This window comes from Pelobates fuscus, chromosome 12 (assembly GCF_036172605.1).
Source record: "Pelobates fuscus isolate aPelFus1 chromosome 12, aPelFus1.pri, whole genome shotgun sequence".
NCBI lineage: Eukaryota > Metazoa > Chordata > Amphibia > Anura > Pelobatidae > Pelobates > Pelobates fuscus.
The window spans coordinates 37,058,884-37,173,968 of NC_086328.1; the positions used below are offsets into that span (position 1 = coordinate 37,058,884).

General features: G+C 45.2%; 1 protein-coding gene across 2 annotated transcripts; it reads right to left on the reverse strand.

The window, feature by feature from the left end:
• Positions 1-6,559: 6,559 nt before the first annotated feature.
• LOC134578987 (cytochrome P450 2J6-like) lies at positions 6,560-76,087 on the reverse strand. Of its 2 annotated transcripts, XM_063438112.1 has the most exons (10): positions 75,904-76,087; positions 42,525-42,687; positions 42,134-42,223; positions 39,338-39,490; positions 35,718-35,878; positions 33,908-34,081; positions 12,463-12,610; positions 12,186-12,373; positions 10,650-10,791; positions 6,560-7,041 (listed from the first exon to the last, which is right to left on the reverse strand). In XM_063438112.1, exons 1-10 carry the CDS (start codon positions 76,063-76,065, stop codon positions 6,860-6,862), a joined length of 1,563 nt encoding a protein of 520 aa, XP_063294182.1. In that variant the 5' UTR covers positions 76,066-76,087; the 3' UTR covers positions 6,560-6,859. The 2 variants fall into 2 exon arrangements, with proteins under 2 accessions (XP_063294182.1, XP_063294183.1); XM_063438113.1 differs by lacking the exon at positions 42,134-42,223.
• Between the last annotated feature and the right edge of the window lie 38,998 nt (positions 76,088-115,085).

Here is a 115,085-nt window from a genome sequence, read left to right on the forward strand (position 1 = left end):
ACAGAGTAAATTCAGAGAAAATTGAGTGTTTACATTACAGACTAGTGATAACTCCACTGGCCACTCCTCAGATGGCTACTAGAGGTGCTTCCTGGGGCAATGCTGCAGACCATTCAGTGTCTCCACCCTCTGCATGCAGACACTGAACTTTCCTCATAGAGATGCATTGATTCAATTTATCTCTATGAGGAGATGCTGATTAGCCAGGGCTGTGTGTGACTTGTGCTGGCTCTGGCTCTGCCCCTGATATGCCTACTTGATAGTCCCAGCCAATCCTATGGGGAAGCCATGTGATTGGCTCAGACCACCACTTCTGATGATGTCAGCAGGCAGACAGGGCAGAGGCAGCACCTGCCGACTTGAATACAAGTAAGATTTTACTATATTTAGGGAGGCAAGGGTGGCGGTGAGCAGGGGGGCTAGATGGTGGTTTTAACACTATAGGGTCAGGAATGCATGTATGTGTTCCTGACCCTACAGTGTTCCTTTAATAACTCCCACAGCATATACTCATAATCTCCTTTAAAATGTTTAATCACTCTACAACTGAGACCTGTGGCCAAGGGTGTATTTCCCCCTAGGCAAACAAGGCAGTTGCCTTGTGCGGCACTTTCTGGGTGGCGGCAAAACAGCCGTCCCCCAATCGCCCTGGCAAATGCCTTGCTAGCCTCTTGTCCTGCGGGGCCCAGGAGCTGGCCGGGTAGCCACCTCTGGGCTCCCAAGGCTGGCAGCGGCGGAGCTTTCCAGACGGGCGGCGAAGGAAGAACTGATCCTTCTGTTCAGCTCCCTCGCGTGCACCGCAGTGATGCCGGAGCCGGAATATGACATCATTCCGGCTCTGGCATCACTACGCGGCGCACGAGGGAGCTGAACAGGAGGATCAGTGCTTCCGCGCAGACTGCAGTGACCGCCCGACCGCCCAGCAGCCCAAATGGACACCATCGGAAAGTGATAATTCACCCCAGCATTCCCAAAGGTAAGGAGGCTGGGGGGATTGAATTTAAAAAAAAAATGTGTTAATGTGTCTGTTAGTGTGTGAGTGTGTCTGTTAGTTAGTGTATGTGTGTCTGTCAGTGAATGTTTGTGTCTGACACTGAGTGTATGTGTGTCTGTCAGTGAGTGTGTATTTAGAACGCGGGGGGAGGAGAGTTGCCTGAGTTTTGTCATGCCTAGGGCAGCACAAAACCAGGATACACCACTGCCTTTGGCCAGGGCCGGACTGGCCCACCGGGATACCGGGAAATTTCTGTGTATGTGCCACCGGGTGGCCGGTCTGGTGGCACACACTCTGAGGGGGCCGGCGGCCGCATTCCACGCTGGAGCCGCCGGACCGGGTGGCAGCCTCGCCAGTCCGGCGGCACTCCTGTCAGGCTGTCACTAGCGCTGGGGGCTGAAGGAGGAGGGAGGAGCATGTCTCTGTACCATGCTCCCTCGCGGTTCCCACAATTCCCAGCACAGAAACCGCGAGGGAGCATGGTACAGAGACATGCTCCTCCTTCAGCCCCCAGCGCTAGTGACAGCCTGACAGGAGTGCCGCCGGACCGGCGAGGCTGCCACCCGGTCCGGTCGGCTCCAGCAAAAAACCCTACTCACTACTCGCAGGTAAGGGGAAAAAAAAGAGAGAGAAGGGGGAAAAAGGAGAGAGAAGGGGAAAAAAAGAGAGAGAGAAGGGGGAAAAAAGAGAGAGAGAGAAGGGGGGGAAATAGAGAGAGAAGGGGAAAAAAGAGAGAGAAGGGGGAAAAAGAGAGAGAGAGAAGGGGGGGAAATAGAGAGAGAAGGGGAAAAAAGAGAGAGAAGGGGGGAAAAAGAGAGAGAGAAGGGGGAAAAAAGAGAGAGAGAAGGGGAGAGAGAGAGAGAGAAGGGGGAGAGAGAGCGAGAAGGGGGGAGAGAGAGAGAGAAGGGGGGAGAGAGAGAGAGAAGGGGGAGAGAGAGAGAGAGAAGGGGGAGAGAGAGAGAAGGGGGGAGAGAGAGAAGGGGGGAGAGAGAGAGAAGGGGGAGAGAGAGAGAGAAGGGGGAGAGAGAGAGAGAGAAGGGGGAGAGAGAGAGACGGGAGAGAGAGAAGGGGGAGAGAGAGAAGGGGGGAAAAAGAGAGAGAAGGGGGGAAAAAGAGAGAGAAGGGGGAAAAAGAGAGAGAAGGGGGAAAAAAGAGAGAGAGAAGGGGAAAAAGAGAGAGAGAAGGGGGGAAAAAGAGAGAGAGAAGGGGAAAAAAGAGAGAGAGAATGGGAAAAAAGAGAGAGAGAATGGGAAAAAAGAGAGAGAGAAGGGGGGAAAAAGAGAGAGAGAGAAGGGGGGAAAAAGAGAGAGAGAAGGGGGAAAAAAGAGAGAGAGAAGGGGAAAAAAGAGAGAGAGAAGGGGGAAAAAAGAGAGAGAGAAGGGGGAAAAAAGAGAGAGAGAAGGAGAGAGAGAGAAGGGGGGGAGAGAGAGCGAGAAGGGGGAGAGAGAGAGAAGGGGGAGAGAGAGAGAAGGGGAGAGAGAGAGGGGGAGAGAGAGCGAGAAGGGGGAGAGAGAGAGAAGGGGGGAGAGAGAGAGAAGGGGGAGAGAGAGAGAGAAGGGGGGAGAGAGAGAGAGGGGGGAGAGAGAGAGAAGGGGAGAGAGAGAGAGAGAGAAGGGGGAGAGAGAGAAGGGGGAGAGAGAGAGAGAGAAGGGGGAGAGAGAGAGAAGGGGGAGAGAGAGAAGGGGGAGAGAGAGAAGGGGGGAGAGAGAGAGAGAGAAGGGGGAGAGAGAGAGAGAAGGGGGAGAGAGAGAGAGGGGGGAGAGAGAGAGAAGGGGGAGAGAGAGAAGGGGGGAGAGAGAGAATGGGGGGAGAGAGAGAGAAGGGGGGAGAGAGAGAGAGAAGGGGGAGACAGAGACAGAGAGGAAGAGAGATGTGGGGGAGAGAGAGACAGAGAGGAAGAGAGATGTGGGGGAGAGAGAGACAGAGAGGAAGAGAGATGTGGGGGAGAGAGAGACAGAGAGGAAGAGAGATGTGGGGGAGAGAGAGAGACACAGGGAAAGGGGGGAGAAAGATGTGGGGGAGAGAGAGACAGAGGGGAAGAGAGATGTGGGGGAGAGAGACACAGGGAAAGGGGGGGAGATGTGGGGGAGAGAGACAGAGGGGACGAGAGATGTGGGGGAGAGAGAGAGAGACACAGGGAAAGGGGGAAGATGTGGGGGAGAGAGAGACAGAGGGGAAGAGAGATGTGGGGGAGAGAGAGACACACACAGGGAAAGGGGGGAGAGATGTGGGGGAGAGAGAGACAGAGGGGAAGAGAGATGTGGGGAGAGAGAGACAGGGAAAGGGTGGAGAAAGAGACAGAGGGGAAGAGAGAAACAGAGGGAGAAAGGAGAGAGACACACAAGGGGAGGAAGAGCCCCACGAGGCTCTTCCCTGCCAGCCAATCTCCCTCCCCGTTCCACAGGCACCGTGCGGGCATCCGGCAGGGGAGGGAGGAAGAGAGGGCCGGGAGCTCAACCTGCAGCTCCTCTGCGTCCTTCTCGCACGAGCACAGAGCGTTGCCGCGGTTACCACGGCAATGCTCCGGCTCTCACGAGAGTGAACTCTAGCCCTGGAGCTATGGGCTAGAGTTCACTCTCACCACTGTGACCACCATGAATTCCTGGTGGTCGCAGTGTTGAGAGTGAACTCCAGCCCATACACACACTACCCCCCCATACACACACTACCCCCCCATACACACACTAACCCCCCATACACACACTACCCCCCCATACACACACTACCCCCCATACACACACTACCCCCCATACACACACTACCCCCCCATACACACACTACCCCCCATACACACACTACCCCCCCCCATACACACACTACCCCCCCATACACACACTGCCCCCCCATACACACACTACCCCCATACACACACTATCCCCCCCATACACACACTACCCCCCCATACACACACTACCCCCCATACACACACTACCCCCATACACACACTACCCCCCAGACACACTACCCCCCATACACACACTACCCCCCATACACACACTACCCCCCCATACACACACTACCCCCAGACACATTTACACACTGCCCCATGCACACATTGCCCCCCACACACATACACAGCCCCCATACACACACATTCACAGCCCCCCCCCCATACACACACACACTGCACCCCTCACACATTGCACCACTGCTCCAATACCCTACTACAGCCCCATATCCCAGCAGACCCCAGGTCGCGACGCATTATGGGGCTGGTAAATATTTTTTTCCAGGGCTGCTTTTAATTCCCAGTCCGGCCCTGCCTGTGGCTAGTTGAAGAGTTCTGCAACTGCACTCTGACTTCAATCTGTTGTAATCTGTATTGATTGTTGATTATGTTAATCATGTTTTGGCTCCAAATTACCACTGCACCTTAATTATATTGACAGCTGCAACGGTAATAAGTAATCTATCAGTTTTCTGCTGCTTTAACCCTGTGTACATTGTGTGCTGAGAGCGAATAGTGAGTCAGAAATGGCTGACATATTTGGAGTCTATCAGAATCTTGATGCTTTAACCATGTGCACACTGTGTGCTGAGAGCTACTGGAGTAGCTAACATGTTTCATAACAGCAGCAATATCTAATAGAAAGCTAAAGTTATCATAGCAGGATCCCTACTGAAGAAGTGATCATAAGTGGGAGAGCTACGAGAGGGTTAGAAAGATAGAGAGAGAAAGAGCTAAAGCATTTTACATAGACATGTACTATGTGAGATTTTCTGTATTGCGGTTCTGTGTAATCCATCACAGTGATCCTGGCTTTATGTGATAACTCAGAGTACCTCCTTATTGTGGCCAGCTCTGTGTGTTATTTGCCTGTATTTTACTCAGCTCTACTTTTGTAAGAGTATCTCTGTAGTCCACCCAGCTCTGTGTATTATATCTCTATTTTTTATCAGCTTTGTTTGTGGTAAGGTTATCTCTGTATTGTACTCAGCCATTTGCATTTTTTAAGATATATTTATGTTGTGCCCAGCTTGTTTAATTCTATCAGTATCTCTGTATTATGCTCAGCTATCTGTACTCTATGAGTATCTCTGTACTATATAGGGAGGAGTAGAATTCTGGGGGAGGAGTCTGGAGTCACCAGACACCACTGGTCTAGTGTCCGCCGGATCTCGGAAATATTGTTAACGGGTACATGACATACCCAACGTAGATCCACTCTTAATACAGCTATACCTCAATGTATAAGATTCATAGGAGACACATATACATCTCACAAATTAAAAAAGAAAAAGAGAGAATAAAATATAAAATGTAGTTGAAGCACTTAAATCTTCTTCACCACAAATGGCAGTGATGGGAAAAGCATAATTCTAAACATCACACAATCTCAGCTGGGGGCGGGGGAACTTCTCCCTATCCTCCAGAAAGAACGAACCAAGTTCTGTTTGCAGCTTTCCATCTTTGGTTAAAAAGAGTTCTGATTGGTCTAAGAATGGCTAGAGAAACTTAAAATTTGCCCCATCTTGGGTAATCTATTTTGGGGTACACCAGAGGCATTTAACATTTTTATACTGTAGTATATGGCTCAATGAGGGGAGAGATTGACAACACAGAAGCATAGAAGAGTACAAATACATTTAAAAAGGTTAGACAACCTCAAACAGGTAAATGAATTATCATAATCCTTGTACTGTCATCACAGTCAATTTGTCAATCAGACTTATATATTTCATGATGACGTCTTGATGAGGAGAAGATGTTGCATTGTCCAATTTATTTATATGACAATTGACACAAGCATTGTGTGCTTAGCTTGCTTATGTTGGTTTGAATAGTCTGAGAAGAAATTAGACATCTACCAATGGATTCCATAATATGGTAGGTATTTTACATTTCTGCTAGTTTTTTTTAGAGAGATGTTCATATAAGTGGTGAAGAGGTTCTCCTCTAATCTTCCAATGGAGAGAAGATTGTTGAGTATGGATATTTTTTGGATATTTGTCTAGACAAATAGACTCAAAAAAGGCCTAAGAGTCCAAAGAATGGAGATCTCTCCAATAGATAAAATAATAGTAGAACACTTTATTGAAATATTAGAAAAATTAGAATGGGAGACAATATAGTACACATTAAAAAGTCATGTGGCTGTGGTGCATGATGGGATCAGATCAAAGTAGAAAATACAAACACATTTGATGAGCTAAAAATAGCTTAAATTACCAACCATTTCTCAGAAGGAGTAATTCACCAGGGTCTTATACAAGGATGTCCCATGATCCCAACAATAGACAATAAAAGGTTAATTGGCTTAAACATTTAGAAAAAGCTACTTGAGACCGCTCTTCTGGTGATATATCAGATGTAAACGGTAAAGTGGAAAAAAGCTCCTATGGATCTAATAACCAACTTTTATTCAGTTAGACATATAATAACAATAATATTAGAGGGATAGGGACAGGGTCAACGATAAACGTGTTTATTGTATACTATATTGACTCCTATTCTAATTTTTCTAATATTTCAATAAATCTATTGGAGAGATCTCTATTCTTTAGACTCTTTGGCTCGTTTTAGGTCTGTCTATTTTGTTATATAATAAAATCAGCTTAAAAAAGTTTCTTAGATTCATTTTAATAAAAGCAATGAATTTCCGTTAACTTGATATTTAGTTTAGTGCTCATTGTTACTGTTTCCCTTTTGGACCTGAGAAGACCTGCTGTCCTGGTTTTGGACATAAGATTGATACATCAAACATTGTACTAATACTTCCAGAGTGACAAATGTAAACTTTTTAAAATCTTTTTTCACATTTTATATTGATTGGCGTCATATATTCCATTTGCCCTCTGATGTGTTGGGAGAATTACATGATTCGGTTGTGCATACACATTCATTTCCTTTTTTTATGATCAGATTTAGCAACGTGATACAAGGCGCATCTTAAAGCGTTTTGGGACATGGGTGATCCCAAACACTGGTGTGAGGTCTGGAGGGGATGTTGGGTCTGAGCAGTGGAATTCAAAGTGTGTCAGGAAAGCGGTAAAAAATAGGAATATTTCCATACGAGCAAGATTTTCCCCAAGACAACTTCGCGGGCCTAAGAAGAGATATTACATAGTGATCAGAATGGAACAATGGGCTAACAACATATACAATGTGTTACATATTAAAAAAAAATAAAAAGGAAAGGATATTCTTCATATTTTAACACTTTAAAGTCGTAACTATTTTCCTACACGGTCTAAAATGTGTCCCTATGTAAGAGCTAGTCATAGTATTTACAGGGATCTACATTTCCACTTGTCCACTAGCCATTCTAGAGTTAAGATTCAGGCAAGTAAAAATGAATCTCTAATGAGTGTGCCATGTGCCTAATGAGTAACTTCAAGTGCAAGTAACTTCTAAGTCTTCAAACAGGAGTGAAACCATAAGAAATTATAAATACTGAAAAGCCATTAGCTATTTAGATGGCATTACAGTTTTCCAGGTAGTGGAGGATGGAGAAAGGGCCTTTAGCCAGTCCCCTAACCAGTATATAAATTCGCTCTACACCATTTCACATGGGGTGGTTGAAGGGGTAGAGGCTTTTTGTGGCAGACCCATTCCCAGTAAATAAGTTCCCTTTGCACTATTACATGTAGGGTGGAGAAGAGGCTAGGGGCCAATTGCGTGGTCCCTACCTGAAAAGTATACACTAACCCCCACACGCAGAGTGGGGGAATAGAGGAGAGGGACACATTTCCCCATTTATTCAGTTCTTTCATGCGGGCAATTTTTTATATGCATAATTTAAATAGAGATCTAATGGCAGCAAGCTGTGGCTATAATTAAAATGACATTATAGTCACCAAAACAACCTTAGTTTAACAAAGCAGTTTTGGTGTATAGATCATGCCTCTGCAGTCCCACTTCTCATTGCTCTGACGTTTTGGAGTTACTTTTTTTTATACAGCCCTAATCACCCTTCCCTCCGTGTAATGTTCACAGCCTTCCTAAACACTTCATGTAAAGTGAGATATAATGTTTACACTTCCTTTATTACACAGTCTGTTTTAGAATTCCTTATTTCCTACTCTGTTAATAGCTTACCAGACTTTGCAGGAACCTACTGTGTGTGTGTTTAAAGTTCAATTTACAGAGAAGGACATATAATCTTAATATAAAGAAAGTTAGGTCTGATTAAAAATGAAAAAAAATAAATCATGCAGACCATGTAAATCACAGGCAGGGGAGCTGTGGCTAGCAGGGCCAGACTAGGGATACAAAGCAGCCCTGGAAAAAAAATCTGTGCCAGACCCATAAGTCATTGCGCCATATATTGTTGCATGTAATATGTAAGGCTATGTCTTGCCACCCCAGATGATTGAGTAATATATATATATATATATATATATATATATATATATATATATATATATATATATAGTATATATTGCTTTTTCTAATATAAAATATAGGTCCTTTCAGAGTAAAACATTTAATTATACAGTAAGCATACTCACATGCAGACACAGACAATCTCACTGACACACACAAGCTCATTGATACACAGCCTCATAGACAATTTCACTAATATACATAAGCTCATTGACATAAAAACACAAGCTCACTCACTAGCAGGCACACACACACATTGTTTTCTCCAAAGATTACCATATTGTGATCACTATTTCCCAAATGCTCCTCTACTTGAATGTTGATCAAAAAATCAACATTGTTTGTTATAAAGAGTTTAAAATATCCTCCAAACTTCTAGCCATCTTATCCCCAGCACAGCAGACCCTCTTCCGTTTACGTGCAATCCATCACGACTATACATGTTGTACCCAAGCACAAAATTGGCCCAGTGCTTTAAAAACCCCAAACCCTCTTTCCTGCACCAAGTCTTCAGCCATGCATTGACCTTTCTAATCTACCGCTGCCTTTCTGCTGTAGTGCGCGGCACAGGTAATATTTCTGAAAATATAACCTTGGAGGTCCTTCTCTTTAGCTTACTTCCTAGTTCCCTGAACTCATTCTTTAGGACCTTCCATTTTCCTCTGACTTCGTCATTGGTACCAATATGGACAATGACAGCTGGGTCATCCCCAGACCCTCCTAATAATCCCTCCACTCGGCAACATTCTGGACCCGAGCACCCGGGAGACAGCAAACTGTCCAATTGAGACGATCAGAGTGGCAGATTACCCTATCTACTCTCTTAATAATAGAGTCATCTACCACCACAACCTGTCTAGCCTTCCTTACACTCTGAACCCCAACCGTACTAGAGAGGCTGTTCCCACAGCTGTTGGAAGGAACAGCTTCCTGCAGTACAGCTACTCCTGAGCTGATGCTCCCAACATCTTCACTCAAACGGGCAAATCTGTTAGGCAGCACTAGATCAGGACTAGCTAAACCTTTTCTCTTCCCTCCCTCCCTGCTTCCTCGCCCCACTGTTACCCAGCTATGTGCCTGCTCACCAACTGTCTCATCTCCTCCCACTCCACTACCTGCACCCACTAAGCAGACTCCTCTCAGTGTTTGCCTCTCCAGAACTCCAATCTGAGCTTCCAGAAAAGCCACTCGCTCACACCCACCACAGAGGTATGGACCATGGACAGATTCATCCAGGCATGCATACATGCAGCAGGAAGTACACTGAGTAAAACTCGCAATCTTGCTAGCACTCATCCCCAGTTACCAAGAGCCCATTGAGCAAAACAATATTTACCATCTTGGTTTAAACTCGCTTATAGTTTAAACTCCTGTTGTTTCAACTCCTACTTGAAATAAACGACTTAAAATAGCCTACTTTCAAGCAAACTCCAGTGAATAAGCTATGTGAGTCAGTAGTGGGTTTATATTGGCAATACAAATCCCACACAGGTAGAAATTAAAGGGACACTCCAGGCACCCAGACCACTTCTGACTGGTCTGGGTGCCAACTCCCACTACCCTTAACCCTGCAAGTGTAATTATTGCAGTTTTCATAAACTGCAACATTTACCTTGCAGGGTTAACTCCTCCTCTAGTGGCTGTCTTGTAGACAGCCACTAGAGGGCACTTCCGTGTTTATAGCACATGAAAAGTGTAGTATAACGTTGCTGGACGTCGTCACGCTATGAGAGGACCCCCAGCGTCGCTGAAATCACAATAGGAAAGCAGTGAAAGCATTTTTCAATGCTTTCCTATGGGGAGGTCTAATGCGCATGCGCATACGCGGCATTGGCGCACATGCGCATTAGGTCTTCCCCGCCGGCGGCCTCGCATGCTCAATAGGTCTCCCCCGCCAGATGATGTCGGCGGGGGAGGAGCGTGGGCGGACCCTGACCCAGCGCCGAGTGACATCGGCACTGGATACAAGTAAGTCACTGAAGGGGTTTTAACCCCTTCAGCAACATGGGATGGGGGGTGGAAGGGAGTGGGGACCTGCAGTGCCAGGAAAACGGTTTGTTTTCCTGGCACTGGAGAGTCCCTTAAAGGGGCACTCCCCCTTATTAGCTCAGCAACAGCAGCGCCCACAAGGAGGGGAATATAAAAAGCAAAAGAAAAAAAAAAGAGGGAAAAAGTTTTAAATAAAAATAGCAAGGAGAAAAATATAAATAAATAAAAAAGAGACAAAGTTAGAAATACAATCAGCAAAGATTAAAAATATCTATAAAACAGACAGACATATTTTTTAAAGGCTGATGTACATAATTCACCTGTGGCTCAGCAATTTACCTGCAGAGAAAGGTAAGAATGATTCTGCTTTCAGTAGTTCCCCATCGTCATTTAGGAAATTCTCTGGATTAAACTCATGTGGATATTTCCAGCAAGTCTCATCACTGTGCAGTGAAGATAGATCTGTCATAATAAAGGTTCCCTAATATAAAAAGAAGAAAAAAGGAGGCATGTATACAAGTCATAAGGAACACTGAATAAATAACATCTCTTCCTTTAGCCGAACATGTGCCGATTTCCCACACAGATGCTGTTCAGGAGCCTTGCTCACTTTGAACTTTGAACTCCTGTAATGAACAAGGGCTAAGGCAGTAATGTAATGTAAATAAATGGATTGAAAAAATGTGATTCTCAATTGGAGCAGACAAAACGGAGGTTGCCACAGCAGGTCACGATATACGGCTTACTGCCCTAGAACAGGAACTCTCCACGCTATGGCGCGAACAGGCGCAGACACAATACTGCATTGCGGCAATGGAGTACCGGAGGCGGTGGAAGAATGTAAAGGTGACACTGATCCGGAGGCTTCTAACCCAACTATTCACTGCACCAAAATAATTGCATTGGACGGATGCTACAGGCTCCCAGCTCCTCCGGGAAGTGCTACAGGAGTGCACAGGGACGTCATAATCCGCTTCCCAAATTTCCCTGACAAGCAGACGATCATGACATCATGACAATAAGTCACGCTAAAACTAAATCAGCTGGCATTCTTCCCAGATCTATCCAGAGCAACCCTGGACTGGAGAAGGTCCCTGAGACCGTTAACTCTGTAACTTACAAAGCACAAGGTGCCTTATAGATGGGATGCACCAAGGAGTCTTCTGATCCCCCTCGAATCCAGGACATTGAAAGTACTGGAGGCTACAGAAATACCCAACATTCTACAGAAAATCGGGTTGCCTGCTGCTTATGTTGTGTAGTGTACAATGTTATTTTAACCATGCTCATGCCTGAACAAGGCCTGTACTTTTTATGGATTAATTTTATGGATTAAGCAAGCAGTTAGAATAAAAAAATAAAAAAATAAACAGTTGTGCAAATGTAATATACAGTATGGAATGCCAATGTCATAACATGTCAATAGTTGCTTTGCCCTCAACGGGTTACTCCAAACAAATAACAAAAAATATCTGAGCATCAAGGCCATGTTCTCTCCTCAGCCTGAACATTCTCTGTTGACACCACTCACTCTAGCTGCGGGGGGAGAGATGTAGAGTAGGATGGGCTAAGTGGAGGTCATGGGCGGCATGGAAGTGGGACAACATACAACCATTGGCTGTCTTTTGCCAGATTGCTGTGTGTCCTAATGACAGACACCAAATTTGCACAGAATTCACATTAGCCATCCTGGAATCTCCTTCCTATTGAAGCCCCAAGACACTGCTGGAGTTGGAGTCAAACCTTTGGCAGCAGAGGGCTTAAACCTCCTCTGATGTTATGTCTTATGTTGCAGCAAAGCGGTTAAACCTCTTAAACCTCTGCATGTTGCTTGGAATAACCCTTTAATATCATCTCATTGAATATTTTTCTTACCTTCGGTATGGTAAAACCATTCAATTCCACACTCTTTTGTGTACTGTGAGCCACTCCTAGTGGTACAATGGTGGTAAAACGCTGTACTTCTTGTAGGACAGCCTGTGTGTACGGCATGCTCACTCGATCTCCATAATCAAGCCGCTCTCTATCTCCCCGAACTTTATCTATTTCATTGCGACATTTTTCTGAAACATTCATTTGAAAATGCAATCACTTCATTAGTAACGTTCTAAAGAGCTCAACTCTGATCAGTTGTAAAAGAAATTGGGTGTACCTTGAATATCTGGAAATGCCATCATGTAGAGCAGAGCCCACTTCAAGCTAGCAGATGTGGTCTCCGTCCCAGCCACAAACAGATCCACCAAGCAAGAAAAGAGATTCTGATTGCCAAAGGTCTGTTTATTGTTACTTTCTTTTTTCTCCTAAAAAGAAATTAAGATAAGATCCTATCAGTCTAATGCATACCTCCCAACATTTCAAATGTACAAAGAGGACACTTTTATTTTAGCAGTGTGGCCAGGGGCTTGGCTGTTATGAAAATGTTTCAGTGACTACTAATAACAATTTATGAAACTAAAATGTAATTTAGAACAAGAACAATGTATCTTATTTACACAGACTTGTTTCTAAACACATGTATTGTAGAGTCAAAAAAAACACATTACTGTTAGTATTATTGCTGTGCAGCTCTGTTATACACTCAGACAAACCAACTGTATGGAGCTCCTAGAAGAGAGGGATATTTAACATAAAAAAAAGTGACTGAGAGATTTGGGCCCAACATAGGGATTGTCCACCCTAAATCGGGACACTTGAAGCTATGCTAATGCATTCGAAAACATACCAAATGTAATATTTATGACTAAATCTTAAACTAACATTTTATAGTCTAGTACAGCGGCTCCCAACCTGTGGCACGCGTACCCCAAGGGGTACAATACAGTGCCCCTGGGGGTACGCAAAACAATTTGGGTAATGGCGGCGGTGCTGCCCGCCACACAGGCAGGGAACTGTTGGCTGAGTCTATTGGGTAGCCCATGCACTTTGAGCCACCCGATACACATGTGCTTTCAGGGACCCCTGTGATACCTGCAGCCAGAGCTGGGAGGAAGTAAAAGATTGCAACTACTTCAACTAAAACGGAGTGTTTGTCTCTTAGTGAGTGTCTGTTTAGGTGACCGGTCCCCCTCTGATTACAAAGGAGATTTTACTTACCTGCTTTTCTCATGCCGTGATGCACTCGCTCTGGCTGATCCTTCTCCATGGCTGAGATATTCAATCTTGATGATCTCAGCCAAGCAATGCTTTCCCATAGGAAAGCATTGGGAGGCTATTGTGCATGCACTCATCTGAATCTCCTCAAAGAGATGCATTGAATCAATGCATCACTATGAGGAACATTGAACGCCTCTATGCCGAGCGTGGTTTGAGTGACGGCCACTACAGGTGTTACTAAGCAGCAATGTAAACACTGTCTTCTCTCTGAAAAGGCAGTGTTTACATTGAAAAGCCTGAAGGGACAAGCTATAGACACCAGAACCACTATATTAAACTGCAGTGGTTCTGGGGACTAGTGTCACTTTAAGAATTCTATATTTGTATTAAAAAAAAAAAGACTTGCTCCTAACTTTTTTAGCTGGCTCCTAGATTCCAAGCAAATTTGTCAAGCCCTGGTGTATTTGCATGTGTGTCAGTGTAGCTACGTATCAGTGTATGTATCTGTGTGTCAGTATGTGTGTCAGGGTATGTATCTGTGTGTCAGTGTGTGCATCTGTATTTGTGTCCGGGTATATACCTATGTGTCTGTGTATCTGTATGTATGCCTAAAAACGGCCTTTGGCCCCGCCTTCATGTCTTTTTTAGCCAATCCAAGGCTTTGCCTACAGGAAAGCCTTGGATTGGCTAAAAATAAGGCATTTTGATGATGTCACAAAGGGTTTTATTATAAATTATCCCCCATAGCCAGTAACCTGTGTTTATTATACATTATTATACATAGCCAGTAACCTGTGTTTATTATACATTATCCCCCCATAGCCAGTAACCTGTGTTTATTATACATTATCCTCCCATAGCCAGTAACCTGTGTTTATTATACATTATCCCCCCATAGCCAGTAACCTGTGTTTATTATACATTATCCTCCCATAGCCAGTAACCTGTGTTTATTATACATTATCCTCCCCATAGCCAGTAACCTGTGTTTATTATACATTATCCTCCCATAGCCAGTAACCTGTGTTTATTATACATTATCCTCCCATAGCCAGTAACCTGTGTTTATTATACATTACCCCCCCCATAGCCAGTAACCTGTGTTTATTATACATTATCCCCCCATAGCCAGTAACCTGTGTTTATTATACATTATCCCTCCCATAGCCAGTAACCTGTGTTTATTATACATTATCCTCCCATAGCAAGTAACCTGTGTTTATTATACATTATCCCTCCCATAGCCAGTAACCTGTGCTTATTATACATTATCCCCCCATAGCCAGTAACCTGTGTTTATTATACATTATCCCCCCATAGCCAGTAACCTGTGTTTATTATACATTATCCTCCCATAGCAAGTAACCTGTGTTTATTATACATTATCCTCCCATAGCCAGTAACCTGTGTTTATTATACATTATCCTCCCATAGCCAGTAACCTGTGTTTATTATACATTATCCTCCCATAGCCAGTAACCTGTGTTTATTATACATTATCCCCCCATAGCCAGTAACCTGTGTTTATTATACATTATCCTCCCATAGCCAGTAACCTGTGTTTATTATACATTATTCTCCCATAGCCAGTAACCTGTGTTTATTATACATTATCCTCCCATATCCAGTAACCTGTGCTTATTATACATTATCCCCCCCATAGCCAGTAACCTGTGTTTATTATACATTATCAACCCATAGCCAGTAACCTGTGTTTATTATACATTATCCTCCCATAGCCAGTAACCTGTGTTTATTATACATTATCCTCCCATAGCCAGTAACCTGTGTTTATTATACATTATCCCCCCATAGCCAGTAACCTGTGTTTATTATACATTATCCTCCCCATAGCCAGTAATCTGTGTTTATTATACATTATCCCCCCATAGCCAGTAACCTGTGTTTATTATACATTATCCTCCCATAGCCAGTAACCTGTGTTTATTATACATTATCCCTCCATAGCCAGTAACCTGTGTTTATTATACATTATCCCTCCATAGCCAGTAACCTGTGTTTATTATACATTATCCCCCAATAGCCAGTAACCTGTGTTTATTATACATTATCCCTCCCATAGCCAGTAACCTGTGTTTATTATACATTATCCCTCGCATAGCCAGTAACCTGTGTTTATTATACATTATCCCCCCCATAGCCAGTAACCTGTGTTTATTATACATTATCCTCCCATAGCCAGTAACCTGTGTTTTTTATACATTATCCCCCCATAGCCAGTGTCAGGGCTCCGCGGGCAGCGGTGAGGGGAGGCTGCAATCCTCTCGCAGCACTCACCCTCGGTCCGTCGCTGCCCGCGGTCCCCTCTCCCCTTACCGTTAAGCGAGCGGCGTCCTCTCCTCCTGACACGCCGCTCGCGTCGTCCTCTCCTCCTCCCAGCGGCAGCATGTCTAACGCTGCACGCTGGGAGCCGGCACTATTATCTAAGCGCCGGGGTCACGCACGTGACCCGGCGTTAAAGCTACAGTGCAACAAACACAGTGGGGGGTATAGATATCCTCCACATGTGTTTGTTAATACTGATTGGTGGTTAGCCAATCAGGATTCAGGCTAGGATTTAAATACTTACCTTTCCTGTCTATCTGTGCCCTGTTGTGGTCTTTGCTTTATAGTATTGATTCTGAACGTGTGATTTCTGGTTACGTACTCTCTGGCTTGTTATACTGACTTTGTGACTTTCTCCTACCCTTTGACCTCGGCTTGTTTCTCGTTATTCTGTTTTCTGGTTCCCCTTACTCGGCTTGTCTCCTGACTATTCTTTGTGTGCTTAGCCCGGCCACTCTAAGGACCGGTACAGCACACTTTCTGTGTGTGTGTCTGTGTGTGTGTTAGCGTGTTGGGTTCCCCGGGATCGTGACATTACAACAGGGCCATAATGGAACCTGCTGACATACCACAGCTCCTAGTTAATCAGGAGGCTAGAATGGATGGCTTAGACCACCGTATGGATCAGTTTGCTCCAGCTTTGCAGACCATACTGGCTCGTACTGCACACCTGCAGCCTGCCGTCCAGGAGGCGGTTGCTGCTGTGTCCGAACCCATTGCCACTCCAGTACCCGTTCCTGCTCATATAGTCCATATGACACCGCCACAGCGCTATAGTGGTGACCCAGCTTTGTGTCGTGGTTTCCTCAATCAAATTGACATCCATTTGGCAATGAATCCACGTTCCTATCCCACTGACAGAACTAAAATTGCCTTTTTGATAAACCACTTGTCAGGGAGAGCTTTAGCATGGGCTAATCCCATGTGGGAGAATGCTTCCCCAATGTCCTTTGCAGACTTTTTGACCGCATTCAAACGCACATTTGATCAACCCGGTAGGGTTGCTTCTGCTGGCAAAGCTCTGCTTAGGGTCCGACAGGTTAACAGATCTGTAGCGGATTACACTATCGAATTCCGCACTCTAGCAGCTGAGGTGGTTTGGAATAATGATGCCCTTGTTACAGCCTTTCAGGAGGGTTTGGCTGCTTACATCCTGGACGAAATAGCGTCCAGGGAATTGCCTGTCCTTCTGGATGATCTTATAGATTATATCATCCGTATTGATAATCGTATTAGAGAGAGACGTAGTCAGAGGCGTATGTATACACAGATGTTACCTGCTTTACCCAGTACTGCGTTACTGGCATTACCCCCTTCTAGCCAACCTCCCCCTGAAACCTTGCAATTGGGTGTTACTGGGTTAACTGAGGTAGAAAAATCATACCGAAGAAGGGAAGGGTTATGCCTTTACTGTGGGAAAAGGGGACATCTTCTAAGAACCTGCCCTGAATTGCGGGGAAAACTGCAGCACCCAAGGCCTAAAGAGGGGTCGACCTCGGGTGTTATGTCGTTTACCCCTCACGTCCCCATTACTAGACCGTTTATTACGGTTACCCTTTTTGTTGGTAATACTACCGTGATTACCAGAGCCTTGATAGATTCAGGGGCTGCTGACAATCTTATGGATGAGAGTTTTGCTAAAACCGCATCTTTGACTCTGATCCAAAAGGTTACTCCCTTGGCTGTGGAGGCCATAGACGGTAGACCACTGGAGAAACCTCTGGTGACCCATGAGACCAAAGAACTGGTTATGTCTGTGGGTGCCTTGCACAAGGAAAGATTGTCCTTTCAAATAATCAACTCCCCTACAGCCTCTGTCGTTTTGGGCTTTCCCTGGTTGGTTAAACACAATCCGATGATTGATTGGGGTTGTTTGGAGATTCTCTCCTGGGGGAAATCTTGTCAAAAGGAATGTATGACTCGTGTTTGTCCTGTTGGCTTGCTTAATGTACCCACAGCCAAGCCACTTTCTGTTTATGTTCCTCCTGTGTATGCAGACCTAGCTAAGGTGTTTGAAAAAAGGGAGGCAGATAAACTACCCCCTCACCGTGAATATGATTGTGCCATAAACCTCTTACCTGGTACTATGCCGCCTAGGGGTAAGGTATACCCTCTTTCTGAAAAAGAGAACCAGGTAATGGAGGAGTACATACGAGAGGCCTTAAGTAAAGGTTTTATTAGAAGGTCCTCCTCTCCTGCTGGTGCTGGTTTCTTTTTTGTGGCAAAAAAGGAGGGCGATTTGAGACCGTGTATAGACTACAGAGCCCTAAACAATATAACGATTAAAAATGCCTATCCGATTCCCCTCATTACCGAATTGTTTGATCGTGTCAAAGGTTCTAGATATTTTACTAAACTAGACCTCAGGGGGGCTTATAACCTTGTTCGTATTAAGGAGAATGATGAATGGAAAACGGCGTTCAATACGCGTAGTGGGCATTACGAGTATCTGGTCATGCCTTTTGGATTGTGTAATGCTCCTGCCGTTTTTCAGGACCTCATAAACGATGTCCTTAGAGATCTACTGCATGTCTGTGCTGTAGTCTACCTAGATGACATACTTGTATATTCTCCAGATTTGAAGACACATCATACTCATGTTAGGATGGTGCTTAAAAGGTTGTTGCAGAATGGTCTTTATTGTAAATTAGAGAAATGCGTATTCGACCAAACCTCTGTACAATTCCTGGGTTATGTTATTTCTGAACAAGGATTCAGCATGGATCCTTCAAAATTGGAAGCTATACTGTCCTGGCCCCTTCCCCAAGGACTTAAGGCAATACAGCGATTTATAGGGTTTGCCAATTATTATAGAAAGTTTGTTAAAAACTTCTCATCCATTATTTCCCCTATCACTAAACTGACAAAAAAGGGTTTACACCCCAGGGTTTGGAATCCTAATGCTATTGTGGCCTTCGAGACTCTAAAAAAGGCATTTGCCACTGCCCCTGTGTTACACCATCCTGATCCTTCCCTTCCCTTTGTACTGGAAGTAGACGCCTCTGAATCAGGTATAGGAGCAGTGTTGTCACAAAGACAATCGTATGACGAACCCCTCCTTCCCTGTGGTTACTTTTCAAAACGCTTGTCAGAGTCTGAAAAGAATTACGACGTTGGGAACAGGGAATTATTAGCTATAGTGATGGCATTTAAAGAATGGAGGTACTTGTTAGAGGGAGCTAGACACAAGATTTTGGTTATAACCGATCATAAAAATCTATCCTATATCGCAGATGCTAAGAGGTTATCCTCTCGTCAGGCTAGATGGTCTTTATTTCTCTCACGTTTTCAGTACATAATCACATACAGGCCTGGTTATCGAAATGTCAAGGCTGATGCCATCTCCCGCCAGTACGAACCTGTAGATTCTATTACCTCCACTCCTGAGCCCATTGTACCCACAACTAATATAATAGCTACTACCCGTTTGGTTATCTCGTCTCTTTTTCTTGATGGTATCAAGTCATACCAACCCCAAGCACCCTCTGAGACCCCTACTGGTAAGCTGTACGTGAAAGTAAAAGACAGAAAGAAGTTGTTGACTTTATTTCACACAGCCAAAACGGCTGGTCATCCAGGGGTTACCAAGACTTACAAGGGTCTTTTCCAACAGTTTTGGTGGCCCTCACTCAAAAAAGACGTGGTAGATTACGTGCAGGCTTGCCGTGTCTGTACACAGTGTAAGTCCCCTAATGTTAAACCCCTGGGACTCCTTATGCCCCTATCTGTACCCAAGAAACCGTGGACACACTTATCCATGGACTTTATTGTGGATCTTCCTTCATCTGATGGGCAGACAGTAATTTTGACTGTAACGGATAGGTTCTCCAAAATGGCGCACTTCATTCCGCTTAAGAAGCTACCTTCTGCGGTTCAGTTGGCTCAGGTGTTTGCCAAAGAAGTGTTCCGCTTGCATGGTATACCACAAGATATCGTATCTGACAGGGGCCCTCAGTTTGTCTCTCGGTTTTGGAGAGGCTTTTGTGCCGAGATGGGGGTCTCCTTATCGTTTACTTCCTCCTATCATCCGCAATCTAATGGAGCTGCCGAACGAGCAAATCAGTCTGTGGAGTTGTATTTACGCTGTTTCACGAATGCACACCAGGACAACTGGTCCCGTCTCCTTCCCTGGGCTGAGTTTGCCAGGAACACTGTGTCTCATTCTTCTACTGGCGTAAGTCCTTTTATGGTGGCTTATGGGTTCCAACCCGCTGTCCTTCCCGGTGTATTCTCCGACAAGGGAATGCCCGCTTTGGACGAGCACCTCGCCTCCTTACGGAAGATGTGGAATCAGGTCCATGCTGCTCTTTGTCGTGCTGCTGCTACTCAAAAGAGGTTTGCTGATCGTCGTAGGTGTGCGGCTCCTTCTTATGCTCCGGGTGATAGGGTTTGGTTGTCCTCTAGGAATCTCCGCCTTAGGGTTCCCTCGATGAAGTTCGCGCCCAAGTTCCTTGGTCCCTATAAGGTGTTGCGTAGGGTGAATCCTGTATCCTACTCCCTGGCCTTGCCCCCTTCCATGCGCATACCTAACACCTTTCACACCTCCCTTTTGAAGCCCTTGCTCTGTAATCGGTTCTCTGGCTCTCTCAGGCGTTCCGATGCCCTCCGCGCGGTCTCTAGTGACGTATATGAGGTGGCTGCTCTCCTTGATTCTCGTTTCTCTCGAGGTCGGTTGCAGTATCTGGTTGATTGGAAGGGTTATGGCCCGGAGGAGCGGTCGTGGGTTTCTGTCTCTGACTTGGACGCCCCCTCCTTGATCCGCTCCTTTCATGCGCGGTTTCCTTTGAAGCCTTCGGCTTCCCGCCCCCTGGGCGGTCTTCGAGGGGGGGGTTATGTCAGGGCTCCGCGGGCAGCGGTGAGGGGAGGCTGCAATCCTCTCGCAGCACTCACCCTCGGTCCGTCGCCGCCCGCGGTCCCCTCTCCCCTTACCGTTAAGCGAGCGGCGTCCTCTCCTCCTGACACGCCGCTCGCGTCGTCCTCTCCTTCTCCCAGCGGTAGCATGTCTAACGCTGCACGCTGGGAGCCGGCACTATTATCTAAGCGCCGGGGTCACGCACGTGACCCGGCGTTAAAGCTACAGTGCAACAAACACAGTGGGGGGTATAGATATCCTCCACGTGTGTTTGTTAATACTGATTGGTGGTTAGCCAATCAGGATTCAGGCTAGGATTTAAATACTTACCTTTCCTGTCTATCTGTGCCCTGTTGTGGTCTTTGCTTTATAGTATTGATTCTGAATGTGTGATTTCTGGTTACGTACTCTCTGGCTTGTTATACTGACTTTGTGACTTTCTCCTACCCTTTGACCTCGGCTTGTTTCTCGTTATTCTGTTTTCTGGTTCCCCTTACTCGGCTTGTCTCCTGACTATTCTTTGTGTGCTTAGCCCGGCCACTCTAAGGACCGGTACAGCACACTTTCTGTGTGTGTGTCTGTGTGTGTGTTAGCGTGTTGGGTTCCCCGGGATCGTGACAGCCAGTAAACTATGCTTATTATACATTATCCCTCCCATAGCCAGTAACCTGTGTTTATTATACATTATCCCTCCCATAGCCAGTAACCTGTGTTTATTATACATTATCCCCCCCATAGCCAGTAACCTGTGTTTAGTATACATTATCCCCCATAGTCATTTATCGTTGGACCTAGGCAGCATGAGAGTGAGTGAGTGAATAATATAATATATATGTTTAGGATCATATTAGTAATATATGTAAATCGGGTTCATGCAAAGAGGGTGAAAAGGTATTAAAGAAAAACACACTTATTGCATCAAATTGACAAAGCCAAACTTTTAAAAGCTTTCCTCATTTCTTTCTCGGGATGAGGAATATATTGGTTGTAGACTGAGGATTTCCATCTGCCCAATCTTTTAATCATATGCACTGTAGTCCTCTTATCTTAGGAGTAGTGTTCTGATGTAGAAGATGAATTTAGCCGTAGTCAGAGGGATTCAGTGAGAGTAGTGGTGAAATGTGTGTGTGTCATGACTGAGTGTGGGTAAGTAAGAGTCAAGTATTTTAACTGGGCACTTGTTCTAGGTGGGATAAAGTGGTATAGCGGATGGATGAGTAGTTTGGTTCGTTTTAGAGGTTTGTCGAGAAAGTATATAGTGATCATGATTTTTAGCAATATCCAATATTTTTAAGGTGGTCTCAAACAAACATAAAATGCTATATAAAATTTGTGGGAATATCGAATAGTCATGTACAGTAAATCAGAGAGGGCTCAGAATATCGAACCATCGATCGGTATCCAACCTTGTGCAAATGGGGAGTTTGCGGTTGTGCAAATGGACTGTTTGCGGTGCGTTAAACAGGGAGTTTGGTCTGTCACTGTGAAGCGGGCGTAACACTTACACTACCTGATCGATACAACATCATATGGGCATTCGCCTGCCCATTGAAGTCTATGGCGTTTCACCCGGTTCGCCCGTTCGCGAACATTTGCGGAAGTTTGCGTTCGATGTTCACGAACGGAAAATTTTATGTTCGCGACACCACTAGTCAGGAATACATGTTTGTGTTCCTGACCCTATAGTGATCCTTTTATTAATTTCCAGATAGGAATCCCAATATTAATATTGACACTCATTTAAATACAAACAAGTGCAAATAAAATATCCAAGTCAGCAATTTTGGCCTATATTTTGCAAATCTTTAACAAATAAAGGGACACTGTACGCACTGTAACTGCTGTAATTGAAGAGGTTTTAGTATTTATAGTCTCCAGGTGCTTCTGTTTTGAATGGAATAATGTTAACAAAAAGTTCCCAGCAGCCTATTTCCTCTGCATTGCTCAAGCAAATGAGGAAGTTATATCCTGAGCGGCAATAGGCACTAGTGTAGCTGTGTCAGCTGACCACTTTCAGCCTTTCATGGCCACTCATTGCAAGTGTACATTGGCATGAACAACAAAGTGTGTAATCTATGCCTTAGCCATACCTTCAGTGGGGCAAGGTTTCGGGTGGCCAATTAATTTTTTTTAAATTGAATGGAGGAATGGCATCATGGTGCGCCCAAGCACTAAAACTGTGGTGGACTCTGTCCTGATACCTAGACTTTTTGCCAAAATAACTATTCACTGTCCCCCTGGGGTTTGATGCCTTCTCTTCTCCCGAACGGTTACTGCCAAAAGGACCCTCCCTAGCAGATGTTCGGCAATACAAACTCCCGAATAGTCCCCAGCGGTACTTAGCCGCAAACCTCCTGGAACTCGATTACGGCTACTGGGCCTCGCAGTCCCGGTCACCCGGTCACAGCCTCTGTTTTACCCCATTTGCCGACATACTAGGAGAGCGCTTTTTGGAGGGAAGGTGCAACAGACTAATTGGAACAAGCAATGAGAACCAGGGGGAGCCCTTCTTCATTTGACCGGAGGAGCTCCCGCTATTTGACCAGCCCTAGCCACAATTAAGTGTGAACTATTTTGGGCTTAGTCGTCGTGTCCGGCCGGTTAAAAATTTACCCCGGTGGTGATCGGACAATTCTTTATGGATCATGGCACTATTTTCCTGAATTGGGCGTTTGGACGAGAGCTATCCGGGATGTATGGTATGTGGGGTTTCTGTGTGTTTTAACTGTGTTTTGGGGCGTTTTTCATGTTTGGCACTCTGTATGAGGAAGATAATTAGTTTAACAGTCAGCAACTCTATTATTTCCCAGAGGTGTCTGGACGGGTACTGTATGTATTGAATGGAGGCCCCATGCTGGGGGTCATTCGGTCCAATAAAACCAGTTATACTCCCAAAACTATGTGTTGTCTAGTTACTGGAGGGAAGAACTATATACTAACAGCGCTTGTTTCAGCTTTGAGAGGATTCAGCGGAGACACCTATGTCAGGTACCAATTTCATGAGAAGAAATGGTTGTAGTGCTTCTAGAAATCGGCTATGTTACCAAGAATAAACTTTATTTAATCTCTTTCAGTATCGTTCCCTATGGTTTTTTTTCCTGAGTGCAAGTACCACAAATTTTAATGTAATTGGGAGGAAAAAATGGTGACACGTTAAGCCACAACAGGGCCAGTGCTTACTATAGGCCAATTTGGCGGCCGCCTAGGGCACTGCTTGAAGGAGGTGCCGCTGGCCATGTTCCCTGGCACTAGGGAGCACTTACATTGCTGCTCACTAGCACCCAGTAAAACACCGGTCCGGCGGCATATGCATCCCACTCAGCCAGAACCCCTCCCAGACATCCATTGCGGCAAGCAGCAGCAGCGTGAGGGTGCTTCAGTTGCTCACTCCTGCCTCTTTCCCCTCTATGCGGTGACAAGTGGGCAGGAGCATGTCAGGAAATGTGCAGAGAAAGGTAATTGAAGGTAAGATGTGTGTCAGAGAATGTGTTAGTCTGCTTCAGTCAATATGTTTGTGTATGTCAATCTGTATGGGTCAGTGTGTGTCAGTGTGGGCTAGTGTGTGTCTGTATGGGCCAGTGTGTGTCTGTATGGGCCAGTGTGTGTCTATATGTGTCTCTGCATGGATCAGTGTGTGTATATGGGTCAGTGTGCGTCAATCTACATGGGTCAGTGCATGTGTGTTAGTCTGCATAAGTGGGTGGGCGGCAAAAATGCTTGTACCGGCCCTGAGCCACAATAAACACCATATGAAATATGCTGAAGTTGGTACTTTAACAAACGGTAGGCCTTTGTGGAGTGATTTGGACAGGCAAACTGCTGCATTGAAACGAGACATAGGTCCATCAAAGCCATCAACGTTCTAAGTGTAAAAACTGAAATTGTCAAGTCTCTTAAGTGGCGCTGTAGCTTCACAGGAAGTGGCAAAAGCATACATTGAGGGATATTGTTGTACTCAGAAGAGAGCTGAACAAGATTTGGGATTTTGTACAGAAGTAGAACACATCAGGTTTATAAAAACCTATAAAAAATCTTGAAATAAAGAGCAAAACCAGAATATGGATACTCTGAATATAAGACCAGGAGCTGATCTTAGAAATGGCAATATGTATATATGATAATAAAAGAATGAATAAAAAAGCAGCAGGGTGTCCAGTTCATTTGATCATAACAAAATATATGTATTTCAACATGTCCAGAACAAAACAATGTTCAATCTGTGTTATGTAGTGATGTCGCAAACATAAAATTTTCGGTTTGCGAACGACGAACGCGAACTTCCGCAAATGTTCGCGAAGGGGCGAACTGGGCGGACTGCCATAGACTTCAATGGGCAGGCGAATTTTAAAACCCACAGGGACTCTTTCTGGCCACAATAGTGATGGAAAAGTTGTTTCAAGGGGACTAACACCTGGACTGTGGCATGCCGGAGGGGGATCCATGGCAAAACTCCCATGGAAAATTACATAGTTGATGCAGAGTCTGGTTTTAATCCATAAAGGGCATAAATCACCTAAGATTCCTAAATTGTTTGGAATAACGTGCTTTAAAACATCAGGTATGATGTTGTATCGATCAGGTAGTGTAAGGGTTACGCCCGCTTCACAGTGACAGACCAAACTCCCCGTTTAACGCATCGCAAACAACCGCAAACAGTCCATTTGCACAACCGCAAACTCCCCATTTGCACAAGGTTGGATACCAAGCTAGCCATGTCCCGTTCCTTGTCCTCACTGATGTCATTGAAGGTATCTCTTTCTCCACCCAGGAAGCGGGAAATGGAAAAAGATGCTTGGTCGGTCCTCCTACTTCAAATTTGGGGCACTGCGCGTGCAATCTAATGTGCCACCAGATAGGAGTAGTGTGTTAAGTAGTACTATTCTTATCAGTTTAATCCCTGTTATGTCCCCTGTCAGTGGACGTGTATATAAGGCATCGATTTTTAGGAAGCGGGAGATGGAAAAAGATGCTTGGTCGGTCCTCCTACTTCAAATTTGGGCCACTGCGCGTGCAATCTAATGTGCCACCAGATAGGAGTAGTGTGTTAAGTAGTACTATTCCTATCAGTTTAATCCATGTTACGTCCCCTATCATGGGACGTGTATATAAGGCATCGATTTTAGGAAGCGGGAGATGGAAAAAGATGCTTGGTCGGTCCTCCTACTTCAAATTTGGGGCACTGCGCATGCAATCTAAAGTGCCACCAGATAGGAGTGGTGTGTTAAGTAGTACTATTCCTATCAGTTTAATCCCTGTTACGTCCCCTATCAGGGGACATGTATATAAGGCATCAATTTTAGGAAGCGGGAGATGGAAAAAGATGCTTGGTCGGTCCTCCTACTTCAAATTTGGGGCACTGCGCGTGCAATCTAATGTGCCACCAGATAGGAGTGGTGTGTTAAGTAGTACTATTCTTATCAGTTTAATCCCTGTTACGTCCCCTATCATGGGACGTGTATATAAGGCATCGATTTTAGGAAGCGGGAGATGGAAAAAGATGCTTGGTCGGTCCTCCTACTTCAAATTTGGGGCACTGCTCATGCAATCTAATGTGCCACCAGATAGGAGTGGTGTGTTAAGTAGTCCCCCTCATCAGGCCTTTTTTAGTCGAATGTATCGCCCAGTGTCAGTCCCTTCGGGATCCATCCCTCATTCATCTTAATAAAGGTGAGGTAATCTAGACTTTTTTGACCTAGGCGACTTCTCTTCTCAGTGACAATACCTCCTGCTGCACTGAAGGTCCTTTCTGACAGGACACTTGAAGCGGGGCAGGCCAGAAGTTCTATCGCAAATTGGGATAGCTCAGGCCACAGGTCAAGCCTGCACACCCAGTAGTCAAGGGGTTCATCGCTCCTCAGAATGTCGATATCTGAAGTTAAGGCGAGGTAGTCTGCTACCTGTCGGTTGAGTCGTTCTCTGAGGGTGGACCCCGAAGGGCTGTGGCGATGCGTAGGACTTAAAAAGCTCTGCATGTCCTCCATCAACAACACGTCTGTAAAGCGTCCTGTCCTTGCCGGCGTGGTCGTGGGAGGAGGAGGATTACTTTCACCTCTTCCCCTGTTAGATTCCCGTTGTGCTGTGACATCACCCTTATACGCTGTGTAAAGCATACTTTTTAATAGATTTTTGAACTGCTGCATCCTTTCCGACTTGCCGTAATTTGTTAACATTTCATGCACTTTCTGCTTATACCGGGGGTCTAGTAGCGTGGACACCCAGTACAGGTCGTTCTCCTTCAGCCTTTTTATACGAGGGTCCCTCAACAGGCACGACAGCATGAAAGACCCCATTTGCACAAGGTTGGATGCCGAGCTACTCATGTAACTGCAATTACATTACACAGAAAAAAAAAAGACCGATGTTCTAGCCCTAAAAAGGGCTTTTTGGGGTGCTGTCCTTACAGCAGAGATCAGATGAGTCCTTCAGGACTGTAGTGGACACTGAATACACTAGCCTAGCTATCAGTTTTCCCTATCAAATCAGCAGCAGCTACACTGTCCCTACTCTCACTAAGAATGCAGCTTCACAATAAATGTAAAATGGATGCTGTCCAGGAGGTGGGAGGTCTGGGAGGGAGGGTCTGCTGCTGATTGGCTGGAATGTGTCTGCTGACTGTGAGGTACAGGCAGGGTCAAAGTCGTCAACTCAATGATGACGAATAGGGGGCGGACCGAACAGCGCATGTGTTCGCCATCCGTGGCGAACGCGAACAAGCGATGTTCGCCAGGAACTATTCGCCAGCGTACAGTTCGGGACATCACTAGTGTTATGTGCTACAGTAAAAGATAATGCAGCACACTTAAAACACAATACATATTATATTACCCCTAAAGAATATGTACACATATGGGACAATCTTTCAAATCAAAGAATACATCTTTCACCTTAAACCATAAGGAACCATAACCCATAAATATCTAAGACCTTAATTTTTTTAGCGTTGGGTTTTTTATTTTTCATCAGATTTTTTATTTTATTTCTGGGGCTGAAAAATTAAGATTTTAGAAAAAAGAAGACATCAAATGGTAAGTTTTATTTTTCTTTACAAGTTAGTTAGGGTGAGGGGGGTAGGTGGGGTATAATTTATTATTTGGGTGTAGAGAGTGACTAGGGGCTTGGAAGGGGGGGGGAATTTTCATTTAGGGCCCCCTTATTGTTATTTAGGGCCCCCACCCACTGCTCAGGGGCGGGGGCGAGGACAATAGGTCCCCCTTTAATTGTTATTTAGGGCCCCCACCCACTGCTTAGGGGTGGGGGCTGGGGAGGAGGACAATAGGTCATCCCTTATTGTTATTTAGGGCCCCAACCTGCCGCTCAGGGGTAGGGGCCCTGTGGGGGCCCTGCCATAGGCTGCTCACTGCTTAGTATACATGCCCCTACTCGCTATACCGCGAGTAGGGGCATTCGGGAGATTTTAATCTCCCTTATGCTATTATGGGGGTCATATTGACCCCCATAGAGTGAGGGAGGATATGGGGGGCTTAGGAAGTGGCGAGAGCACTGCTCCCTGCAGCTTCTATCTTTACATATCACAAGGAGGGAGCTGCGCGCCGGTAGCTCCCTCTTTGTAATAAACTTAACAAACAAACGAACACTGATATTCAGTGTTTGTTTGTTCGTCTGAAATTTCTAGTCATTCATTCATCTTTCTGACAAATTAATGAATAGATGAAATTCCCTTTCGCATGCCCAAGTGTTTAACTGGTCATGTGCGGGAATCTCACAGCACTATCTAGTGTGGGCAGATGACGTGTCCCTTAGGGACTTCATCTACCTACACAAAGATGGCCGCGCCCTGAATATAGGTCAGGGCAGAAAATAAAGATAAAAAAATAGGTAATATGGGGGGCTTAGAGGGATTTGGGGGTGACTAAGGGGTCAGTTAGATGTAATGCGCTTTCGTCAATGTTTATATAGTACAGGACGTGAAATAAAGAAAAGAAAATTGCTGCATTAACTGGACCAAAGTGTATTGCCCTTCACTCCCCGTTGTGGTAGTATTCCGCACTTGGGCAGTTAATTGTCCGTGAGGTAATTGCCCTGTAGTGTGTTTTACAACCACCTTGTGTATCTCTTACTTCCCCCAGTCACTTAGTATGTCTCTATTTCCCCCAGCTCTTTTGTGTGTCTCTTTTTTTCTCTCAGCCCCTTTATGTGTCTTGTGACAAAATGGCCTTTTGTCACTGGGTCTGCATGTGACAAACTGCCCTACCCCCCTATCGCTTGGAGGAGCCGGATTGCTAGCTTCTTACCCTGGGATGCTGGCCCGTTAAGTCATGGGGTCTTAAGGCACTTGGGACAGAGCCCTCTGTCTCTGGATCACATCATTCGCCTTACTTGCTTGGATTGTACATTTCCCCTGTTACACTCGTATGTGGGTTCGTGCAGTTTAACTTCCATTACAGCTGGTGAACTTAAACTTTACTTGACGTTATTGAGAACTGTGTTCGTGGGATCTGAGCGCTATTCGCCTATAATATGCGCTCAGATCCAAGCTATCTGGGGGTGTGTGGAACATGGGGACTTCGTTCAGCGAAACATGAGTTATTGATTTTAATACAGTTTTGTTAAAAGGTAAAAAGCACATGTTTCTCTCTGCCCGGAGATAATTAGGTTCTCTGCAACCACTTAAGTTAATTATCTCCAGGATAGAGAGGAGGGGTAAGTTAATTATCTCCAGGATACAGAGGAGGGGTTACACTCTTCCTGTGGGTGTGTATAAGAATTGTACTGTATACTGATTGGTTCTGCATATTTTGTTACAGTCTTCCACAAGGTCCCATGTGGGAGTTCCCTTGCTGGGAGACCATCATAAAAAGGGCTGAGTTTGGCCATCAATAAACACATTCGTTTTACCCCTTCATGAAGTCTCGACTCATGTTTGGGGAATTGGGAGCTATAATCACTACTTCACTCTTTTCAGCTTGGATTTCGGGAGACGCTACAAGGATCAGCGCTGCACGGATAGCAGGATCCTTTACACTGGTGGCAAGCGGCGGGATTTTCTCCCGAATGGATATACAGAACCGAATCAAGTAGTGAATAACATCCCAGCGACACATGGATTTATAATTAGGGCAACACTAGTATTCGTACAGTGCCCCTGGCTACAGCAGCATGGAATCAGCGTTCCATGAGGAGGAGCACCCGGATTACAGGGATGCAGCCCGGAAAGGCGTATGGCACGAGGCCATGGAGGACGTGCAGTGACAACGGAGCGAGAGTCTCCCTAGCGAGGAGCAGAGGTTGCGAATGTGATTGGCGCTGCAAAAGCCTCTGCTGGGGGAGCAGCCCCTGAAGGAGTGGGTGTCGGAGCTCGAGACCCTAGTATGGCAGGAGACCTGGTTAGAGGACGCATACCAGGCACTATGGTGGGACACAGTGCGTCAGGCTCCCTGGATGGAGGAATACCACAGACCCAAGGGTGAGGATTACAATGGCCCTGGTCTATTATGGGAGTCTTTTGATGAAATGGATTTTGGGAGCACGGGAGAGTCCAGATTCTGGGACCTTATGGACTACAGGAGAGACCTACACGATTGGCCTCCCGAAAGGGGGGTGAGAGCAGATCTAACATTCCTGGTCAGAAGGGAGTGGGAGCTGGAGCAGGACTACCAACAGCTGTCCAGCTTGATCCACTCACAGCCTAACCTGCAGCACTACCACTGGCAAGACCCGGCTGAGGTACACCCTGCTCCACTACCAGCTGCAGAGGTAGGGGACCTCATAGACTGGTCCGGGGAGGATCCACAGTCGGCAGGTGGAGATGGGACCGAGGTCTCTTCACCGGTCCAGCAGGGAATAGAGAGCCCAGTCTCCTTTCCCCAGCAGCAGGACACTGTATTAGGAGTAGAGACCAGCAGCAGAGCTGTACAGCTAAAGGGGAGACAGTCGGTCTCCAGCAGCAGAGCTGTGCAGCTAAAGGGGAGACAGTCGGTCTCCAGCAGCAGAGCTGTACAGCCAAAGGGGAGACAGTCGGTCTCCAGCAGCAGAGCTGTACAGCTAAAGGGGAGACAGTCGGTCTCCAGCAGCAGAGCTGTGCAGCTAAAGGGGAGACAGTCGGTCTCCAGCAGCAGAGCTGTGCAGCTAAAGGGGAGACAGTCGGTCTCCAGCAGCAGAGCTGTACAGCTAAAGGGGAGACAGTCGGTCTCCAGCAGCAGAGCTGTGCAGCTAAAGGGGACACAGTCGGTCTCCAGCAGCAGAGCTGTACAGCTAAAGGGGAGACAGTCGGTCTCCAGCAGCAGAGCTGTGCAGCTAAAGAAGAGACAGTCGGTCTCCAGCAACCAGGTTTCAACCAGACTACTCCCGTAGTAGTGCTGGTACCAGTACCGCTGGTCTCTGCCCACTCAGCCACCCACCAAGGCAGCCTACCAGTCCCCCACACAGCCGTGGTGAGGCACCTGGACATGGACAAGTTTTTCCCTCACTCAGGTGTAGTAACCAGTTTTTGTGGGAGGGCTGTACTGCTGTTTATGTTTTGTGGGTGGGCTGCTGGACTAACAAGGGCACTGACCGGCAGGAGGTCAGATACCCTGTTAGTCCGTTTGGAAAAGGGGAGATGTGTGACAAAATGGCTTTTGTCACTGGGTCTGCATGTGACAAACTGCCCTAGCCCCCTATCGCTTGGAGGAGCCGGATTGCTAGCCTCTTACCCTGGGATGCTGGCCCGTTAAGTCATGGGGTCTTAAGGCACTTGGGACAGAGCCCTCTGTCTCTGGATCACATCATTCGCCTTACTTGCTTGGATTGTACATTTCCCCTGTTACACTCGTATGTGGGTTCGTGCAGTTTAACTTCCATTACAGCTGGTGAACTTAAACTTTACTCGACGTTATTGAGAACTGTGTTCGTGGGATCTGAGCGCTATTCGCCTATAATATGCGCTCAGATCCAAGCTATCTGGGGGTGTGTGGAACATGGGGACTTCGTTCAGCGAAACAAGAGTTATTGATTTTAATACAGTTTTGTTAAAAGGTAAAAAGCACATGTTTCTCTCTGCCCGGAGATAATTAGGTTCTCTGCAACCACTTAAGTTAATTATCTCCAGGATAGAGAGGAGGGGTAAGTTAATTATCTCCAGAATACAGAGGAGGGGTTACACTCTTCCTGTGGGTGTGTATAAGAATTGTACTGTATACTGATTGGTTCTGCATATTTTGTTACAGTCTTCCACAAGGTCCCATGTGGGAGTTCCCTTGCTGGGAGACCATCATAAAAAGGGCTGAGTTTGGCCATCAATAAACACATTCGTTTTACCCCTTCATGAAGTCTCGACTCATGTTTGGGGAATTGGGAGCTATAATCACTACTTCACTCTTTTCAGCTTGGATTTCGGGAGACGCTACAAGGATCAGCGCTGCACGGATAGCAGGATCCTTTGCATGTCTCTTTCTTTCCCAGACCCTTTCTGTGACTCTCTCCCCTCAGCCCATTTTGTGTGCCCTACTAGGGCCCTTTGTGTTTCTATTTCCTCCCATGCCATATAGACATAGGTATATAGCAACACACAATCGTTCAGGCACACATACATAACTATTTAAAAACACAGTTAAATAGATATTCAGGCATACAATCAAACATTCACAGTCATACAGGAACACAGTCGTACAATCTACACATACAGGAACAATGTCATACAAACACAGACATACAGTCATACAAACACACACAGAGACATGCAGACACAGTTAGGGTATGTAGTAGGGGTAAGGGCTGCACATGGGGGGATAGAGGCTGCAGTTGTAGGGATCTGTAGTAGGCGATTTAAGGACTGTAGAGGGAGGCACAGGGGCTTTTGGAGGGTGGACAGGGGGCTGTAGAGGGGGGCAGAGGCTATAGAGGGGGGGTCAGGGGCTGTAGAGAGTGGGACAGGGGCTATAAAAAAAAGGGCACCGGTGATATAGAGAGGGGGCAGGGACTTTAAAGGGGGTGTCAGGGGCTGTAGAGGGTGGGTGGGGGGGCTTGAGAAGATGGCGCAGGGGCTGCTTATAAAAACAAAATGATAAAAAAATAAAAAGTAAAGTGTATTCCCCTCTTCCTGAAGCTTATGTTGGGCCAGGGAGGTGAAAACCTTATCCCTGTTCGTCAGGTGGGACAGGAGCTGCAGTCAGCACACAGCAGCCAGTGAAGTGAAGTCGGCCAGCCGCCTCTGATGATGCCAGCCTTTTCTGATGACTATTCTTCTCCCAGACTCCCCAGCCGACTTAACTAGATGCTGTGTACTGGCTGCACTGAAAATTAGAGAATTTGAAACATTTGAGTCCTTAGCCAGAGGCAGGGGATTCAGATTTTTGCGCCCCCCTGCTCTGTGGCCCTAAGGTGGCCTCCTTATGAGTGTGCCGACCCTGCAGTAATTGAATACCACAGCTCGACTATATGCAGTCCATAGCCCATACTGATTCCCTCAGTGCTGGCTTACTGATATCAGGGTAAGTAGAAACTGAACAATATGGGCTCCAATATTGTGCATTCCACTGCTCTGCCTTCCTGTTTTCCAACTTAGCAACCTCTGATTTGGTCCTGCAGGCAACTCTGTCTTATGCGTTTTGTGACTCTCGTTCACTGCTTCAAAGGCTGGAATCCCATTATCATACAGCAGGGGTGCCCAAAAGATAGATCCATAGAAATTATAGAACTACAGCAAGCATGTCAAACTCACGGCCCACAGGCCGCATGTGGCTCTCAATGAATATCTTTGCAGCCCAGCGGGCTGCGAGTACATGCTTACTGTAAAGGCAGAATAGGCACCTGCTCTCCCCACATTGCAGGTGTCTACTCTGCATAAAATTTATCAGGCTGGGTGGAGAGGAAACAGGAAGCTAGCGGCACTAAGGGAGCACAGTCTGTTCTTCCTGCTCCTCGCTGCTCAGTGCGCCCTCGGTGGTGATGTCGGGTGCCGGAATATGACGCCATTCCGGCCTGGGAAAAAAACTGAACTGCGTGCGTAAGGAAGCAGTGAGGAGCAGGAAGGGAAACTTTCAGACTAAAGATCCCCACTGGACACCCAGCTAGTGTGTGTGTGTGTGTGTGTGTATGTGTGTGTCTGTCAGTGAGTGTGTGTATGTGTGTGTCAGTGAGTGTGTCTGTCTGTCAGTGAGTATGTGTGTATGTCAGTGAGTGAGTGAGTGTGTGTGTGTGTCTGTCAGTGAGTGTGTGTGTCTGTCAGCGAGTATGTGTGTGTGTGTGTATGTGTCTGTCTGTCAGATTTAGATTAAATTATTCTATTTATTCTAAAAAGTATGCAGATTTGTTCTTGGCAGGATAGAGCTTTAGTTTGCAAAGCTTTATAATATATTATATACCTTACCTGTTCAAGCTCTTCCAGATAACAGTCTATGTAGTCTCTGGGCTCTCCGACTATCCTGCTTCTCTTGTGCTCCTCCAAGACATTTCCAAGAAATGCATAAATAGTCTTTATATTTGAAAACAACTTCCGGTGTGGCAGAGGGAGATATTTAATGAATTCCAGAGCAGTATACAGCTGGAGGCAGATAAAACACATAATGTTAAATAAGAACTCATAATTTCTCTTATGTGAAGGTGCAGGTGTGTGCAGCACAAGTTTATTTAGAACAGTAAGTGATAGCAAAGCAACATTTTTTTTCTTTGTAGAATAAAGTACTGGCACCACAGTATTTAGGTCAAAATAGAGATGGAAAACATTTTTAAAGCTAAGGCTAGCCTATTTTAGGTATTTAAATGGACACTCTCCTACAGCTCTAATTTCCTAATCTCATTTCACATTGCCCTAGACACAAGGCTTCAACATGTAATCTATAAATATGACAAAGGATTCTTTTAAGCAAACAAATATGTTTGAATGACTATCTGTTCCTGTCCAAATCTGAGATGATTAAATTGCGTATACGCAGAAGTAAATTCACACTGACACATGCAGTTCAGGTTAAAATAACTTCAGAAAATTTAATGGCATCTGGTCCAAAAGTGGGTATGCAGACCCTTTTAAAGGCAATATTACATCATCATAGAATATCAAGATAACAACAAATAAACATAATTAATTGGTCTATTTATTAAGTGGTAAGTTAAATGCCCTCCCATCTATATTAGTAATTGGCTTAGGGGTTTGAGTGGCTAGTGGGGCATCCTCCCATCATGGGATGTCTGACAAGGATGAGACTGAGATTCAGTCGCCATTGCTCTTTAGCACGAGGCTCACTCGATGGGAGGGGGAATCTGGCAGCCAGCCATTTTGAGTACTTGGCACCGTTTTAGCTTCAAGGTTAGTTTCTCAGGCTTTTTAGAGAATGGACATTTCATTAGCATGGGCTAGCTATGGTATACATTGTTACATATTACAGGAACTTGATAATTACGGTGTTAGTCATATTTTTCTAGAAAATACATTCTCTGTCTAATATTCTAAAATCTGTCATATAATGAAGTTAGATGGAGTTAATGGAGACATTTAATACAGGTTTAATAAAGGTTTTTTAATAATTCTACATCAAATACATAGCTAATTTTAATTTCAATATACTCATCGCCAAACTTCCAGTCTTTGGGGCCATACCATAAAGCTCTGTATGCATGACCCACCACCAAAACAGCATTTACATGCACATTCTTGTCAACTTTGTTATGTTTAAAGCCAAAATAGGAAGAGGCAGCCAGAAACTGGGCTAACAGTGCTGATAACGAAAGCAAGCAGGCTTGGTTTAATAACTGTGTCAAAATGCTAAATCCTGTATACAAAGCGAGAAGTTGGGAATAACAAAACAGAATAGGAGTCCACAAATAATTGAAGAGAAATGTAAGAGAAGAAAAAAAGGGGAGCTGATGTGAAATATACAACGTACAGTAATAAGTTGAAGACTTCATATCAGTGTTAACAATCTATTCAAGCCATCCAAACCTTATTGAAGGAAGTATCATTTTGGTTAAAAAGTGCAGTAAATGTATCCGTATGCATATCATCTTTTATTTGAAGGTCAACTTTAGCTAATGAGGGAGGAGCAATGTGGAGCCAACATTCAATGAAGACCGAGCTTTATGTACTACAACAATTACTTTCAGAATCAGGATGGAAATCTGAGCTCACTGTTCTGATGACCACTTTATTGTCCATAGCCCAGACAATCCAGAGAAACTCATACCTGACCCCAAAAACTTGTCATCAGCGTCATTTGTTCATGGACAATATTAAGAATTGTCCTGAAGGTGTTGTCATCATATTTGTAACGTCTTCCGAACACAAGGTAACAAATGATGTTCGACACAGCGTTGTCAACTATATAATGTGGGTCATACAGGATATCTGGAAAAACATAATTGTTTACTGTAATTTACATAATCAATAGAGATAATATAATATGACCAATCTAAATAATAGATACATATAAAAAGATACAAAACTCTAGCAAATATTTAGCTACTTAGAAAACAATATTGAGGACAGCAAACCTGTTAGAACCTGGTAGAATATATATTTTTGGGTTCGAGAGCGATACCAAATATCAAACTCTCCCACAAAAAATGTTGGTATATTAAAGAGTGATTTCAGTTTTGTACTGAGTTGTCAAATGCAAAGTACGGGAGAAGGAAGCTTAAATTAAGCACTGATAATTTCAAGTTTTAGAAGGGAACCATATCAGACGTAAACATTACTCCAAACGCTATGTCCACTTCTGCTTTTAAAAGTGATAAAATGTGCAGCATTTTTGCTTGAAATTATGTACATACAGAAATATCTGCACTTTTGTGCTAGGGGCTACTTGCACCCCTGGCACACGTGATTACCGAATGTGTTTCTTTAAATATTTCCCTTCATACACCTCCCACTCCCTCCATGCTCTCTGCAATGGTGAAAGAGTCCAGTGAAATGCTTCTCTATGAGGGAAGAAGTGACGTCAGACAGAGAGTACCAAGCAGCATGGAGAGCTTTGCCCAAAGCTGGATTACAGATACATTTCTTGTCATTTTGCAACATGGCTTCCATAGCTGTTAAAGTGTTACTCCAACCCAAAGCAGTGGTTCCCTAACCAGTACTCATGGCCCACCAACAGTCCAGGATTTATACATTTCTCTTTTTTATTCCAATGGAGATACTGGCAAAACCTGGACTGTTGCTGGGCCATGAGGACTGGTTTGGGAACCACTGCAATACGACATTATAAATGGAAAAAACAAGTTTGTTAAAAAAGGATTGAAGCAAATTTTTAAAGGGGAACTGTCCCACTCTTCCCTCTCTTTCCCACTACCTCTTTTATTCAACTATATCATTTTCCCACCTCCCACTTTTTAATCATTGACTCTAGTTGAAAGCCAAGCAAGTTGCTGTAACCACAAACAGGTATACCTCACATCAGTGGTGGAACTAGAGAGGGCCCTGGTGCAAGAAAGTTTTTTAGGCCCCCCTCTAGTGCAAGGGTGGGAAAAAAGTAGATTGTCATCTGTTGTACAACTCCAACGATGCTATGCCAGCTGGGAATTTATAATTTGATCATCCATGCAGGGTTGCATGTGTAAGCAATGTTTGTGAGTTTAAATATAAGCATGTTTTTGCATTGAGTATGAGTGTGCATATAGGAGTGTATCTGTATGTACTACTGCCATTGGAATGCAGTGATGGATTTGTGTGTAGTGTTTGCATTTGAATGCAGGGGTGTGTTTTTATGTAGTGTTGGCTTTTAAATGTAGGCATGCTTGTGTGTAGTAAAAAACAAAGGAAAAAAGTTACCTGCGCTCTTTCCACATCCCTATGTATTTTCAAACAAATGGAGGTTTTTGTTACCTCCAATGGCCATGACCTCTTATGTGATATTTTTGCCAGAAGCTCAAGCAAGCAAGGCGAATGGTTAGAGTTAGGACCCACCTAAGAGGTCTGCCTTGACGTGGCAGGTGGGCATACCCTCTCATGGTCATTGGAGGTAACTAAAAACCTCCATTTGTTTGAAAATACATAGGGATGTGGATTAGAGCGCAGGTAACTTTTTTTTCTTTGGTTTTTACTATGTATTTTGGCTGATGTGTACTATAGACTATATTGCTGAGCACAGGACTAGTTTCTTTGTGCTTGTGTGTAGTGTTGGTGTTTTCTTGAAGGGGTGTTTTCATATAATTTTAGTGCATTAATACAGGGAAGTGTGTGTAAGTAAAGTTTGATTACTGGGGTGTGTTTGTAAGTAATGTTTGCATTTGATTGCAGGGGGTGTGTTTGGATGTAATGTTGGCTTTTAAATGCAAATGTACATTTGTGTGTAGCATTGGGGTTTGAGAGAAGGGATGTGTTTGTATTCAATATTGGAGTTTGAATGCTGGGGTGTGTTTGCATGTAATATTTGTGTTAGATTGCAGAGTGTGTTTGCATGTTGTGTTGGTGTTTGATTATACACACATACACTGCTACATACATACACAGATATAATAAACATTAGCCAAATAAACACACTGACATAGTCACACTGACATGTACACACACAGGCACATTTCCTGACACACAAATACACACACTGACCTATAGACACACACACACACACACATACAAACACACAGATGTACACCCTGACACAGAGATACACACCCTGACACACACATATACCCTGACACACAGATGCACGCGCACACACACACACACACACACACACACACACACACACTCACTGACATACACACACACCTTGTTATACGTTTTATATTTGCAGCCACCCTCCTGTTAACATACATTTAGTGTGCAGGATGGCTTGCTTGGGGCCATGCTGCTGGCTGGGTATCATGGGATGTGGGATCTGGAGCAGCTTTCTTGTTGTTCCTCTCCCCACTGTTGTCTGTGCTGCTGTCACATCCTCCCTCTCTCCCTCCCGCGCGGTGCACTCAGTAAGAAGCTGGGAGGAAGTGACAAGCTGACACTTCCTCCTAGCCGGCCAATATCACAGGGGTCTGGCCCCAGAACCTGATTGGGCCCGTGTTCAGCAAAAAAAAAAAATAATGCCCGTCTGGTGGCCCTGAATCCACGGGCCACCCAAAGCATGTGGGCCTCGGTGCAGGTTCCGCCATTCCCTAACCTATGTTTAAAAAAACTTTTGTAAATGTTTATCTAGCTTCATGCACAGTTGTGGTGTGTATTTATCAATTTTACGAAGATTGCTTTTTATGATCTATTGAGAAATTCTCAAGCGTGTTCCACTTTTCTGTTGTGAAATTATTTAACAATCAGGGTTGTGTAAAAAGGAGTGAAACCATCACTTCCAAGGATTTTTATTGTATATTTAACTTTTATATGTAACATTATAGACAAAAATGAAATGCAGAAATCTTCACCGCTGTAATTACCTCTATTCTTAAACTACAGGTGTGTCCTACTTGGCTCCATGTCAATCAGTTATAAACTTTGCCTTCTGCCAGCCAGCGTAGAGATATCAAAAAGAAAGAAGGATAAACCAAAACAATCTTTCTCTTGTGTCTCAACGAGTTGGTAAGATAATGCAAAAATATGAACTTCTAACTCTTGACATTTTAAAAATTAGTAGTGGTTATGGTGCTTAGAGTTTCCCTTAAATGAGAAAAGAGTGCATGATTTATGGCTCCCTTAAAAGAGGGCATAAGATATGGTTCCATTTAAAGGCTGACAAATCATCACGCAAGTTGCAGAGCTGAGAGTTAAGTTTTTAATCAACCTGTGCTAGCATACGGTAAAGCCAAAGTATTGGAAATTGATTGGAAAATTAAGGACTCTGGAGAAAATATATTTTACCAAGCATTAATAATAGCTTTTTACCTTGGTTCTTTTTGAATTCCTGGATTAAATATACACTCTCGTTGGCAATCTTTTCCTCCATCGAATTTTTACCAACACCAAAATCTCGTAGTGTGGACAGGGTGAAGCGCCTGTGTTCTTTCCATGCCCGGCCATAAGGTGCCATCACCAAACCTGGAGAAATAACAAATGAAACCAAGAGAAATGGGCAGTACACAAATCGGAACTAACAGCTCTAGTGATATTCCCACTACCAATCAGCTATATTTCAGTTATATCAATGCTAAGAGCAAAAATCAAAGAGCAAACTATAGTCTATTTTATATTAATAAGGTTTTAAAGTTCTGTGCACCAAAAGTCTTAGATAGCTTGAATATTAGTTCTCACTGTGAGTCAGTGCCTGTATTACATATTGCTACATGTTTTTTATTTAAAACGATATTCCAAAAAAAAAAAAAAAAAACGTAAAACAATGCTTCTTGTAAGCTTGTATAGGTTATATAATTTGCAATTTGTATCTGTTCTATTTACAGTGATGCTAACCTCAAGCATTTCATCTTGGACAATGTATCTACTAGGTCAAATTAATACTTAAAGGGACACTATAGGCACCCAGACAACTTTAGCTCATTGAAGTGCTCTGTGTGCAGTGTCCCAGGTTCCTTAACCCTGAGCACATAATTATTGCAGTTTGAAAAAAATAAAAAAGCAATAATTACCTGCTAGAGTTAACCAATAGATGGACTTCTGGGCTGCTAGGCAACTTTTGGTCACCTAACTGATGCTGGACATCCTCACACTATGCATAGGGACATCCAGCATCACCCAAAACCCCATAGGAAAGCTTTGAATATTGCTTTCCTATGGGGGAAATTCTAATGCGAACGTGGCCATTACCACGCATGGGTATCCCCCTCCGGCTGACGTTGGCGGGGGAAGAGAGAAGGTGGACTCGAGCCAGTGCCAAGGCACTGGACCCAGGTAAGTGAAAGAAGGTTTTTTTTAGCCCCTTCTGCACCACAGGGAGAGGCCGTTACTTTGTATTCTTGGCACTATAGTTTCCTTTTAAGTATCCACCAGAGGAGGTTTGTGCTCAATGAAAAAAAAAAAGATAACCTTAAATCTTTATTAGTCATTTACATATGAGGGCACTGACTCCAATAAGTATTGTAAGTTAGTAAGTGCTAAATGTAAACAGTGTGGAATAGTGGCTGTTACCTCTGTTTGCCAACTTAGTGGATGCTAACATTATATTTGATAATATATCCAGTTCACCTGAAAAAAGGTAGCCACTCAGAGGTATAAGTAGAAACCAACAGGCCCCAGTGCAAAAATTGGCATGGGGACTTCCCATGTGTCTCATCCCCACCCCATCCATGTGTCTCCTTTCCTCCTCCAGACCCTTCATGTGGCTCTTTCCCACAGCCCATTCATGTGTCTCCTTTTCTCCCCAAGTCCTTCCATGTGTCTTCTCCCCGCTCCATATGCTTCTCCCCATCTACCTCATCTCCATCTAGCATAGCAGAGCGGACTGCGGTACCCGGTCTGATTGCAAATGCTTGTTGCGCCTCATCCCCCCAGCCACTCCATGTGTCTTTCCCTCCCAGTGTTTCTCTTTTTCTCCCTTCAGCCCCTCCATGTGTCTTTCCCTCCCAGTGTGTCTCCTTGTCTCCCCTCAGCCCCTCCATGTGTCTTTCCCTCCCAGTGTTTCTCTTTTTCTCCCTTCAGCCCCTCCATGTGTCTTTCCCTCCCAGTGTGTCTCCTTTTCTCCCCTCAGCCCCTCCATGTGTCTCCTCCACTCCCCAGCCTGGAACACCATTAAAAGAGGTATAGGTGCAAAGTAGTTTAGAGGTGCTAAAAATTTAATTGTTTACTGTTTTCAGTACTGAGATTTACATAACCAATAGTGATAAAATAATATGACCAGTCTAAACAATAGATACATATAAAAAGATACAAAGCTCTAACAAATATTTAGCTACTTAGAAAACAATATTGAGGAGGACAGCAAACAGACCGGGTAGAATATATATTTTTGGGATGGAGAGTGATACTAAATAACAAACTGTCCCACAAAAAATGGTGGCATATTAAGGGGTGATTTTAGTTTTGTACTGAGTTGTCAAATGGCACTGGTAATTTCAAGTTTTAGAAGGGAACCATATGAGACGTAAAGGTTACTCCAAACGCTATGACCACTTCTGCTTTTAGAAGTGATCATATATGAAGCATTTTTTTACATACTTAGTAATTTGTGTATATCACAAGGCTTCTTCCCATTTTGAAAAGTTGTTGAATTTCTTGTGTAACGTTATTAATTTCTTATCCATAATTAGTTAAAATAAATTGTTATTATTTTTACCTACATAAAATCTCACATCAATGATTTTCAGTTTGGGTGAACTCATAACATTAACAGTCTTGTACATTGCATACATAGAATTGGCACATGACCATTTTTGCTCCTACCTCTTCTAAGAAGACCCTACCACTACAACCTCCTATTCTGAGATTATATATACTTATTACATCCCCCTAGATAAATGGTAGAGCTATAATTCATCATGTGCTTATTCCATGCTGTTTGCATGAGCTATCCATGATATTCGTTTAATAATTGTCAATATTTAATTGGTAATTAATATTACTGCCCCTAGACTCCCCTTTATTGCATGCTGTAGCGGGCCCTTGGTAACCCGGCTGGTTACCTCTGCTATTAATGAATGAAGAGATCCATTTCCCCCCAGTAGCTGGACGACACACAGTTCCAGGGGAACGTTCTGTATCAACATTCTAAATGAGGTTTCGTGGTGGTACCCGTTCGGGAGGTGAATCGAGTCCCTTGGTGGCGGCACTCCCAAACTGGAAGCAGACAGCTGAGACGAACACATAGAGTGGAATACATGACTAAAATAGGGAAAATACATGAAAGGGATGCTAAGAGAAGAACACACATCACAGAACAATCTGGTCAGTTCACTGTTTAGCGGTGGTCCCGCTACACATGCTACTATAAAACCTTTGTTTTCTGAACTGACTCCCTTGTAAGTCTCAAGACTGTCCCCAAATACTTGGGGTGTGGCACGGTCTGGATAGAGCTATACTTTGAAGTCCATGGCAGTGAGGTCTGGTAATCACCTAGGAGTATCTTCCAGCAATCAACAAGTACAGTGAGACAAAAGTATGTTATTTCATCCAAATATCTTACCTTTATCATGAAAAAATTCACGTGATGTTTTGTTCTGAGGTCTATCTGCAAACTCGAGACCTCTCACAACTAGAACATCTTTCATGGCTGTAAGACCTCTGACAAACACAACTGGTGTCGAACCCATAAAAATGCTGTACACAGGACCGTACACCTTAGAAAACTAGTTGGAAGACAGAAATCTGGATTAGAGAGATAATATAGCAATTTCATGAACTACAAGAAATATGTAAATACAGATTTAAAGGGACACTATAGTCATCAAAACAACTTTTGCTTAATGAAGCAGTTTTGGTGTACAGATCATGCCCCTGCAGTCTCACTGTTCAATTCTCTGCCATTTAGGAGTTAAATCACTTTGTTTATACTGCCCTAGTCACACCTTCCTGCATGTGCCATTACACATCCTTCCTAAACACTTCCTGTAAAGGGTCATCTAATGTTTACACTTCCTTTATTGCAAATTGTGTTTAATTTAGAATCTCTTATCTCCTACTCTGTTAATAGTTTGCTATTCCTTGCAGGAGCCTCCTCTGTATAATTAAAGTTCAATTTACAGAGTAGGAGATAAAAACTTATAAAGTAAGTTACATCTGATTGAAAATGAAACCATTTTGTTTTCATGCAGGCAGTCAGACAGTCAGACAGTCAGACAAAAATGCTTTTTCAAAAAAACTGAAGGAAACAGCTTCATTCATAGGAAACGTTGCCATCATAATAATTGGCTAGATTCAATATCTAAAAGTCTACTAACTAGAATCAAACGTAATTGTTCTAATAATTCAGATTTCAAAAATCAAGCACAATATTTGAAAAATAAATTGGTTTCTAAGAAATATAATAAAAGGCTTTTAGATGAAGAAATAAAAAGGATTGGCACTTTAGACAGAAAGGACTTATTAATAAAAAAGAAAAAAAGACAAGAATGGGAAGAGTTTAAGTTTTCTTTTATCACACAATTTAGCATGCAACACCAACAAGTCAAAAGGATTTTAACCCCTTAAGGACCACACTTCTGGAATAAAAGAGAATCATGACATGTCACACATTTAATGTGTCCTTAAGGGGTTAAACAAACTTTGGAATATTTTTTTAAGAGATCCCATTTTAGTGTCCCTTCTTCCAAAAAAAGGTACCCATTATTTTTAGGAAGGCAAAACATTTTAAAAATATTTTAGCACCAAGTTATGCCATAAAGGAATCTTTGAACCCCTTTAATAGGGACAAAAAAGGTTTTAAATCATGTAACACGTGTAAGGCATGTAAAGCCCAAAGGCTACTGAAAATTGAAAAGATACAAGGTACAGTTATGAGTAAATATTTCAACATCCAATCTAATATAAATTGCAACACTAGAAATGTTGTTTATATGTTACAGTGCCCTTGTGGCAAGCAATATGTGGGGCGCACCTGTAGAAAACTGAAAGAAAGGAATTCTGGAACATATGAACAACATTAATAAGAATTCAAATAAACATATTGTCCCTATACATTGCAATAGTTGCCCAAAATTTAATTGGAAAGAGTTTTTTTTTTTTACAGGAGTGGAACATATAGAAAGGAATTGGAGAGGAGGAAACATAACCAAAAAGTTATCCCAAAGAGAAACATATTGGATTAATACCCTTAAAATGCTACAGCACAGGGGGTAAATATAGACATAGATCTAACAAATTTAAACCTATTTAGTTTAGAAAAACGTCGCCTGAGAGGGGATATGATAACATTATACAAATATATTCGGGGCCAATACAAACCATTGTGTGGAAATCTATTCACAAACCGGACTTTACATAGGACACGAGGCCATGCGTTTAGACTGGAAGAAAGAAGATTTCGTCTAAGGCAAAGGAAAAGTTTTTTTACTGTAAGAACAATCAGGATGTGGAATTCTCTGCCTGAAGAAGTGGTTTTATCAGAGTCCATACAGATGTTCAAACAGCTACTAGATGCATACTTGCAAAGACAGAATATTCAAGGATATAATCTTTCAATGTAGGGTAATAACTGCTTGATTCTTTTTTTTTTTTTATAGTCTTTTTATTGGGTTTATCACCATAAATCTTTTACAAAAAAGTACATAAAAACATTCATACACAATATCTATAAATAATATTCATACACATAGACACAAAGACTTCCCCCCCTCCCTCACGAGAGCTCATCATACTTCCAATTTCTAGTTACTTTTTGCAGATGGTAATCTCATTACCTTTACATTTGTATTAGTTTTTCTTCCCAAGTTGACCATAGGCTCAAATTATCATCCAGGATCCTGCAGTGATCCTTTTCCATCTTAATTTGATAGATCATCTGTATTATTATCAACTTTATATTGAAGACGGTGTTTCCCTTCCAATTTCTAGCTATTATTATTTTACATGCTATTAAGCAATGAATAGTTAAAAATTGATTTATTTTGTTTAATTTTGGCCATTGATAATGTAATAGCATTGTTTCTGGTTTTAGAGGTATTTCGACACCACAAAGTGTGTGGATGATAAGTTGAGCCCACTGCCAAACAGCAGTCACTTGTCTACAGGACCACCACATATGAATGTAGTCTCCTTTTTCCTCTCTGCACCTCCAGCATTTCACATCCTTGAATGAATCAAATTTAGCTATTTTAGTTGGAGTCATATACCATTTATTAACTAACTTAAAGTGTGTTTCTATTAATATAAAGGAGTGGACAAATTTACTGATTTTTTGTATATTATGTAACCATTCATTTACTTCTATATTTATTTTTAGTTCCATGTTCCATTTTTTTATAGCATTGGGGAGGGCTAAGTCCTCCTTTTGTTCCAACATTCTAACACACCTAGAGAACATTTGCTTTTTTTTATTCTGATGTAACATTGGTTTTAAAATTTCATACATCTTACCATCTTTTACTATCTCAGCTTTCTCCAGAAAGTGTTTTACTCTAAGATAGGTATATACTTCATTTACAGGAACCTTAAACTCTTCTATCAATATTTTATATGGTTTAATTTTGCCCTCCTTAATCAGTTCTTTTATTGTATTTATTCCCTTTTCCTTCCATGTTTTTAAGGAGATGTTCTCTATACTTGCTTCTATTATGTCTATTGTTTGGAAATCAAATATTTTATTGGTTAAATCAATTTTCTTCCTTATCTTTTGCCAGACTGGAATAATCTGGTCTAGAATATATGATCTAAAGAAGTTGTCTTTTTTATTCTTCCAGACTAGGCTTAGGGAGTCGCTTAATTGACTTGATTCTATTTCTGACCACCACCATATTTCCTCTTTATTTTGATTAATCTGGGTAGTCATGGCATGCATTATGATCCCTGCTTCATAATATTTTCTTATGTTTGGATATCCCAAACCTCCCTTCTTTAGTCCTTTTGATAATATTCCATTTTTAATTCTGGGTTTCTTTCCTTGCCATACGAAACTAGAAAAGGAAGTATTGACCATTGTCAGCCATTCATTCGGGATGCTTAAAGGAATCATTCTAAAAATGTAAATCCATTTTGGTAGAACGTATGATTTCAAGATGTTAATTCTTCCTCCCCAAGATACTTCTATTTTTCTCCATTCTTTCAAATTCTTATTAGTTTCTTTTAAGAGGTCCATAAAGTTTGTTCGCATAATATTTTTTGGATTTTTACATATTTTTATTCCTAAATATGAAAACGTTTTAGCTTTTATAAAGTTATAGGTTTTTTGGTAAAGATCTATTTCTTGACTTGATATATTATTGTATATAGCTATTGATTTTGTTTTATTCAATTTGTAATTTGATACTGAACTATACATTTCAATTTCCGCCATTGCGTTTGCTATTGATGTTGACGGGTTATTTAGAAAAAGAATGGTGTCATCAGCATAAAGGGAAATTTTCAATTCTCTCTGTCCTACTGTATATCCCTTGATGTTTTCGTTGTTTCTAATTCTATTAGCTAATACTTCTATTGTCAATATAAACAATAGGGGAGACAGTGGACAGCCTTGTCTGGTTCCGTTGTTCAGTTTGAACCAGTCTGCGCATATGCCCGGGCCAATTGTTCTCGCCATTGGATCTTTATATAGCGCCAAAATTGCGTCAAACAGCCATCCCTGTATGCCCATTTCTTCTAAGGTAAGCTTCATAAAGTCCCAGCTGACCCTGTCAAAGGCTTTCTCGGCATCTAAAGACAGGATCAGCATGGGACTTTTTTTACGCTTTGATGTATCTAATGCATCTATCAGACGTCTGATGTTATTGCTTGACATTCTGTCTGGGACAAAACCTGTTTGGTCAGGATGAATGATTTGATTTATTATTTCTTTTAATCTACTGGCCAAAATAGAAGAGAATATCTTTACATCTACATTTATTAATGATATTGGCCGATAGCTCTGTACTTTTGTTGGGTCTTTCCCTGGTTTCAATATAGGTAGAATGTTTGCTTTGAGCATTTCTTCTGGGAATCTGCCCTTTTTAACTGCAGTATTAAAGGTGTTTTTTAAATGACCTATCAGTTGTGATTTCATTACTTTATAAAATTTGTTTCCAAATCCATCTGGGCCTGGGGTTTTGTAGGTTTCTAATCTATCTATTATTATATTGATCTCTTCTTCTGTAATTTCTTTATTTAACTTTTTTACTTGTATTTCTGTTATTTTATTCAATTTTGCTGTTTTAATATATCTTTTTATTTTTTCTGAAGAAGTGATTGTTGATTGACTATATAAGTTGGCATAATACTCATTGAATGCTTTCCCTATGTGTTCTGGAAGAAGGGAGATGATATCATTAGTTATTATTTTGTCAACCTTATTTGATGTATTTTTTTTTTCAACATATTCGACATGATTTTGTCTGCTCTATTGGATTTATGATAATATTTAATTTTAAGTTTATGCATATTTATTTTAATTTTTTCATAAATTTTTTCCTGTATCTCGGATTTAATCTTCTCTATTTTTAGTTGATTCTCCTTTCTTGGTTTTACATTGTTTATTTTATTTAAATTATATAATTCAATGTAGAGATCTTGTACATTTACACCTTTTTTTTTCCTCTTTAATTTATTGAGCATTATGCAATGTCCCCTTATTACTGCCTTAAATGAGCACCATAAAGTATCGTTCTCCACTTGTCCGTTATTATTTTCTTCAAAATAGCAAGTAGTCATTTTATCTATATAGTCTTTATATTCTTTTTCTGCCAGTATTGATTCATCTAACCTCCAGGTTGTATACTTACAGCACTTAGATCTATTGCTTTTTAATTCCAGGCACACGCTATTGTGGTCTGACCATATTACTGTTTTATTTTCTATTTTATGTATTCTTTCTATCAGTTTTAAATTCCCAAAAATAAGATCTATTCTAGAATACGAATCGTGGGGCCAGGAATAAAATGTAAACTCTTTTACTGTGGGATTGTTAAGTCTCCATATATCAAATAGACCTTCTCTTTTTATCACATTACTAAAGTTCCTTGCGTTTTTTAATACTTGTTTATCCCAATTATTATTTTTTTTTTCCAGAGAACTTGTCTAATGATGGATCTTGTATACTATTAAAGTCTCCTGCATATATCTTTATTCCCACTGCTACTTTTTCAACCTTATTTAATATTTTTCTCAATAGGCATACGGGATTTTTATTAGGCAAGTATACATTGATTAGGGTGAAAAGTTCATCTTCTATTGTGACTACTAAAATAATATATCTCCCCTCCAAGTCTGTTTCCATGTATTTTATGTTTATTTTTAGATCTTTTGCAAAAAATATTGCTACTCCTCCTTTTTTTCCCTCCTCTCTAGAGGAACAAATTTTTAAGGGGAAGGACCTGCTATTCCATCGTTTTTCATCCTGTTTACGCCAGTGTGTCTCTTGGATCATGGCAATTTGAACCTGTTCTTTTTTTAAGTAATCTTGGAAAGCTTGTCTTTTTTGGGGGATATTTAAACCTTGAATATTTAACGTAATTATTTTAACCATTTTCCGAAGATTTTTTTGTTTTAATTAACCTACTGAGCTCTCGTGAACAATACAATACAATACAAACACTTGACAAACACTTGACATTACGATACATAACTAAAATATCTACAAGTATCTTCAGCACTTGGAGTATATTTCCACTCATTCCAAGACTCTAAAAAGAGTCAAAAAACACTTTTCTAAGTGGATCTTACTATCCACTAATAACCTTTTCCAGGTTACAGCAGGGGAGGCTGTTTCTCGGGTTTGGAGGAACCCACCTGAGACTTTTCATTTTCCCTTTTCCTCTCTCTTCTCAACACTCATCACTCCCTCTCTTCCTACTACTCTCTAAAGTATTTACTTTTACTCTGCTTTTTTCCTTGATGAGAGGGATAAGGGGTCGAAAGAGGGTGAGGGAGAGAAAAAAAAAAAAAAAAAAAAAAAAAGAAAAAATACTCTGGAGATTATCTTACTTTTTCTTATTAGGTTATTTTCTATTTCCCCCTTTTACCTTATTTTCCTACTAATCTGGAAAAACTCATCTCTTTGTTTCTTTTAGTCGTTTAGACCCTTTTAATTTTTCGCTGTTGTTCTTATAGCTTTTAAACAAAACGACACTTCTATATTGCTATACTTCCCTTCTATTCCCAATCCCCTCTCCTTCCCTCTCCTATATACATTTAATTTTCACACCTCTCATTCTCTTTTTTTTTCCCTTTTTTTTTCCCTCTCCTCTCCACCTTATATTGTGTTTCAGTACTCTTTTAATTGGTACACCTCTTTTGTGATTTGAAGTGCCTTGAGTATTTTAATTCTTTCTAATTGTTATTATGCAGATTATATATCTAAGTGTTCCATTTCCTCTTCATTGACTTTAATGTTTCCCATTTAATATCGTGTGAGTTACTTTGCCTAAATCTTAATTTAGAGAAAAAAAAAAAAAAAAAAAGTGGCCATTTATAATTTCTCTTCCCTTTACTTTTCCCTCCCTTCGCTTTTCCCTTTTAACTGTGGATTCCATCTTATGCTATCTCTGTGTATATCACAATATTTCTATCATTCATTTTATTTCTTTCTGTCAGTGTGCAAGTTGTGTTTCTGAGTGCGCCATTCTTCTTAAATTTTAATATATCCTACTTAATATCAAGTGCTTTTCCCCACTTAAAAAAAAAAAAAAAAAAAAAAGGAGAGGTTTAAGTCCAGAAGTTTTTTTTTTTCTTTTTTTCCCCTTTTTCTTCTAGTTGCTTTCTTCCTTTTGAGTACAGTCTATTTTGTGCTTTTAAATATTTTGTTTTTATATATTTCAGCGTCCTTTAGAAGTTTCTAAATGTCTTTGGGTCAACTGATTTTTTTCTTCTTCTGATGATCTCCAGCAGCTTCCTTCTTCCCTCTTCTTTCCCTCTCGCTCCCCCTCATCTCTCTTCCCTTTTTTTTCTTCTTCTTGCCTTCTTTATTGAGTTATTTCTCTTTCTTCTTTATCCATTCTTCAGTCTGGGATGGAGTCGTGAATATCTCAGTTATTCCTTCTGTGATAATTTTTATTTTACAGGGGTAGATCCAGGAGTATTTGATATTTGAATTTCTTAGTGTATTTGTAACTGACATGAATTTCTTTCTTTGTTGTCTAGTGTAGAAAGATAAGTCCTGAAATATCTTGATATCACCAAACTTTTCTGTATTAATCTGTTTTTTTCTAAATGCATATAATATTGCTTCTTTAAACTGGAAGGACTGAAAATGGATTATTATATCTCGCGGTGATTGTTGCGGAGCTGTTCTAGGTTTGTTTAAACGATGATATCTCTCCATTTTGGTATTTAGGGTCAGCAAATCTAAGTTGAGTGTTGCCCATAGAGTATCCAAATACTCAGGTATTTTATCTTGTGTTACTGCTTCTGAGACATTTCTTAATCTCAAATTATGTCTTCTTGACCGGTCTTCTAAGTCTCCTAGTTTTTCTTCTATTTGTCTCACTTGCTTATTCAGCTCATCATTTTGTTCTTTATATGTTCTGCTTTCAAATTCTAAAGCAGTGATTTTATCTTCGCTTTGCTTTAGTTGTTCCAATATTTCTAAAAATTGTTTTTTTGTCTCGGCTGTATTTTTATTAAATTCAACTGTTATTGCTACCAGTTGCTCCTCTAAGCACTGTTTTAGAAAATCTGCAGTAATATAGTTTTCTATTTGACTGGACAGGCTTTGAATTGATTCTTCACCCTTTGATGAGTATATATTTGAGATATCAAGATTTTTTTCTTCGTTAGGTTTCTGTCCTGGTGAGAAAAAGTTTATGGAGGCTTTTTTTTTTTCTTGTTGTAGATCTTGTTTGGTTGCTTTTTTAATGGCAGCTTTTCCTGACGACTTTGTAGCCATACTCTCTCTGCCTTTGTTTCACTCTTCACTTATTGTTTTTTTTTAAAGTTTTCCCTTCCTTTACCCCCTTTTTCTCTCCCCTATTCCGTCCTAAATAATAATAAACAATATTTTCAATGCCAGTTTTTCTCCTCTTTTGATCTCTTCTCTTGGTTCTACTCCCGTTCTACCCCCGTTCTATAGTTATGTAAAGAAAGAGGAAGTACTTAGCTTGTCTTCTTTTTCCTTCTCTTTGAAGCCAGTTGTATGCTGTTAATTTTTCTAGGCGTCCTTTAACTTTAAGGCATCCGGGGATTTTGCTCCTGTTCGCGCTCACGTTGGTCGGACCGGTAACTCTGTACACTCTCCCACAAACTCACGGACTCACAATCACAATCGGTCTGTTTGCTCTCTGTCAGCACTTTATTCGCTCTCCTGCACCGGGCTCAACTTATCTTCTTGCGACTCCCACGACCCTTGCAAACGGAGCACCTTACTTCTGTCGCTGCCACAGAACGCCGCGTTGATCCTCCATTACGAGTTCAGCCTCCCCGCCTCAGAATGCGTGCGTACCACCGCCCACTTCTACGTCATCACGCAATCCCGACACACTTGTCACTGCGCGTGATGGCTGTGCAGTGTCCCACAGCTCCTTGTGAAACAAATGATCACTTTCTTGGCTCAGGAGCTGACAATTCACAGCTCTGGGAGAAACTGCTTGATTCAAGGATAAATCTGACTGCCATTCTGGGGTCAAGAAGGAATTTTTTTGTCCTAGCTTGTTGCAAAATTGTGCTTCAAACTGGGGTTTTTTTTTTTTTTTTTTGCCTTTTGGATCAACAGCAAAAAACAAATATGAGGAAGGCTGAACTTGATGGACGCAAGTCTCTTTTCAGCTATCTAACTATGTAACTATGTAACTATGTAATCTTTGGTCCTTTTTAGATGAGAATATCATCTTTTATTCCTATTCTCCACCCTCTCTTTTTCACTTTTAATGTTAGCATAGATTTACATTTTTAGATGTATTTGTATGTTTTTATATGTGTCTTTATACATGTCTTCTAGATCTTGCTATTATATCCTACAAATTCATTAGGGATCTTATGTATATCCTATTTTAGATCAAATTTTATCATATTTGAACTCCTATATATTATATTACATACTTTTATTTTATTAGATTTATAATTGCATGTTTTCCCCACCCAACCCTCTTCTTTTGTCCCAATTTTTATATACATTATGTATGAGAACTTTCAGATTGCTACCTCCATCCATATCATTGGTGGCACAGACTCTGAGAGGTTAAAAATCTGATAGACACCAGTAATGCTGCCCCACCCTGCACACCATGACATCCTTCAGAATAATAACCTGGAAACCAGGAGGAGTGAAATCAGCTGGAAGATATTTTAGCCAAGCAAAGAACTAATTGGACAATTTTGGGATTTTGAAAGGGAGGAGGGTTTGTTTATAATTGTTTTCATTCTGTTGCGTAGGACTACAATACTTACAAGAAATCCATGATTTTGACTTCTACACCTGCTGTTTTAAAATGTAAGCAAATAGACAGGGGCGGAGCTAACTGCCGAAACGACTGGTCGCATTTTCTGAGAGCTCCGAGAATTAACGGAGAAAAAGGCACAAAAAACAACGATTTTACCGCCCAAAAGGCAAACAACACTGCCCCACTATAGCAGGCTCAACATCAATGGGCAGGAAAAACAAAAAAACAAAACAAGAACTGCCCCGGCAGGGCACCAGTATAGGGGACCTATGGCGGCGAGCACATGGCGCCTTGGAACCCACTATGGACGCCTACCTCGACGACCTTGACGACTCCAATGAGCGACTCTCGGAGCAAGAAGTCACACACTTACCCGCAATGCAAGAGGCAGTGCAACCAAGAGCGCAGCTGGACACGGCCCCGGTTACAAAGGCCGAAATGAGAGAGCTGCTGGCGGAGCTCCGCCAGAATATCCAAGCGGATGTAGTCGACATGAGGAAAGACATACAAGGTCTCACAAACCGCATGGGAATCGTAGAACACGACTCCCTCAACCACTCGAGGATCGTAGCCACGCTCCAGCAGGAGGTGAAAACGCTGCAACAGGAGCACCTGAGAGTGGAACAGAAAATGGCGGTACTGGAAGACTCACGCAGAGCCCAAAATATAAAAATCCGTGGCATAGTGGAGTCGGTCTCAGACTCGGAACTCCCTCACCTCATGAGGCGCCTCGTAGGCAAAATACTCCAGCCGAAACAAGCTAAAGCGGTAGGCCTGGATGGCATATTCAGAATCCCCAAACCGCCAACGGCTCCTTCAGCGGCACCCAGGGACGTAATTGTTAAATTCCAAAAGCGGCAGGACAAAGACGCGGTTATGATCACCACCAGGGGAAACACACCATACCCCTTCGAGGACATGGCCCTCTCATTATACGCAGATTTATCCAGAGGAACTACGGCCTGGCGCTCAACCATGAGACCCTTCACCACCCTACTCCGCGCCCATAACATTAAATATCACTGGCGCTCACCACACAGGCTACAGGTGTTCCAGGGAGACAACACATGCATCATAGCGGACCTGCAGGAGGCGAAGACACAACTGGTTACCTTGGGCCTTCCACCTGACGCTCTGCAGCAACCAAAGATCCCCTCCAGACCACATATCTGGAACCCAGCCGACTCTGAGACTTTCGTCCCAAGGGGATCACGGACAGTGGCCCCGACCTGAGTGCCCTTAGTGGGCCAACTGAGCCGCACCATCCACTCACAAATCTGCCCCACTGTTGTAGGAACTGTGTAAATAAGGTTTGAATATAAGGTTATGTTTTAGCATACACTATTAGTCTATAACCCAGCCGCGGACACCCAGCAATATTTTGTACCTCCTCACCCTGCTCAGTTGTTCACCTTACGTTTAATTTACAACCAGATTAAGCACAAGCCCTAGTGGGCGAGCCAGGCAGTAACCAGAAGGCACCTGATGTGACCCAGCACCTGTATGGTCTCCCTGGTAAAATTCAACCTTACTTGACCCAACAAAATTCATAGTACAAATGCCGATATGCCCATTGTTAACCAACGACTATCTCATCTTATGTTATATTAATCAATTTTACTCTGGCTTGTATCTTACATGAAAAAAGAGGGCATGAATGTTTATAGTAGAGTATTGCTTTCACATATTCTGTGTAACCCTGTCTACCAAAGCTGTCAGGATGCTACAGGTATATTTAATCTTAACTAAGTGGTCATCGTTCAGACATACCTATGTAACTACTATTACCTTTAAAAATGTGCAAGTTCTCAGAGCCACTGCTCCACCTGTCTATGTTTCCATATTATTCTACGCCGTTGTGGCGCATGACTATGTTTTGTCCTCACCTGCACAACAAAAATAAAAAATTTTAAAAAAAAATGTAAGCAAATACATTTGTTACGCACTTTATTTTCAAATTTGTACTACAATTTTTGCACTTTCTCTTCCAATAAATGATCATGAGACTGTCAAGGCTCTGAAGCAAGATATTGATCTCTTTAAAGATTATATGAAAGCTTAAAGTTGGCATTAAAAAATTGAGTGGCCAATTGAACTTTTTTAACAAAGATTTATACACAGTGAAACACCATGTTGTGCCTTTCTTATTTCCCCTAGCAAAATCACCCCTACTTTCTTGTTTTATGTCTGTGGTTGAAGATTTTCAACTGAAATCTTCAGGGTGGATTCATTGCTGAAGGGAAGTTTTATTGATTTTTATATTCATAATTTTTTGCACATAGTATTTGCAATTTTTGCACATGTCTGTGCACTTGCATAATGTAACGGAACCGCTTGGCACCCCGACCTTCCGTTGACGGATGCTCCTAGTGCTTTCCGAGGGCTCCAAGCACTCCACCTGACACAATAGCCACTGCAGACCCCACGAACCGCCGCAGCTTGGTTGGGGTCTCGCCGTCTCCACCCACTCTGGACCCAAGACCAGGGTCAAGCTTCCAGTAGGTCAACCTCTCCAGAATTCCAGAGAGCAGGAACAGGAACAAGAACAAGCTCTTACAAGAGCTTACTCTGGGGAGTATAGTGATTATACCAATCCCCAGAGTGTAGGCAGTTCTCCAATCCCCCAAACATGAGCAGAAACTTCATGAAGGTACAAGATGATCTGTTTAATGTGCACACAGGACTTCTTATATACACATTTTCCCACAAGGTTACCACCCATGTGGACCTTGTGGTACACAGGACACAAAGTTACAACAGCCAATCAACACAGTACAGTACATTCAGACACTCCCAGCTAAGGCACACAAACCCTCCCCTCTGCCTGTGATACAATTACTGAACACAATGGGCTAACTTAATAATCACAGGCAGAAAATATACAGTTTTTACCCAAAACACAGAAACACCCCCAAAACAGCAACATATCCCCATAAATACATCACGGGATAGCCCTGATCTGGGTGAACAACATATCCAAAAATCACCCTGATAAGAGCAGGGGTTCAGAAGTTTTATGGAAATCATATTAACCAACAGCAAGCATGGTTTTCATGCCCAAAACAGTTCCACAGATTTAGGCTGTGCGGCCAGTCTGTCTTCTCCTCTATCCTGGAGATAATTGGCTTAAGTGGCTGTGGTAAGCCAACTATCTCTAAGTCCAAAAACTGTTACAAAAACTACATAAAATACACATTTCATATAATACAATGTGTAACCTATATGACCAACATATCCCCAGATAGCTTGGATCTGAGCGCTCAATATGTCCGAAAAGCACTCAGATCCCACGAATACAGTTGGACAACGCCCTGCTGGAGAACAATAGGACAGGAAAAAGGGGGAGGGGAAGAGGCACATTTTCCCATGGAATTAAAGGGGCAGAAAAAGTGTCTTAAAATCCAATAAGCCCAAAAGGGCTTTTAAAGGGCCATACATCCCAGGGGCCATAGTCACATGGTAAAAGGCTAGCCATTAGTCCTCTCCAAGAACAAGTTGTCAGGGTATTTATATCGGCAGACATTTTGTGCTATGATAGAAATTAAAAGTGTATATTCTGAGTCACTCTGAACAGACCAGACTCCATTTTGTTATTTTCAAGTTAACAATGAGACACAAAATTTCTATCCTTTCTGTAAAACTAACCCCTTTGCCTGAGCTAAAGCAATGTATAGTATAAACAAACCAAGTGATAAGAGACTGTCTAAAATGCTGATGGAATGGAATAAATTCTAAACCCAGACATTTGTGACAGAGAAGAGTAAATAATTTAATTTTATTTTCTATATGTACAAGATCCCATTGTATTGAAAGGTGATATCAAGTTTAAGAACTGTCATATTAGAAATTATAGCAGAATTTGCCAGACACATAGTCTGGACAAAACTTAAAGAAACTGTTTGATCTGACAGAAAACGTGAAATATAGCAATCATATAGATAAGCCAAAATGACGTCAAAATAGCCACCAGGAAAAGTTAACTCTTTCCTGGATAGGTATGTTTAGTGGGACGAGACTGCCCTCTATAGACCAAATACTAAATTTTTATTTGGAAGGTAAGCACACCTCTAGTGTTTCTATTGGTCTACTACCTAGTGACGAACAGAGAATCTTTCCCTTTAAAAAGTTAAGACAAAGGGAAGAGAGAGGTAGGAAGATGTATGCAGGGGATGCAGAGGATGCAGAGAAGGATGCAAAGCAAGCAGAGTCAGAGCGAGAAAGAAACATTCCTTGACACTTAGCTACCTGAGAACATCTGGTGAGAACATCTCTTTAACTGGTAAATATACTGGTTGCATTTAATTAATCTAATTTAATAAAAATTTTCTAATAGCATGGTATATGACTGGATAAATCACGATCAGATTTCGATATTTAGAAATCTTAGTTAAATAAGAAGTACATTTATAAACTTTCTATTCTGCAGATAGAAATGAATAAGATGTATTTATGTGACATATCACATGTTAGCATATCGTGATATTATCCAGGTGTATTGATTTGCTCTAAAATAAGATAAAATATCTGTTTAGGCAAATTAAAAATTCAGCTTATAGAACATAGTAGATTTCTCTTATTGGATGGTTCCAGGAAATGACTAATGAACTGGTTTAAATGTTATTTTATTTAAAATTACATAAGAATAGATCTTAATTACCTAGGAGGTCTAGCCAGCATTGAAAGGGTTATTCTAACTGTCAGCTAAACTTTTACAACTTTACGCTGCAGCTCTGTCTCTATGTGAAACTTTCTTTGTCTCTGTGAAAGACATAAAGTCATAAATCTTCTTGACAGCTAATGTTGTAGATTATAAGCTGTGTTAACCGTTGGAAAATACATTGCCATATTGTATTGCATATTCATGTTATACTAAAATGTAATTGATTATTATCACGCATATTACTTATTATTATTATTTTAAAAATGTCACAATAAATTAATTCTATTTTTATAACAAATTGTGATTTTATTTATATGAAATACATTTCACTTACACAATAACGATCTTTGGGATCTGAGAATTGAAATAGTGGGCAATTCTCAACTGTTTACTATTATTATCCTATAAATATCCCCACAAAGTGCTGAAGGGCAGTTCGTCACACATTCTATACCAATATGTCAATAGTTTATAGCTCAATTCCTGGAACATTGAGCTAACTGAACACTTGAGTCAGCATCAAGATTTTGTCCCATTCAGTGTCACCTCCACTTCTCTCTCCGATATAGAAATAAATCCCAGTGGTATTTTATCACTTCCTGTCAGCAGCATGGTATAGAGGACATAGATTCCCTTGTAGATGTGTTCTCTAGCAGTACAGAATCTCTCAAATTGTGTGAGAGCGTTATATGAAACTGTAATCATCCTTTAGCAGATGTGTAGTAAGATTGTATTTGTTGGTAGCGGAACGTTCCGAGCCAGACAACTGCCTGTCTGGGGTCAGGTCAGATAAGGTCTCAAATTGAATTGCAGAGCAACATTTGTAAAAAAAAAAAAATATGCCCAGTCAGAGACCTGAAATCCTACCAAGTTGGAAGGTCGTAGGCCATCCGCTTGGCCTGGGTTTTGCAATTTGGGAGTCAATGGGTTAGGTGACCTAGTCTGCTGCTGCGAATACGAATAGAACACCAGATTTTAAGCATATTCTGTCCTCTGATGGTTGGTTTTCCATAGTCACCCAAAGTTTAATCGGTGTGCAAACATACCAGTCAACTAGTCTTTGTAAATGTGTACCTTGGTAATAATTAATGATGGATGGGAGTGCCACTCCCCCGAGTGTTTGGGAAGAATCAGGTGATATCTGCGTATCCACTTACATGTTGGTTCCATACAAATTGTCTAATTGCCACAGAAATGGATTGGAAAAAGGCTCCCGGAATCATTACTGGTAAGGCCTGAAATAAGTACAAAATTCGTAGCAAGATATCTTAACTGCGTTTATACGGCTCAACCAGGAAATTTACTGATCTGACCAACGGGGCATGTTGGATTGTAGCGTGGATAGGATAGGGAGAAAATGCAGTTGATATAGTTGTGTGAGCTCCCTGGTTAACAATGTGACAAGTTTAAAATCACACCAGGCAAAAAGGAGCTGTGTGCATAGGTGAACCATTGTCTCTTTTGGGAGCGTAATGGCCAATGCCTTGGACATCTTCATATTTAATTTGATGTTTGAGAACTGGCCAAATGTTTTAAAAAGACCTATGAGGTTGGGTAGGGATACCACTGTATTCTCCAGAAAGAAGAGCATATTGTTGACATACGCCCTGATGCAGTGTTTTCCTCGACCTATGGTGAACTCCATTTTATGGCTGTCCCATCTGTCTGCCTCCAGAAATGGCTCTAGAGAGAGGGAAAACAGGGGGAGCCAGGGGACAACCCTGTCAGGTTCCGTTCCTAATAGAGAATGGGAAAGAGAGGGCACCATTGACACAGATGCGTGCCAAAAGGGCTGTGTAAAGTGAGAACACCCAGGACCCCATATGTTACAGGGTAGCTATGAGGTGGCCACCTGGTTGAATGCCTTTTTCAGCATCAGTGGAGAGGATAAGAATCTCCCTCCCCAGCACCGGGCAGTCTTGATGACATTGAGTGCTCTGATGATACTGTCTCTCACCTCCCTTCCTACTCAGGATAAATCCAACCTGGTCAGAGAAAACAAGATATGACAAGACCCGGGATGTATGTCTCCTCCCAGCTAACACTGAGAGTCGCACAGGAGGAAGCAGAGGGAGTCAGAGTAGGAACTCTGACTCCCATCCACCTGAGCCACCACTGGACCCCAGGGAAAGTCACCCTCCAGCATCTAAAAGGTAGGAAACAGGAGGGTGACTTAAACATTTTGTGTGTGTGTGTTTGTATGTATGTGTGTATGTGTGCCTGTCTGTCTGTATGTATGAGTGTGTCTGTATGTATGTGTGCCTGTTTGTATGTATGTCTTTGTATGTATGTGTGTCTGTATGTGTGCCTGTCTCTGTGTATGTATGTATGTATGTATGTGTGTCTGTTTGTATATGTGTCTGTCTGTATGTGTGTGTCTGTATGTGTGTGTCTGTCTGTATGTCTGTGTGTGTCTGTCTGTATGCCTCTGTGTGTCTGCCTGTATGTCTCTGTGTGTGAATGTGTGTGTTTGTGTGCTTGTCTGTTTGTTTATATGTATGTGCATCGTGTGTGTGTGTGTGTGTGTGTGTCTGTATGTATGTGTAATGCCATGGCTTTGGCGAATAGTTTTAAGTCTGCATTCAGGAGAAAGATTGAGAGGAATTACAGTCACTGTCGCAGCTAAGGAGTCATTGGAAATTAGGCTTTCGGATCGTATAGAATTTAGTCTGTTTTACGAATCTCGTTAGAAGTATGTCCCTAAAAGTGTGTATGTAAAATATTTTGTGTGGTCTAGGAGTATGATGAGACTTGAATAGTTTTAGGGCTTCATTAAGCTCTTCAAATGTCCAAGGCTGTCCCAGTTCTTCAGCCATGTCTGGCGATAGCTTACGAGCTACATTCTGCTCTAGGAACTCAGAGATTCTACGCCAATGCAGCTGCATGATTACTTTGCATGATTGTGCGAAGTTGTACAAGTCAGAAAAGAAGGTTTGGAACAATGATGATAAAATATTTTAAAGTGCAGCAGCTCTAAACACTTTGTGGGCACTGGCGTACATACTGCGGTCGCAGGGGTTGCAGCTGCGAACGGGCCGTCACTCCAGGGGGCCTGGCTGCCTTGCGGACCTCTGTGACTGGGTACCTGCCATCATCTTTTGCGGCCCCGGCCTGCGCCGCAAACCGCCGGGGCTGCAAGGGGTCCATCGGGTGGCCCATGCTGTCAGGGCCACCCGATGGATATGGATATGGGGCCCGGTCAGCGTTGGGCGCTTTAACAGCGCGACCGGGCCCCCTGCCATTACATCACACGCTGGAAGGAAGTGACTGCACGTCACTCCTCCCAGCTAACACTGAGAGCCGCGCGGGAGGAAGCAGAGGGAGTCAGAGTGGGAACTCTGACTCCCATCCACCTGAGCCACCACTGGACCCCAGGGAAAGTCACCCTCCTGCACCTAAAAGGTAGGAAACAGGAGGGTGACTTAAACATTTTGTGTTTGTATGTATGTGTGCCTGTCTGTATGTATGAGTGTGTCTGTATGTATGTGTGCCTGTTTGTATGTATGTGTGTCTGTATGTGTGTCTGTCTCTGTGTGTGTGTACGTATGTGTGTGTGTCTGTGTGTGTGTGTGTGTGCCTGTATGTATGTGTGCCTGTTTGTATGTATGTCTTTGTATGTATGTGTGTCTGTGTCTGTATGTATGTGTGTGTGTGTGTGTCTGTATATCTCTGTGTGTGTAAGTGTGCGTGTCTGTTTTTGTATGTATGTGCGTCTTGTGTGTGTGTGTGTCTGTCTGTATGCATGTGTATGTATGTATCTGTATGTGTATGTCTGTATGTATGTGTCTGTATGTGTGCCTGTCTGTATGTATCTATGTATGTCTGTCTGTATGTGTCTGCCTGTCTGTATGCGCCAGTCTGTTTGTATGTATGTGTCTTTGTATGTATGTGTGTCTTGTGTGTGTGTGTGTGTGTGTCTGTCTGTATGTGTCTGCCTGTCTGTATGTAAGGGTCTGTGTGTGTCGGTCTGTATGTGTGTGTCTGTCTGTATGTATATATGTGTGCCTGTTTGTTTGTATGTATGTGTGTGTGTCTGTATCTGTCTGTATGTGTCTCTGTGTGTGTGTCTCTATGTATGTGTGTGTGTGTGTGTCTGTTGGGGGGGTAGTGGGAGGAATAGGGGGGGGAGCCCACAGATCAGTTTTGTACCATGGTCCCATGGATTGTGTGTACACCACTGTTTGTGGGCACTGCAAACAACCCACCAGAAACCAAAATATGTACTAATATGCACTCAATATTTAGATAATAGATAAACTAAACTTAATTATCTCCAGGCACAGAAAACACACATTTGACAACCTCCCAAAAGCACCCCCAAAACACATAGAAACCCCACAAAAGTCACATCCCCTGATAGCCCCGATCTGGGGGACCAACATATCCAAAAATCACCCAGATCGGTTCAGGGGTTAGGGATTTCCATGGAGGTCATAAGTTAAGTTGAGTTCCATGAAATCAGGCTGTGCGGTCGGTCTGTTTCGGGAGTTCACAATACAACAGAAATATGAATGCAACCAGTTTGTATGTACACTTAGTCTGTGTCTCTTGTTCGGGAGTGTGTTTCCATTGAACGCCACTCTTCTCAATGCATCCAAATGTACGAAGAGATGGAAGTCCCAGCGGTGTTCACGTCATCGAGTGTCTGATTATAGTTCCATGCACTCGATGACCAAACACTGCTGTATGTGTTTGTTGGAACAAGATAGCCACCACCTCATGTTTGTCCATATGAACAGCGACCACCCAGCCGACCATTTAGAATGTTCAATAAGCCCCATATACCAAATCACATAAAGGAACAGGCATGAACAAAGCCTTTCCACAGTCCTGAACCAAGGTCTAATACATGGGCCATGGTCCTGGGACAAGAGGTGATTCCTAAATACTACACCTAAAAATGTTTATCTAATGTTTTAACTTACATGTATTCCACTTGGAGTTGCTGACACAATACCCATTGAAGAAAGGTTGTGTATGCCACCTTAAAGGCACAGAGGTAGCAGAGTTTAGCCTATACCTAAAATGTCACAGTGTGTTTATATGTTGTTTTTTTATCATTCTTAATTTTTGATGTGCAGGATTACTTACAAAGATTAACAATGACATTAGATGTTTAACATAATGAGGACGAACAGGCTTGAGATCGGAGCCCAATATGTCATGAAATGAGCACATTTTTTATAGTGAAAACAAGATAATTTCTAGTAGTTTAACTACAGAGTGAACCCTGGAAGGCTCCCAAGTGAGTAGTATGAGAAGAGAGAAGAATGTAAGGCAAGTCACAGTAGGGAAAAAGAGGAGTATAACATGCTTATACCAACTTGCACCACGTTAGTGATCAGGGGTTGATCAGGAAATCATCAGAGAGACTGTTTCACCCGACACCCTCTATGGGTCGAACACAGTCCTGCAACATAGGAGCATTCTTCGGGCCCCCAAGCCCATATGGAAACAAGTGGGTCTAGTAGATTGAGAGGATCTGGGTTCCCAGCCGCACCTCAGACACTCTGTGTGATCTTGGTAAGGTCTGCAATGGCTCCATCTCCCATGTCGACCAACGCTGAGGCACTGGATTGAGGAAAAGAACAAAAGGGTGTATACCGCGCCTAGAGGTTAATATATACAAAAATATACGTACACATCATTTGCAAATATATCCAGAGTGGAGAATAACCTAAAAAAAAAAGACAAAGAAATAATAGTGCAATACAGTAAATTAATCCAATAGAAAGTGAATATAACTTTGCACAGTCCACTCACATTTGGATGAGCTATAACAGAGCTCGGCTGTGATACGCTTGGACGGTACAATCCCCGTCTTAGGATATGTGGTTGTGGTGGATCCAGATATTTCCAAAATGCAATATGCGCAGTTAATATGGAAAAAAAAGAATATTGCAGCAAATGGTGAAGTAAGTACTGATAGTTGAAAAGGAATAAATAGTAATGTACTTACAATTACTAGAGCATAAAGCCTGCTCTAGTGTAAACAGCTTGGGTGGTATAATCCCCACCAAGGATATGCAGGATCCAGGAGGTAAATAAAATGGTAAGTAGTGTTGTCGCGAACCCGGAATTTTCGGTTCGCGAACGGCGAAAGCGAACTTCCGCAAATGTTCGCGAACCGGCGAACCGCGCGAACCGCCATTGACTTCAATGGGCAGGCGAATTTTAAAAACAACAGGGACTCTTTCTGGCCACAATAGTGATGGAAAAGTTGTTTCAAGGGGACTAACACCTGGACTGTGGCATGCCAGAGGGGGATCCATGGCAAAACTCCCATGGAAAATTGCACAGTTGATGCAGAGTCTGCTTTTAATCCATAAAGGGCAGAAATCACCTAACATTGACACCTGTCCTCAAAGCCCAGCGCTGATACACATTGACACAGAGCAGAATAGAGACTGTTCCCCCTACATAGGGTCACTTGGCAGATATGGATTGACACCTGTCCTCAAAACCCCTGATACACACTGACACAGAGCAGAATAGGGACTGTTCCCCCTACATAGGGTCACTTGGCAGATATGGATTGACACCTGTCCTCAAAACCCCTGATACACACTGACACAGAGCAGAATAGAGACTGTTCCCTGTCCACAGAGACCATGATACACACTGACACAGAGCAGAATAGGGACTGTTACCCCTACATAGGGTCACTTGGCAGATATGGATTGACACCTGTCCTCAAAACCCCTGATACACACTGACACAGAGCAGAATAGGGACTGTTCCCCCTACATAGGGTCACTTGGCAGATATGGATTGACACCTGTCCTCAAAACCCCTGATACACACTGACACAGAGCAGAATAGAGACTGTTCACCGTCCACAGAGACCATGATACACACTGACACAGAGCAGAATACAGACTGTTCCCCCTACATAGGGTCACTTGGCAGATATGGATTGACACCTGTCCTCAAAACCCCTGATACACACTGACACAGAGCAGAATAGGGACTGTTCCCCCTACATAGGGTCACTTGGCAGGCAGATATGGATTGACACCTGTCCTCAAAACCCCTGATACACACTGACACAGAGCAGAATAGAGACTGTTCCCTGTCCACAGAGACCATGATACACACTGACACAGAGCAGAATAGGGACTGTTACCCCTACATAGGGTCACTTGGCAGATATGGATTGACACCTGTCCTCAAAACCCCTCATACACACTGACACAGAGCAGAATAGGGGCTGTTCCCCCTACATAGGGTCACTTGGCAGATATGGATTGACACCTGTCCTCAAAACCCCTGATACACACTGACACAGAGCAGAATAGAGACTGTTCCCTGTCCACAGAGACCATGATACACACTGACACAGAGCAGAATAGGGACTGTTACCCTTACATAGGGTCACTTGGCAGATATGGATTGACACCTGTCCTCAAAACCCCTGATACACACTGACACAGAGCAGAATAGGGACTGTTCCCTGTCCACAGAGTCCATGATACACACTGACACAGAGCAGAATAGAGACTGTTCCCCGTCCACAGAGACCATGATACACACTGACACAGAGCAGAATAGGGACTGTTCCCTGTCCACAGAGACCATGATACACACTGACACAGAGCAGAATAGAGACTGTTCCCCGTCCACAGAGACCATGATACACACTGACACAGAGCAGAATAGAGACTGTTCCCCCTACATAGGGTCACTTGGCAGGTATGGATTGACACCTGTCCTCAAAGCCCATGATACACACTGGGGGGAGCTACTGTCCTCCCCAACCCCTGCGCGGTGGGTGGGGGCCATAAATCACAATGGGGTGACCTACTGTCCTCCCCCCCTCGGCCCCCACCCCTGCGCGGTGGGTGGGGGCATAAATCACAATGGGGGGGCCTACTTTCCTCCCCCCCGGCCCCCATCCCTGCGCGGTGGGTGGGGGGCATAAATCACAATGGGACGGACCTACTGATAGGAGTGGAGTATTGTTCATATCAGTTTAATACCTTCCGCGTCTCCTATCAGTGGACGTGTAAATGGCAGAGATTTTTAATTGTTGAATCACCTCCCCTTTTTAGGCCAAGGTGGGAAGATGCTTAGACCACTGGTATATTGGTGCCATCTTGGAGGATTTTAATTTTTGGTTTGGTTTTTGAAGCCACAGTGCTGCACCAGTGGGCCTAAAAATTAGGCATGTACACATGCCTGAAAAATTTGTTATTGTTGCAGCCGCTGCTGTAGCAGCGGCCAGAAAAATTGATGTTTGTTTCACAGGCAGAAAGTGCCCTAAAACATGGCGGCTTGAACCCTAGTTGGTGGCGGATAAGTCACGCAAGTCAAACGTCATTCAGAGCTAAAATACAGCAGCGTGTGGACCATTTTTAGCCCAAGGCAGCTCATCTCATCAGGCCTTTTTTAAGCGAATGTATCGCCCAGTGTCAGTCCCTTCAGGATCCATCCCTCATTCATCTTAATAAAGGTGAGGTAATCTAGACTTTTTTGACCTAGGTGACTTCTCTTCTCAGTGACAATACCTCCTGCTGCACTGAAGGTCCTTTCTGACAGGACACTTGAAGCGGGGCAGGCCAGAAGTTCTATCGAAAATTGGGATAGCTCAGGCCACAGGTCAAGCCTGCACACCCAGTAGTCAAGGGGTTCATCGCTCCTCAGAGTGTCGATATCTGCAGTTAAGGCGAGGTAGTCTGCTACCTGTCGGTCGAGTCGCTCTCTGAGGGTGGATCCCGAAGGGCTGTGGCGATGCATAGGACTTAAAAAGGTCCGCATGTCCTCCATCAACAACACGTCTTTAAAGCGTCCTGTCCTTGCCGGCGTGGTCGTGGGAGGAGGAGGAGGAGGATGACTTCCACCTCTCCCCTTGTTAGATTCCCGTTGTGCTGTGACATCACCCTTATACGCTGTGTAAAGCATACTTTTTAATTTATTTTGCAAATGCTGCATCCTTTCCGACTTGTTGTAATTCGGTAACATTTCCGCCACTTTCTGCTTATACCGGGGGTCTAGTAGCGTGGACACCCAGTACAGGTCGTTCTCCTTCAGCCTTTTTATACGAGGGTCCCTCAACAGGCAGGACAGCATGAAAGACCCCATTTGCACAAGGTTGGATGCCAAGCTACTCATTTCCCGTTCCTCCTCCTCACTGATGTCATTGAAGGTATGTTCTTCCCCCCAGCCACGTACAACACCACGGTTACCAGATAGGTGACAACGAGCACCCTGGGATGCCTGTTGTGTTTGGTCTTGCTCCTCCTCCTCCTCCTCAAAGCTACAATCCTCCTCTGACTCCTCTTCCTCACAATCCTCTTCCAGCGTTGCCGCAGGTCCAGCAAGCGATGCTGATAAGGCTGTTTCTGGTGGTGATGGTGACCACAACTCTTCCTCTTCACGCTCATCTACAGCCTGATCCAGCACTCTTCGCAGGGCACGCTCCATGAAGAAAACAAATGGTATGATGTCGCTGATGGTGCCTTCGTTGCGACTGACTAGGTTTGTCACCTCCTCAAAAGGACGCATGAGCCTACAGGCATTGCGCATGAGCGTCCAGTAACGTGGCAAAAAAATTCCCAGCTCCCCAGAGGCTGTCCTAGCACCCCGGTCATACAAATATTCATTAACAGCTTTTTCTTGTTGGAGCAGGCGGTCGAACATTAGGAGTGTTGAATTCCAACGTGTAGGGCTGTCGCAAATCAAGCGCCTCACTGGCATGTTGTTTCGCCGCTGGATATCGGCAAAGTGAGCCATGGCCGTGTAGGAACGCCTGAAATGGCCACACACCTTCCTGGCCTGCTTCAGGACATCCTGTAAGCCTGTGTACTTATGCACAAAGCGTTGTACGATCAGATTACACACATGTGCCATGCACGGCACATGTGTCAACTTGCCCAACTTCAATGCCGCTATCAAATTTTTTCCGTTGTCACACACCACTTTGCCGATATCCAGTTGCTGCGGAGTCAGCCACTTTTCCACCTGTGCGTTCAGGGCGGACAGGAGTGCTTGTCCGGTGTGACTCTCTGCTTTCAAGCAAGTCAAACCCAAGACGGCGTGACACTGCCGTATCCGGGATGTGGAATAGTACCTGGGGAGCTGGGGGGGTGCCGTTGATGTGGAGCAAGAAGCAGCGGCACAAGAGGACTCAGCCGAGGAGGTTATGGAAGAGGATGGAGTAGGAGGAGTAGAGGAGGTGGCAGCAGGACTGCCTGCAATTCGTGGCGGTGTCACCAACTCCTCTGCAATGCCATGCATTCCTTGCTTGTCAGCCGTCAGCAGGTTTACCCAATGCGCAGTGTAGGTGATATACCTGCCCTGACCATGCTTTGCAGACCAGGTATCAGTGGTCAGATGGACCCTTGCCCCAACACTGTGTGCCAGACATGCCATGACTTCCTTTTGCACAATCGAGTACAAGTTGGGGATTGCCTTTTGTGAAAAGAAATTCCGGCCGGGTACCTTCCACTGCGGTGTCCCAATAGCTACACATTTTTTGAACGCCTCAGACTCAACCATTGTATGGTAAAAGCTGGCGGGCTAATAGTTCGGACAAGCCAGCTGTCAGACGCTGGGCAAGGGGGTGACTTGGTGACATTGGCTTCTTACGCTCAAACATGTCTTTGACAGACACATGACTGTGGGCAGATGAGCGGGAACTGCTCAAGGCGGGAGACGGAGTGGCGTATGGTTGAGAGGGGGCAAGAAGGACAGCAGTGGTTGATGTGGCTGAAGATGCTGGACCAGGAGGAGGATGGCGGCTTAGAGTAGGCGTGCTGCTTGTACTCATGTGTTGATCCCATAGGCGTTTGTGATATGAGATCATGTGCCTACGCAAAGCAGTTGTACCTAGGTGGGTGTTGGACCTCCCACGACTCAGTTTCCTTTGGCACAGGTTGCAAATGGCATCGCTGTTGTCAGAGGCAGACACACAAAAAAAATGCCACACTGCTGAGCTCTGCAATGACGGCATTCTGGTGGTGGACACAGCATGCGTTGATTGGCGTGCTGTCGGGCTGACCCCGGGTGCCGATGCATGCTGTCTGACTGTGCCACTAGCTCCTTGCGACGACCCCCCCTGCTTCCAACTCGTCTCCTCCTCTCTGTCTCCCCATCTGAACTTTCGCCCTGTTCTTCTTCTTGCCGAGCGGGCACCCACGTGACATCCATGGATGCATCGTCATCATCAACCGCTTCGCTTGTATCTGACAACTCAGAAAAGGAAGCAGCAGCGGGTACAACATCATCATCATCACACCGTACCTCCATGTGTTTAATGCTGCCTGCCTGAGACATATCCCTGTTATCTACATCCTCTAGCAATAATGGTTGCGCATCACTCATTTCTTCAAACGGGTGTGTGAATAACTCCTCTGACATACCAAGTAAAGCGGACGTGGTGCTAGTTTTGGTGGTGGCGGCAGGCGGGTGAGTGCTATCTTGAGAGGTGCCTGAAGCTAAGCTGGAGGAGGATGGTGCGTCAAGGTTCCGAGCGGAGGCTGTACAAGATTGGGTGTCCTGTGTTAGCCAGTCAACTAAGTCCTCAGAACTTTTCAAGTTCAGGGTACGTGGCTTCTGAAAACTGGGCATTATTCTAGGGCAAAAGGGAATCACAGCACCACGACCACGACGGCCCCTGCGGGGTGGCCTGCCTCTGCCTGTCATTTTTTTGGGGATTAGTGGTACTATGCGTGCAAGCTACTGTGAGACCAGATATGATTGGCAATGTGAACTGTAACAGTTCTGCAGAGCACACACTGTAGGCCTGAGACACCCGCTTGAAGACAAGTAACTGCTATTCAATCTATAACAGTGAAAAACAAATTTTGGTTTTAAAAGCACGCTATAGAGACACCAGATATGATTGGCAATGTGCACTGGAACAGTTCTGCAGAGCACACACTGTAGGCCTGAGACACCCGCTTGAAGACAAGTAACTGCTATTCAATCTATAACAGTGAAAAACAAATTTTGGTTTTAAAAGCACGCTATAGAGACACCAGATATGATTGGCAATGTGCACTGGAACAGTTCTGCAGAGCACACACTGTAGGCCTGAGACACCCGCTTGAAGACAAGTAACTGCTATTCAATCTATAACAGTGAAAAACAAATTTTGGTTTTAAAAGCACGCTATAGAGACACCAAATATGATTGGCAACTGTCAAAGCACGCTGGAACAGGTCTACAGAGCACACGCTGAAGTAGGCCTGACACCCAGACGCTTGCAGACAACTAACTGATCTTCTATTACAGTGAAAAAAAATTATTTCTTTAAAATCTAAAGCTTAAGCTATTGTTAAAACAGATATGAGTGGTGGCACTGACTGTGCAAATGGGCAAGGCATCCAACCTGACACAGAAGCTGGCAGGCAGGCAACTGCTCTTCTATTACAGTGAAAACAAATTATTTATTTTAAATGTAAAGCTTAACCAATTGTTAAAACAGATATGAGTGGTGGCACTGGGCAAGTAGGCACAGTATCCAATGTGAACCTCACACAGAAGCTGGCAGGCAGGCAACTGCTCTTCTATTACAGTGGAAACAAAATTTTGGTTGTAAAAGCACGCTATAGAGACACCAGATATGAGTGGCAACTGTCAAAGTACGCTGGCAGGGTTGTGCAGGGCACACGCTGAAGGAAGGCCTGACAGAGCCGCTTGAAGGACACTGACTGTCTGCTATTAGCTTACACTGGAAACCTTTTTTCTTTGTAAAAGCACGCTAAAGAGACACCAGATATGATTGGCAACTGTCAAAGCACGCTGGCACAGGTCTGCAGAGCACACGCTGAAGTAGGCCTGACACCCAGACGCTTGCAGACAACTAACTGCTCTTCTATTACAGTGAAAAAAAAATATTTATTTTAAATGTAAAGCTTAACCAATTGTTAAAACAGATATGAGTGGTGGCACTGGGCAAGTAGGCACAGTATCCAATGTGAACCTCACACAGAAGATGGCAGGCAGGCAACTGCTCTTCTATTACAGTGAAAAAAAAAATATTTTAAATGTAAAGCTTAACCAATTGTTAAAACAGATATGAGTGGTGGCACTGGGCTAGTAGGCACAGTATCCAATGTGAACCTCACACAGAAGCTGGCAGGCAGGCAACTGCTCTTCTATTACAGTGAAAAAAAATATTTATTTTAAATGTAAAGCTTAACCAATTGTTAAAACAGATATGAGTGGTGGCACTGGGCAAGTAGGCACAGTATCCAATGTGAACCTCACACAGAAGCTGGCAGGCAGGCAACTGCTCTTCTATTACAGTGAAAAAAAAATATTTATTTTAAATGTAAAGCTTAACCAATTGTTAAAACAGATATGAGTGGTGGCACTGGGCAAGTAGGCACAGTATCCAATGTGAACCTCACACAGAAGCTGGCAGGCAGGCAACTGCTCTTCTATTACAGTGAAAAAAAAATATTTATTTTAAATGTAAAGCTTAACCAATTGTTAAAACAGATATGAGTGGTGGCACTGGGCAAGTAGGCACAGTATCCAATGTGAACCTCACACAGAAGCTGACAGGCAGGCAACTGCTCTTCTATTACAGTGGAAACTAAATTTTGGTTGTAAAAGCACGCTATAGAGACACCAGATATGAGTGGCAACTGTCAAAGCATGCTGGCACAGGTCTGCAGAGCACACGCTGAAGTAGGCCTGACACCCAGACGCTTGCAGACAACTAACTGCTCTTCTATTACAGTGAAAAAAAAATATTTATTTTAAATGTAAAGCTTAACCAATTGTTAAAACAGATATGAGTGGTGGCACTGGGCAAGTAGGCACAGTATCCAATGTGAACCTCACACAGAAGCTGGCAGGAAGGCAACTGCTCTTCTATTACAGTGAAAAAAAAATATTTATTTTAAATGTAAAGCTTAACCAATTGTTAAAACAGATATGAGTGGTGGCACTGGGCAAGTAGGCACAGTATCCAATGTGAACCTCACACAGAAGCTGGCAGGCAGGCAACTGCTCTTCTATTACAGTGAAAAAAATTATTTATTTAAAATCTAAAGCTTAACCAATTGTTAAAACAGATATGAGTGGTGGCACTGACTGTGCAAATGGGCAAGGCATCCAACCTGACACAGAAGCTGGCAGGCAGGCAGGCAACTGCTCTTCTATTACAGTGAAAAAAAATATTTATTTTAAATCTAAAGCTTAACCAATTGTTAAAACAGATATGAGTGGTGGCACTGGGCAAGTGGGCACAGTATCCAATGTGAACCTCACACAGAAGCTGGCAGGCAGGCAACTGCTCTTCTATTACAGTGAAAAAAAAATATTTATTTTAAATGTAAAGCTTAACCTATTGTTAAAACAGATATGAGTGGTGGCACTGGGCAAGTAGGCACAGTATCCAATGTGAACCTCACACAGAAGCTGGCAGGCAGGCACCTGCAATTACATTACACAGGAAAAAAAAAAAAAAAAAAAGCAGCCTGATGTTATAGCCCTAAAAAGCGCTTTTTGGGGTGCTGTCCTTACAGCAGAGATCAGATGAGTCCTTCAGGATTGTAGTTGACACTGAATACCCTAGCCTAGCTATCAATTTCCCTATCTAATCAGCAGCAGCTAAACTTTCCCTCCTCTCACTAAGCATGCATCTTCCGAATTAATCGAAAATGGATGCTGGGAGGGAGGTTGGAGGGTGTGGAAGGGAGGGAGTGCTGCTGATTGGCTGGAATGTGTCTGCTGACCGAGAGGCACAGGGTCAAAGTTTGCCCAATGATGACGAATAGGGGGCGGATCGAACTGCGCATGTGTCCGCCCGCCGTGGCGAACGCGAACACGCTAATTTCGCCGGGAACTGTTCGCCGGCGGACAGTTCGGTACATCACTAATGGTAAGTATAAAAGTAAGCTATAAAAAGTAGTACTTTAATATTAGACCAACATATAAAAAAATCATACAAATATGAAATAAAAGTCCACTTAACGCATTTCGCCTGGTAGGCTTCTTCAGGATTGAGCCTGCATCGCCGCCATTTTGGGGTCATGTCCACCACTTGAACTGTGGGCTCCCGATGTGGACAAAGGGATGGCACGCTGGGTTAGTTGGGACTTCCTTGTGGCGGGTCGTACTGGTGCATCCTTCATTCCAGCTTTCATCAGAAATCTTCAAAAATGCTGTCTAGCCTTGCTGAAATATCAAAGTGTTCTGAGCTGAAGCTGTGGGAACTGGCAGCGTGTATCTTGATGATGGAGTCTCTGCTTGCTTCATCCGCTCCTCCAGCTCTCCCCTGTGTTGCTTCCTGGACCGGATTGCCTCCCAGAAGTGGACCACGATAACCCCATCGGTCAATGGGGGGGAGGTAATGGGGCATTTGCTTGCTCTTGAGGGCTCTTGGGCACTTCCTGACATGGAGATCAGCCACCTTTCCCACCCGGTGCGCACTAGGTGCATGATCAATCAAGGCTCTGGTTGCATGGCAGACTATCGCAAGGTGAGGGTCTGATAATGCAGGGTTTTTTTTCTAAACACGGCCATAATAGCCTAGAAAATGCTCATTTCTCAGAATAGTGGAGAAGCTTGCTTAGGACTTGTCTTTCCACCATGATGGTCAGGCCCCGCCCCATTTACATGTTTTTTACAGTATCACATTATATTTTTTTTCTTGTCTTTTTTTTATTTTTATATATATCCCAACATTATTGCTTATTTGAGGGGTAAGTCACTGTTTTCAATTACGCGTTGCACTTGCACTATGGTTTAAGAAAGGGTGTACCACCTAAACATAGAGTGCATATTTGTGCATAGAAGGTTTGGAAAGCCTGAAGTATTTCATCTGGGTATTGTAACGAGTATATACCCCTACACGCAGGATCCAGCCAAACAGAAGACAGCACAGAGGAGAGATACGTCTACCGGACCTTAGAGTGGCCGGACTCGACGTAATAGGAGAAGTACAGAGTCAGGAACGATCCGAGGTCAAGGGCACAAAGAGACAGCGTAAACGAGAACTAGCCGGGGTCTGGTACACAGGAATCAGCAAGCCGGCAAACAGTACAGATAAGGATAAAGCGAAAACGAAGTCAGAATACAAAGCCAAGGTCAAATACGGAGAAACACAACTGAACACAACAAGCACTAAAGGGAACTGTAGCAGAAACCACGATAGGGCAAGGAACTAAGGGAAAAGGGTAAGTATAAATAGGTTCAAAACTAATGTGATTGGCTCCTGTCACTTCCACACCCCCAAAAGGTAAGTGTATGGGGTGTGTGGGATGACAGGGGCCAATGGGAGCCTTTTGGCAATTTAGGCTCCCACTGTCTCTTTAAGAGCGCGCCCGAGACTCGCGGCGCGCTCTTAGATTCAGGCGGGACATGTGACCGCATCTCGCGGTCACTGCCCGCCTTCCTGCCTGAAGCGTCGGATGAGCCGCGCGCGGCTCGTGCAGCCGCAGGACCGCGCGCGGCTTGAAGAGAGGACCGCGGCCGGCCCCTGGGAAAGGTGAGTAACGCTACAGGTATCTAGTTTTCCTCTGGCCTCTGGGCTTAATCGTATGTATGTGGTGGTGTTTCCTTTACTGCTGTAGCCTCCTAGCCAAAGGTCTCCCACATTTATTAGTGTTCATAGAAGAACCTAGAGGACTTTCAGAGGGTTTAGAGGGAAAGGAGAATCCTGAATTTCCTTTGTGCCTCCGTCAGAGTAAATTTTTTTTTCTGCTAGTGTTTGTTTGTGTGCCAGTTTCAGGTCTGCAATTTGGTTGACTAAGTCTGCTGTTTCTTGCCTGGTCTTTCTTGCATTGTGTGCAAACTGAGCTATAGTGGCCTCTGATCATGCATTTATGCGCTTCCCAGATAAGGGGTGTGTCATTTGAGGTATTTGTTTCAAAGTATTGGGTAACTTCTTGTTTCACCAGCTCTACATATGTTACCTTCAGCAGCATATTTTCATTTAGTTTCCACTGGCATTTCTTGAGTTTAATTAATGAAAACTTCATTTGGACAGAGACTGAGGAGGGATCAGAGCCACAAAGGAGCCTAGGAGCAGCAGATACTCCTGGTTGACTAGTATATAATACATGCGGCTATAGTTCCTATGAACCACAGAGAAAAAGGTGTAATCTCTATCATCGGGGTGTGCCACCTACAAGCAATCCACCAAACCCAGTCTCCGTAAGGCCACAAGGTTAAAATCCCCAGCCAACATCAAAATGCCTTCCCTAAATTTTCCCAGCTTGGTAATTGTCTTGGCCAGGAAAACATGTCCATGTACCATAGAGTCTGTATTAAGACCCCCGATGTTATTATTTCAGAATTTCATCAAGGCTGTTTAGAAGCCAGACATCATGATGTATAGTGAAAAAAAAATGGGACGGAGGGAGGGAGGGTAGAAGAGAAAATAAAAGGAAGGGAAAGACCAGGGAGGTAAGGTGTACTAGAAAGTATGTACAAGAAGCAACAATGATACAGTACCTGGTGGGACCTTGCGGCAGCGGGAAGGTCCAGAATGACCGGTTCACTAGTCTGAGTCTCAATCCTATTTACAGTGGAAGTCCGTTGTGTGGGAGGCTAGGTAGCCCAGCAGTAATTTGATTATAAACGACAAGGTATGAGCTCTATACGCATCCAGTCCACTCAACTGAGGCACACGGCAGTAGCATAAGTAGATATAGCCAATCAATGGGGAAAGCCTGTGCGGTCATGAGCAGGCATTACAGCATCAACAGTACTTCAAACATGTGAAATATTGCCCATGCCATCTCCCCCCAGGACCTCAACTCCCAAATTCCGGGGTGCGGGCAGTCTTAATTATGTCAGTGGCCATCATGAAGTCACATTGGGTCAATAGAAACCCATCCATGGGACCCAATGTGTGTCTCTGGGAACCCACGTGTGAGGGTCCAGGCGTCAACTGGATTCTTGTTTTCTCCAATGTTAGGGTAGGAATCACAATTTTAAAGGCTTTAGTGAGCTAGGGCCATGGAACTACTGCAGTGTGCATCCTACACCATCTCCAGGCAAGCCACGCCCCCTGAAGTGTTCCTTTAAATATAAATAATCTGAATTAAAGTGATAGATTCTGCTGTAACAAAATTAGTGTTTGGTGAACAGACCCCTAATGGGTACTATTTGCTGGCAGTTGCATTAATGTCTTATCATGAAAGATGGACTACGGCCCCCTGCTGGGCTGAAATTTAAGAGAAATGTCACTTTCTAAATTTTAGCACAACTAAATTGTTAACTAAAAGTTAACTATTGTTTGTGTTCATTTTTTTTTTATTCTATTTCTTCCTTTTATATATTTACTTACATCCTATACCAGCTAAAGCTTGGCAAAGTCTGTTAATTAGCTAATTGCTTTGTTTGCACATCACATATAGAGCTGCTGGAGAAAATTCTGAGCGCACATGCGAGCATACAGAATTTAGATGTACATTTTTTTACTTTCTTCTTCTGCATTATTCATCCCAGTAAATCCTGAAATGGTGTATACTGGGGTGAAGGAACTGTCACATCTATGGAAGTGACAGTTCTTCTTTAAATTATATTTATTTGTTTATAAAATATTTTAGCAGGATGGATACATTGAGATATACTATTCATGCTGATTTGCTGAACTGTTTCAGCTCCTCACGAAATTATCTCTACAGATGTTGCAGCAAATAAGGAAAGTGAAAGTGAGAATTATTAGTATTATGTTTTGCATTTTCGACACATCAACTTTATAATTGTACAGCGCTACAGAATCTGATGGCGCTATTTAAATAATAATAAATAATAATAATAATGTATTAATAGGGAAAACAGGTTGTCAGCTAGTCTGTATTGTCACACAAAAATATACAGACTGCAGTGCAATTTCTTTGTATCCATATTAGCTTTCAAAATATTTTACTTACCATTATAGGTTTGCACTAACTCATGTACGTACACACCACTTACATTCTGATTAAACAATCAAAACCCACCTCCTTTAAACTTTTGAGGAAATTGGAAAAATCCAGCTGCAGTAAGTTCCCTACGATGGGCAGAGCCAGGGGACCTGGAGGGAAGGACTTTGGGCGAGTCACCTTCCACCAAAGGTAGCCCAACAGGACCAAAACAAGAAACAGGACTGTGCTGAGCTCCATGTTTTCTGAATACTGTGCGTTTCAAACACTGGCTGTTGAATACAGTGTCATGTTACTTATACAGCACAAAGTACAGCCCATGTAACTCCCCTTTCTATCAGATAGGAGGTTCCACTTGTTCAACAGTAAGTTAGACATAAGCTTCCTGAAACATAAGTGCTATTATGTTCATCTAATCTGCTTAACATTCAGAAGTGCAAAGAGAAACGGCACATAGGAAACTGGTTGTACAACATCAGACTGTGTTCTTCTTTAACTCCTTAACCCCTTGAGGACAGAGCTTCAGCAGCTTGTCTTGCACTTAATGACAACAGCATTTTTTGCATAGTTGTATGCGTTCAACTGCAATTTGCATTTTACTTATTTATTGCACAGACACATATTATATACCGTTTTTTTAAAGGACAGAAAGGGCTTTAATTTGATGTAACATATATATATATATATATATATATATATATATATATATATATATATATATATATATATATATGCTTATTATAAAAAAAAAACAGTTTTTGCAATAATAATGTGTGCATAATTAGTGCAGGTTAAGGAAAGTAGGTTCCCTCTACACCATTACACATGGGTTGGAGAAGAGGCTAGGGGCCAATTTCAGGGTCCCGATCTGTAAATTATTCACAACCACGCCACACACAGAGTGGAGGAAAAGAGGGGAGGGGCACATTTGCCTAAGTTCTCCATTTATTCAGTTATCTCATCCAGACAAGGATGCTATGTATAATTTAAGTAGAGGTCTAATGGCACCAAGCTGTGGCTAAGGGAACCAATAGTCACCAAAACAACTTTAGTTTAATGAAGCAGTTTTAGTGTATAGATCAAGGCCCCAGGGAGCGTGTGCAGCTTAGCGGACAAGGGCACATGTATGAGTGTGGGAATGGATGAAACAGGATGGGCTGTGTTTATGTTGGGGGAGTGTTGTATGAGAGGAAGTGGGTGGTGACAATTGGAACTGACCTCAGTGCCACTTAGGAGCCTGGCCAGCAACAAGTTTCTCTGTCTCCTCCTGTTGCTGGGCCTGTTGGCCTGTGGGTGTCCTGGATGTTGAATGTTGGATCCAACCTGTAGGTCTGGGATTCCTTCCTGACCGAGTATAATGGGAGGTCATCTTGGCAGGCGCCAGAGGTGTCCAGTTAGGACTTGCACCGCTATACGGACGCTGCTGGCTCTGTCTGGTTTCGGGCGATATTAGGATCGCGCTGGTGTGCTGACACATGGCTGGCGGCGTGGTCCGTCTCCGGCTTGACCAAGAATCTTACCTTCCTGGAGCTTTTTTCCCATTGTGGTGGCATTGGAATTGTGGGGTCGGGAGCTACAGGACAGTCGGGACGTTTTTACTGTGACAACCTGGGGATTGTCCAGGGGATTAACCAGCTTTCGGCCTCTTCTCTTCCGGTAATGTGCCTGCTCCAGCGCCTAGTGCTCCAGTGCCTGTGTCTCAATGTGTCGGGTAGGTCCAGTTCCTCTTAGGCCGGGTACTCCAAGGAATGGGTGGAATAGCAGGCGCTGGAGTCAGAGGTGGGTATCTTGCAGGTTCGCCCGCTCGTTACAGGGTCTGTTGCGACTGTTGGAGCATTGGGGTTTCGGCGGGTATGTCACCCTCGGCGGTGTCCTCGCGCTTGCCTGGGATGAGTTTTCTGTTTATGCACCAGATTTGGGAGGATGTCACCACGGAGATTCTGGTGTGGCAGGTGGTGAAGGGCCTGCACAGGGGTCGGTTTACTGCGGATCCAAGGAGGCTATTTTCGATGGCCCTATTGGCACACTTGTGCCAGGTGCTCCCAGAGGTATGCTACTCGAACAACAAGGTGTGGCTTTTCACCTCACCTTTCATTTTGCCTTCTTTGGGGCCATGAGGATTGGGGAATTGGTGAGTCCGAGCAGGTCGGCCGGTGGGGAGGATCCTATTTGCGGATGTCCGGAGGGGTCAGGACCTGGTGTCCTTCAAGATTCATCCATCAAAGACTGACATCTTCGGCAAGGGCAAGTGGGTCCCGCTGGCAGTGGTCTCGGGATTGGCCACCTGTCTGGTCAGGGTGTTCGGGGAGTTCCACGAGGTGCGGCAGTTGCTGGCTGGCCCGCTCATGGTACACGAGGATGGGAGCTTCCTTTCCCATTTTCAATTTGTCCGGGTTTTCGCCGGGGGTTGGCTGCTTTGGGGGTGGACGGCGCAGTGTTTGGCGGGCATTCTTTCCGCATTGGCGCTGCAACGGAGGCCACTCGGGTGTGTATGCCGGATCGGGAGGAGCAGAGGTTAGGAAGGTGGGACTGTAGGATGTTTGTTTCCTATGTGTGTCCCGCTGGTTTACTCAGTTGATTGTTTTCTCCTTCTCGGGTGTGGTGCCCCCCAGGGTCTGGATGACTGAGCAGTTCTACATCCCCTGGACTCGGCAGCGTGCGGCGGTCCGGGAGGGGAGATGCTCAGCTTTATGCCTTCGAGGGTGGAGGTTCAGTGGTTCGGCGCCAGGGGCATGAGGTGATTGGTCAGGCTCTCTCGCTTGCTGGGGGTGTCATCGTTCTTTATCCCCATGGGGGTAGTGACCTGGGGACGGTGCCGGTCGGGGACTTGGTGGACATAGTGAAGCAGGACTTGTCCCGGATCCTTATCTTATTTCCGGGGGTTTTGCATAGTGTGGTCGGAGGTTGTGGCGAGGAGCTATTGGCGGCAAGCACATAGCCAGAGTGTGCTGGAGCACTGCCGTGAGGAGTTTAACCATCGGGTTTCACAGTTCGTTGTAGGGGTTGTGGGGATACCCATTCGTCACAGATTTGTTTCGGCCGGAGGTGGTTCATTTGACTGAGGTCGGGCTCGACCGTTTTAATCTGGCCATACAAGAGGTGGTGGAACAGGCCATGGTCGGTTTGTTTGGGGCCCCCTGCTGATTTTAGGCTTAAAACAGCGGGGGTTGTGGCAGGGGGTGTGTCCTTGCCAAGTAAGGGGTGGTGGCTTTTTGCAGGTTAGATGAAGGTGGGGGGTAATGGCCGGGTCTCAACCTCCCCTGTCTCTTTGGTGAATCTTAAGGGGTACCAAGTTGGACGTGTCCCTACCGAGCTAAAGCCAGCTGGTGGGGAGCATTATGGTCTGGCCCCACCGAGCTAAACGTCTGCTGGTGGGGTGCCAAAAAGGCAAGAGGTGTTTATTATGCCGAGGGGGGAGGTGAGAGCCTTTGGGAAATAGGAATGAGATTGGCAAGGACGTGTTGGACAAGTACTGTATAACATCATGCAGGTACTAACATGTTATTTATTTATGAGAATATTATGTAAAGTTATACGTTGAAGGAGTCATGCAGTATTTGTGTTTTTAATAAATTCTGTGGCCTGGTACTTCCAAGATTCGGTGTCTGTCTTTATTTGGGGGGAGGCTATGGTTTGGTAAAAGGTCATCCCATCCAATGCCCACTACGTACATACATGCCCCTGCAGTGTCACTACTCAATTCTCCACCATTTAGGAGTTACATTATTTTGTTTATACATCCCTAGTCACACCTCCCTGCATGTAAAGTGCACAGCCTTCCTAAAGATCATGTAAAGTGAGATCTAATGTTTACACTTACACAGCCTGTATCATTTAGAATTTCTTATCTCATGCTCTGTTAATAGCTTGCTAGACTTTGCAGGGGCCTCCTGTGTGTGATTAAAGTTCAATTTACAGAGCAGGATATAATATAAAAACATCTAAAGTAAGTAAACATCTGACTGAAAATTAAACCCTTTTTTTCAGGCAGGCTGTGTGAGTTACAGGCAGGGAATGTGTGGTTAAGGCTGCATGGACAGAAACAAATGTGATTTAACTCCTAAATGGCAGAGACTTGAGCAGTGATACTTCAGAGACATAATCTATACACCAAGACTTCTTCATGAACTAAAATAGTGACTATAGTGTCCCTTTAACTACTTTTAGCATATGCAACAAGGAAAACCATCCTATAAACATTACTTATACACTGGTGTCAGACGTGAGACATTCTATGAAGTTTACCTTATTCTGACTTGAGTGTAATTTCTATTTGATGTTCGAGAGAAGACGGGATAAGAAATGTGTATACATGTTCAGAGTCAAAGGGCAAAAGGGGGCATGGACCCAATAATATGTAGGGCAAGAATTGTACAAGTACCCTAACCACAAAATCACTAAATAAATTGACAACTTTTATTTGGTATCTGTTAAAAGTGGAGAATATAACATATGGAGGAAAAAAACGCCCAGGGTCTCGCTGGCGAATATTAGTATGGCTATGGGGGCAGGTGGGGGGGGTGTGCCACACATAACCAAATATTACTTAGCAACAAACTTATCTCAGACGGCGCGCCTCCTCTCCTTCCCGGACTGCCCATTGTGGCAACACCTGGAGAGTGCGGCCTGTGCACTCTACTCCCTCAGGGACCTAATTTGGATCCCAGCCAAAGCCCAACCTCGTTCCACCAGCCTCCTTACGACAACCAAACTGTCCCTACAACTATGGCTGCGATGGGCCCCAAAAATGCTCAGTGAGCCGATGGAGAACCTCGCCCCACTTATGAGCCTTCAGCACCACACACATGACCTGGCCCTGAACGGGTGGGTAAACAGAGGGGTACGGAGAATAGCACACCTATATGGGGCAGGGGGGCTGTTGCCGTTCCTGGATCTCCAGAGCCGGTACCATTTACCAAACAGTGAAATATTTACATACTTGCGTATAAAACATATTGTAGGGGCCTCCAGCAAGGCAACATCACCTACGCAATCTCAAAACCTCTTTGACTTACTATGCCAAGGTCAACCCCCCCCCCCCCAAAAACACTCTCTCTGTGTTACCAAATACTTCTAGACATAGACAGACCCACCAAACAATCATACATGCTCAGATGGGAGAGGGAGCTGAACTGCGACCTCGAGACTGCGAAATGGACAAGGGCCATGACTTTAGTTAAGCGGGCGACACGGTGCTTAGACCACGTAGAATCAGCCTACAAGATATGGATGCAGTGGTATTACACGGCACATAGGCAGGGTGGCCCAAATTTACCCAGGGGTGCAGAGTGGCTGCTGGCGCTGCAACCACCAAGTGGGAAACACGAGCCACATATTCTGGTACTGCCAGGCACTTGACCAATACTGGCAACAAATTCAAGATATAATCCACACTAAAATAGGTAAACGCATACCGCTCAAACCAGAACACTACCTGCTTCACATGTTACCCGGAGACCTTACAGCCTACGAAGCGGTGCTGGTCACCCACATAACCCTAGCCGCCAAAACATGCATAGCTGCTCTGTGGAAAACCACGGCGGTCCCTGATGTACAGGCAGTACTTGCTAAAGTGGACCTTACGAAACAGTACGAGCAGATGGCACATACAATAGGTGGAACACTAGAACACTATACCACTATCAAGCTGTATAGCGTAAGAGCATCTCACCCCCCCTCCCATATTGTATCCTCTCCTCCCAGTTAACCCCCTCCAACCCCCCCCCCCCACGCACAAAAAGGGCTTACATAGCAATACTGAGCCCCAAACCATGGGATGAAGTGTAGGGCAAATACTCGACCAGCCTACAGGACACACTAATATGCTAAAGTAAAAGGACAAAGATACTGCATGCATACCTGTTACCTGTCTGACCCACCCCAACGGTGAGCGGAAGACGGTGGCTGGGTACGGCGCCCCCCCCAGGTCTCTGGGGGATACCACATGGTGGCATGATACCACACTGTAGAGCGTTCCCAGCTTACCAGGTTTCCCTAAGCGGGGCATTACTCACTACCCATAACAAAGTCATAGATGTCATCTTAAGACAATTTGTACTGCTGCAGCACGATTATGATGTTGAATGCCGCTGAAAGCTGTCATTACCTTGCATATCGGTGTCCTTATGTACCAACTGTCGATTATGTTATGCCTGATATTGTGTCAATCCAACATCTTTTCATCTCAATAAAAATGAAACATTTAAAAAAAAAAAAGTGGAGAATATAATAGTAAATAATAAGTGAAATAAATTGATTAAATTGTAGAATACTACCACATTTAAATTATAACATGAAAAAAGTATGAGAAATAGGACTCATGTGAACCAAGGTGTGATTTACAAGTGTGAATATAAACAAAGATAACAAAACGTGTATATATATATAGAGAGAAAAACATTAACAAGTAGCAAGAGAGGTGAGAACAGACAACAGCTCAATTACCCTGCCCTTCGGTGGGTCCCCGCTCAGATCTCAAACTGGTTTTAGCTTAACTTGTGCCATTACAGACAGAACATATCTGAAGCATATCAGACTGGTCCCACCCATACAGGCAGTCCATATCCGAAATGCCAGCAAGTTCCCTCTGCATGAGCGATACGGCAACCCCGGGACATCATTTCAACCTTGTAAGGTATCATCAGTGAGGTATAGCCAATATAGGCAGTCCATATCCGAAATGCCAGCAAGTTCCCTCTGCATGAGCGATACGGCAACCCCGGGACATCATTTCAACCTTGTAAGGTATCATCAGTGAGGTATAGCCAATATATATATATATATATATATATATATATATAATTGTGTGTGTATATATATATATATATATATTTATATATATATACATACATATATACACAAAGAAAGTATGTACAGTAGTAAAAAAGTCTAAATATTTTGAAGGCTTCCTTTGTGGTGGCAGTCGAGGGCACTTCTTGGCATTGAAATCCCTAGGGATCTCTCCCTCTTTTGCAAATTGAATATTCCACCAATTGTAATGGTCATCTTCGTGGACTTAGATCATTGGCACAAGTAGCCCTTATTTTACATTGGTAGGGGCTATCTATAAAAATTGGTCAGTTTACCAAAACTGTTATATCCCCTCCAGGTGCTCCCAGTACTCCTCTCGAAAAGTGACAAATGTTTGTTGAGCAAACATCTTAGACAATTACTCTGGCAGGGACATAGGGCCCGCCTTAGCCTTACTAAATTGTACCAACACAGGGCTGATGGTGGTCTAACCCTACCTAATGCTAGGGAATACAGTTTGGCGGCACAGCTTATGCATGCGCTGGACTGGATTCCATTCCAACACAGGTTTTCTAACTTGTCCTTGGAGTCCTATCTGGCATCACCAAACTTACTTGTGGCTCTCCTTCACAGGCCGCACCACCTACTCCCTGAATCTGTCCTATCTAATCCCCTCCTGGCTACCCCTATCAGAGCCTGGAAACAGTCTCGCTCCAAATTAGGTGCCGATCCAATAAGCACCATTCACCTGCCTTTAACTTATAACCTAGACATTGTTACGGGTGCTCAATACCTCTTCACTGTGTGGACAGATAGTGGGATTGCCACCCTCCGGCCTTTTGTGGATCATGTCAGCCAGAGGTTTCTGTACATTGCTGAGCTACGGGAGCATTTACCAGCCCTCCCACTTCCATGGTTCGCTTACTTTCAAATATGACACTACTACAATACCATCACTGAACACTTCACGCCTAATGACTGGGAGAACCCTTTGGATGCCATGTTGTGTTGTTCTGATTCTAATTCCTATTCCATTTCCAAACTATATAGGATGTTATGATATACTCCGGACTGGAGTAACTTACAAACAGGCATAGGGAAGTGGAAGACGCATTTTCCAGACATAAGTCTGGGAGGCATGCTCACTGCACACTTTACTCATAGCCAAACATTACCAAGGGTGTTTTATAGGGCTACATGTTCCTTAAAACCCTACACTGTGCTTATTATTCCCCTCACCGACTCTCACTCATGGCCACAAGGGAGACTTCGACTAGTTTCAAGTGTACACACACCAAGGCTGACCTGTTTCACTGTCTGTGGGAGTGCGCTCTAATCCAATATTTCTGGGCCAAACTGAAAGATAGAGGTGGCATGCCCACCTTACCGCTTTCCTCTGAATTTTTGCTTTTGGGACCCTTACCTGGTCGTCCATTGCCTAATAAATGATTCCTTCTTATCATAGCAGCTGTGGTACGCAAAACCATCCTCCAGGAACCAGTCACACGCACCCAACTTAGAATTATTTTTAACCAAGCTTGCTTTTATATTTAAAATGGATTGGTTGGATTTACTAACTAACAAAAAACTCGTGGCCAAAACATTTATTTTGACCTGGAGATCATATATACTCACACTAGACGAATTTTTCAAGACCAAGGTGAAAACCACTTTGGCATACACGGCATGGTTCTCGGGTGAGGTAGTGGTGGGTCGGGTTCCCATGGCATTAACTACTTGATAGGCTTTTCTCACCTTATTCTTGGGCACTTTCTTACAGTGGTGTTGGAGGGAGGGGTGTTGGGGCAAATCGGCAACCGGCAATTAGTTTACTTTGTTCTGTTTTCTTTAGTTTGGTCTTTAAATTCACGCTTTGATAATGGAGTAACGGAACACTTGAACCGTGAGCTTCTTTTGGTGTACCTTCTCCTGCTTTTATTAGTTGAAATGCAAACTATTGCTTACCCAACGTCATGTGTTTCATTGTGTTTCATTGTCCTAAACAATTGCAGATCAGAGTCCCTGACCCACGCATCTTTAGAGAGTCTGCAGTAGAGTTGAACATGTCAGCCACCTTCACCAAAATTGTTACGATGTTCCTTTGATATCCTACTGTTAAATGTTAAAGCTCAACCTCTTACAAACTAAAGGTGTTGCTATACTATTTCATTCGGATTGGAGTTTCACTTTGCACAAACAATATACAGATCAAACAGGCAGACTGCTGATTTTAGTAGGAGAACTAAACAGAATTCAAATAACAGTGGCATCCCTTTACGCTCCTAACGAAGCCCAGTTTTCCTTCTTAAATAAAGCAATCACTAGGGTGACGCGTATGAAACAAGGCCACATAATAATCTGCGGAGATTGCAACTGCACGCTAGACCCATATCTAGATACACAACGCATACATAATAAACTCCTTAGCAAAACCTCCATTCAAACTGGGAAACTTTTCTCGAACCTTATTCATTCACAGGATCTTTATGATTCATGGAGGAACCTTTTTCCCACAGTAAAAGACTACACGTACTTCTCACCAGTACACTTAACCTATACACGAATAGATCTATGCTTAATAGATAAATCCACGGTACCTCATTTAATCAATCAAACGATAGGACAACGTACATGGTCTGACCATGCTCCTATAGAAACCACAATAGCAGTACCTTACCCAACAAGAGGCAGAGGAAAGTGGAGACTAAATTAATCTATTCTCGATTGCCCTACAAACCAAAAGAAAATAGCATTAGAATTGGATAATTACTTCACACATAATTCAACCACTGACACATCACTTGAAACCCAGTGGCTAGCCCACAAGGCGGTGATCACGGGTGATTTTATCAAACTGGGTTCTACCATTTAAAAAAAGTTTCAGACATCTTATGCATCATTATCCAAAAAACTTACATCACTAGAAAACACAAACAAATCCTCCCCCTCCAAATCTTTATCAAAACAAATAGCCATGACACGTGACAAAATCCAACAATTACAAACACACAAATTTACTAAATATGCTCACAAACAAACAAAACTACTACAATATGGGCACTAAAGCAGGTAAATTGCTTGCCAATAGTTTAAAATCTAAATATCTCCGGGGGGGCGGAGCCAGCGCCTGAACGGGAAAGTCGCATCTCGCCACAGCTCCGAGCGTGAGACCCTAAAACGGGCTTTCTAAGCGATTAAAATCACCTCTGGGACCCGAAAAACAGATCCCCTAGTTGCCCTACATGATGGGGGAAAAAAACCAAGAAGAGCAGAGCAGATCCTGGCCCGGGATTCAAGGATATAGGCACTTTCATGCGCCCAACACAGCAGCAAATGCCCGGCAAGATGGCGCCGACAGAGGCCTACAACTCACAGTCAACGGATGACGACAGTGAACGCGACTCCTTCCACGCTGCCAGCAAGGTACATGTTACACCCCAGCAGCCTAAAGCACTAGGCGATGCAGCACCCGCTACGAAAGCCGATATTAAGGCACTGACACTAGAGATCAAGGCAATGTTTGACGCCGACATGTCACTTGTCCGAGGGGAAATTTCCACACTCTCCAGCCGCGTGATCTCTGTAGAGGAATCCCTAGAGGGCACAAAGGTAGCACAGGCGGCGACGGACGCTGCTCTGGGAATGCTACAATCACAGTACACAGCGCTAACCGCTCAACTAGCGGGAATGGAGGACAAAAATAGAGCCCGAAACCTACGAATCCGGGGAGTGCCGGAATCGGCGGGAAACCTGGAATTACCACACTACTGTAGGAGGCTTGTGGCAACCTTACTAACTCCCAAACAAGCGAAGCAGGTAGGGATTGACACCTGCTTTCGCCTCCCTAAGGCACTCAAAACGCCCCAGGAGGCACCAAGGGATGTGCTGCTTAAATTTGTACGGGACTCCGACCGGGGGGCCCTCATGGGAGCCGCAAGAGGCTCGCCTACCATCATGTTTGAGGGAGCAAATCTGACCCTATACAGAGACTTCTCAAGGCACACTCTCACCTGGCGCAGATCTCTCCGCCACATCACCCAGCTATTGAATGAGAAATCTATCCCCTATAAATGGGGCCCCCATCGTTTAATCACAGAGCACGCTGGTAAGACGGCCCACATGACACACGTTTCTTAGGCGCCTAAGTTTCTCCAGTCACTGGGACTCTCGCTTCCTTCAGCAGAAACAAGAGCCAGCCCAACATGGAACGTCGAGGACATAACTCCCTTTGTGCCCAGGAGACCGGTGCAGAGGCTGACGGGTCCTTTACCATAAAAAGAGCGACCGCAAGTGCACCTGTGAATTGTCCGATAGGTCCCTTACTACAGGACTATGTCTTGGACACTTTTCCTATGCTATACCTACATGGTCTCTCTACTCACCTTACAAACAGTTGCCTTTTTGCTCTTGGTTTCTTTCCTCTCAGTTCTTTTTTGTTTTTTATTTCCTTTTTCACGTTTTCTAAGGCATTAAGGGTTTTTTATTATTTTCCTTAAGTTCATGAAGGCCACAGGGCATCAGACAAATTTAATTATCTGGCTCCGTAGCAGACACCCACCGATCCTGGTCAGGCAGTCTTATCCCTCCCCTAACACTAAGCGATGCAGGGCCCCAAAACTCCACTTACAAGCTTCCTAATGGGAGACATGCGTGGGCCTGCACCACTCCTAGCAATGGCCAATGGCCATAATACACACGCTCCCTCACCCAATATTTCGAGTGCCAAAGTTACGCTTACAGCCCCGACATTCCTAAGCAGAGCACATAACGCTATCTACAAGCCCCTCAGAGAAGCCGCAAGTCTTTACGGCTGCTAGCATGAGGGAACAATGCAGGGCTTTACCTATTAAAAAACCGGGTGGCAAGGCTTATGGGCAAATATAACTGTTATGTGATGAATATCCTAAATGTATTTCATACATGTTTGTCAGGGTACCTGAGGTCTCTACCTCCGAGAGAGGTAGAGACTTAGACGTTTATCCGTCCGGACGCCATGTTTCCTCTGTTCCTCGCGGTCGACCCGGTCACATAAACGCCGGCCGCGAGGGAGTTACTTCCTTATGTAGCATGGTGCCCGGAGACCGACGTCATGACGCCAATCCGGAACGACCTGTCACTCAATCCGTTGGAGACCAATCAGGACTCGTCGGAGGCGTGTCTATCCTCTCTAGCCAGGGTATTTAAACATACTTCGCCCTGTTGCTCATTGCCCTGTCGTGGTTCTAGCCTGTCTAGTCACACAGTGCTCTGGTGTTTTTCAGTTATCCTTTTGATTCCGACCCGGCTTGTTTGACTTACTCTGTTTACCTCTGTTATCCTTGACCCGGCTTGTTACTCGCTTACCTGTCCTCTCGTTCCCTCGACCTCGGCTTGTCTCTGACCATTCTCTATACTCTCTGTACGTTAGTCCGGCCATTCTAAGGTCCGGTATACGTACCCTGTACCTGTTTGTACTTTGCGTGTTGGATCCCTGCCCCGATCCTGACATTACGACAGGGCCAATGGATCCTGCAGGTACAAACAGTCAGGTTTGTCCCTCTGATTCCAGGTTTGACGCCATGGAACACAGAATGGACCAAATGGCCTTAGCACTACAGGCGTTATTATCTCGTGCTAATAACCCACCAGAGGAGACGCGTACTACTCCTATTTCCTCTGTAAATTCAGGCCTAGAGGTAGCCACTGTAGGTGCCTCTTCCCGTATTACCCCACCAGTACGTTATGGTGGTTCACCTGAGAAGTGTCGTGGTTTTTTAAACCAGATCAGTATTCATTTTGAATTGCAACCTCGCTCCTATCCTACCGATAGGGCAAAGGTTGGATTTATTGTCACCTTACTCATTGAGAAAGCTCTGAGATGGGCCAACCCATTATGGGAGAACGATAACCCGTTGGTATATAATTATAATGCCTTTGTAGCTGCCTTTAGAAGAACTTTTGACCCGCCTGGTAGGAAGGTCAATGCAGCCAGATTACTGTTGCGCCTGAGACAGGAGAACCGAACACTTGTGGATTATGCACTAGAGTTCAGGTCTCTGGCGGCAGAAGTCAAGTGGAATGAGCAGGCTTATATAGATGTATTTTTGAACGGGTTATCAGATGTTATCCTTGACGAAGTTGCTACTAGGGAGCTCCCTGAGAATTTAGAGGACTTAATTTCGTTCATTTCTCGCATTGATGAGCGTTTAAGAGAGAGACAGAACACTCGAGAGAGGAATCTTAGACCTACCTTTAAGTTAGTACCCGCATTTCAAAGTCCTGATTCCAATACCTCACTGTTTCCTGAACCTATGCAGATAGGCAATACTCACCTTTCAGATGAGGAGAGACAGTACAGGAGAAGGCAGGGATTATGTATGTATTGTGGAGTCAGAGGTCACTTGCGCCTGAATTGTCCTATTCGCTCGGGAAACGCCCGCACCTAAGTTTCTCTAGAGGACAGGCCTTGGGTGTTTCTATTTTGTCCTCTACTCATAATTATAAAAATCACAGGTTGCTGTTACCAGTTTCTTTAACGTGGGAGAAGGGAGTGCTAAAGACCATGGCCTTGATAGATTCCGGTGCTGCTGAGAATTTTATCGATCAAGCCTTTGCTACTAAGCACACTATCCCATCCCAGTTAAGAGAGATACCTTTGGCCGTTGAGGCCATAGATGGTAGACCGCTACTCGAGCCTGTTATCTCGCGTGAGACTATACCTATTAACCTAACTGTTGGTATCTTACACGAGGAGAACTTATCACTTATGCTCATTTCGTCTCCTTCTGTTCCCATAGTTCTGGGGTACCCATGGTTAAGGAGACATAATCCTATTATCGATTGGGAGTTAGGGGAAATACTCTCATGGGGTCAGGGTTGTCAGGACAGGTGTTTACGCAGGGTATCCCCATTGGCTGTAATCAACACACCAGACAGTTCTACCCAGTCTAAGGGGATACAGATACCTTCTCTATACCTGGATTTAAAAGCAGTGTTCGACAAGAAGAACGCTGATACGCTACCCCCACACAGGACATTTGATTGTAAAATTAATCTATTGCCTGGTACCATGCCACCCAGGGGTCATGTATACCCTCTATCCACTAAAGAGAATGCTGTTTTAGAGGAGTATATTCAGGAGAATTTAGACAAGGGATTCATTAGGAGATCTTCCTCTCCTGCCGGGGCTGGATTTTTTTTTGTTAAAAAGAAGGATGGTTCACTCAGACCTTGCATCGATTACCGAGGTTTGAATAAAATAACCATCAGAAATGCCTATAATATTCCTCTGATTACCGAGCTCTTTGACCGGCTAAAGGATTCTAAAATTTTCACCAAGTTGGATCTCAGAGGGGCATATAACTTGGTGAGAATCCAGCAAGGCCACGAGTCGAAGACAGCGTTTAATACCCGCTATGGTCATTATGAGTACACGGTCATGCCCTTTGGTCTTTGTAACGCACCTGCAGTTTTTCAAGATTTGATTAACGAAGTTCTTAGGGAATTCCAACATGATTGTGTTATTGTCTACCTGGATGACATACTCATACACTCTAGAGAGATTGAGACTCACCATAGACAAGTCAGAAGGGTGTTACACAAACTCCTGCAACACGGTTTATACTGTAAGTTGGAGAAATGCAGTTTTGACCAGATCCAGATAGACTTTCTAGGATACGTGATTTCTGGGGAGGGCTTTAAGATGGATCCTGACAAACCCCAGTCTATTCTAGATTGGCCATTGCCTAAGGGACTCAAGGCTATTCAGAGGTTTATTGGGTTCTCCAATTATTATAGGCGCTTCATTAAGGGTTACTCGTCTATTATTGCGCCCATTACCAATATGACCAAACAGGGGGCGGATCAAAGACGTGGTCTACTGAAGTTCTCGCTGCTTTCAAGAATCTCAAAGAACTTTTTGCTTCTGCTCCAATTTTAGTCCATCCTGATACGACTTTGCCGTTTCTACTCGAGGTTGACGCCTCTGAGACAGGAGTAGGTGCGGTTCTGTCACAAAGGTTAGGGGTGGATAAACCACTACACCCGTGTGGTTTTTTTTCTAAGAAACTTTCTGGGCCTGAGAGCAGATATGACATCGGAGACAGGGAACTGTTAGCGGTCATTAAAGCCTTAAAGGAGTGGAGACATTTATTGGAGGGGACCTTACACCCTATTACTATTTTGACGGACCACAAAAACTTGTCCTATATTGGGGAGGCTAAGCGTCTGTCTTCTAGGCAAGCGCGTTGGTCCTTATTCCTGACTCACTTCAATTATGTGCTGACTTACAGACCTGGTTCTAAGAACTCTAAAGCCGATGCTTTATCTCGCCAATATGAACCCTCTACTATACCGGAACCGGTTCTTTCTTCTATAGTTCCAAAATGCAATATTGTTGCTAATACGAATCTCAGGATTCACTCCCCGTTACTGGCCAAGATCATTAAGCTGCAACATCTAGCACCTAAACAGACTCCTGCGGGTCGACATTTCGTTCCTCCCGCTCTTCAACTGGAACTGTTGCAGTGTCTCCATAACAGCAAGATGGCGGGACATCCTGGTATTCGCAAAACATTTGCTTTGATCTCCAAAGACTTCTGGTGGCCTGCTTTACGTAAAGATACTAAAGATTTCATCACTGCTTGTGAGGTTTGTACTAAAACCAAACAACCCCATACACTCCCATGTGGATTCCTGCATCCCTTAGAGGTTCCAGAGAAACCTTGGTCCTGCTTGGCCATGGACTTTATTGTCGATCTGCCTACCTCTAAAAAACAGACTGTTATTCTCACCGTGGTTGACAGATTCACTAAGATGGCTCACTTCATTCCTCTGCCTAAACTACCGTCTTCTCCCGAATTGGCAGAGATATTCGCTAGGGAGATTTTTCGCCTACATGGGATACCCTCCCAAATTGTATCTGACAGAGGATCTCAATTTATTTCCCGATTTTGGAGGGCCTTCTGTTCACAACTAGGTATCAAGTTGAACTTTTCTTCTGCCTATCATCCTCAGTCTAACGGAGCTGCTGAACGTACCAACCAGAAAATTGAACAATATTTACGATGTTTTGTTTCCGAACAACAGGACGATTGGGTCGGTTTGATTCCTTGGGCGGAGTTTGCACACAACAATCTCGTTTGCGATTCTACTCATTCAAGCCCCTTCTTCATGAATTATGGCTTTCATCCGTCTATTCTTCCTTCGGCTTCTCCTTCCCAGGGGGTGCCGTCGGTTGATGTTCATGTGGCCAATTTGAGGAAGTTGTGGGACCAAACTCGACAAATCCTTATACACAACTCTATGCTGGTTAAGAAACACGCTGATAAAGGTAGAAGGGCGGCTCCGACCTTTGTTCCAGGTGATAAGGTATGGTTGAGCACAAGGAACATCCGTTTAAAAGTGCCCTCCATGAAGTTCGCTCCCCGTTATATTGGCCCTTACAGGGTGCTGACTCGAATCAATCCAGTTGCGTACCGTCTAGCTCTTCCTACTACCTTACGCATCCCTAACTCGTTTCACGTTTCATTGCTGAAACCACTTATATGCAACAGATTTTCCTCCACAATAGCCCCTCCTCGTTCTGTTCAGGTGGATGGTCAGGAGGAGTATGAGGTTAACTCTATTGTTGATTCTCGAATCTCACGGGGAAAGGTTCAATATCTGGTCGATTGGAAGGGTTATGGTCCTGAAGAGAGGAGTTGGGTACCTCAAGAGGATGTTCATGCTCCTCGTCTCCGCAGGGCGTATCACTCCCGCTTCCCATCTCGTCCCGGTTCCTTCCGCCCGGTGGGCGTATCTGAGAGGGGGGTACTGTCAGGGTACCTGAGGTCTCTACCTCCGAGAGAGGTAGAGACTTAGACGTTTATCCGTCCGGACGCCATGTTTCCTCTGTTCCTCGCGGTCGACCCGGTTGTTAAGACCTGCAGGAGAGATGTTACTGCGGTCCCTTGTTCCTTTTCCAGCTGCTGAGTATAAGTGATCATAGCTCCAGCAGGGGGTAGAGATGAATACAGCTTCACGACAATCCTTCCCAGTAGTTAAAGTATTCTTTCCCCAAACATGAGCCAAGACTTCATGAAGGGTGTAACAGAACTAAAGCTTTATTGAAACAGGCTGGCTTTTATGGGGATCCTCATGCAAGAGGACCTCCCAAAACAAACAAACATATCACCAATCACTGTACAGTATTTTCTTACTACACGCCCCTTCCTCTGCCTGGAAGATAGTGAGATAAGTTAAAGGTTAAATCAATTATCTCCAGGCAGAGGGCACACATTTTACCCAAACATTGGAACACCCCTTTCCCCACAAGGTATCCCCACAAAATACATATCCCCTGATAGCCCCGATCTGGGAGGCAAACATATCCAAATTTCACCCAGATCGGTTCAGGGGTTCTTAAAAAGTGTGGAAGTCTTAGTTTACCGACCACACACGAGGCTCCTGCCCAAAACAGTTCCACGAATTCAGTGTGTGGGGTCGGTCAATTGGGGAAAAAGGCGAAAGCGGTCAAAAGTACCGAAAATACCCTCCTGGCTCATAGGAGCGATTGTTCCCCTGGTCCATACGGATATAACTACCGAATGCCGCTCTTCTGGGTGTTTGGCAAGTGGGAGAACCGGCCGTCCGGTAGTTTTCAGCGGTACTTCGCACGGTCGAGTGTCCGATTTTAGTTCCAGACACTCGACGACCAAGTCCCGCTGACTCGCCTCGTGCGAACAAGATGGCCGCCGTTTTCTTTTCCTCGTGGCGTGCGGCTATACAAACAACGGCCACCCAGGGAACACTTAATTGTCGGTGCTTCAGATCACAACAAGCAAGGAGGGAGGTCGTGGTTCGGTAGATGCAAACTGCCGAACGGATAAGCTACTATAGGCAGCAAAGGGAAATTAAACACAAAACATAGAAGAAAAGGTTAGCTGAGGTCTCTTTTCTTCACATTACTCCCCCTTAGTTCCATGGGTCGGCATACCCGCCTAGACCCTGCCGGGTTGGCTAGGGGATGTCCGGGTGGTAGCATTAAGAGTCCAAGTCCGTTTGACGGGAAAGTCCATCCGCATTACCGTTCTGTTTGCCCGGACGGTACTGCAGTGTAAAATTGTATGGTTGCAACGCTAAACTCCAGCGTAACAACCGGGGATTGTCTCCAGAGACTCGGTTAAGCCAAATGAGAGGGTTGTGATCAGTTAGTAACGTAAAAGCTCGGCCGTAGAGGTAGGGTTGAAGCTTCTTTAAGGCCCATACCAACGCCAAGCATTCCTTTTCTACGGTGGCATAGCTGACCTCCCGAGGTAGTAACTTCCGACTGAGGTATGCCACCGGGTGTTCCATGCCATCTTCCTCCACCTGGCTCAGCACGGCTCCCAGCCCAAACATAGAGGCATCTGTGTGAACGAGAAATGTCTTATTAGGGTCTGGGGCCGCCAATACTGGAGCTTTGCTCAGAGCTGCTTTGAGACTTTGAAACGCTGCTGCACACTCCGGGGACCACAATACCTGCTTGGGTAGGGCTTTTTTGGTTAGATCGGTGAGGGGCTTGGCTAGAGTGCTATACTCGGGGACAAACTTGCGATAGTACCCTGCTGTGCCTAAGAAAGCTAGGACCTGAGTCTTAGTGCGGGGTTGGGGCCAATTTGCTATGGCCTCTATTTTGGCGGGCTCGGGCCTCTGTTTACCCGAACCTACCCGATGCCCCAAATACTGGACTTCTGCCATGCCCACATGGCACTTCTCGGGTTTCAGGGTAAGGCCAGCTTCCTGTAATTTGTTAAATACCAAAGCCAAGTGTCCCAGGTGAGCTTCCCATGTGCCGCTGTAGATGGCGATGTCATCCAAGTAAGCACATGCGAAGTCCTGCATTCCTTCCAGAAGTCGGTCCGCCATCCGCTGAAATGTAGCCGGGGCATTCTTCATCCCAAACGGCATAACCTTAAATTGGTATAGCCCGAATGGGGTGACGAAGGCTGACTTAGGGATGGCAGCCGGGTCTAGGGGAATTTGCCAATAGCCTTTACACAGATCTAGGGTAGTCAGGAAGTGTCCACTAGCCATGCGATCGAGCAATTCGTCGATCCGCGGCATAGGGTAGGCATCCGTGATTGTCCTGTCATTTAGTTTCCGGTAGTCAATACAGAAGCGAGTGGTGCCGTCTCGCTTTGGTACTAACACTACCGGAGACGCCCAGGGACTTTGGGAAGCCTCAATAACCCCTAGTTCGAGCATTTCCTGGAGTTCCTTCCACATGCTCGTGCGTACTGCTGCTGGTATACGATAGGGCTGTTGTCTCAAGGGGTTTTCCCCCTGGGTCTCTACCCGGTGTACTGCGGCGGACGTGTATCCGGGTAGAGAGGAGAATAGCCCACCGTACTCCTGGAGCAGGTGCTTAGCGTCTGCCTGCTGAGGGGGGTCTAGCTTGTCTCCTAACCCAACTTGTTCTACCGTCCCGGGGTTAGCCGCTAGTAGGTCTGGTAAGGGGAGTCCCTCACTGTCGTCCGTAGATGGGGCGCATATGGCAGCCACATCTTCCGAGCGTCCGTGATAGGGCTTCAACATGTTGACATGAAAGGCCCGTCTTACTCTTTCATCCGAACATTTGGCCACGATATACGTGGTGTCACTAATCTTCTCGACTATTTTAAATAGCCCCTGCCAGGCTGCCTGGAGCTTGTTCTTTTTGGATGGTCTGAGGGCTAACACCCTTTGCCCTATTTCCAGGTTCCTATCTCTTGCCCCGTGGTCATACCATTGTTTCTGGCGTTTCTGGGCCGCCCGCAAGTTCTCCCGAACGGACTCGGTGAGAGCTTGCAGGCGGTCCCGAAACTCCAGCACGTATGGCAGGACTGGGACTCCCTCCTCTCCTGTGTTGCCCTCCCAGTGCTCTCGTATGAGGTTCAGGGGTCCCCGAACTTTTCTCCCGTAGAGGAGTTCGAAGGGGGAGAACCCAGTGGACGCCTGAGGCACTTCCCGGTAGGCAAACAGGAGGTGAGGTAGAAACTTCTCCCATTGTCCGTAGGACTCCGTGAACGCCGTGAGCATTTGCTTAAGCGTGCCGTTAAATCGTTCACAGAGACCATTGCTCTGTGGGTGATAGGGGGAACTGAATAAGGGTTTAACCCCGCAGCTCTGCCACAACTGTTGCGTTACAGTTGCCGTGAACTGGGTCCCTTGGTCGGAAAGTATTTCCCGGGGGAACCCTACTCGGGAAAAGATCTTAACTAGGGCCTCTGCCACCGTCTCTGCCTCAATGTTGGAGAGCGCCACCGCCTCAGGGTATCTGGTGGCATAGTCCACCACCGTGAGTATGTAGCGCTTTCCGGAGGAGCTGGGTTTGCTGAGAGGCCCCACCAGGTCTACTGCTACCCGGTAGAATGGCTCGTCAATTATAGGTAGGGGTCTTAATTTGGCCCTAGGGTGATCCCCCCTTTTCCCTATCCATTGACAGGTATCACAGGTTCTACAGTAAGACTGCACATCGGTGGATATTCCTGGCCAGAAGAACGTCTGGGTAAGGCGGTCCTTAGTTTTCTTGATACCCAGATGTCCGGCTAGCGGGATATCATGGCTGAGCCTTAGAAGCTCCGCCCTGTATTTCCGGGGTACTACCAGTTGCCTTTTTATCACTTGTGCTGCCCCCCTCCCCACTCCCCCGGTAACCCTATACAGCAACCCCTTATCCCATTGGAATCCCTCATGGTTATTCCCTTCTCTGGGTGTCCCTACTGCCTTCCTGTAACCGGCTAAGGTGGGGTCTGTTTGTTGGGTTTGGCCAAAATCTTGGGGGGTACCCCAGAATGGGATAGGGTTAGGGGCGACTACGGGGTTTTCAGTTCCTACCTGTGGTTCCTCGGAGTGTGTTGGTCCAGCTCGGCGGGCTTGCGCCCTAGTGGTCACTGCGCAGGCTCCAGCAGGTTCGGATTGTACCAGCTTTGAAGTTAGGCACCCTAAATCATTCCCCAACAAAACGTCGGCTGGTAGTCCCGCCATAATGCCTACTTCCATCGGCCTGTCACCATGGCCCCAATTCAGCTGTACCCGAGCAGTGGGTATCTTGTGGATGGCACCCCCGGCCACCCGTACTGCTACAGTCTTGTTGGTGCGAGCCTTGGCAGCTACGGTATGTGGTTGTACCAGTGTAAGGGTGGCGCCCGTGTCTCGGAGCCCCTCTGCTTCTTGACCGTCTACGGTGACCAACTGTCGGTGGTGGACTCGATTGTCTATTTCGGCTTGGGCTAGGTCTACCTCATGTAGGACAGCCCACTGTTCGGAGTCGGATGCTGGCTCGCCCACCTGGGTGTGCTGATAGTGGTGAGCGGCCGCCCTCGGGGTTTGTGGGGGCCGTTCCCAGCTGGTTCGGCTCCGCTGAGGGCAATGGATCTTGAAGTGCCCGGGCTGATTGCACTGGTGACATACCGGTGGAGGTTTCCGGACAAAACCAGGTTGGGGTGTGGGTGGTCTGGGGTTGGTCACAGGTCCTGGTGGTGGAGCACTGGACCTTACCAGAGGACGGTTCCCACCAGCTTCCCCCTTTCGGCCTTCATGATGCTCGTCCGCCAGCTTGGCTGCGGCTTCGATGGTAGCCGGCTTTCTGTCTCTGACCCAATCTCTGGTGTCTGTCGGGGTGTGCTCAAAAAAATGTTCCAGTAAGAAGAGCTGTAGTACCTCTTCCAATGTGGTGGCTAGGCAGCCTTGTATCCAGTTTTGGGCTGCTCGATACAGCCTAAAAGCCCACCCAGTGTAGGAGTCTCGGCCCCCTTTCCGTAAGGCCCGAAATTTCTTTCTGTAAGTCTCTGGGGTCACAGCATATCTAGCTAGCAGAATTTCCTTTACCTTGGCATAGTCATGTATGGCTGTGTCAGGCTCTGTAGGCCTCGGCTGCACGGCCCGTGAGCTTGCTGCTTAAGATCGATGCCCATTGCTCTGATTCCAGACCCTCCAAAGCGCATTGACGTTCGAAATCCTGCAGATATGCGTCAATCTCTGTTTCTCCGTCCGCAAAGCTTTTAAATGCAGCATAGTTAATTTTCTTTCGTTGTCCTCCATTTATAGATCCTGTTAGTGATGCGTTGTCTGCTTGGTTCAAGCTGGCCTGTAGGGCACTGCGTTCTGCATTCACTTGTGCCAGGATTTGCGTTATCGCCTCCGGTGGTGGGTTCGGCCCATATAAATTTAGCCTCCACATCACCTTTCGCTGGAACTCCGCTTCCTCTTGGCTGACGTCCGTCACGCTGCTGGTTTGGTCGCCCTCCATTAGTTCTGCTATGAGGGTAGCTTTTCTCTTGTTGCTTGCCACCTGGCCTCGGGCTTCCAGTAGATCTTGTAGCGTCGTCTTTTTTAGTTTCTCGTACTGCTGGGCCATTCATCAGTTGTCTTTCTACGTTCCATTCAATCCCGTCGCTTGCCACCAGTTGTTAAGACCTGCAGGAGAGATGTTACTGCGGTCCCTTGTTCCTTTTCCAGCTGCTGAGTATAAGTGATCATAGCTCCAGCAGGGGGTAGAGATGAATACAGCTTCACGACAATCCTTCCCAGTAGTTAAAGTATTCTTGTCCCAAACATGAGCCAAGACTTCATGAAGGGTGTAACAGAACTAAAGCTTTATTGAAACAGGCTGGCTTTTATGGGGATCCTCATGCAAGAGGACCTCCCAAAACAAACAAACATATCACCAATCACTGTACAGTATTTTCTTACTACACGCCCCTTCCTCTGCCTGGAAGATAGTGAGATAAGTTAAAGGTTAAATCAATTATCTCCAGGCAGAGGGCACACATTTTACCCAAACATTGGAACACCCCTTTCCCCACAAGGTATCCCCACAAAATACATATCCCCGATAGCCCCGATCTGGGAGGCAAACATATCCAAATTTCACCCAGATCGGTTCAGGGGTTCTTAAAAAGTGTGGAAGTCTTAGTTTACCGACCACACACGAGGCTCCTGCCCAAAACAGTTCCACGAATTCAGTGTGTGGGGTCGGTCAATTGGGGAAAAAGGCGAAAGCGGTCAAAAGTACCGAAAATACCCTCCTGGCTCATAGGAGCGATTGTTCCCCTGGTCCATACGGATATAACTACCGAATGCCGCTCTTCTGGGTGTTTGGCAAGTGGGAGAACCGGCCGTCCGGTAGTTTTCAGCGGTACTTCGCACGGTCGAGTGTCCGATTTTAGTTCCAGACACTCGACGACCAAGTCCCGCTGACTCGCCTCGTGCGAACAAGATGGCCGCCGTTTTCTTTTCCTCGTGGCGTGCGGCTATACAAACAACGGCCACCCAGGGAACACTTAATTGTCGGTGCTTCAGATCACAACAAGCAAGGAGGGAGGTCGTGGTTCGGTAGATGCAAACTGCCGAACGGATAAGCTACTATAGGCAGCAAAGGGAAATTAAACACAAAACATAGAAGAAAAGGTTAGCTGAGGTCTCTTTTCTTCACACCGGTCACATAAACGCCGGCCGCGAGGGAGTTACTTCCTTATGTAGCATGGTGCCCGGAGACCGACGTCATGGCGCCAATCCGGAACGACCTGTCACTCAATCCGTTGGAGACCAATCAGGACTCGTCGGAGGCGTGTCTATCCTCTCTAGCCAGGGTATTTAAACATACTTCGCCCTGTTGCTCATTGCCCTGTCGTGGTTCTAGCCTGTCTAGTCACACAGTGCTCTGGTGTTTTTCAGTTATCCTTTTGATTCCGACCCGGCTTGTTTGACTTACTCTGTTTACCTCTGTTATCCTTGACCCGGCTTGTTACTCGCTTACTACCTGTCCTCTCGTTCCCTCGACCTCGGCTTGTCTCTGACCATTCTCTATACTCTCTGTACGTTAGTCCGGCCATTCTAAGGTCCGGTATACGTACCCTGTACCTGTTTGTACTTTGCGTGTTGGATCCCTGCCCCGATCCTGACAATGTTATATCCTTTTGTTCTTATTTTGCACATAATGTACTACGTGTAGAACTCTTATGTACCCACAAAAATAAAGAATTAAAAAAAAAAAAATCTAAATATCTCCAAACAAAAACTCCATACATTACCTCAAAATCTAACGCAAAAATTTATAATCTTATAGATATAGTGAATGAACTATCATATTACTATGAGGACCTTTATAACCTTACAAAAAACACAAACACTCACACGCCTACACAAGAAGATGTGTTGAACTATCTATCACAAGTAACACTTCCGCAAGTTACACCTCAACAAGATAACCTTCTAACCATGCCATTTACAGACGAAGAAGTAGCAAAAAACATTATTTCTCTTCCCAAACACAAAGCCTCAGGCCCAGACGGACTATCAAATTATTATTATATCAAAATGGAACCACAACTCACTCCTCACATTACAAAACTATTTAACAAGATCAAAAACACCGGCAAATTTCCACATGAAATGTTGGAAGCATATATAATAACATTGCCCAAACCGAATAAAACGCCTACAATTTGTAGCAACTTAAGACCAATATCACTATTAAATGCTGACGTGAAACTATATGCGAAATTAATTGCCAACAGACTAAAACCCCTCCTATCCGACTTAGTATCTGCAGAACAAGCAGGGTTTGTACCGGGTAGACAAGTAGGAGATAATACAAGATACTGCATGGACCTACTAGATTGGGCTAACCAGAAAGGGTATAGAGGAGTATTAATGGCCTTAGACGCGGAAAAGGCTTTCGATTGCTTAAATTGGTTATATATGGACAACACCCTAGCAGCATTTAACTTTTCCCAATCCTTTATAACAAGTATAAAAGCCTTATATGCATTGCCTTCAGCGAAAGTATTCAATTCAGGTTTTATTTCACGTAGCTTTCAAATAACCAACGGCACTAGACAAGGCTGCCCATTGTCACCTTTAATTTTTATACTATGTCTGGAACCGTTGGTTAGGACGATAAAAAGAGACCCCTCCCTTCCAGGCATACAAACTCGTGCAGGAGAAAAGAAAATCGCTCTCTTTGCAGATGACGTAATGCTCTTCCTCACTAAACCGACAGTAGCTATCCCTCATCTACTAGACTCCCTGGCCGATAATGGCAAAGTATCATATTACAAAAATAACATTATAAAAACTCAAATCCTCCCTATTAAACTAAACCCAGGCACCATAGCAACCCTACAAGCAACACATTTATTCGACTGGCGCAAAACGTCCATCTCCTACTTAGGAGTAAAAATAACACATTCCAGAGCACAAACTATCAAAGAAAATCATGAAATGGTCCTTTCTAAAATATTCAAGCAGACAGACTCATGGGACAAAGCAAACGCATCCTGGCTGGGGAGGATCAACTCCCTCAAAATGATGATCCTGCCTAATATACTGTATTTGTTAACCCCTTAAGGACCAAACTTCTGGAATAAAAGGGAATCATGACATGTCACACATGTCACGTGTCCTTAAGGGGTTAAGAACACTTCCCATTGCACTTCCCAACTTACTTCTTAAACGTTTCCAACTTGCCATCAACGCCCACATATGGAAGAAGAAACCTCCAAGAGTTTCATTCCATTCTCCCTCTGGCGTCCCATTGGTAGAGGAGGCCTTGGCGTTCCCAACATTAAAACCTATTACAGAGCAACAATATTAGCACAAAGCCTAAACATTATGACACATAAATCTAATCCAGTATGGCTCCAACTTGAATCTGAATGTGGCAATATTCACTCCCTTCCAACATACAATCCATACATCCATACGCCCTATATCTGTTAGTCACCTAACACTAAATTTTTACTTAACTCATGGCTCTCCTGGAGCTCATCAATTTGCCCCTCCAATGAACAATTGTTCATAGCACCATTAACAGCTCTTTCATCCATATCTCCAAATCTTCCAGTTCAACAATGGACAGTCAAAGGGATCACTCACGTGGGCTCATTATACGACGATAAAGGTCTACTAAATTTCTAACACTCTGCTATTTAGCACAATCTGATACCAATAGGATCACTGTAACGGATAACCTGGCACCCCGACTGGGTACCTCCGTTGAAGGATGCTCCTAGCGCTTACAGAGGGCTCCAAGCGCTCCGCCAGACACCACAACCCCTGTAGACCCCAGGAACCGCCGCAGCTTGGTTGGGGTCTCGCCGTCTCCTACCCACCCTGGACCTATGACCAGGCTCCAGTGGGTGAACCTCTCCTCCAAGAGAGTGAAGCAGGAACAAGCTCCTACAAGAGCTTAGAAGTGATTATCCAAGGGAGCATGCAGAGCATAGCAATCCCTTGTAGTGATATAGCAATTCCCCCAATAGACAGGACTCTAGATTGAGGGTGAAGAAGAACTCTTGTTTAATGACAGGGACTCTGCTTTTATGCATTGCTCCCCTGCAAGGGAGACGCCCACAGACAATTAGGTATTCACCAACCATATAATGGTTACATCCCACATATTCCCGCCCTTCTTGGGAGATAATTGAGTTTCTTACTGTATCTACTCAATTATCTCCAAGCTAAAAACTTATACTTTTTATACCTTTTTATAACTTTAAAACTATACATTCAATCTTCATAAATAACACATATTATTAATCAGCATACTTTACTTACACACATATCCGAAATTCAGCTAATTTCATCCAGGGGTTAAAGAGTTAGCTGGAAGTCCTTTATGACCGACCGCAAGCACATTTTCATGCCCAAAACAGTTCCATGGATTTGGGCTGTGCGGTCGGTCTATTTTACAACGATAAAATGACTGTCCCATTCGAACGAGCGTTCGAGTCTTCGAACGGGACTTAGTCTCCAGCCGCGGTGTCGAAGTAGGTACGGGTCAGCGGTGTTCGTGCAATTGGGTAGCCAGAAACAGTTCCATAGATTTGGCTGCACACACCACTGACCGCGTTCGAATAAGTTAAAATGGCCGCCGCCACGTGTTTGTTTGTCGAATGGCGGCCACTTCGACGGATTCGGCACTTCGACGACTTCGGCACTTCGACTGCATTCGAAGTGCCAGTTTAAAAGTTGTGACACTGCTCCAAAGTATTTAAAGGGCCAGGAACAACATACAAAAATCCAGTATGCCCAAATGCAGTTCTTAAGGGGCAATACATCCCAGGGCCATAGTCGCAGGGCAGGAGGCTAGCGATCAGTTCTCTCCAATGCCCAGTGGCAAATGGCAGTTTGTCACATATCTCCCCTTTGGGGGGAATACTAACCAGGCACCTGACCTTCTGTCGGTCAGTGCCTATGTTAGTCGATCCACCAACCCACAATAAACCAGTGCCAGAGCAGCCCCCCCACAACAACAAAGTGCAAGAGCAGCCCATCCACAACAAACAGTTACTGCACCTGGGTATTTCGCTGTAGTGATGGGGCAACACGCTGTGGGGACTTGAGGGGCAGAGGCCAGCGGCGCTCTGCCCTGATGCCAGCGCTTCTGCTGGGATAGCCTGCAGGACATCAGGCTCTGGACCAGGGACAAAGGTAGGGCAGAGGCCGACTGCACTCTGCCCAGCTGCCAGCTCTTATGCTGGGGTGCTGGGAACATAGTCCAGCTCGGTAGCCAGGGGAACATGGGAATCAGTGGGGGTTAACATCTCCTCTGTTAACCCTGGGGCCAAGTTAGGAGTTAGCTGTGGAGGGGAATTCGTACTTACCCCCTCCTCCTGTTGTCCCTGTGAGGGTAGTTGGGGATCTGGACAGGCTGTCCAGCATCCCTGTAGGTCAGGCACAGAGACCACGGTCCCATCTGCACCGTCTGGGAGATTGGTGTCTCCCCTTGTTAGGGTAAGCTGCCGCTGGGGAGGGAGGGTGCTGCGCCTATCTCCACTCCCATAACATTGTCCTGCTGCTGGAGAGAGAGACCAACTGTCTCTGCTCCCTGTAGGACACACTGCTGCTGGGGGGGAAGGACGACACCTTCGGCCCCCTGGACTTCACACTGCCACTGGGGAGGAAGGACGGCACCTTCGGTTCCCTGTACCACACACTGCCGCTGGGGAGGAAGGACGGCACCTTCAGCTCCCTGTACCACACACTGCCGCTGGGGAGGAAGGGCGACACCTTCGGCTCCCTGTAACTCGCACTGCCGCTGGGGAGGAAGGACGACACCTTTGGCTCCCTGTAACTCACACTGCCTGCTGGGGAGGAAGGACGCCACCTTCATCTCCCTGGGGCGCCAACTGCCACTTGAGATTGGGTGTCCATATCCTCAAGCTCCACAGTCTTTGCTCAAAGGCCCTTGCCGCACTGTTCTCAGCACTCAACTGGCGCATTACTTGGGAGATCACCTCGTTTGAAGGGTCTGGGCCATAGCAGACGCGTTGTCCTCCTAGCGACGTATCAGGTTGAGGTGCTCTTCGCAGGGTTCTATCCATGCTCGCTCCATGCTGCTGTAGGTAGGGATGCTGCGCAGTGGCTAGCGTTGCCCTCAATAACCTCTTATACGATACAAGTGTCTCTGAGCTGCTTCTCCTCGCACTAGGACGCCATCCCACCACTGCCACCACTGTAACGGATCACCTGGCACCCCGACTGGGTACCTCCGTTGAAGGATGCACCTAGCGCTTACAGAGGGCTCCAAGCGCTCCGCCAGGTTCCTAAAATCGATGCCATATACACGTCCCCTAATAGGGGACGTAACAGGGATTAAACTGATAAGAATAGTACTACTTAACACACCACTCCTATCTGGTGGCACATTAGATTGCACGCGCAGTGCCCCAAATTTGAAGTAGGAGGACAGACCAAGCATCTTTTTCCATCTCCCGGTTCCTAAAATCTATGCCCTATACACGTCCCCTGATAGGGGACGTAACAGGGATTAAACTGATAAGAATAGTACTACTTAACACACCACTCCTATCTGGTGGCACATTAGATTGCACGCGCAGTGCCCCAAATTTGAAGTAGGAGGACCGACCAAGCATCTTTTTCTATCTCCCGGTTCCTAAAATCGATGCCATATACACGTCCCCTGATAGGGGATGTAACAGAGATTAAACTGATAGGAATAGTACTACTTAACACACCTTATAATAACGCAGAGAGAGGCAACGCAGAGAGAGGAGTCTGAAGAAGAGGAGTCAGAGGAGGAAGGTGGCTTTGAGGAGGTGGAAGACCAAACACAGCAGGCGTCCCAGGGGGCTTGTTGTCACCTGGCTGGGTGGAGGAAGAGACCTTCAATGACTTCAGTGAGGACAAGGAACGGGACATGGCTAGCTTGGTATCCAACCTTGTGCAAATGGGGAGTTTGCGGTTGTGCAAATGGACTGTTTGCGGTTGTTTGCGGTGCGTTAAACGGGGAGTTTGGTCTGTCACTGTGAAGCGGGCGTAACCCTTACACTACCTGATCGATACAACATCATACCTGATGTTTTAAAGCACGTTATTCCAAACAATTTAGGAATGTTAGGTGATTTATGCCCTTTATGGATTAAAACCAGACTCTGCATCAACTATTTAATTTTCCATGGGAGTTTTGCCATGGATCCCCCTTCGGCATGCCACAGTCCAGGCGTTAGTCCCCTTGAAACAACTTTTTCATCACTATTGTGGCCAGAAAGAGTCCCTGTGGGTTTTAAAATTCACCTGCCTATTGAAGTCTATGGCGGTTCGCCGGGTTCGCCCGTTCGCGAACATTTGCGGAAGTTCGCGGTTCGCGAACCGAAAATTTTATGTTCGCGACATCACTACCAATGATTTCCACATCTTTTTGTGTACAGTGAGCTACTCCTAGTGGTACAATGGTGGTAAAACGCTGTTCACTCGAACCCTATAATCAAGCCACCCTCTATCTCCCCGAACTTTGTCTATTTAATTGCAACATTTTTCTGAAATATTAATTTGAAAATGCAATCACTTCATTAGTAATGTTCTAAAGAGCTCAGCTCTGACCAATTGTAAAATAAATAGGGAAAAGACATATGGTAGAGCAGAAGCTAGCAGATGTAGTCTCCATTCCAGCCACAAACAGATCCACCATGCAAGCAAAGAGATTCTGATTGCCAAAGGTCTGTTTATTGTTACTTCCCTTTCTCTCCTAAAGAGAAATTGAGGTTAGATCCTATACCTCTCAACATTTTGACAAGAGGCACAGCTACAACAATCCCGGGCGGGAGGCCAAGAGAGCGCCCCACCTACCCCTGGGCACTAACATCCCCACACGACGAGTAACCTCTACCACAAGCCCACTGGGGCCAAACACCAAACACCACTGGGGCCAAACACCAAAGGGGTTAAAACCCCAGCACATCGCCCACACGGGTGGAGGATCCGGGTCCGCTATCGGTGGCACGGTCCCACCCAGATGTTCTGTCCCACCCCCCAGGGGGAAGGACTTGTACGCAAAGAGGTCCCGAGTCAGTGGCTTGAAGATGCAGGCCGGAAACCTATCACTGCACATCTGGAGTGAATAAAAACTTTAGTGTGGCCTTTAAGGGACACTGTATGGTAGCATGTCAAACTTGCGGCCCACCTGCCCAGGAGTCACATTGTGCTGTGGCTGTGACCAGCCACAAGACAGGAAAGATTTTTCCTGTCTGCCTTACCACGGCGATCGCGTGTTCCGATGGCCGCAAAAAGCGCTAAGCTTTAGTCCACGCCGGCCACCGCATATGCACATACAGCATGTGAAGGTCATATCCAGCAGCTGTGCTACAGTGTGCAAAGTGTCTGTCTGCCTGCAGAGCAGGTCAGCCACTCCCCCTTACCTCCTGCTCGCAGTACCAGAGGAGCGTCTGGCCTGCTTGAGCAGAGAAGAGCAGGGCTGAAACTGGAAGACGAGTGGCTCATCTTAAGGTAGGGGAAGAGGGGGCGTGTATTAAATTGGGGAGGGACGGGCAGTATATTAAACTAGGGGAGTGAGGGGCAATGTATTAATTTGGGGGAGGGAGGCAGTGTGTTAAACACAGACACTGCACCCACTACACAACATCCACTAGAAAGACACTGCACCCACTACACACACACAGCACTGTATCCACTATAGACATGCATACAATGCTTTCACTATACACACTGTATACAATACACACACTGCATCAGAATATGAACCCGTTAATGACAAAAACCTTTTTGGGATGCAACACGTTTGTGACCAAAGCCTTTTTGGCACGTTTACCACGCCTTCTTTCTACCACAATTTTCTCCTTTCTATTTAAGTGCACCCACTTTTATACATCATTTAAAAAAGAAAAAGAACAATGGGGCTTGTAACAAATGCTCCTTCCAACGTACTTTTGCCATGGACTCCTGGAGGAGTGTGGAAGTCGGCCTCCTGCCCACCGGCCCAGGTCTGGGACACCGTTTTGGAGTTACCCTGCCCAGCCGCCATTAGCATCTTTCCCTGGGTGCCCGTGGTTCGGCACTTTCTAATCTAATCCATAATAGGAGGAAAAAGAACAGGGGTAAAGCCAATGCTTGGTACACTAAGGAATGGGGGGTCACCACAAATGGAAAACTGAAAAACAAGGAAAGTGTACCTAAAGGGACTGGGATTGACAGTATTAACTCAAATGTGAGTATCGAGTGTCCCAAGAAAAGAACTTCCAGACTAGGAACTAATAATAATAAAAGAAAAAATAAATAAATTGTATTAAGTCAAATACAAAAGAGAAAAATCAAATCAAAAAGTTAAATTAATGAAAAATGTATAAATAATTCTCAGTATCAATAGGGACATTTTAGTTAATGGTACTGGTTTAAGTACCTATTATTTTTTTTTTTTTTAGACAATCTTTATTTTCGTTTTATAGTAGACATACATCAAAAGGGAGGTACAGGTGTACTTATATCAATAGGCATTGAGAACAGGTTAATTGGCTAAAAAAGTTAACATCGGTGTAGTAACAACAGTATCTACTATTCATTTGTTATATATGCACCATAATAACCATTGAGGGTAAAACTTGTAACAGTGATTGCTTCCTATCAAAATGGGTGACAGCGACTGTACAGGGAACCGGGGGCTCGGGGCGTCCCTACCAGAGGGGGCGCTTTAGGGGCAATCCCCAGCTAGCATGTAGGACGTATCGTGGGCGAAATGAGGAGGTCAGTACCCCAAGTGGGTTGCGCATTTATCCAGATGCATGTACCCGGTGAGATTAATATTTCAGTCATATGGTAAGTGAGTACCGTCTTGTTCGTCAGATTATTGCTATCCTCCTGTCTGAGGTTATTACGTGTGGGTATACTATGTCAGTAGTTCCGGTCCCTTAGGTCCGATTATCGGGCATCTGGTCATGTCTAGGAGCAAATCGCACGTCTGGGTTTGTGCGGGCGGCATTCAGGCATTGGGCCTGTGCATTGTAAGCATTGTCGATGTCGGAGTCCGGGCATCTCAAGGCCGTACAAGTAAGTAGCAGTGGGTGTGGGGTACGGTGGAAGTTGGAATATATGAACACAGGGGACGTCCTGGGAGGGTGGGCGTTTATGAGGTAGGGTGGGTCCCTATTCAGTCGAATGGTCAATTGTCCATTATTCAGTCAGGGGGGGCGAGACAGGGGAGGAGGGGGAGGGAGGAGAGGGGGGGGGGGAAAGGGGGTGAAGGCCTCCGGCTTCCCGCTCCATCCATCATAAGGTACCACAACCACGGCGCCCAGGTACGATCACATTTCTCAAGCCTCCCATAGAGCGCTGCCGTGAGTGATTCCATATGGTGTATCTCTCCCACCTTGTCTAGCCACTGCCAGAGGGTAGGCGCATCCTTCTGTTTCCACCTAGTTGGGATTAATGCCGCTGCCGCGGACAGCAGGTGTTTGAGTAGTGATTTTTTGTATGCGGAGATGGACATGTCTGTGTGGTGAAGGAGCATGGCGAGGGGTTGGAGAGGAATGGTAATATCCGTTATGAGACGGATGGTCTCCCTAATCTCTGACCAGAAGGGAGTGATGTCAGGGCAACTCCACCAGATATGAATAAAAGAGCCATCAGGGGCCCCACACCTCCAGCATTCGTTTGGTATACTCGGGTCTATACGGTGTATGATGTCCGGAGTTCTATACCAGTGTGTGAGGATTTTAAAGCTAGTCTCTTGAAGCTTAGAGCTGATGGAGCATTTGTGAGTCAGTATGAGGATCTTGTCCCATTCCTGCTCCGTGAGTGTAGACCCCGTGTCCGATTCCCATTTCGCGATGTACCTCGGAGGGGGCTGATGTTCGCCGTCAAGTAGGGTCGCATATAGCTGTGAGACCCCCCTTTCCGGATGGATTTGTGCTATACAAAGGGATTCGAACTGCGTGGGCGGTCTGGTCAGGCAATGTTTGTTAGGGAAGGTCGCGTAGTAAGCTCGAATTTGGGCGTAATGAAAGTGATCTATTCCAGATGGTGTCTTGTCCCCCAGTATATCGGTGAGAAGTCTGAGGTGGGTACCCCGCAGCAACTGCCGAAAACTGAGCCAACCGGTGTCTGTGAAGGCGCGTAAGTCTGAAGGTGTGAGTCCCCCTCCCACCCGTGGGTTATGTGTAATGGGTGTAAGGGGACCGTCGGTGGTGGTGAGTTGATGTGTGAACCGTAATTTACACCAGACTCGCAGTGTGGCGTCGGTCAGCGGATTGCCCGTTCGTAGCGCTGTTAGAGTGAGTGAACTGAGCCATAGGCGGGAGGGGAGTACTCCCCCCGCCTGTGTCCGCTCCATGGGGACCCACAGTTTGGCCGTGGGGCGTGCGTGCCAGTCAACTACCCTGAGTAGGTGTGCCGCATGGTAGTATCCCCGGAGGGAAGGGAGTCCCGCACCTCCTTTACTTTTAGGGCGCTCTAGGAGCTTCCTGCTAATTCTGCTCGCCTTACCGTTCCAAACAAACTGCCGTATCGCTGTGTCTAGTGTTTGGAAGAAGGACCTGGGTATCGTAATGGGGATAGCTTGAAACAAGTACAGGAGGCGCGGGAGTACATTCATCTTCACGGCATTAATTCGGCCAAACCACGAGGCGTAGAGGCCCTTCCAACGGTGAAGATCCGCCTGGAGGACTGAAAGGATGGAGAGAAAGTTTAACTGGAACAGGAGTGTTAGGTCACTGGGCAGCCAAACGCCGAGATACTTGAGTTTCGTATCACACCAGGAAAAGCGAAACTGCGACTTTAAGTGCGCGACTCTCTCGGCGGCGAGTGAGATCGGCAAGGCTTCCGATTTGCTGAGGTTTAGCTTGAGATTGGAGATCTCACCGAAGATTCGGAAGGCCCGGAGGAGATTAGGGAAGGAGACCGCGGGGTTATCTAGAAAGAACAGCATGTCGTCGGCATAGGCGGCTACTTTATGTTCAGAGTGGTGGTGTCTATACCCGGTGATTCCCCCGTCCCGTCTGACCGCCTCCAGGAAGGGTTCTAGAGAGAGGGCAAACAGGAGGGGGGACAGGGGGCAGCCCTGCCTGGTGCCGTTCCGAATGGCAAAGGGGGCTGAGAGACCGCCGTTAATCCGAATGCGGGCCGTCGGGTTCGTGTACAGGGCGAGGATCCACGAGCGTATGTGGGGGCCAAACCGCATGTGACTGAGGGTGGCTTCAAGGTACTGCCAGTCGACCCGGTCGAAGGCCTTCTCCGCGTCTGTGGAGACCAGGATTAGGCTGCTGTTTGTCGATCTAGCCGAGTGGATCATATGTAGGGCTCGGATGGTGTTGTCTCGAGCTTCCCGTCCTTGAATGAACCCCACCTGGTCTGGGTGGACCAGAGTGGGGAGGACGCGGGCGAGTCTCACCGCGATGGTTTTTGCGAAAAGCTTAAGATCGGCATTGAGGAGCGAGATCGGTCTATAGCTCCCACAGTCAGTGGGGTCTTTCCCCTCTTTAGGTATGACCGTGACCGTGGCACGGAGGGTGTCCGTCGGGAACCGCCCGCCGTCTAGCAAGGAGTTGAGACCCTGTAGCAGATGTGGTAACAGTATGTCTTTGAACTTTCGCAAGTATGAGACCGTCAAACCGTCGGGGCCCGGTGCTTTATTCGACTTAGAGCTTTTAAGTGCGGCTGCGAGTTCCTCCCCCGTCAGAGGCTGTTCCAGCTCCTCGGCTAGTTCCTCCGGGAGCGTTCGGCCTACGTGTTCTGTGAGGAAGGCATTTATTTTGTGCAGGTGTTGGGGTCTATCTGATCGTCGTGTCGTGGTATCTAGATTATATAGCTCCTCATAGAAAAGCCTAAACGTGTGCAAGATATCCGACGGAGTCCTTGTCAGTGTCCCGTCCTTCCCTTTAATCTGGTGGATATGGTGTTGTCTCCGTGTCTGCTGCAGTGAGCGAGCTAGTGTCCTACCGCATTTGTCAGAGAACTCATAAAAGTGTCTGTGGGATTTGCGTAAGGTCTGAAGTAAGTTCTGTGATAACAGGTCTCTAAGCTGCCTTCGTGTGTCTGTGAGGCGTCGGTATGTTTCGTCCGTCTGGTCACTTTTATGGGTTGTCTCTAAGGCGGCTATTTCGCGTAGCAGCTCCTGTGTTCTGGCCGAGCGCTCTTTTTTCCGCCGGGAGCACAATTTAATCATGTGTCCCCGGATCACGCATTTATGTGCCTCCCAGACCGTGAGGGGTGCAGTGTCGGGCCTGACATTGTCATGGAAGTATTGGGTCAGGGTCTGGGTTATTTGTGTGGCGATAGTGTTGTCCGTCAGGATAGTTTCATTTAGCCTCCAGTGGCGGTCACTGGGTTTGAAGAGTGGTGACTTTATGGTGGCTTGGACCGGAGCGTGATCAGAGTCGTGCTGTAACCCTATCGAGGAGGACATGAGGAAGGGGAGGTATTCCTGTGCTAGGAAGATATAATCAATTCTGCTATACCTATTATGTGCTGCTGAGTAGCATGTGTAATCTTTGTCATCAGGATGCGCCACCCTCCAGCAGTCCACCAGGCCCGATCTGGACAGGGCTTGCTTAGCTTGCCGGATACAGTGCGGGGGAATGGCGCTAGAGCCCGCGGAAGAGTCCATCCGGGGGTCCAGGGGGATGTTGAGGTCACCGGTGAGGATCAGAGTTCCCTCCCGGAACCTCTCCAATTTCACGAGGGATTTAGCCAAGAATCGGTGTTGCCCTTTATTGGGGCAGTAAATTGTAGCGAACGTGTATGTGTGGTCAGCTATCGTGCCCTTAACAAATAAAAATCTGCCCATGGGATCAGCCTGTGTCGCTGAGCTGAGAAACGGGGTGTTGTGGGAGAAGAGGATGGCAACCCCCGCACGTTTGGCATCGGGGTGGTTAGCATAAAATCCCAATGGAAATCTCCTGTCTTTAATCCGCGGGGCATCATCTCCTTTCAGATGTGTTTCTTGTAGAAAAGCTACTGAAACCTTTTGTGACCATAGAGTGTGCAGCAGATGGCGCCTTTTATTTGGGGAGTTGAGACCGCGGACATTATGTGTCCTCAGGAGCAAAGGCGAGGGTCTGAAGCCCGACGCCATGTCCGAGCAGCGGCACCGTACTCCTGGAGGGAGCGGGGCGCCGGGGGAAAGGAGGAGGGGGAAAAGGGATGTAAAGGGCAGAGAGGGGCAGTAGGGAGAGGGGTGGATGGGAGAGGTTAGGGTGCTAGCCCGTGAAGGGGCTCTGTGGTATAGGCAACCGTAGCCCTAGGTCTAGCTAGGGTGACCTAATTTACAAGAGGGCCGGTCGCAGGGGGTCACGGAAGTCTTGCGGGTGTGGTCTGTCAGGATATACCAGGGACCGCGGCCCCTCGGACCACGTTATCGCTCGGCAAGTCTACTGGGGGTCTCGTTAGGTAGCTGGAGTGGGCGGGCAGGGAATTAAGTCCGGGCAGGATTAACGCGTATTCCCAGGGGCGTCCTACCGTAAACCGTCAGGTTCGTCAGAGCATCCGGGGGACGGGCACCGGGAAGGGGGCACTATGTCTTATGCTACGTCTCTAGGGGGGTAGCAACAATAGGGGCCTTCCAGCCATGCCATGGTGGGTCGGGTGTAGTGAATGAATCCGTGTCCTGGTTCACGGGCCGACCCCGGGCCAATCGGGGTGGCAGTATATGAGGGTACGTCAGTCAATCCAGTCCGGGGATCGTCGCACACATAGGCAGAGTTAGTCGGGTGTTCACAAACAGTACATATCATGCAAAGTCATACATTGCTCTCAATATCCCCATTGAGTGAAACCATACCCAGGCCCTCCCGCCCCCAAAGCCTCTCGTCCCGTGGCAGCGCGGGCCGTCCCATGGACAGCACGGGCGGTCCGCTCAGCCCCGGGAGCGAAAACACGACAGCAGCATGGCATGCATAACATAAAAGCAATTAACAGAAAACAAACTTTATGGGTGCGTGGAGGCATGTGGACTGACATATAACAGAACTGGGGGACAAGCAAGCTCAACACAGTACCAAGGTTAGATCAGATCACCCCAAGGGGCCCTCCTCCCCCCTCCCAGCTAAGGGAATCATTTGAGCGGCACATCGTGTGGGTGGGGGGCAATTGGTGCCCGTGGGTTAGGGAGTCGCTGCGGTGTGGCCATCCAATCTGCTCAAAGTGCTAGGAGCCCCAAACAGAAAGATCAAACGATAGCATGCGGGTGTGTAAGAAACAGGGTAGGTTACATTTCACAAAACATGTGACATTCCAGCCTAAGCAAAGAACCCCCGATATACCCAAACCCCGCCACCCAACCCTGGTTCAGTGTGTGTCCACTCGGCCCCAGTTTATGGGTTGTCATGCGGGTCGACAGTTACTGGCGAGGTGGTCTGCGGGGCAGGGGGGAGGTAGACCTCCAGTAAGTCGGTCCACGAGAAGGAACCGGGGTAATGGCATGTCATGAGGGGAAAACAAAACCAGTATGCCTCATCTCAGGAACCCCGGTAAGGTGAGTTCCGTTGCATAGTTGACCCGGAAGGCATCGGTGAATCCCACGCCCGTACCCCACCCAAGAGACAGTCAGATCGTGAGAGGTGCAGGCCCACCCCAATAACCCGTGATGGTCAGAACTATAGGCCCTAGGTCCCCTTACACTTGGCAGGATGGGGAACATGGCAGTACCCCAGTGGATGAAAGTGTGAGTACTTATCTGATATCGCGGAGCCATGGGGTAATCTCAGCAGGTTAAGTCAGTGCAGGAGGGCAGGGAAGCTCCGGGGCCTGTATGGATCAGATTATTCTTCGGGCTCATCAGGGCCTCCCCATCGTGTGGGCTGTGTGTCGCTCCGTGCCTGGTTGCGTAGCGGAGCCGGTACTTCAGGATGGTCCGGGCGGGCCGGGGGTTGGTCCAAAATCCAGTTGCGGATGGAAACCGGTGGCAAGTCCATCGTCCTCAGGAAACTGGGTACGTCGTTGGGCCACCTCAGTGTGCACCACGTGTTCCCTCGCTTGGCCTGGAGGCTGAAGGGAAAGCCCCACTTATAGGGAATACGTTTCTCTTGGAGTGCATGCGTGAGAGGCCTCAGAGCCCTTCGTGCATCCAGAGTGAGGGTGGATAAGTCCTGATATAGCGAGATAGTGGCCTCTTGGAAGGTGATGGTCTGAGGGCGTGCTGCTCTCATGATGGCGTCCTTGAGTTGAAAGGACAGGAGGCAGCAGATCACGTCACGTGGCAGGCCGTCTCTCCTGGGGGGGCGCAGGGCCCTGTGAGCACGTTCTATTTGAAAGTCCTCTGGGGCGATGTCGCCCAGAATGTGGGTAAATAACTGTGTGAGGGTTGAGGTCAGGTTTTCTTGGTCAGTTTCAGGTAGGCCCCGAATTCTAATATTATTGCGCCTTCCCCTGTTGTCCAGGTCTTCCACCTGTCTTCGGAGGTCAAGCAGCACAGAGCCTTGCCTAGCTGTGGCATGGTCTGCCGATTGGGAGTGTTGTATGGCCCTGAGGTTCTCCCCTTCTAGTTCCGAGACTCTCTCTTCTAGCGCTGAAAGGTCTCTCCGTACCTCCTGTATCTCCTCTCGTATCGCCGACCGCAGCTCCGATACTAGGGCTGTCTTGTCAGACTTTGAGAGCATGTTGGCTGAGATGGTTGCCAGTTCGGCAGTTATCCTCGCAAGAGGGTCTCCGCTGGCCGCCCCTGGCTCCGAGCCTGCATTACTCTCCGCCCCTGGGGAAGCGGCCGCCATCTTGTCCGCGTGTCTCGCGGGTCTCGTGCTATCAGAAAAGGAGAGGAATTCATCGAGCGGACCTGCGGTTTTTCTTTGCGGGCTGGACCCAGATGGTCCCGGGGTGCCCTGGCGCTTCGTTCTGCCCATCGCTGTGGTGTAGTGTGGCATTGATATGGGGCTTTGTGGTCCGAGGCGGCGGAGCTCCTGTGGTGTGCGACTCACTCCATGCACGGCAAGCCACGCCCCCCAAGTACCTATTATTTTGTTCACCTTTTGTACACAAGCACTTATATATACATTCTTTCATTTATTTACCTTTTTTTTTTTCTCTTTTGCATTTGACTTAATAAAATGTATTTATTTTTGCTTTTATTATCATTAGTTCCTAGTCTGGAAGTTATTTTCTTGGGACACTCGATACTCACATTTGCGTTAATACTATCCATCCCAGTCCCTTTATGTACATTTTTCTTGTTTTTCACGAATCCATAAAAGTACCCATAATCCAACCCTCTAATCCCAGTCCTAATCTCACCCTCTATCCCTATACCTTAATCCCACCTTTCTGAGGATTCCCCCTGCTGATGTCAG

Coding starts and splice junctions, on each gene's coding strand:
- LOC134578987 (XM_063438112.1), bottom strand. CDS start 76,065: ATGGAGCTCAGCACAGTCCTGTTTCTTGTTTTGGTCCTGTTGGGCTAC. Junction 34,082..35,717: donor TGACAAGTTTTTGGGGTCAG/GTATGAGTTTCT, acceptor ATCTGCCTCCAG/CTGTATACTGCTCTGGAATT. Junction 10,792..12,185: donor ATGGTTTTACCATACCGAAG/GTAAGAAAAATA, acceptor TTTTTATATTAG/GGAACCTTTATTATGACAGA.